At 38.0% G+C, this 144179-nt stretch overlaps 8 protein-coding genes, 1 long non-coding RNA gene, 2 other non-coding genes and 2 pseudogenes across 12 annotated transcripts; 7 read left to right on the top strand and 6 right to left on the bottom strand.

Annotated features, from left to right (window-relative positions):
- Positions 1 to 4802: 4802 nt before the first annotated feature.
- Positions 4803 to 4909, top strand: LOC120009988. The gene has a single exon (XR_005470781.1). It is a non-coding gene; the product is annotated as a small nucleolar RNA R71 (small nucleolar RNA).
- A 15667-nt stretch (positions 4910 to 20576) lies between these two features.
- Positions 20577 to 22641, bottom strand: LOC120009907. Its single transcript, XM_038860637.1, has 2 exons — positions 22458 to 22641; positions 20577 to 21868 (listed from the first exon to the last, which is right to left on the bottom strand). Exon 2 carries the CDS (start codon positions 21861 to 21863, stop codon positions 20802 to 20804), a length of 1062 nt encoding a protein of 353 aa, XP_038716565.1. The 5' UTR covers positions 21864 to 21868; positions 22458 to 22641; the 3' UTR covers positions 20577 to 20801.
- A 4631-nt stretch (positions 22642 to 27272) lies between these two features.
- On the bottom strand, positions 27273 to 28314 carry LOC120009910. Its single transcript, XR_005470764.1, has 3 exons — positions 28173 to 28314; positions 27986 to 28056; positions 27273 to 27883 (listed from the first exon to the last, which is right to left on the bottom strand). It is a non-coding gene; the product is annotated as an uncharacterized LOC120009910 (long non-coding RNA).
- Positions 28315 to 44336: 16022 nt separating this feature from the next.
- Positions 44337 to 49232, top strand: LOC120008740 (annotated as a pseudogene).
- Positions 49233 to 50848: 1616 nt separating this feature from the next.
- Positions 50849 to 53621, top strand: LOC120009909. 2 transcript variants are annotated; one of them, XM_038860639.1, is made up of 3 exons: positions 50849 to 51204; positions 52327 to 52769; positions 52845 to 53621. In XM_038860639.1, exons 2-3 carry the CDS (start codon positions 52704 to 52706, stop codon positions 53274 to 53276), a joined length of 498 nt encoding a protein of 165 aa, XP_038716567.1. In that variant the 5' UTR covers positions 50849 to 51204; positions 52327 to 52703; the 3' UTR covers positions 53277 to 53621. The 2 variants fall into 2 exon arrangements, with proteins under 2 accessions (XP_038716567.1, XP_038716568.1); XM_038860640.1 differs by having other exon boundaries at positions 52115 to 52769.
- A 15994-nt stretch (positions 53622 to 69615) lies between these two features.
- Positions 69616 to 72913, top strand: LOC120009908. The gene is made up of 5 exons (XM_038860638.1): positions 69616 to 69802; positions 70068 to 70278; positions 72006 to 72210; positions 72295 to 72476; positions 72571 to 72913. The coding sequence occupies exons 2-5, from the start codon at positions 70083 to 70085 to the stop codon at positions 72696 to 72698; spliced, it is 711 nt and encodes a 236-aa protein (XP_038716566.1). The 5' UTR covers positions 69616 to 69802; positions 70068 to 70082; the 3' UTR covers positions 72699 to 72913.
- Positions 72914 to 75853: 2940 nt separating this feature from the next.
- On the bottom strand, positions 75854 to 80760 carry LOC120008739. The gene is made up of 9 exons (XM_038859116.1): positions 80485 to 80760; positions 79126 to 79258; positions 78753 to 79026; positions 78113 to 78374; positions 77905 to 78034; positions 77580 to 77710; positions 76272 to 76286; positions 76089 to 76174; positions 75854 to 75899 (listed from the first exon to the last, which is right to left on the bottom strand). The coding sequence occupies exons 1-9, from the start codon at positions 80758 to 80760 to the stop codon at positions 75854 to 75856; spliced, it is 1353 nt and encodes a 450-aa protein (XP_038715044.1).
- A 1177-nt stretch (positions 80761 to 81937) lies between these two features.
- On the bottom strand, positions 81938 to 82813 carry LOC120008738. Its single transcript, XM_038859115.1, has 2 exons — positions 82523 to 82813; positions 81938 to 82411 (listed from the first exon to the last, which is right to left on the bottom strand). The coding sequence occupies exons 1-2, from the start codon at positions 82811 to 82813 to the stop codon at positions 81938 to 81940; spliced, it is 765 nt and encodes a 254-aa protein (XP_038715043.1).
- Positions 82814 to 88446: 5633 nt separating this feature from the next.
- Positions 88447 to 89682, bottom strand: LOC120008737 (uncharacterized mitochondrial protein AtMg00810-like). The gene has a single exon (XM_038859114.1). The coding sequence runs from the start codon at positions 89680 to 89682 to the stop codon at positions 88447 to 88449; it is 1236 nt and encodes a 411-aa protein (XP_038715042.1).
- A 3632-nt stretch (positions 89683 to 93314) lies between these two features.
- LOC120008736 lies at positions 93315 to 98039 on the top strand (annotated as a pseudogene).
- A 6671-nt stretch (positions 98040 to 104710) lies between these two features.
- On the bottom strand, positions 104711 to 104817 carry LOC120009981. The gene has a single exon (XR_005470778.1). It is a non-coding gene; the product is annotated as a small nucleolar RNA R71 (small nucleolar RNA).
- Positions 104818 to 105079: 262 nt separating this feature from the next.
- LOC120008735 lies at positions 105080 to 106105 on the top strand. Its single transcript, XM_038859113.1, has 2 exons — positions 105080 to 105595; positions 105713 to 106105. The coding sequence occupies exons 1-2, from the start codon at positions 105080 to 105082 to the stop codon at positions 106103 to 106105; spliced, it is 909 nt and encodes a 302-aa protein (XP_038715041.1).
- Positions 106106 to 126033: 19928 nt separating this feature from the next.
- On the top strand, positions 126034 to 126766 carry LOC120008734 (protein FAR1-RELATED SEQUENCE 3-like). The gene is made up of 3 exons (XM_038859112.1): positions 126034 to 126179; positions 126313 to 126547; positions 126638 to 126766. The coding sequence occupies exons 1-3, from the start codon at positions 126034 to 126036 to the stop codon at positions 126764 to 126766; spliced, it is 510 nt and encodes a 169-aa protein (XP_038715040.1).
- The last annotated feature ends 17413 nt before the right edge of the window (positions 126767 to 144179 follow it).

Here is a 144179-nt window from a genome sequence, read left to right as displayed (position 1 = left end):
GTAACTAGAAAAGGTCCGGACCATCGCGATTTGAGCTTGCCCGGAAATAGACGGAGTCTTGAATTGAATAGCAGCACTTGTTGCCCCACCTTGAACTCCTTCCGAACAATATGACTATCATGCCATTTCTTGGTCCGCTCCTTGTAGATTTTTGCATTCTCATAAGCATCAAGGCGAATTTCATCAAGCTCATTCAATTGCAATAACCGTTGTTCTCCCGCACTAGCCATGTCAAAATTCAGAAATTTAATAGCCCAAAAGGCTTTGTGTTCCAATTCAACCGGGAGATGACAAGCTTTCCCAAATACCAAGCGGAAGGGAGACATGCCAATAGGAGTTTTAAAAGCTGTACGGTAAGCCCACAAAGCATCATCTAGCTTTAAAGACCAATCCTTCCTTGAGGCATTGACCGTTTTTTCAAGAATTTTCTTCAACTCTCTATTAGAAATCTCCACTTGGCCACTTGTCTGAGGATGGTACGGAGTAGCTACCTTGTGAGTAATGCCATATTTGACAAGCAAGGAATTGAATTGCCGGTTGCAAAAGTGGGTACCCCCATCACTAATAATCGCCCTCGGGGTACCAAATCTTGTAAAAATATTCTTCTTCAAAAACTTCAACACCCCTTTGGAATCATTGGTGGGTAACGCCAGGGCCTCCACCCATTTAGAATAGTCAACCGCCACAAGGATATAGTAATTTCCCAAAGAATTAGGGAATGGCCCCATAAAATCTATACCCCACACATCAAAAAGCTCAACCTCGAGAATATTGGTTAAAGGCATTTGATTTCGATTTGAAATATTCCCGGTACGTTGACATTCATCACAAGCAGAAACAAATGAGTGGGCATCTTTAAACAAAGTAGGCCAATAAAAACCGGATTGCAAGACCTTAGCTGCCGTTTTGTTACCGCCAAAATGACCACCACATGGAAATGAGTGGCAATGCTTCAAGATACTAATCATTTCTTCCTCCGGAACACACCGACGAATAATTTGATCCATACATTGCTTCCATAAGCAAGGCTCCTCCCAATAATAAAACCGAACAAGATAGAGGAATCTTTTCCTTTGAGAGTGAGATAAATCCGGAGGAAGGATCTCCTTGGCCAAATAATTTACAAAATCAGCATACCAAGGAGTTGTAGAAGAGTGAATAGCAAACAATTGTTCATCTGGAAATGTTTCTTTGATGGGAATGGTCGCTTCTTCACGCCCCTCCAATATTCTAGACAAGTGATCCGCCACCACATTCTCGGATCCCTTTTTATCTCGAATTTCCAAGTCAAATTCTTGCAATAGAAGAATCCATCGAATCAACCTTGGCTTGGCTTCCTTCTTCATTAATAAATAGCGCAAGGCTGCATGATCAGTGTAGACAATGACTTTAGAGCCAATCAAGTACGATCGGAACTTGTCAAGAGCAAAGACAACCGCCAAAAGTTCTTTCTCCGTTGTTGTGTAATTGAGTTGAGCATCATTTAGAGTACGGCTAGCATAGTAAATAACATACAGAATTTTATTCTTCCTTTGACCGAGAACCGCTCCCATAGCGTAGTCACTAGCATCACACATGAGCTCAAATGGAATGTTCCAATCCGGAGAAGTGATAATAGGGGCTGTAGTAAGCCTTTCCTTGAGAGTGGTATAGGCTTCCAAGCACTCCTTTGTAAAATGAAACTTAACATCTTTCAACAATAATTCACACAAAGGCTTTGTGATTTTTGAAAAATCCTTGATGAAACGCCTATAGAAGCCCGCATGCCCCAAGAAACTTCTCACCTCTTTAACCGAAGTTGGTGGAGGGAGTTTCTCAATAAGTTCAATTTTGGCTCTGTCCACTTCAATGCCCTTTTGAGAAATTCGATGCCCTAAGACTATCCCTTCTTGCACCATGAAATGGCATTTCTCCCAATTGAGCACTAAATTAGTCTCTTCACATCTTTGGAGCACCATAGATAAATTTTTCAAACAAGAGTCAAATGATGAGCCAAAAATAGAAAAATCATCCATGAATACCTCAATTGTGTGCTCCACCATATCACTGAAAATACTCATCATACACCGTTGAAAGGTGGCCGGTGCATTACATAAGCCGAAAGGCATCCTTTTATAAGCAAAAGTGCCAAAAGGACAAGTAAAAGTGGTCTTTTCTTGGTCTTCCGGAGCAATGGGGATTTGATTGTACCCCGAATAACCATCCAGGAAGCAATAATAAGAATATCCCGAAAGCCTCTCTAGCATTTGATCAATAAAGGGTAAAGGAAAGTGATCCTTCCTAGTGGCATTGTTGAGCTTCCTATAATCAATGCAAACTCGCCAACCGGTCGTAGTCCGGGTGGGAATCAATTCATTCTTCTCATTCTTCACCACTGTGATTCCACCCTTTTTGGGAACTACTTGCACCGGACTTACCCAAGAACTATCTGAAATAGGGTAAATAATTCCTGCATCAAGAAGTTTTAAAATTTCGGCTTTTACTACATCTTTCATATTGGGATTTAGTCGGCGTTGATGCTCCACCGAAGACTTGTAATCCTCCTCCATTAGAATACGATGCATACACATAGTGGGGCTGATTCCCCGAATATCTGCTATTGTCCACCCCAAAGCCATTTTGTGCTCCCTCAATACTCTTAAAAGTTTGTCCTCTTCTTCCGTATTCAACTTCGAAGAGATAATAACCGGCAAGGTAGTAGAATTCCCCAAGTAAGCATACCGAAGATGAGACGGAAGAGGTTTCAAAGTGAGTGTTGGAGCTTCTATGATACTTGGTTGTGGCCTTGAAGACAAGACACCAAGCGGTTCAAATCGCTGGAATCTTCTTGGTTTAGCCTCTTGCAGCGATTCTAACCAGTTCATAAACTCCACCATTTCATCATCACCATATTCGAGAGCATCTCTATTCACCAAACAAGACTCAAGAGGGTCTTGGCAAGAATTTATGGAATAAGTATGAGCCAAAATATGGTCCACCGAGTCTATGTAAAGACAAGATTCCTCGTCATTCGGGTACTTGGTAGTGTCAAACACTTTGAACGTGACTTCTTCATCCGCAATTCTCAATACCAAAGTACCTTGTTCCACATCAATAAGAGTCCTCCCCGTACGTAAGAAAGGTCGCCCCAAAATAATTGGAGTATTAGAATCTTCCTCCATATCAAGAATTACAAAATCCACCAGAAAAACCAATTTGTCTACTTTGACAAGAACATCCTCAATGATACCCCGAGGATGTTTAATAGATCGATCCGCCATGATAAGAGACATTGTAGTGGGGCTGATTTCATGCAAGCCAATGAGCTTGGCTATCGATAGTGGCATTAAATTGATACTAGCTCCCAAATCACATAATGCCCTTTCAATCACTGTACTGCCAATAGTGCAAGGAATAGTGAAACTTCCTGGATCTTTCTTCTTAATTGGAAGCTTTTGCTGCACTATTGCACTACACTCCTCTGTCAACTGGACACTCTCATAATCCTTCAACCTCCGCTTCTTAGAAAGAATCTCCTTCATAAACTTGGCATAGCTGGGCATCTGCTCCAAAGCTTCGGCAAAAGGTATGTTGATCTGCAATTTCTTGAACACATCAAGAAACTTTGAGAATTGAGAATCCGTCTTGGTGTTTTTCAACCTTTGTGGAAAAGGAATTGGAGGTACATATGCTTTTACTGGAGGTGCTGGCAATGAACTATCAGGCCAATCCAATTCAACTGCATACCGGGACTGCACATCCTTGCTTTTCTGCATATTTTCAACACTTTCATTTTGGTCTGCAGTGGTCCGATCGATCGGAATTGTAGCCGATCGATCGGATTTTTCTCCTGTCTCATTTGCAACTTCAGAGCTCCGATCGATCGGGTATGAGGTCCGATCGATCGGATTTGGACTCTGTTCTTCCTTAACTGCATTTTTCTGCAATTCTGCATCTTTCAATTTTTCCGCTTTTTCAGCATCGAGATCAGCAGCAGTTTTTACTAGATTCCCATTCCGTAAGGTGATAGCATAACAATGATCTTTACCTTTTGGATTCACTTCCGTTTGGCTAGGGAGTTCCCCTTTTTCTCTTGATGATAGAGCATTAGCTAGCTGCCCCACTTGTATTTCAAGATTTCTAATGGATGCCCCTTGATTCTGAATCATTGATGCTTGAGTTTGTAATGCAGAATCAGTCTTGCTAATGAAATTGTTGGTGTTGTTGGCTAATGCCTCCATACTTCCGGCCATTTTAGCAAACATTTCATCGATATCCCTCCTTTTCTCTTGTGGCTGAATTTGTTGAGGGGGGGGTTTTGCACATTTTTATTGTTGCTCCAAGAGAAGTTTGGATGATTCCGAAACCCCGGATTATAGAAGTTTGAGTATGGATCATTTCGGGGCCGACTGTAATATCCACCTCCAATAGCATTAACTTGCTCACCTTGAGACGAAGATGCATTAGTGATCAAGCATTCTCCGGTTTGATGGTTAGTACTACAACAATAATCACAAGACATATGAGAAGGTGTGCTTTGCATAGCATGTACTCCTTGAGCTTGATTTAGTGTCAATGCCTCAATCTTCTTTGCCATTATAGCCAAGGTAGACATAACTTCATCATCTCTAAAACTTCCTCCTTTCTTTGGATTCCCCCTCTCCGAAGACCAAGAGTTAGTGGTTTTGGCCACTTTTTCCAGTAATTCTCTAGCCTCCTCTTGATTCTTGGTCATGAATGAACCTCCCGCAGCTGCATTAATAGTCTCCTTAGTATGCATGCTCAAACCATTATAAAAAGCTTGGTACACTACCCATTCCGGGAGGCCATGATTTGGGCAACTTCGAATAATTCCTTTAAAGCGCTCCCACGCTTCATAAAATGATTCAAAATCCTTTTGGGCAAAAGACATGATATCCGCCCTAATTAGCACCGCCTTGCTTGGAGGAAAGAATTTCGTCAAGAATTGCTCCGCCATCTCATCCCAAGTGGTGATAGAGTTGGGAGGCAATGACATCAACCATCCCTTAGCCTTGTCCCTCAAAGAAAATGGGAATAACCTCAACAAGATAGCATCCTTAGAAGCTCCGTTAATCCCAAAAGTGGTGCACACATGCAAGAAAGAGCGAAGATGAATATTGGGCTCTTCATTAGGAAGACCATAGAAAACCACTGAATTAGAGATAATGTTGATGATAGCCGGCTTGATCTCAAAATTAGTAGCATTGATAGGGGGATAGCGGATGCTTGAAGGATTTGTGTCCCAAGTAGGCCTAGCACAATCCTCGAGAGAGCGAGGATCAAATTGCCTAGGAGGACCTTCAACCTCATCATCACCATGTCTTACATTAACACCTCCACCATTACCATTGCCACCATTCACATTTACAGCTCCACCAAGATCACCAAGATTTCCCCTTCCTTGATTGTCCCCAAAGCCTTCCATTTGATTATTAATAAGCTCTCGTCTAAGATTGTGAAGAGTCCTTTCAATCTCCAAATCAATAGCAATTAATTCTGGATTAGAAGAACGTGTTCCCAAGCTCATACAAGAGGAAATAATTTCTGCAGAAAATTAAAAACCGAATTAGCACAAAAATTTCCTAAATTGACACAAAAATAAAAATTTGCCTCAATCCCCGGCAACGGTGCCAAAAACTTGTTGTGAAATTATTCGCAAGCGGACAAGTCGCACAAGTAATAAAGAGTGAGTAGAGTATCGTTCCCACGAGGATATTTTGGCAAATTAAAATTCAAAGTCAATTCAAACAATTATTACACTAATTGGCAATGCGAATTGTGATTGTGGTCATTCAAAGCTAACAAGCAACTGCAAAATCACTAAGTAAGTAACAAATTGAACAATTAACTAACAACAAACGACAATTTGATTTCCAAGAAAGTTAAACACTAGGGTTCCTAATTTCACCACCTCTCATCCAATTGAACTCCATTGATTCTTTAACTCTCCATTCTCAAATTAGTTGTTGACAATCAATTTCCCACTCTATTCAATGTTCTATTCCTAGATACATCGAATGTGTTTTCAACATAAATCCGGGTTATTCCTAACACTCGGATTAGTACATTGTAAACCCATTAAGATCAATGGAAATCACTTAACAATTGCATAAGTCATAAACCTATTTTTCTATGGTTCATTCAACTTATGTTTTCTATGGATTCTTGCAACCTTAGGCCTATCCTTCCGGACTCAACTCAAGCTAAAAATCATTCAAATGGTGATCAAGCATTTGAAAGCAATAAGTGTATCCATAGAAAATCAACAACAATAGGAGAGATTAAAGACTAAAAATCAAGTTCATTCAACATTCAAAGAGGGGTTCCATTAGGACTCCTAGTTAGAGGATTAGTTCCTCATAATCACGAAATACAACTTGAAATCCATACTAGCAGTCATTTAATACAAGAAATGAGAAGAAATTAGATGAAACCCCTGAAATTCCAGCTTGAGCTCCCAAGGGCTGCCGTCCAAGCTTGAGAGAATTTCTCCAAAGTTCCAAACCCCCTCAAAACCTAGCAACTTAATCCTTTTATACTCCTCATGACCCAGAGTCGTTTATCTCACAGGATGATGTCGTTTTGAGCTGGTCTTTCTTGACTTTAGGTTGATTTCGGACATTTAAAGGCCTAAAAATTCGCGAGACTACTCTGGCCGATCGATCGGTTTTTGGCCCGATCGATCGGAATTCTCCACTGTCCAATTCAGCTAAATCAGAATCCGATCGATCGGACATTTGGGCCGATCGATCGGTTTTTCCCTCCGGGTCCAATTTCTTGCTTATTCCCATCCATTAAGCTGCTTTTCTTCCATTTATGCTCCGGAACCTGAAATGTGCAAATAACACTCTTTAAGCAGCATATAATTCGAATTAACTCTTAAACAATGCAAGATTTCATATAAAAGGATGCACAATTATATGAATATAATTGGCATATCAATGCCTCATTGGGATGTCAATGCGAGGTTGGACCTCATCTTGGGGTGATGCCTCATTGGCATGTCAATGAGTGGTTGGAACTCATCTTGGGGTGATGCCTTATTGGCACGTCTATGCGAGGTTGGACCTCATCTTGGGGTAATGCCTCATTGGCATTTCGATGCGAGGTTGGACCTCGTCTTGGGATGATGCATCATTGGCAATCTGATGCGAGGTAAGACCTCAGCTTGTCTTAGGTCTCTTTGATAATCTGGTGCACCTCAACTTTGGTTTAATTTTCACTATTCAACACTTCGTCAATTCATTAGTAATTGGATAAACAAATCTTTTATTGAGATTGATAACATATTGAACCACTTTTGGCAAACCTACTAGAATCAAAATGCAACCGAAATTGGCTAATTAAAAAGATTAGAAATTAGCTTTTTAACCGATCAAGCTAGATGGGGATTCATCTTTCTCTAGAGTCTCATCTTGCTTTTTCTCTCCCCTGTTGATAAATTCTTTCAGATGTCTTTGCTCAACCAAATGCTCTAGATGCCACTTAAGATCTCTACTTTCTTCTATATGATATCCTTTGTAGTTGTAGTAGGCACAAGAGCGAGTTTGATCTTTTTTGGCTAGATCTCCCATCATTCTTGTAGGCGACCTAAAGTAGTGCTTATCCTTGATCCCACAAAAGATCTTGGTGATCGATTCATTGAGGCTCGTATATATGGCTTTATCAATGGACTTTAGCCCCATGGGCGACTCTTTGTCACTACTTGACTCATTAGTTGTTTTGTTGTCCTTTTTTGGTTTGATATACTTGTTGATCATTTCCTATAGATCATTCATCCCTTTTGGTGGTTGGAGTGTTAGGCTTCCCCAAATCTACTATCTTTTAGGAGCACCAAATGGAAGGTTGCAACTGCAATCTTCTCCTCGCATTCCTCTATATCTATATAGAAATTTAAATAACGAGAAGCAAAATCTCTTAGGGACTCACCTTCCCTTTGTTGAGTGGAGAACAACATATCAATTGTGGTCTCCTCCCTAGTGTTGGACATGAATCTGGAAACAAAACAACTAGCAAGTTTATTCTATGATGATATTGAGTTCTTTGGAAGTGGTGGAACCGCTTCACGGTAATGCGTCCTAGGCCTGCAGGGAACATCTTGCACATCAGCGTATCACGGTCTGCCCACAATGCCATCTTCTGAGTAGAGGCATCAATATGGGCAACCGGGTCCAACATACCATCATAGGCCTCGAATGTTGGAGGGGAGAACTTGGAAGGAGGATCCTCTCATTGTATGGTCTTCACGAAAGGAATTGTGGTCATCTTCCTTAGAGTCTGCTATGCCTTTCTATGCTCAGTGACCTAGAACTCAGTGACCTCTCCATGCTCGAGATCTGTATCACAACGACGTCCCAACGTACCGAGGCCTTTCCCGACTTGGAGATATGGACGGGTGTCGTGTCCTCCTAAGTGTGAGGGAACGTCCTTGCCTCATTCTTGGGGTGAGGCTCTTCTTTAGATGATAAGATCTGCCCATGCTTTCAGCTTCCCAGGGTTGCTCTGAGTCCTTTCCTCCATTCTATGTCCCTTGATCATGTTCACAGGCTCGACAATGCTGGCAAATCATTTGCTGCTCTTCCATTTGATGGAATCAAGCTCATCCATGATAACCTTGAGTTCATCCTATCCCAGTTGGAGTTCTTCATGATTCTAGTGAACTGCCTCTTAGATCTCCTTCACCAAGCGATTGTTCTCACCTCTTTGAACCTTACTCCCTTGGCCATCTCTGGCTTCGGGAGGGGGCACGTCATTCAATTGTTAGTTGTTCTCTAGTGTTCCTTGCATGATGTATGAGACTCACCGTTAGACGATTTTCACAGACAATGGCAATTATGGATGCAAAAAATCAGATGATCCATACATCAGCTGCTGACACGACTGATTGAGCGACAAGCCTCCAAGAAATCCTATAGGAACAAGGGAGAAGACTACCCTTTATGGCCCGGGGACACTCTGACACTCAAGTCAGTACTCCTCAGAGAAAATCAAACTGGAAGTGAATAAGGAAGGAATATGAAGCGTACCTAGACTCATCCCTCTGCCTCCTTTATATGTGAAGCAATGTGTACGTTAGCTTGAGATTTGTTAAGATATACATGAGAGAGGCTGAGATTTATTCTCTCACTCAACCTTTCATCCCTAGCACGATACTTGATGAAGGGAGTAGTACGATTCTATTTCCGATGCCACGTGACATGTCATGTTGACCTGGCATATGCCATTTTATTTATCCACAATTATGGATTACCATTTTCCATCAACAAATATGGTAACTATTAGTTATCATACCATCGCTTAATTAAAATGTAGTTACAAAGCTATTTTACCCAATTTTGGAAGAGATTTTACTAGATTCTTATATAAAAATTACTAATGATATCTTGAGGACAAGTTTTAGCGGTAATTGAAGATGGGAGCTGAAGATTTGGAAATTTTGCAATTGAAATATACATATGTTTCTATTTCGAATTCTTCCAAACCTTGCCTCCCCAACTAGTATAAATATCTTTAGCATTGGTCAGAAATTTCCACAAACTCTACTCATGATTGGATTTTTAGAAAGAGATTATACATAGTATAGGTAGTGGTGGGGTCCATGCTCCACTATTTGAGTAGAAGAATATGGAAGGAAGGAAGGAAGATTCAGTATAAACGCAACCTTAAAATCAAATTAATTGATTGTATAGAAGTACAAAAGTCAGGGTTTTGAAGATGAAAAGATAAGTCAACCCTTACTTATCATCTGTATGAGAAAATCAAATAACTCACTTAGTGAATGTGTGTTTGTGTTGATAACTATCCTTCTCAAAAAAAAAATATATATTATGTATGAGTCCAGTCTGATAGGAAAGAGGTCTCTCATTTCTGGAGAAGAGGTCGCTCATTCCTTTTAGGGTTTCAAGTGGATGTCTAGGGGAAGCCTAGGGCGCGACGGAAGATTTCGACATGGTAACAAATATGAGTATTTGGCCTACATACGTTTGTTTCGAGGTTGGGTCGATCACTATGGGAGAAGAAGTAGAGAAGCAGTTGTAGAATATGTCCCTTACTGAATCTAAGAAAGAAGTAGCATATCTGGCTCAGGATCTTGCAACTTTCTTGGATGAGCACTAGGATAGATGTCTTATGGGGAGGGTGTGTAGCTTTAGGAATGTAGTTGCTGAGGCACTTCAGGCCTCATTTGGCAAGATTTGGAAGGATAATTCCCTGTCACCAAAAGAGATTGACAAGAAGCTCTTTATTTTTGAGTTTAAAGATGTCAGGAGGAAGAAGAAGTTCCTGGCTATGGAGCTTTGGACCTTTGATAATAACTTGGTGGCTCTTCTCCAGTTTTCTACCAAGGTATCGATTGTGGATATGTGCTTTGAGTCAATTTCACTTTGGGTGCAAATATACAATTTACCTATAGGGGAATGACAATTGGGGGTAGGAAGGAAATTGGGTTCGCAAATTCGGGGAGGTGCTTCAGGTAGATACGGAGGAGGATGGTTATAATTGGTATAAGCACCTAAGGTTTGAGTATGATTTAATCTATCCTGTGGTGCCATGATTAGCCTGGGTTCTGAAGAAAGATTTGTTGAATTTCGATATGAATGTCTAATTGCTTTCTGTTTCAAATGTGGAAGGATTGGACATGTTGATTAGGAGTGCATAGAGGATTCGTTGGACGAGACACAAGGTCCTCATAAGAAGCTACCTTTCGGTGTTTGGTTAAGGGTGGGGGTATTGAGTCAGAAAGGAGAAAAGCCAGGTTTCTCTCGCCCACGTCCAACTAATGATGAGAAAGCAATTTCAAAAACAAAGTCACAGAGTGTAGAGTAGCCAAGTCTTATACCAAACCCGGTTGAAACTAGCACAAGTGTTCAAGAGAGATGGATCATGCTACAATAGCCCTGGGTGCAAGGAATAAGACTGTTATGGGTGAGCAGAATGTACAGAAGCCTACATGGAGTGATGGGGTCAAGGGGGATGGAGAGGCGATTTCACGTCTTGAAAAGGGCTTAGTGCAACTAGAGGGAGACGAGAACTCTGGGCATTCAACTTACATACAGGCCATCCCTAAAGCTCCGTCAGGAAGCATTTCCTCATAGAAGAAGTCATGGAAACGACTAGCCAGGGAGCAGACACTTTCCAATAGTATAGAGGTTATAATGGCTGGGAATATTATAGGATCGAAATGCACTAGTATCCAGACTGAAGAGGAGAAAAAAGACGTAAGGTTGGCATCGATGGGGAGGAAAGATTAATTGATGTGATGGTTGATGACCAATTACTTATAGGATCGACGATAGCTGGAGTCCAACGTCGCTAGGAGCCATGAATTGCATATGTTGAAACATTTGGGGCCTTGGGAACCCTCGCGCGTTTGGATAACTAAGCCAATTAGTATCGGTCAAAGGACCCTCGTTACTATTTTTTGTGGGACTAAACTTGCTTCAGCTCAGTGTCATAATTTTTGAGTAAAGTTGGGTTTTGATGGAATGTTTGTTCGAAATAGTGATGGAAGGCGTAGGGGGGTTAATACTATTCTGGAAGGATCCGATTCAATTCATAATCAAATCATGCTCCCTGGGGCATATTGGCGCTGTGATTACTTATAACAATAAACTTTGGTGGTTCACTGGCTTTTATGGAATCCCAGAATGGATATGCAAAATCACTTATGGGAACTGCTGGAGAGACTTAGTGATATGGAAGATCTAAGAGCGCTCCTTTGGCTGGTTGGAGGTGACTTTAATGAGGTTTTGTTGGATGGGGAAAAAATGGAGGATAGACCAAAGGATCTTGAGCTGATGAGATGCTTTGCAGAAGCTCTAAGGAAATGTGAGCTGGGGGATTTTTCAGTGGAGGAAAATGTGTTTACTTGGGTAAATAGGCAGTCAGATGAAGGTTTCATCCAAAAGCGTCTGGATCGCTTTTGTGCTAATTTCAGTTGGAGAGCTTTATTTCCTATGGCAAAGAGTGTTAATATGGAGTTTCATCACTCAGATCATAGACCAATCCAAATCCTTCTTGACGAAGTGACACAAGTGGTTGGGCGAGTGCAACGAAAGAAAGGTCGCTTTCACTTTGAGGAGAATTGGGCAGTTGAGGAAGAGAGTTATAAGATTATAAAGGAGGTTTGGGGGGCTACTGCTGTTATTAGAGGACTGGTAGGAATCAACGATAAAGTACGGAGATGTGCCAATGCCCTTAGTAATTGGGGAAGAAAGAAGCTTGGTGACATTAGTAAAACCATCAAGGAAACTTCTTGTAAATTAGATGCCCTAAGGTCTGACGTTGATTATCAATATAATGTTATTGAAATACTTAAACTTGAGACCACTCTTTGAGCATTTATATGAAAGGGAGGAGATTCATTGGAAACAATGAGCTAGGACTAATTGGATGGCTAATGGAGATAGAAATACCAAATTCTTCCATTATAGAGCTTCTGATCGTAAAAGACACAAGACAATCTTGGGTTTGGAGAACTCTAATGGTGAATGGTGCATTGACAAGGATGAAATGTGCTGAGTAGTAGAGGGTTATTTTGCTGAACTATTTGAGACCTCAAGCCCTTCACGCGAGGATATTGAAGAAGTAACTATTCACCTAGATCCGAAGGTTACACCAGTAATGAACAACCAGTTGGATAGGCCTTTCACCGAGCAGGAGGTTTGTAAACCTTTGTGGGATATGCATTCTACAAAATCTCCAGGAATTGATGGTATGCCAACACTTTTTTATCAGACTTATTGGCATGTAATAGGGAGGACAGTTTCAACAATAGTACTAGATATCTTGAATGCTAATGGTGATGTCAAGGAGTGGAAACAAACTCTTGTCACCTTGATTCCAAAAATAAAGGAGCCGAGAGGGGTGAAGCACTTTAGATCCATTTCTCTTTGCAATGTGGTGTACAAAATTGTTTCACGTACCATTACTAATCGGTTTCGACTGGTGTTGGATGCTGTGATAGATGATTTTCAAAGTGCTTTTATATCGGGAAGGCTAATCACTAATAACGCGCTGATAGGATTTGAATGTATGCATTGGCTACAAAATCATAAGGGAGGTCGGTCAAGTTATGCGGCACTAAAGCTTGATATGAGCAAGGCATATGACCAAGTGGAATGATATTTTCTAAAGGCTGTTATGATTAAGTTGGGTTTCTCAAAAAATTGGTGTAGGCTGGTAATGAGCTGTGTTCGCTCGATATCCTATTCGTTTATAATGAATCCAGAAATCTTTGGTTCCCTTATCCCATCGTGTGGCATACATCAGGGGGACCCTCTATCCCTATATCTTTTTGTTCTGTGCGCACAAGAACTCTCATCTTAGATTTCTTATGCAAGGAATAGAGGTCTCTTTAAGGGGATTAAGATCGCCCGGGCTAGTTTGTCGGTGTCTCCTTCACATGCTTATTCATTCATAGAGTACATAGTCTATTTTTCCCATCTAGATGATTGAGTAAGCAACTATATGTGTACAATCGATACTAATTATATTATTATTATTGTTGCATTAGTTATAATATACTTAGTAATTAGAGAGATTATGACTACTTTGTAATTGTATATGTCAAGCAACCAACATGACGTGTTAGCAACATGTGGCCTACATAGAGATCTACTGGTTGCTAACTCCTAACCTATACATAAGATGTAAGCTTGGATTCTTCATGCTTTTCATAATACTTGTTGAAAAAAAATATATATATACATACATACACATGTATCATTATGCAGCAGAATACCTATTGTAGCGTAGATTCACGGATCGAGCTGCTTAGTTCCACGTCGCTTACCATTGGCACGTAGGTGACTAACACGGATCTACGAACACGTCTGGACTCGGGGATCGCTACCAGAGTCCTCCCACTATTCACACCCTAACTAGCTTGATCACGTAGGCGGAAGATCGGAGTTTGAGAGAGAGAGCGTTTACGTATATTATTTGGTGTGTGAAATACAAAGGACTGACCCTCTATTTATAGGCTCATAAGGAATAAGAATTGATGTCTTCTAATTTGATTAGAAGTCTATCAAATCTCTCAGGATAATACCATTCAAAAATCAAATACTTAATTTGATTAATATCCAACTAGATATTATCCTTAATTATTAATTAAACAAATTAATTGATAATGTGGACGTTTATCCACATCTCCCACTCGTCCACATAGGACTCTTTCTCAAACGTTGTACAGGCAGTAGGGCGTGCGACCAGACGAAGAAGATTCAACACTCGGTTCAACAGTTACACTAAGTTACCACCTAACTAGTGTAACATATCATATAGATATAGTTCGTCTATGCTCTAGATAGTTTGACCACACCAAACCAAACACTCTCAACACCTTTTGAGAATAATCTCTGAACAGTGCTTGATTTCCACACAGGTACAAATACTCATCCATGATCACTTTGTTGCTAAAACAATTTGTGATCACCCGGGCTATGGATTTGTACTATTAAGGCATGTTATCAAACAATCTTCCTTAATGACTCATATCAATTCGTCGTTGTTTTAATATTTTCTAGTTGTGCCTCATTCGACCGTAACAATATTCATGGCCATGTATGACACAACTAAGAAAACACTTCAAACTCCAACTACATGATATAGTCTTAAGTCATAAGAGTATAAATAATTTTCAAGGCTCACACAGTGACAGATAAGGTGTTTTTCATGTCACTCCTAAAGTGGTCGACTTAGCACATATAAAAACATATTACATGCTATGATGAAGCTCCCACTTGATGGGATGTCACTAGCTTAAACATCATACGGAATTTTCATAGATGCTACACAATCATCCAACTTAAAATGTCAACTCATACATTTTGTCCGGCTTTCGTAAGGCTTATATGTGGTGACTAATCACACATTCGACTATAGAAATAGTCTCATCTCAGACTTACTGAGGCGACGTATAAATTAAGCAACTTATGCAAAAATAAACCACAAATGTCACTACTTAAGTGACAACTAGGTTTCTTGTCTCTTTCTACCAACCATGCAGGTGATAGAATTATTCCCCGTGTGAGTCAGGAGATCGTAGCCTTGTGACATTAAATTGTGCCTAAATTTATGGTGTAATAAACATAAACATATTATGAATAATACTTCATTTTATTTCATAAAAAAAATGAGAATCCAATAAATACCCTTTACATAACTAGAGTCTACGTAGACCCATTGTTCTAACATGAAATGAAAACAAATCTCTAGGTATTGCTTTTGTTAATGGGTCAGCTACCATCTCTTTGGTGGGAATATGTTTAAGGGTAACTTCTTTCTGGTCGAGTTCCATAGGCAAGTGACATGCTTTTCCAAACACAAGACGATAAGGACTCATACCAATCGGTGTTTTAAAAGCTGTCCTATATGCCCACAAAGCATCATTAAGCTTAATAGCCCAATCTTTTCTAGTGGAGTTGACAGTTTTCTCCAAAATTCGTTTGATCTCCCTATTGCTAACTTCCACTTGACCCGATGTTTGAGGATGGTATGGGGTGGCTATTTTGTGAGTGATGTTGTATTTTTTTAACAAGGCTTCAAAAGGCTTATTGCAAAAATGACTACCACCATCACTAATAATGGCCCTAGGGGTTCCAAATCTAGTAAAAATCATATCCTTAAGGAATGTAAGAACAACCCTATGGTTATTGGTCCTAGTAGCTAGGGCTTCAACCCATTTAGAGACGTAATCCACTGCTACAAGGATATAAGTGTAGCCATAAGAAGGGGGAAACGGACCCATAAAATCAATACCCCACACATCAAACATCTCAACCACAAGAATGCTATTCAAAGGCATTTCATTCCTTCTACCAATATTTCCCGACCTTTGACAATTATTACATCTAGCACAAAAGTGGAATGCATCTTTAAAAAGCGTAGGCCAGAAAAAACCTGATTGAAGCACTTTTAAAGCTGTTTTCTTAGCTCCAAATTGTCCACCACAAGCAAGATCATGTGCATGGTGTAGAATGTTCTCTTGTTCTTCTTCAGGAACGCATCGGCGAATGATTTGGTCGGGTCCATGCTTGAACAAATAAGGATCCTCCCAATAATAGTGCTTGACCGATGCCAAAAATCTCTTCTTTTCCTGAAAAGTTAGTCCTTCTTGAAGTACGCCACAAGCAAGATAATTAACAAAATCAGCATACCATGGTTCCTTTGAATGGACAATCAAGAGTTGCTCATCCGGAAAAGTCTCATTGATCGGCACCTGATTCTCTTGACAAAATCCTTCTTCCACAATGCGTGATAGGTGATCGGCCACCACATTCTCACTACCCTTTTTATCTTTGATCTCCAAATCGAACTCTTGAAGTAAGAGGATCCACCGAATCAACCTAGGCTTGGCATCTTTCTTATTCAACAAATACTTTAAAGCCGCATGGTCAGTATAAACAATTACTTTGGAACCAACTAGATAAGCACGAAATTTTTCCAGAGCAAATACCACTGCCAACAACTCTTTTTCTGTGGTGGAGTAATTGAGTTGTGCGTCATTCAAAGTGCGACTAGCATAATAAATAACATGGGACGCCTTACCATCCTTTTGACCAAGAACCGCACCAACAGCATAATCAGATGCATCACACATAAGCTCAAATGGTAACGACCAATTGGGAGTAGAAATAATAGGAGACGAGGTCAATGCATGTTTCAACACATTAAAAGCTGCCAAGCACACTTTGTCAAAATCAAAAACTGCATCTTTAGCCAATAAATCGCAAAGAGGTTTGGTGATCTTAGAAAAATCTTTGATGAAACGTCTATAAAAACCCGCATGTCCTAAAAAACTTCTAACACCTTTAACAGAAGTAGGGGAAGGTAAATTTTTTATCAAGTCAATTTTTGCTTTGTCTACCTCCATCCCCTCGTGAGACACTACATGTCCTAGCACGATACCCCTCCTAACCATGAAATGACATTTTTCCCAATTCAAAATTAAATTCGTCGCTTGACATCGTTGCAAAACTAGAGCTAAATTTTCAAGGCATTCATCAAAAGAAGATCCAAAAACTGAAAAATCATCCATGAATACCTCAATTATTCGCTCCACCATGTCGGAAAAAATTGCCATCATGCAACGTTGGAAAGTAGCGGGGGCATTGCACAATCCGAAGGGCATCCTTCTATAAGCGAATGTACCGAATGGGCATGTGAAGGTGGTCTTTTCTTGATCCTCAGGTGCAATCGGAATTTGATTATAACCTGAAAACCCATCAAGAAAACAATAGTGAGAATGACCCGATAAGCGTTCAAGCATTTGATCAATGAAAGGGAGAGGAAAGTGATCCTTTCTAGTGGCGGTATTCAACTTCCGATAGTCAATGCACACTCTCCATCCGGTAGTCATCCTTGTAGGAATAAGTTCATCATCCTTGTTCTTTACCACCGTGATACCGGATTTCTTTGGCACTACTTGAACCGGACTTACCCACTTGCTATCCGAAATTGGATAGATCACCCCCACATCGAGCAATTTGAGGACTTCGGCTCTCACCACTTCCTTCATGTTTGGATTGAGTCTTCTTTGTGATTCTCGTGATGGTCTTACCTCATCCTCCATTAAAATTCTATGCATGCACAAGGTGGGGCTAAGGCCTTTGATATCGGCAACGGCGCCAAAAACTTGATGTAATAATTCTCGCAAGTGCACAAGAGTCTACAAACAGTACAATGTATGCAAGTACGAGGTCGATCCCACGGAGACTAGTTAATCTAATTAATGTACCTAACTTGATGAATGCTTCAGAAATTGTGATGAATGAGAATATGTATGATGTAATTAAACTAAACTAACAAATGAGTTCAAATTCAGATTTTTGTGATATCAATATGAGAAGAACACTAGGACAATGATTTCACCTAGTACTCTTATCACAAGCATTCAACTAACAAACACACAATTATGGTTCCAATTCAAGGGTTGATTCTTTCTTAAATATGTTGGTTCGTTCGTTCGCGGTGCCAACAAATATTATTAACAATGGATTAATCCTGTTCGGTTCGCAGTTTTTAACCCAAGACTAACAACTCATTACGATCTAAAGAACTATAGCAACCAATCAATCCCCTAAACCTTGTTCATGGCAGTCGACAATTGATTTCCTTAATTTCAGTTCCACTAAGACATGTGAATTCGGTTCGTTCCTTAGTCCTAGCTAGATGAATCTAGTTGAGCATTCAATTGGTGATCAAGCAATCAAACAAACAATAGACTATAAGCATGGTAATTAAAAACATGAATCCTTGAACCAAAATTATGCATCCATTAAATTGAAATACTTGCAATATTCATACTAGGCTACATCAAGCCCTAGCAAAGAGGTTTAGTTACAACTCATCTTCAGAGTATCAAAAATAAATCTAAGAAGAGAAATCATGGAAAAGAGTTGAAGAAAATCCCCTTGATTTGATGGAGTTGTTGTTGGGTAGGAAACCTTCAGATCCTTGAATCCCTATGAAAGCTTGGTGAGAAGGAGCTTTGTAGCCTCAAAACCCAGGAAAAAAGTTGAGAGTTTCCTAAACTCGGCCGCCCTCTTTTTATATCCTCCAAAACTCCTAGAAAAACCTAATTTTGGTGTATTTCGGAAAGCTGCTACGTCAACCTCCGCTCGAGCGGTGATGGCTGCTCGAGCGGTCAAAGATGTAGCTTCTGTGGCAGCAGCTACCTTCAGCTCCGCTCGATCTCTGTGGGGCGCTTGAGCGGAATACTAGGCCGCTTGAGCGGTCATATGTGCTCGAGCGGCCATTTAGTGTTCCAGTGGTCCTATATATGATTCCAATTGAAATTTACTCCTCTCTTTGATCCGTATCTTTGCTCCAACTCCTCCTACCATAAAAATACAAGGAACATGAATAATATCAATCTAATTCCATAAAAAAAGTACCGAGAACATAATGCACTTAAGCACAAAAATGTGGTAAAATATATGTACATCAAATACCCCCACACTTATCTTTTGCTCGTCCTCGAGTAAATTACTCCGTCATTAATCTCAGAAAGTCATACCACTGTAATCACTCCAAAAGAACTTACCCAAATCTCAACTCAAAGATTAAATGAAGCCAGAATCACAAACCGTCATATTCATCTCAAAATTTACAACAGTAACCATTCATCACATAACGTTTAGCTTCAACTTCAAATCTCACAGATGATTCACTCAGAATAAAAATTCAGACCGAAGTTGCCAAACTACTCTCAAAAGAAGCGTATGTGGGCGGAATAATGTAAGAAGATAACAAAATCCCACATACAAGTCAAGAAGAACGCACTATGAAAGAAAATAAAAATTAGATCTCGTCAACGGATATCACTTACCAAGAATCGTGAACAATATCTCGGATCACTTCTCAAAATCAAACCAAGTCATTCTCAAGATCAAGTAGGACTTTTTAGGCTTGTAACGTAAGGCTAGGGGTATAGTGTAGGTAAAAGCAAAGGTAAGAAAATACATAAAATTCAAGAGACATCAAAATTTCCAAATAGCAATCCGAACCCTTCTCTAAATATTTAATTCCCAATCAATTCACAAAACACCTACACTTTCCAACTCTTTGAAACTTCTCACCCTACATCAACAATATAAGAGCTACCAATAATCATTCCTTAGAATTTTTTTATTTTTTTTAACGCATGCTCTTTCTTCCTCATTGATTCTTGTTTTTTTTTTTTTTTTCTTTTCTCAATTCTGCATTCAACTTTTTTTTTTTTACTTCCTTGCAATACCCCCACACTGAACTCCCTTCTTTCATAACCAAAGCACAACTCCAATAAATTTATCAAAACACATCAACAATCAACTCTTGTTCAATTATTCATTCAACTCAATAGTTCTCAAAAGGAGATAAGAAATTCAGTTTTCCTTCATCAAATGAACCTCAAATTAAATAGGGTAAGGTTGATTGGCCATGACAAAAAGGTTTGTGTTTAGGCTCAAAGAGGGTACTAGCGATAAATATATGTAAGGGTAGGCTAGAAAGATAACCAAACGAATCAAAGAAGGCCTACCTTCCTCTCTTAAGATCAACATGATCATCATAAGAAAAGTTCATCAAGACATAAATTCACAACGATATTCTTGGCAAACAATCAAAACAAGGCATATGAGATCTATTTCAAGTAAGTTTAAGCACAAAAACAAAAATTATGGAGTAGACAAAATCCCTCAGAACAAACGATTGGCTCAAAATCTCACCGGGCATAAGTCTCCACAATTTGTATGTGATAAACGACACCATGCAATTTCTCGACTTCACATGCAAGGTAATGATTCACGACATATTTAATCTCCAAACATAAAATTCAAGCAGATCATCTTTAGAGTAGTTCAGCGACACAAATTACTTTCATCATTGCGAAGAAGCATCTAACCCAAAACGCACAAACAAAGACTCTAACTAATCCTAACAACCCGTTGTCGTAGGGAATCACGATGGTATTTAGTGCATACCATAAGCCTTTAAACCCCTAGGTGTCCCTAGTGGACGAGTTATAATCTCGTGAGGGCTTACCAGGACGATACCCACAAAAATCACAGTTGTTCTTTTTTTATTTTTTTTTATTTTTTTTATAACCACATACTGCTAACATAAGAGATTCTGATACATGCCCATGGTAAGCAAATAGCAATTAATACATACCGTATCTTGGATCCAAAAGTCACTCTGAAGGTCACCCCAAAAATCACCCCCCCCACACTTAGATATTGCAGTGTCCCCAATGCAGAAAAAAAATAAAATAAGACAAAGAAACACACAAAAGTGGGAACAACACAACCTGAGAGTAATCATGGTGGAGGTGAAACATCGGGTGGTGGGCACCCCAAGAAAACTATAAGTGCCTCCTGGCTAGCTCTAAGCAGTGTCAACTCTGTCCGGACATCTTCAAATCCATTCATGACATAAGCACGTAAGCTGGCCTGCTCCTCAGCAACAGTACGGAGTTCAGTACCCAAGATCTCAAATCGCTCAATCAAAGTAGGTGCACCAGAACTCCCGTGAGAAGAACCGGAAACACCTCTCATTCTCAAGGCAATCCTATCCATATGTGATCGGCTTAGATTCCATGAGCTCATAGAGAAAGTGTCCATAGGGAAATCAACAGCCAGCTTCTCTCGCAAAGTAATCTCATGCTTCTGCAGCAACCGAGTAATAAGGCGAGGGAAAAGAAGAAATTGATTTGACTGATTCTCCAACCTGCTTTTAACCAAAAGCATTTGTTCTACAAAGACTTCACCAACGTCAAACCACTCATTCTTAAGCATAGCATATAAAACCTCCAAAAATGGACCCCGCCGTTCCTGATCATGTCCTATAGGAATCAAATTCTTCTTGACAACGGTGTCAATAAGTCTCATATATTTTGGAAGTTGGGAACGTGTCACAAAGCACTGGCCAGAATATGTCTCAGTGGTGAGAGCCATAATGATATCGGCCATAAATGGAACCGTGGACCGCTCAAACCCAGTATTGGGAACAAATTCCCGAGGAAACCCGATTAACTCACATAAGTCCGTAGTAGAGAACTGAATAACTTGCTGCTCAATAGTTACGGAATATGACTTTGGATCGTCAGTCATACTCTCGTGTTCCTCTCCCTGAACTTCAGTAAGTGTGCGGTAAAAAGATCGCACTGCCTTTGTATACACGGGCAACTGATCACTAGGGTCAGGATCCAAAAGGTACTCAAGAGAGTGCGTGGTGAGATATTGCATTGCTTCCTGGTGTTCGGGCAGTGCACGCACATCAGCAGCAATGCGTGTCTCCTTTTCAAGAGGAGCCTCAGTATAAATATCAGCACCCTTTTTGAATGAAGTGGTAGGTGGAGCAACAGCTTTGCGCTTTCCCATTAGACCTGAAAAACAAGGATATATATATATATATGAGAATATGCATAGAAATTACAAAAAGCATAGCACCACCAAAACAATGTAAGCGCAAACATCCAACTCTGCCATGTTAAATGCACACTAGCACCCTTTTTTTTTGTTTTTTTTTTTGTTTTACACAATAACGCACGTCAAAACAAGACCAAGTAAGTCCTTCGGCACTGTAAAAACAAGGGATTAGATATGGTCATCCAACACAGTTGAGAACTAAATAGAAGTCAATTTCCTAAGGAAAAAGTGAGCACATGAAATGTGAGAAATTCCCTAGTAAAGAAAAAGAATGGTTCTCTTGGACATTGTATCAAACACGTTGTGCCCAACTTAGAATTACAAATGTCAGCAGACAATGTAGACCTCATATGTACCATCAACACTCAGTGAAACCAGGGATAGAATGTATGCATATGTAGACAGCAGCAAGAAGACATATTCAGTATGCAATTCCCTAGGAATTCATAGGCCATAAATGAGGTCTAGTACCCATTGAAAACATAGAAACAGATGCCATACTAGAGAGTTTGAAGTAGAAGTAATTAATCACAAGAGAGACGTTACCTGGTCCGTAGGAACCGTGGAAGACAACGGTGCACAAGGTGATGACGGTGGTGTCTCCGTTCGTGAGTGGTATAAGAGAGAAAAATAGGCTGGAGTGTGTGAGAAGTGTTTTGTGTGTGGCTGGGCTAAGTATGTGAGAAGTATGCAAGGAGGCTGAATGAGTGAAAGGCCCATGAAGTGCAGGCCCATGTCTATTAACTCACCTGAAGTGCGGCGCTGGAGCTGGTATAACCGCTCAAGCGGAGCAAACCGAGGCTGCTGTTCCAGAAGCATGGGTACGAGCGGATCGAGCGCTGCTTACAGATCTAGCGGCAACCCGGTTCTGCGGTAAAATTTACACCCAGTTTTTTTTTTTTTTTTTGAACCATGCAATATTTACACAACACACAAAAATACATAATAAACTTACATACATATTTTGGGTTGCCTCCCAACTAGCGCCTTATTTAATGTCTTGGCAAGACGAAGCTTCTTTGACTATGGTGTTAGATTTGGGACTTGATCAACTACGACACCAATGTCAACATCTGTGAGAGAGTCAGTTAAAAATGGCTTCACTCGTTGCCCATTCACCTTGAATGTGCTACCATCTCTCGGATTCTGAATTTCCACCGCACCATAAGGAAAAACTTTCATGACCTCAAATGGTCCCGTCCATCTAGAATTTAATTTACCCGGAAACAAACGAAATCGAGAATTATATAATAAAACACGCATACCTTCGGTAAGTTCTTTTGGCTGAATCAATTTGTCATGTGCTGCCTTAGTGTGTTCCTTGTAAAGCTTTGCATTTTCATAAGCTTCAAGACGGAATTCCTCTAACTCGTTGAGTTGTAACTTTCTTTCTTCACCTGCAGCTTGTATATCAAAATTTAATTTCTTTATAGCCCAATACGCCCGGTGCTCGAGTTCCATAGGCAAGTGACATGCTTTTCCAAACACAAGACGATAAAGACTCATACCAATCGGTGTTTTAAAAGCTGTCCTATATGCCCACAAAGCATCATTAAGCTTAATAGCCCAATCTTTTCTAGTGGAGTTGACAGTTTTCTCCAAAATTCGTTTGATCTCCCTATTGCTAACTTCCACTTGACCCGATGTTTGAGGATGGTATGGGGTTGCTATTTTGTGAGTGATGTTGTATTTTTTTAACAAGGCTTCAAAAGGCTTATTGCAAAAATGACTACCACCATCACTAATAATGGCCCTAGGGGTTCCAAATCTAGTAAAAATCATATCCTTAAGGAATGTAAGAACAACCCTATGGTTATTGGTCCTAGTAGCTAGGGCTTCAACCCATTTAGAGACGTAATCCACTGCTACAAGGATATAAGTGTAGCCATAAGAAGGGGGAAACGGACCCATAAAATCAATACCCCACACATCAAACATCTCAACCACAAGAATGCTATTCAAAGGCATTTCATTCCTTCTACCAATATTTCCCGACCTTTGACAATTATTACATCTAGCACAAAAGTGGAATGCATCTTTAAAAAGCGTAGGCCAGAAAAAACCTGATTGGAGCACTTTTAAAGCTGTTTTCTTAGCTCCAAAGTGTCCACCACAAGCAAGATCATGTGCATGGTGTAGAATGTTCTCTTGTTCTTCTTCAGGAACGCATCGGCGAATGATTTGGTCGGGTCCATGCTTGAACAAATAAGGATCCTCCCAATAATAGTGCTTGACCGATGCCAAAAATCTCTTCTTTTCCTGAAAAGTTAGTCCTTCTTGAAGTACGCCACAAGCAAGATAATTAACAAAATCAGCATACCATGGTTCCTTTGAATGGACAATCAAGAGTTGCTCATCCAGAAAAGTCTCATTGATCGGCACCTGATTCTCTTGACAAAATCCTTCTTCCACAATGCGTGATAGGTGATCGGCCACCACATTCTCACTACCCTTTTTATCTTTGATCTCCAAATCGAACTCTTGAAGTAAGAGGATCCACCGAATCAACCTAGGCTTGGCATCTTTCTTATTCAACAAATACTTTAAAGCCGCATGGTCAGTATAAACAATTACTTTGGAACCAACTAGATAAGCACGAAATTTTTCCAGAGCAAATACCACTGCCAACAACTCTTTTTCTGTGGTGGAGTAATTGAGTTGTGCGTCATTCAAAGTGCGACTAGCATAATAAATAACATGGGACGCCTTACCATCCTTTTGACCAAGAACCGCACCAACAGCATAATCAGATGCATCACACATAAGCTCAAATGGTAACGACCAATTGGGAGTAGAAATAATAGGAGACGAGGTCAATGCATGTTTCAACACATTAAAAGCTGCCAAGCACTCTTTGTCAAAATCAAAAACTGCATCTTTAGCCAATAAATCGCAAAGAGGTTTGGTGATCTTAGAAAAATCTTTGATGAAACGTCTATAAAAACCCGCATGGCCTAAAAAACTTCTAACACCTTTAACAGAAGTAGGGGAAGGTAAATTTTTTATCAAGTCAATTTTTGCTTTGTCTACCTCAATCCCCTCGTGAGACACTACATGTCCTAGCACGATACCCCTCCTAACCATGAAATGACATTTTTCCCAATTCAAAATTAAATTCGTCGCTTGACATCGTTGCAAAACTAGAGCTAAATTTTCAAGGCATGCATCAAAAGAAGATTCAAAAACTGAAAAATCATCCATGAATACCTCAATTATTCGCTCCACCATGTCGGAAAAAATTGCCATCATGCAACGTTGGAAAGTAGCGGGGGCATTGCACAATCCGAAGGGCATCCTTCTATAAGAGAATGTACCGAATGGGCATGTGAAGGTGGTCTTTTCTTGATCCTCAGGTGCAATCGGAATTTGATTATAACCTGAAAACCCATCAAGAAAACAATAGTGAGAATGACCCGATAAGCGTTCAAGCATTTGATCAATGAAAGGGAGAGGAAAGTGATCCTTTCTAGTGGTGGTATTCAACTTCCGATAGTCAATGCACACTCTCCATCCGGTAGTCATCCTTGTAGGAATAAGTTCATCATCCTTGTCCTTTACCACCGTGATACCGGATATCTTTGGCACTACTTGAACCGGACTTACCCACTTGCTATCCGAAATTGGATAGATCACCCCCACATCGAGCAATTTGAGGACTTCGGCTCTCACCACTTCCTTCATGTTTGGATTGAGTCTTCTTTGTGATTCTCGTGATGGTCTTACCTCATCCTCCATTAAAATTCTATGCATGCACAAGGTGGGGCTAAGGCCTTTGATATCGGCAACGGCGCCAAAAACTTGATGTAATAATTCTCGCAAGTGCACAAGAGTCTACAAACAGTACAATGTATGCAAGTACGAGGTCGATCCCACGGAGACTAGTTAATCTAATTAATGTACCTAACTTGATGAATGCTTCAGAAATTGTGATGAATGAGAATATGTATGATGTAATTAAACTAAACTAACAAATGAGTTCAAATTCAGATTTTTGTGATATCAATATGAGAAGAACACTAGGACAATGATTTCACCTAGTACTCTTATCACAAGCATTCAACTAACAAACACACAATTATGGTTCCAATTCAAGGGTTGATTCTTTCTTAAATATGTTGGTTCGTTTGTTCGCGGTGCCAACAAATATTATTAACAATGGATTAATCCTGTTCGGTTCGCAGTTTTTAACCCAAGACTAACAACTCATTACGATCTAAAGAACTATAGCAACCAATCAATCCCCTAAACCTTGTTCATGGCAGTCGACAATTGATTTCCTTAATTTCAGTTCCACTAAGACATGTGAATTCGGTTCGTTCCTTAGTCCTAGCTAGATGAATCTAGTTGAGCATTCAATTGGTGATCAAGCAATCAAACAAACAATAGACTATAAGCATGGTAATTAAAAACATGAATCCTTGAACCAAAATTATGCATCCATTAAATTGAAATACTTGCAATATTCATACTAGGCTACATCAAGCCCTAGCAAAGAGGTTTAGTTACAACTCATCTTCAGAGTATCAAAATAAATCTAAGAAGAGAAATCATGGAAAAGAGTTGAAGAAAATCCCCTTGATTTGATGGAGTTGTTGTTGGGTAGGAAACCTTCAGATCCTTGAATCCCTATGAAAGCTTGGTGAGAAGGAGCTTTGTAGCCTCAAAACCCAGGAAAAAAGTTGAGAGTTTCCTAAACTCGGCCGCCCTCTTTTTATATCCTCCAAAACTCTTAGAAAAACCTAATTTTGGTGTATTTCGGAAAGCTGCTACGTCAACCTCCGCTCGAGCGGTGATGGCTGCTCGAGCGGTCAAAGATGTAGCTTCTGTGGCAGCAGCTACCTTCAGCTCCGCTCGATCTCTGTGGGGCGCTTGAGCGGAATACTAGGCCGCTTGAGCGGTCATATGTGCTCGAGCGGCCATTTAGTGTTCCAGTGGTCCTATATATGATTCCAATTGCAATTTACTCCTCTCTTTGATCCGTATCTTTGCTCCAACTGCTCCTACCATAAAAATACAAGGAACATGAATAATATCAATCTAATTCCATAAAAAAATTACCGAGAACATAATGCACTTAAGCACAAAAATGTGGTAAAATATATGTACATCACCTATACGCATGTACATACCAAGGCCTCAGGCCTAACCAACCAAAATCATCATTCATCCATAACATAAACACTACTTAAACATAATAAAAGAAAACCACCACACCAACACTAGTCCAGGCCATCCACGTCACGCACCTCCCTGCTGATCCGTGGTCGGAGCACTAGCGCTAGTACCTATATCACTGGAGGAGGGGAAAAATAAAACGGTGAGCAGGAGGCTCAGTAGGGATATTGAGTAGGAGCGTAAAACAAGGAATAAGGCCAGAATGTCATAAGAAATAAAGCTATGCAACAATATGCCATGTCATCAAACAAATGTAATTCTTACATCTAACCGAGCCATGTCGCTAGAGCCAATTAACCGGAACCACTAGCACAAGCTCTCACAAATATTTCATACCATGCCACTAGAGCCAATTAACCGGAACCACTAGTGCATGTCCATACAAGTACTATCAACCGTGTCACTAGAGCCAAATAACCGAAACCACTAGTACACGTTGATGTACGCACCAAATCCAATCCACCACTTCCACCATGCATCAAATGTAATATCACACATGAATGTTATGCAACTAAATTCAATTGCGCGCAATTTCATTCAAACATATGATAAAGAGCATTGACTACTCGATAGGTGATCGAGTGTCCAAGGGTAATGCCTCAAACACAATCATTTAACAATAAGGGTATCTCACGCACAATAGTATACATGCAAAGGTTTGTTTCCCCTTGAACAATAAGGCGGAAACGAATGAAATTAACCACAATTCGGGTAGCCAAAAGTGTTCGAAATTGAGGGTTAAGAAAATCCCTACCTCGTTTGGGTAAAACTCCACCACTCTTCCAAGCCCAATCAACCTAAACCATACACACAATTACAATTCAATTTACACCCCAAAATTATTATTTTCCAAACCAACTACTCACATTTATCTCAAAATTTCAAGGTAAACTACTCACCTTGCCCAAATCTTCAAACCCTAACACAGCCACCTCTCCTCCTATCTCCACACTTCAATCCAAGCTCAAATCTAGCATCAATATACAGAAACTTTGATTACTCAACAATCTTTTACTCCAAAACTTCTAATTTCACGAAATCCCACAAAACCCATAACCCTAGTTTCAAAACAAATGGAAATCTTACCTCAATCTTGAAGAAATCTTGAAAACCAAGCTTACACAAGTTCCAAACTCTTGATTCAAGCTTTCTTCTCCTTGATCTCCTTCAAAATCACCTTCTCTCCACACTCTGTCTCTCTCTCGGCTATTTCTGTAAAACCAGTGGAATATAATGTACCCAGAAATGTTAAACATGTTTTAAAACCCAATTTTCCGATAAGTGTCCGGACGGCTCTAAAGGGTGTCCGGACACTTTGTGAAGAAAATGAGTCAGATTGCATATCTGCTCAAAAACTATTCGAGGTGTCCGGACACTTGTTTGGGTGTCCGAACACTTCACTTTTCTTTTTCTTTTTCTTTTTTAAACTTGGGTTTTCACAGACGGCCTCCTGGACTGCAGCTGAACATGCAACGTATTCAGCTTTCATTGTTGATAGAGCGATGCAGCTCTGCTTTTTGCTACACCAAGATATTGCTCCTCCACCAAGGATAAACACATATCCAGAAGTGGATTTTCTTTCGTCTCTATCATTGGCCCAATCAGGTCACTGAATCCAGTTAGTTTTAGGTTTCCTCCACCATAGCAGAGGATTAGATCGGTGGTTCCACGAAGGTAACGAAATATTCTTTTCACGGCTTCCCAGTGGGTAAGACCTGGATTACTTTGATATCGGCTCACTAGGCCAACTGCAAAACAGATGTCAGGACGAGTACACAACATAGCGTACATCAGACTTCCAACTGCACTAGCATAGGGAACCTTGCTCATCCTATTTCTTTCTTCGTCTATCTTAGGGCATTGATCAAGTGATAAATATCGACCTTTTTCAACAAGGGTATAAACGGGCTTTGATTGATGCATGCGGAACTTCTCCAAAATTTTCTTAATATAATTCTCTTGAGACAAACCAAGAATTCTTTTGGATCTATCCCTCATGATCTTGACACCAAGCATATAGTTAGCCTCACCCATATCCTTCATTTCAAAAACGGAGGATAGCCAATCTTTTATGGCATTAATCATCCTCATATTATTCCCAGCAAGTAAAATGTCATCTACGTACAGAGACAGGATCAAAAAACCTTCTCCTGTCCTTTTGACATATACACAATGGTCATCTTCAATCATATCCATGCCTGCCAACAAAATTGCTTCATGGAACTTGAGATACCATTGTCTAGATGATTATTTGAGACCATATATGGATTTTTTAAGACGGCACACTTTGCCTTCTTGTCCTTCTGCCACAAAACCAAAAGGTTGATCTATATAGATCTCCTCATCCAGCTTCCCATTTAAGAAAGCTGTCTTAACATCCATCTGGTGTAGCTCCAAATTTAAATGAGCTACTAGTGCTAGGATCGAGCGAATAGAGACAAATCTCACCACAGGAGAAAAAGTCTCTTCATAGTCTATACCCTCTATTTGGGTATAGCCTTTCGCTACAAGTCGGGCTTTATGCTTGTCAATTGAGCCATTGGCCTTCCTTTTTACTTTTAAGACCCATTTATTGCCAATGGCCTTTCGGCCTGGTGGAAGGTCAACCAAGTCCCAAACTTGGTTCTTTGCCATTGACTCCATCTCATCGTTCATGGCAGCTAACCAATCATTGCAAGCAGGTGATTGAAGTGCTTCTTTGTATGAAGCTGGCTCATCTACATCTAACAGAGAGCATAACAACGCATGTCCTTCAACTCCAAAATGTCGACGAGGAATGTTTCCACGTTGACTTTTCCGCAAGGAGTTTTCATCACTCCCACTATCTATGGCGATTGTCTGAGAAGGACGCTCTAATTCCCTCTCCTCGTCAGAGATAGTAGAAGATTCCGTAGACTGTAACTCATACAATTCTAATTCTTTGCGGATATCACCAATGCTTGGGAATTTATTCTCTAAAAATTCCACATCTCTGGATTCTGTCTCTGTCATACCCCCATCAGGATGTTCGCCATACATCACATACCCTTTTGAGTGTTCAGGATATCTGATGAACACCTTTTTGTTAGCCTTTGGGCCAAGCTTCCCATACTTATGGGAGGTAGAGTGAACATATCCTGCTGAGCCCCATGGGGGCAGATGATCTAACTCTGGTTTCCTTTTATTCCAGAGTTCATAGGGAGTAGTAGGCACAGACTTACTTGGAACACGATTAAGTATGTATGTTGCCGTAAGCAGTGCATCGCCCCAAAAACTTATTGGGAGATTGGCTTGAGCCATCATTGACCTAGTCATGTCCAACAAAGTCCCGTTTCGACGTTCCGCTACACCATTTTGTTGCGGTGTCCCAGGAATTGTAAGTTGCCTACTAATTCCTTTAGTTTCACATAGAAGTTTAAAGGAATCGGACAGATATTCACGTCCCCTATCAGTTCGGAGAGTTTTCAAATTTCTCTCTTGCTGAGTTTCGACTACCGCAACAAAGCGTTTGAAGCATTCTAATGCTTCATGTCGATGGGTAAGCAGGTACACATACCCGAATCGTGAATAATCATCTATAAATGTTATGAAGTACGACGCTCCATGTCGGGCTTTAACATTCATAGGCCCATAGATGTCTGAGTGGACTAACTCCAATGGATGAGAGGCCCTAAGAGCCTTACCAAAAGGCTTTCTTGATGCCTTTCCTATTAGACAATTCTCACACATAGGGAGATTGACTTTTTCAAGCGAGCCCAATAGGCCTGCTTTGGCTAATCTAGCCATTCTTTCTTGACCAATATGGCCAAGTCTAGCATGCCATAACATACCATCTATTTTAGGGAAAGTAACAAGTGCAGAAGAAGAAGAAGCGGCATTATAATAATCCAAATTTAACTTAAAGAAACCATTGACAAGTTGTCCATTAAAGAACAATTTATTATCATAAAACATGTCAACAACATTGTTCTCAAAATGAAAAGAATAACCTAAAGGCAATAAAGCTAGCACAGAGCAAAGGTTACACCGAAAAGTTGGACAATACAAAACATCATGTAGGATTAAATTGCGACCCCCTAACAATCTAAGTTGATAGGAACCGCATCCCAAAATCTCCACTTGTCATTATTTCCCAGATAGACATACTGAGTTCTAGTTGGGATTCGGTGAAAATCCACAAAGCCCTGTCTGTCACGAACTATGTGTTTATTCGCTCCTGTATCCAAAATCCAATCAGGAATGGAGTTAGCAACTAATGCATAAGAACAAACATTGACAGAAATCAATTGAGGAACTACCTTCTTAGGCTCAGAACAGTTTCTGGCTAGGTGTCCCTTTTGCCCACAGTTGTAGAACTTCATCTTAGCTACATTCTTCTTGGGCTTGGGCTTCTCAATCTTCTTGCCTTTAGGCCCGTGACCTTTCCATTGCTTCTTTTTCCCTCCTCCTTTTCCCTTATATCCATTTCTGGGTTTGTTGGAGCGTTGGCCACTAAGGCCACTTTCTTGGTAGTAGCTTTGCAATCAGCTTCTAGCTCAAGGTGACGGGAAATATCATCGAAGGTCTTGATATTCTCTGAGTGAGTCATCAATTGCTTCATATGGGCCCACTCAGGGTCCGACAAGGAACGGATCACGACCAACACCTGTTGCTCATCACTGAGCTCAACACCAGCATTCCTCAAATCCTTAATCATGCCGTTCATTGCACGAAGATGCTCGGGCATTGTGTGATTTGGGAGCAATGTATACTCATTGAATTTGAGGTTCAAGGCACGAAGTCTAGTGGCATTGGTTTGCCCAAACTTGATTTTGAGCTCATTCCACATGGCCTGAGCCGTAGTGCAATCCTCAAAATCACCAATTAGGTCATTTTGCATAGCACTAAGCATTGTGAACCGTGCACAACGATCCTTTTTGACCCAATTGTCATAGGCTTCCTTATCACAGCGGTGCTGGGCAGTGTTACCTTCTTCGGGTGGCACCATAGCCATCTCCAAGGTCTCGAGCACTTCTTGCTCGTTGAGAAGATACTGAATCTTCCTCCTCCACACATCATAATTTTCAGATCTAGTTAACTTTTCTCCTTTATTAAGGTCAGCAATAACATTTTCGAGGCCATTACTTCAAAAGTAAACGAAGGTTGGATTTTAATAAGAAACAATTTATCAACTTCAAATATAAAAATCAAATAATTTTCCTAAAAATGCGAGATCGAAAAATCGCTATGCTCAAGTCATCACCCACAATCAAAGGAAAAATCATTTAACCTTCATATTTCATCAATCAATAATCAAAGAACGAATCTTTATGATCCATCATATTAACAATATAATATGTAAGCAATATTGCACATAAATTTATTATTATAAGCACTAAACTTATAATAGATATATTATGAGGATTATTATGCACATAGCACAAATAAAAACTTTGTGAGCTTTCTAAGTTAGGGACTAACAAATTTAGCAACCAGATTGTTCCCAGGAAAGAGGGGGTCTTCCGTTTAATACGGCGCACAATTAAGTAACCTCTTTCCTTGACAGAATTTTCTAGACATTGCTAATAACGTTTTGTCACTAACAAAGATTGCCCAAACAATAAATGCATAACATATATGCAGATCATAATTCAACGAATGAATTTAATCACAATTAAAATCCTCATTATAATCCAACAAATGAATTATTAATCATGCAATAAAAAAAAAGATGATTTATAATCACAAACACTAAGCACACAATTAATAAAATCATGCGAGTCATCAATTAATTTAAGATATCACATAAATATCAAAAAAATAAACATGGATCAAATTACAACGGGAAAACACATTTGTAATATAAGTTTACTTAAAACATGGGTTTAAGTCCAAAAAACATATTTTTAGGATTTCTTATAAAGACATAATCTTTATTCTAGCCCAAATAAACTTTAAAGTCCAAATTAGGACTAAGCCCATTTTTCATATATATATATATATATAATACATATATAGCCCATTAGTCTTTAGTCTAACCAAAAAAAAAAAAAAATTAAGCCCATATTGTTTTAAAACATATAATCGGCCTTTTTTTATTATTATTATTTAAGACCATATAAGCTCACAAAAGACCCTACTTTTTATATAGCAATTGTTGCAACATATGCAACAACAAGACTAAAACGTATATATAAACAGAATTATATATATATATATATATATATATATATATATATATATATATGTATAAACAGAATTATATATATATATATAAACAGAAGTATATAAACAGAATTACATATATATAAACAGAATTATATAAAAATAAGAGGGTTCACATAAGTTTCATTAATAAAAAAAACTCGATTTACACAAAATCATAAGATTATAATCAATTTAATCAATTGATGATTAAAACCTATTTAACCATAAATACGGGAACTGAATGAACCTGCTCCGATACCAATGTTGAAAAAAATATATATATACATACATACACATGTATCATTATGCAGCAGAATACCTGTTGTAGCGCAGATTCACGGATCGAGCTGCTTAGTTCCACGTCGCTTACCGTTGGCACGTCGGTGACTAACACGGATCTACGAACACGTCTGGACTCGGGGATCGCTACCAGAGTCCTCCCACTATTCACACCCTAACTAGCCTTGATCACGTAGGCGGAAGATCGGAGTTTGAGAGAGAGAGCATTTACGTATATTATTTGGTGTGTGAAATACAAAGGACTGACCCTCTATTTATAGGCTCATAAGGGATAAGAATTGATGTCTTCTAATTTGATTAGAAGTCTATCGAATCTCTCAGGATAATACCATTCAAAAATCAAATACTTAATTTGATTAATATCCAACTAGATATTATCCTTAATTATTAATTAAACAAATTAATTGATAATGTGGACGTTTATCCACAATACTAAAATGAACTCCACACATATCTTGACACGTGGCACATAAAGTCAAAGTCCCACCAAGGTTCCTCCGCTTTTCGACTGTGCAAATCAACCGAGGAAGAGGAGTCTGAAGAGCCCACATAGGGCATGGTACCTCCCGAGCAGAGAGAGCACTTCGACAAGACTAGGGAGCGCCCTCGGTGAATTACCGAGCATTCTCGCTCGGTAATTTATGGTGACCAAACACCATAAGAAACTAAAAGTCCCAATGGTGACCGACTCCACATAGAAAAGGAATCAGGATAGGATTCACCTTCCTATAAATCATACTAAGATCGGGAGAATGAGATATACTCCTACCAAAACTAGAACTCACCTGACTCATATAAAAGGGGACCCCCTACTATAGGTATATGATCCTGAACTTTTGCATTCCCATACTATTATTAGTTATTTGAGAGAGAGCTCCGAGCACTGACCATTCTCGTATGATAGTTACTAACTTGAGCATTTGATGACTGTAAAATTACATTGATTTTATACCTCTCTTTCTTAACCTATTGCTTTGTTTTCAAGTTAAACTTGGGTGTTTTATGTTATTTTTGTTTGCATTTCAGTTAATCGAATCCTAGATGATGAATTATGTCAATGGAAATTTTGGCAATGTTATTGGACATGTACATGCGAGTCTTGGTAATTTCAACAAAAGCTACCACCGTTCAGTTCAGCCCACTTGTGAAGGTCACCATAAATCCTTTGAGAAGATCCGGGTTTTGTGTTATATACCGTTGAAAAGATATGGAAGTCTAGTTTCTGAAGAATTTTATAGTTTGTGATTCTGAGTTTTGTGGACAGAGTTATGACAGTTTGAATACGGACTGCGCAGGCCAGAAAATCAGGAATCCGGGCTCATACTTAACAATATTGGTTTGAGACTTCTTGAAAGCCCAAGGACGTTTCCAGCCTTTGAAGGAAGCTAATAGAGCATCAATTTATGATTTGAATGAATCTTTGACTATTATGATTCAATATTTCAGCTGGAGGAAATCTTTATGCAAGAGGAAACTAAAGGATTCTAATTGTACTAGGATTATATTGTTTCATTTCATACGGATGACTTTAACCTAACCAATGATGATATAAAAGGGGTTGGCATACACAGCAAGAGATGGCAGACCTAAGGGAGAGACTCAAAAATCACATAAGGTGAGGATATTGGAGAGCAACATCACTACGAGAGAAGAAAGCAACAAGGTTCTTAAAAGGGGAATCCTCTTCACCAAGCTTACTTTATAAAGGGTGTTCTTTTTCTTAAGTTCTTGATGTTGTTCTTTCTTGAATTGTTGATGTTTCTATATATTATGTGTGGCTAAACTCTTTTACTAGGGATTCGATGTAGCCTAGCATGACTATTCTATGTCTTAATTAATTCGTTGCCAATTCAAGTTTCTAGTTTTATTCATTGTGCTTCATATATCATGTGTTAATTTAATGACTAATCACCATTATTTAAATACATGTTTGAGACAAGATTACACCACGATCAATGGGTAAACTTGATATAGCTCTTGTGAATGAATGAGATGTTGTTGAAGCACGATCCATGCATAAACACTCTTGGTTCTTGATGTTCTTCTTGCACTCAATGCATTCTTGTTTGTAATCTTGACCACAATCAATGGCTAGATAACAATTTAAGAATAGTTGATCTTGACCACAATCAATGGCGTTTCATATTTTAGATAAGAATGAACCTTAGAAAGGAGAATTGAATCTTAACCAAATAAGACATAGAATAGGATTGCTATGGTGAAATCGAAGTCCTAGTTTGCATTCTCTTGATTGAAAACACCCTAAATCTTTTTAATATTCTTGCACTTTCTCGATTTTCAGAAATAATTTAGTTTTATCTCGAGACATTCGAATTGAGTAGAAATTGGAATTACTTGACAAATCTCCGTGAGATCGACCTCGCTATTGCATACCTATGCTATAATTGTATTCGTGCGCTTGCGAGTTAATTAAAATTACAACAGCGTTGGAGAGGTTCCCTCGAGTACACTCTCGTGGCCCTTCGTAGCTTATGTATTCTTTTGTGCAAGCCATCCTTAATGGTATAGAGGATAATGTCCGACACAATCTTACATTCTTACTGCCTAATACGTCATCGACACCGAAAACAGTTTTGAACGTCATCAAGATTGAAAACAATGTTGAACGTCATCAGTTTAGTGTCGTATTGGAAAATTGACAATTTCACAAATCTAAAAAATGGTTATGACTAGAAGTCAGCAAACAGGAAACTACTTGAGGGCAAGCGTTCCCCAACGCAACCCCCGAGACAACAACTCTCAGGGAAGAAACTCCCGAGTCAATGACCCCAAGCAACCCCGAAATCCCCCTCTTTTCCTCAGAAAAGAGGAGATGGTGGGGCTGCGAGGTTAAGAGTTCAGTTTTTATTTCTTATTTTCTTTTGTTTATATAATTTATCGATTAATGAATTTATATCTCTAAAATTTTTCAGAGGTGGATATTGGTTTGTCTTATTACACGTGTATGACTCTAATTTGTCTTTTGTTTTTGAGAAAAAAAATTCATTTCTCACCTAGTTTGATCAATTGGCCACATAAGCAATTTCACTATCCCAAACTGAGAAAACCTGCCCAAATAACCAATTTGAAATATTTTTATTTTTTGGTGACTAAATTGAAACATTTTAAACTATAGTGTGCAAATTGAAATACTAACTATCTTTTGGTGAACAAATGGGGAATTAACTCAATAAATATCTCTAATACAAATTAATTAATTATTTAATGCCAAATTTAGTGGCACATAGCCACATACAAGTTACCCACAAATTTCGTTTATTTTGCATTAATAGCCGGTTGTTTTGTGAGAATTTTCTCCAAAGTCTGAAAGTTGCAGCTCACAATTGGTGGAGAGAGAGAGGTCGCAATTGTTTTTCTTTGATTACTATTTTAATATTTTAATTGTGAGCATCTATTACATCTATCTATCTATCTATTACATATATGTAAACTTGAAAGATTTCAGGCTTTCTCCTGGTGAGTTTCCATCGTAATTTCATACTCGCGTGTTTCCTTTTTTTTTGGTACTGTTGATGTGTTCGTCTGGCGCAGGAAAAAGACGACGTTTTGTGTGTGCATATTTTGTTTTCTTATGTCGTGTGGTGCAATTGCACGTGTAGTCTGTCATGGAAACACTAAGCATCAGTTACGATGCGTAATTGTCATTGAAAAAGCCATGGTGGGATTGTCCTATCATTGCCCTAAACGATGTCGTATAAACTTGAAAGATTTTAGGCTTTCTCCTAGCGAGTTTCCATCGTAATTTCATACTTACGAGTTTCCTCTTTTTTTTCGTGTGTGCATATTTTGTTTTCTTATCTCAATGGTGCAATCGCACGTGTAGTCTGTCGTGGAAACACTGAGCATCAATTAGGAGGTGTAATTGTCGTGCATCTCTGCCCTGCGGTTCATGCATCTATAGATTCTCCCCAGTTTCATTGCATCATCCCTTTTGAGGTTTGATTGAGTTCCTCTCGATCCTCTCTCTTCTCTCCCCTCTATTGCGATCATGGCCTGATCTAACATGACCCCAACTGCGTCTGAGACGAGCTTCGTTCTTTTGGCTAGCATTATTAGCGTCAATGTGTACAAAGGGTCTTTATGTAATCTTATATGATATACACACTTATATATATATATATATATACAATGACAGGCACTCACTTGAGTAAGCCAAACATAAAATCTTTATGGTATCGAAGCTTGGGATTCTTTTCTTCATTTTTCATGGAATCATCTAAGTTGATCGGTGTCGAATCTTTCACTGCCGGATCTTTCCCTATGTCAGTTCCCCCAGCTGACCTCAATCCACCACCACTTGCTTCCGCCCCTCCTCCTTTCTCATCTGCTTCTATACCCATCTTGTCTTCTATCTCTCTTGGTCATGAACACCCAACAACCTCCATGATTAACACCCAACAACCTCCTTTCTTGTCTACATCACCCCTTTCTTCATACCCGTATATCACTTCTTCTCTTTATTCTTTTCCAACTTCCACCTTGCCCACCTCTATTCTTCCCCAATATCAATCCCCAGATCTCTTGTTCTCTTCTTCCATTCCTCAACCTTCCTCTCTCAATGTCACCAATATAGTTACCACGAAACTTGAATATGCTGACGATTATGCCTTATGGCGTACACAAATTCGTGGACTTCTTTTACAATACGATCTTCTTGGCTATATTGATGGTACTATTATTCAACCACCGTCCACCATCTCAAATTCTCTTAATCAACAAGTCCGCAATCCTCTTTATTCTATATGGCTTCGCACTGATCAGACTGTGCGTAACTGGATTCATGCTACTTTGGCACGTCCAGTTCTTACGGATGTTCACACTATCGACACTGCTATTGTTCTTTGGCAAACTTTACAACAACGATATCGTGATGTCTCCATGGCCCGACAACTGGAGTTACGTCAGCGTTTTCACTCGTTTCGTAAAGATTCCTTATTGCCTGATGTTTACTGTCGCGATCTCAAGTCTTTGGCGGATCAGTTACGTGATCTCAATATTTCTATCACTGAGATGGATTTAATTGCCCAAGCTTTGGCTGGTCTTGATTCTGATTATAAAGATTTTGTAACCATGGTTGCTAATTTGGAGACTCCTATTACGTATGAGAATTTTCGGTGTCGGCTTGTTGCATATGATGATCGTCGTCTACGTATGGACTCTCTTGTTTCGTCTCCTAATGAACATAAAGCTTTAACTGCAGCTGCTATCCCACCATCAACCTCTGTTGCTCCTATTTCCACTTATAGGAGTCGTGGGGGTGGTCGTCGAGAAAGGGGGCGAAGAGGTAAGGGAGGAAGCTGGTACTTTGGTACTGGGCGTGGAGGTTCTTATTCTGGTCATAGTTTTTCCTCGGCACACTACTTCCATAGACGTCCCCGTCCCGTTGGTTCTTCTACTGGTCCTGTTTTTGGTCGTTCCAATTCCCCCTCTCCGGCATTGGGTATTCTTGGCTCAACTCCTCCGGCCACTTCATGTCAAATTTGCTATATACCTGGACACAGTGCTGATCAATGTTATCATAGATATAACACTGCTTATACTCCAACAGATTTACCAAGATCCTTTGCAGCTATGTCTGTTTCTGACACCGCTAATTCTGCCTGGTATCCTGATTCAGGGGCCTCTGCTCACATGACACCACATGAAGGTAACTTATCCTGTATTTCTTCTTATTCTGGCAACAATAAAGTATTGGTAGGGAATGGCCAACTGCTTGATATTAATAAGGTTGGTACTGCTATTCTTCACACACCTATCAAACCATTAACTCTTCGTAATGTGTTTCATGTTCCCCATCTCTCTGCAAATTTACTCTCCATTAAAAGACTCTGTCATGACAATAATTGTTTCACCACATTTGATGGTTCTGTGTTTTGTATGAAGGACAAGAGCACGGGAACCACACTCCTTCGATGCACCAGTAATGATGATCTTTATCCCATTCCTGCCTCCTCTGTTCGGCCATTCCTCTCTGCATTGCATACTTCTACAACTTCTGCTGGTCTTTGGCATAGTAGACTGGGTCATCCTCATTCAGAAGTTCTCCAGTGTCTTCGCAAATTATGTCCACAATTAGGAGTCTTGTCTTCTCGTTTGAGTTGTGTCGCTTGTAATTTGGGCAAATCTCATAGATTGCCTTTTTCTTTAAATTCTCATAAAACTACTGCGCCTCTTCAATTAATACATTCTGATGTTTGGCAATCACCTGTTTTGTCTCCTTCTGGATATCGATATTATGTTGTTTTTATTGATGACTTCTCTCGTTATTCTTGGTTATTTTTTATGAAACAAAAATCTGAAGCGTATACTCATTTTTGCCATTTTCAAAATCTTGTTGAAAATCAATTCTCTTGTAAAATCAAAGCATTTCAAAGTGATGGGGGTCGTGAATTTGACAATCACAATTTTCTTGCTCTTTTCTCTCGATGTGGTATTGTGTTTCGAAAATCATGTCCTCATACTCCACAACAAAACGGCATTGCCGAACGTAAACACCGTCATTTACTTGGTATGAGTCGAACCTTGTTGTTTCATTCGCACCTACCCTTCAAATTTTGGGCTGAGGCCGTTTCCACATCTGTTTATCTCATCAATCGTCTCCCTACTCCAATCCTACAAGGTCTCTCACCATTTCACAAATTATTTAACCAGCTGCCACCTTACCATCTCTTCAAGACTTTTGGATGTGAATGTTTTCCTAATCTAAGTGCCACGGTCCCACACAAAATTTCTCCTCGGTCAATTCGTTGTATCTTTATTGGATATGCATCCCATTACAAAGGGTATCGTTGTCTCGAACCAGTCACAAATCGTGTTTACATAAGTCGTCATGTTATTTTTCATGAACATAAATTTCCATATCATGAACTTACGACTTCTTTGCAACCTCCTTCATCACACACATCTCCTATTTCTCTTTCTCTACCTTCGGCTCACATCTCTCCTCCTTTCCCATGGTCTTCTACCAATGTTGAATATTCAACTCCTATCCCCACTACCACCTCCCCACCCTCCACTTTATCACACATTATACACGTATCCCCAAATATGCCTAGCACTTTATCCCTCCATACACCTCCCCCACCCTCCACTATATCATCCACTTTACACTTATCCCCAAATATGCCTAGTACTTTCTCACCTACTACACCTTCTCCATCCACTCCCGTAACTTTAAATCACCCCACACTACCTGCTCCCACCACCTCATCTCTACTCACACCTGCCACCACTACCTCGACAGTCGCGCCAACCTCTTCCCTTCCTATCACAATTTCCAATGTCCATAGCATGCAAACAAGAGCAAAATCTGGTATCACAAAACCTCGGAAATTTTTTTCTCTTGTTGCCACAGTTGATTCAGTAGAACCTACTTGTTATTCTTAGGCAGTTAAAAATCCAAAGTGGCAATCAGCCATGGTTGATGAATACAATGCACTCATATCCAATGCCACTTGGGATTTGGTTCCATTTACTATCGGTACTAACATTGTTGGTTGTAAGTGGATTTACAGGATCAAATACCATTCTAATGGTTCGGTTGAGCGGTACAAAGCCAGATTGGTGGCTCAGGGTTTTCATCAAAGACCCGATATTGATTATCATGAGACTTCAGTCCTGTTGTTAAACCCACAACTATCCGCACAGTTTTATCTATTGCTATTGGAGCTAACTGGCCAATTCGGCAACTTGATGTCAAAAATGCCTTTCTACATGGTCATTTACTTGAGGATGTTTTTATGAGACAGCCTCCAGGCTTTGTACACCCAAAATTTCCTGATCATGTCTGCAAGCTTCGAAAAGCTATCTATGGACTCAAACAGGCACCTAGAGCATGGTTTCAGCGCTTTAGTAATTTTTTACTTGCTAATGGTTTTCACTGCAGCCAATTCGATACTTCCATGTTTGTGAATCACTCTTCCTCGGGTACTTTGGTCCTCTTATTATATGTGGATGATATTATCCTCACTGGCACTCATTCTTCAGCTCTACATGCTTTTATTGGCATATTGTCAAAACAATTTGCTATGAAGAACCTTGGTGATTTACATTACTTTCTTGGCCTTCAGGCCAACAGGTCTGCACAGGGACTACATCTCAGTCAGGAGAAATACCTGACGGATTTATTGCATCGGTTCTCTTTGGCCACAGCTAATTCCATTAAGACGCCCATGATTAGCAAGACCATGTTATCTCTGCTTGATGGTGACCATCTATCAGAACCTACTCTTTATCGAAGTATGGTTGGTGCCTTACAATATCTCACAATCACTCGCCCTGATATCGCCTATGCCGTCAATGTTGTTTCTCAATTCATGCATGCGCCTCGTACATCTCATCTACAGGTTGTCAAGCGAATTTATCGGTATCTCAAGGGTACTCCGCGACATGGTCTCTTGATTCGTCCTTCTAAATTCTTCACACTTACAGCATATACTGATGCTGACTGGGCTGGTTGTCCTGATTGTCGTCGATCTACCTCGGGTTATGTTATTTTTCTGGGTCCTAATCTCATATCTTGGCGCGCTAAGAAGCAACCCACTGTGTCTCGCTCCTCCACTGAGAGTGAGTACCGGGCTGTTGCCTATGCTGTTGCTGAAACAGTTTGGCTACGCCAATTGCTTCGAGATCTCAAAATTTTTCTGTCTTATCCTGTCAGGGTGCTTTGTGATAATGTCAGTGCTACTTACTTGACTGCCAATCCTATCTTTCATGAGCGTACTAAACATATTGGGGTTGATTATCACTTTGTTCGGGAGCGTGTCTTACGAAAAGACATTGTTGTTCGCTTTGTTCCTTCTCGGGAGCAATTGGCAGATGTCTTTACTAAAGGTCTTTCTGCACCACAGTTTACTATGCTTCAAGACAATCTGTCCGTAGTGTCCTTACGTTCAGATTGAGGGGGCGTATTAGCGTCAATGTGTACAAAGGGTCTTTATGTAATCTTATATGATATACACACTTTTATATATATATATATATATATATATACACACAATGACAGACACTCACTTGAGTAAGCCAAACATAAAATCTTTAAGCATCTTCGATTAGAAGGTTGTTTGGCGTGGATTTACTTCGGTGCGATCAGGCAGCTCAGGTAAGTTGCCTAAAATCTATACTTCGGCTTCATCTATCCTCTCTCGACTTCATCTGTTGAGTTCCTGATGTTCAATTTTTTGGTGTCTTTTGGGTCTTCACAAGTTATTGGGGTAGTTGATGATGTAAAATTTTATTCCGATTCCTAGCTGTTTTGGTACGTTATTTATTCCCTCACATCGGTCGTCTTCCCCTCTCTTTGTCAGGGCTTTACTTTAGTTTGGCTATTAAGGTGGTGGTGGTTCATCGTGGTGATTATGCTGATTCATGGGTGGTAAAGCAGCAGATATTGGTGCAAAAAATTATAATGAAGCTGCGACTGGCATGCCGAGCTTCGTTCCTCCAGTGATTCTCTCTTCAAATCCCATGTATGTACCTTACTGAGTATACCCTATACGATTTTTTAACTAATTCCCTCCTTTCATTTTGTTTGTTGAAGCTGTGTGTGATGCTTGGTCATTGTTAGTTCGACCTTTCACTAAGTCTCATACTCCCATTTAGCTGAACCTAACAAAATTGTTATGGTCTTCTGGAGGTGAAGTTTGATTTTCTCTCTGGAATGGATGTTCTATTTATGTCAATAAGGTTTGGATTCTAAACAATTGACTAATTTTAACCCTCGAATATACATACATATTCATTGATTAATTTTAGTATAATTTTCTTACGATTCTCATCAATTCGTGCTATTTGTTTTGATATTGATACAAAGTTGGGTATCTTTTATTTGATTGGTGTCGCAGGGATGGAGGGTGGTGGTCTCCGTTGAACAAATCGGCAAAGACCTAAGCCAGACTAGCCAGTAGAGCTAGCACTGCCTGGCTCTTATATATATTGACTTCCTTGAGAACATAGGCAGTGGCAAAGCTTAATGATGGTGTAACAGCAGCAGTTATTTTAGATTTTTTTATCTTGCTCCTTTTCGTTCATCTTTTGCAGTTGGTTTTGTTTCATGGTGTTGCATGATTGATGTGGTTCCATGTCCTGTTACGTATTCCTGGCTTGTCTATTCACTTCATCCAGTGTTTCCATTATCCATTATTTTTTCGGTTCAGTTGCTCCTCTTTTCTTTAATTTTGTCGTCTGATTCCTTCCCTGTAAAATTTAGAGTTCAATTGGTTATATGTTTGTGCAACTGATTCTGATAACTTTTACAGCTTTTGTAAGGGCGTATCAATATTTGATCATGCGACCTATGTATTCAAAATTGTTCCAACTTCCATGTTATAAATTTGGCTGCTGTTACAGTCTTCTTCTTCAATCAGTGGTTCCTCTGGCTGTTAAACTCTTCATCTACAGGTATATACTATGTGTTACCATTAATTTGAAAGTTTCCTTTTCTTTTGCTGTGTGGGTTGGGTGGTTGAGACAAAGGAATCCCATAATAAAAGTTCATATTGCTAGGATATGGGTGTTAATAATGCAAATTTAGATAGGCTGCTGATGAGACATGAGTTTGATTGATCACATGGTTTGTTTTGAAAAAGCACCTAAGAAGAGCTACAAAACCAAGTACTGTGTGGTCCTTGGGTCTTATAGAACTCATCCTAAGATGATCTAAAAAATGCTTATCATGAAGCAGCTGGGCTTGAAGATTCTGATGCTGAGTACTCCAGTACAAGGTTTTCATCTCCTCTTTCCTCTTTGAACTAACTTTTTTTCACAATGGTTCCACGGTCTGCGTCTGTAAGTGCCTACTTTTGGGCTATTGACTGTGTTGGGGGTTACATTACAATGGTGCTGAATCAGTCATTTATTTAACTGGAGAGAGGAAAACAAATGTACTATAGAATCATTTCATTTCTGTCAACAAATATTTTTCTCTTCATCAATGGTAGAATAGTTTGCCAGAAAAAAAAATGTTCAATTATATTTTTTTAACTAATCTTTGATGCTTTGGCCTTGGAAAGGTGAAAAATTTAGTTGCAGGTAGTTCCTCATTTTCACTTCTTACTTGCATCTGCCAAACTTTTGAGTCTCTGCATGCCTTGCATCTCCTTTCTCATTTTTCTTTCTCGCAAGCATATCTTAAGATATATACACATGCCAAACCAAAACCCATTGAACTGGTAGGGCGGAGACAGGGTGAGTAAAATAAATGGGGCAGAGGCTTTTAGGCTTTAGGGTAGTTATGGTGAACACAAGTTGTTGAGTTCATGAGATTCTGTTCAAAAAATGAGAATTTCAGACATCTGACTCCAGATTCAGAGTACTTCTTTCTTGGTTTACTAAAAATTCCCATGAAATCAACATTAGTGGAAATAAAAACTGAAACCCAAAACTGTATTTCTTTGTTTATTTAGGAAAAAAAGGGGAGGTTACTTATATGGGGTTTATGGAGTTTCGATGTCAAACCTATAAAACATTGAGAAATTAAAATGTAAGAAAGATCTATCTGGCCCTCATTCTAACTAAAGACATCAAAACAGTACTTCCCACCAGAGGCATATAAAAAAAACAGAAAGAAAAAAAATATGGAAGATTTCTTTGGTTTGGGTTTAAGGACAGCAGTGTTAGAAAGGTTTCTTTGGTTTTGGTTTAATGATTGTAGTATTAGACAGGTTTTGTTTCTTTCGCATTTATATGAGCCGTGTGTGGGTTGTTTGCATGGTGAAATCAAAGCTGAACAAGATATATTAGATATTTGATTAATAAGTCCTATGTATGTGTTCCATACTGATATTTAGATAAGATCATTGAAAGTAAATGGAAGACGTACAGAAGACGTTGGCAATGTTGAATACCCAACGCCCCCGCTCAGTCTCTCCTCTTCAGCGGCATGGAGCACTACACCCTCCTCAAATGACTATTCTTTTGTTTTTTTTTTTTATATATTTTTTTTGACAAACCCCCATCGTTACTGTAATCTTTATCAACCTTGCTTTTGCCTATCCTCATACAGAGATTTTACTACAAACATCCCGCGGCAACGCGCGGGATCGGACACTAGTATAGACTTAAAGTCAAGCACAACCGTCTTTTCGAGGACTCTTTAGGCCTGCTCTCTCTCTATAATCTATATATGGTGCAGTGTGGGGGGTTTTTGTCCTGGAATTCAAATACTGTAGAGAACCAAAAAAAAAATAAATAAATCTGTCTTCAATACAAGAAGATATCACCGAGAAATGGGCACTCAAGCTCCAAGTGATCAAGACTACAATAATAATGTTAGTCTATCTCTCCCCAATATTGTTTTTCTTTCTCTAATGGTGTGATTCTGCATTTTATTGTGCCTGCCATGGAAGGAATATGTGATAATATTGAATTTTCTTTGTGTTTGTTCTGTCATTAGAGTTGCAAAAAAAGGCAAATTTTTTTTGTCTTTTCATGTCTGCTCTTCTTGATCTTTAATTTCCTTCTGAGTTTTTTGTTTTTCAAATATATTTATTTGGTGAAATTAATGTAAATTTAAAGGTGATTAACTCTCCACGCTTAACACCAACAAGAAAATCTTCTTCTCCTCCTTCATGTTTTCAATTTTTTGTTTTTATCGTTTCGGTTTGCACCTGAGTTGTCTGCACTTTTATGTTTCCTAGTATGTGTGTAAAATTAACTATTAGGGTAAAATCCCTTTAGACCCTTGAATTCTAGTTAAATATCATAAATAACCCCCACAAGGGACACGTATGAAATCAGGGTGGAGCCATAAATTTTTAGGGGGTGAAAAGTTGGGGCGGGGGAAATTTTTTAGTGTTATTTATTGATAAATTAATTAATTTTTCATTGATTTTATAACAAAATTAAAGTGAAAAATAAAAATATCATGGAACGCGTTAAATAGATTTAAGTCATTTAACGCAAGAATAGATTACACTTCCTGTGAATATGTGATAAAAGAATATTATATAACAAAATTAAAGTGAAAAATAAAAATATCATGGAACGCGTTGAACAGATTTAAGTCATTTAACGCAAGAATAGATTGCACTTCCTGTAAATATGTGATAAAAGAAATAAATAATTAAAAAAAGTAAGAAATGCTGGAGTTATAATTAAATATGTGATAAAAGAAATAAATAATTAAAAAAAGTAAGAAATGCTGGAGTTATAATTCGAACTTGTCAACTTGGCATTGGGCAGTAAAAGACTGCATCGGTTGCCATTAGACCAACATGAGTGCCAACGTCTAAATTATGTATAAGTACTATTTGTTTCGCCAAATCCAGGGACGTGGCTCCACCCCTGTATGAAATAAATTAAAACTTCAGGGGTCTAACTGTACTTATCATGAGATATAGGTCTGAGTATGCCCTCTTTCATGTGATTTGATCTGATTTTTCACTTTATTTCTCTCTCTGAGTCTGTAAACTTATGCCATGGCAGAGCTTGGATGGTATTATTGTCGCAATTTCTCTCAAAATTGTCACAATTTGGGTCCAAATTGGTTTCATAATATGTGGGATTTTGATTTCAGGGGACCTGGTGTTTCCATATTGGTGTTGTCATGGATAATCACTCTATACACACTATGGCAAATGGTGGAGATGCATGAAATGGTTCCAGGAAAACGGTTTGATAGATACCATGAATTGGGTCAGTATGCATTTGGTGAAAAGCTTGGTCTCTACATTGTGGTGCCTCAACAACTAATTGTTGAAGTTGGTGTGTGCATTATGTACATGGTCACTAATGGCAGATCATTGAAGAAGTTCCATGACATTGTTTGCAGCGACTACAAAAACATCAAGCTCACTCTCTTCATCATGATTTTTGCTTCCGTTCACTTTGTGCTCTCCCATCTCCCAACTTCAACTCCATCTCCGGCGTCTTTCTAGCCACCGCTATCATGTCTTTAAGGTACACAGCTCCGCTCTCTTCCAAAATCCCGTATTGAGACTGTAGCGAAAGACTTGTCACAATCTGAGGCTTACTTTGCTTGTGATAAAAGCAACAGAAAACACATAAATTACAAAACTTGAGGAAGAACCAGATTTAGAGAGAAACCCACCATAAACATAACTTCATTACAGCATAGCATCATATTGCAGCTTAACTTACACCATAAGGTTATACTTTTTTCTTTTTAAGAAGAGTCTAGAAGGACCTCTCACAACCACACACATAAACAAATAACAAACTAAAACACTTGGTCAAAGTTGAATAACTACTTTGACTTAAACACATCATAACATACGAGTAGTACACCAACTCCTTGGTCAAAGGTGCCTATGTGGAGAGGTGTTATTGTGGCGTATATAGTCGTCACATTATACTATTTCCCTTTCCCTGTTGCTTTAATTGGGTATTGGATGTATGGCAATTCTGTTGAAGACAACATCCTTATCTCCCTGAATAAGCATGTTTGGCTCATTGCAATGGCTAACATGTTTGTTGTTGTTCATGTCATTGGAAGCTATCCGGTATCGATCAGAACGCTTCCCTGCGATTATCTTTATCTGTGTTTTTCAATTTTTAGGGTTTTCTTAGAATCGAGTTTTGTTTTCTCATATTACATATCAATGCAATGCCAGTGTTTGATATGATGGAGACTCTGTTGGTGAAGAAACTGCACTTCAACCCCACTAGTGTGCAGCTGCCACAATGTTTGTAGGGATTACCTTTCCTTTCTTCGGAGGTCTTTTGTCGTTTTTCGGAGGATCGATTTGCATTCGCCCCAACAACACTTTGTAAGCCAAATTCTTGTGCAATAAAAAAGTTATTTTTATGTATTTTTTATGAAAAAATCTTTTACTAAATTTGTTCAATTGCAGCTGCCTTGCATCATGTGGCTTTCAATCTACAAACTAAGGAAGTTCAGCCTATCTTGGAGGACTAATTGGGTATGCAAATTGCTCCGTTTATGTTTTCGATTTGTTTCTTCATTTTGCGTCGAATATAAGCTCATTTGACGTGGCTTTGATTTGAATAAATACAGATTTGCATCGTTCTTAGTATTCTTCTGATGATCTGATGCAATATGGGTATTCAAGAAATAATTGGTGCAAAAGATAAGCCTATAATTATGCATGACCACATGAATACCAGAATGGAAGTTACGACACATCTTTGCAAGATATTAAGAGAATTGATATGGCAAAAGAATGGTCAAATGAGTTGATTAAGGAGAGCAAGATATGGGGGTCAATAGAGTTAATCATGGAGAACAATTAATGGCTTCATTTCAGCAGCCATGATCCTGTGCATTGAAGAACTTACCATAATAAGAGACACGTCCAACCTATTTATGTTATTGTACTTTTTATTATTAAGATTAGCATACTTTGTATGAGAAATTGTGTTATTCTTGGAGTGATTCCTTTGTGAGAATGATTCTCATCTTTATATTTAGAGAGTGATTCTCTATCCCTTGTGTTTATCTTACCATTATTCCTAACAAATTAATCCAGTTGTGATAACGGGGTTCCATTTGCATCAACTTGATTCTCATCTTTATATACAGAGAGTGATTCTCTATCCCTTGTGTTTATCTTACCATTGTTCTTAGTAAATCAATCCGACCAGTTGTGATAATTGGATTCCGTTTGCATCATGATCATATCACCAATTGGAGGATTGAGGCAAATCATTATTCAAGCCAAGGACTACGAATTCTACTCGTAAGACATCACCCCACACACACACCACTGTATGGAGACACCATACGAAGTAGTCGGCGTCTTGAAGTGGCAAACTATTCAAGGAAAGAAAGGAATAATGACAATACTGAAGACGGAAAAATTAAGCCAACTTGAACCATAGAGACATCATCGATTGAGATAGGATTTGTTATTGTTTATTATAGTTGTGTAATTATTTTCTACATATTTTTCTTAATATTTCTATTGGTGAGAAAGTGAGAGTTTCTTTTTCAATTTTAGTTGCTCCTGTTCGTTGTAGTTGTGTATTACTGTTTTTGTGTAATACATATTTTCTCTTCATGTTTGTCTTGGCAAAAGTGGGGTCTCCTTCTTCCATTTTAGTTGTTCTTTTGCTTTTATGAGTAATGCCTTAAATGGGCTGTAGAATGGAATTGGGACGTGAATTTGTGACTTTATAAACTTGGCCATGATTGGTTGGATAAGATATTCAGGGGTTGATGCGCACCATGTCATCACACTGGCGTGGGTGCACATCAACCACTCAATAAGTGACATGTGGTTTTGATCTAGATCTAGAGACTTCTTTGTTTTAGACACAATGGCCCCCTCCTATCGGTGCAGAAGCAATCCCACTTAGATTCTGATTCTCTCTCCATGTCTCAAAGAAGAAACTTGTTTTCAATCAAATCATTCATAACCACCACGATCGAATTCTTCTTTCACAAAGTTACTACCGTATCCAACAATTTGATTAATTGTGTGCGATTTCAAATTCAATGCGAACTGATGACTATTGGATGAACAAATCAAGATTTTTCTATTAAATTTGGTGGTAGGGGAAGGAGAATCATAGAAGCACACCCGTAGTGGTCCAGATGGAGAACCCAACTGGTCAATGGTCGAGTTAGAGGGTCCGATGGAGGAGGCTCACCACTTTGGGACCCAAACTTGACTTAGTCTCCATCTGAAGCCGTAGACTCAACCTCAGGCCTCACCATTGAAATTGACCCTATCGTCAGTGATGCTTGAGAAGCCTGGTTTGAACATTCATGCTGGAGTTCTGGCAGTAGAGGTGCTAAACTGGAAGTAGTAGCAACATAAATACATAAATTCAATCGATTACCTCTGTAGTGAACAAAACGTGGACAAAAATCGATCACAACGCTGACCGAACACTCCTTGGCCTTGTTGGGGATGTTCGATTGTTTGCTCTTCCATGATCCGGCTACCCTCACCATGAAAAAAAAGGTGGTCAGTGAATCGACGGTCATTTTGGTGACCGAGGGCACTCCGACGCTCAAGTCAGTCTTCAAGATAATCACCAGCCTAAATAATCACAAAACATAGCTTAAACTTTACCTTGAAGTCTTGCCCTTCTTTATATAGCGGAGTAGTTTCATACTTACACAACTCATTTGATTATTTGAAGAGATTTCCCTATATTAATTTCCTGATTTAGTGGTAGACTAATCTCCAAAATAATGGGTTTGTGGTTAATATTAAAATCAACCATTTGGAGTGACCAATTAGTTTTTGTCACACATCAATCTTGAGATATTCCCCACATTTGCCCCCCAAACACACATTTAGACGTGTTCAAATTGGGCTTTGTTACTTGGATCAGACTATGTCCATGTGTGTTACTCTTTAATCAATACACAACCATATACTTTTAGACTAAGAGGGAAAAGAAAGAGACTCCATTGTAGATCAGCCCGGCTCCCGTTCATCCACCACTCCACAGTGGGCTCCGCTCTAGTTCAACTCCCGCTCCAGATCGGGCCCCGTTCCATAGCGGCACCTGCTCCAGATCAGCCTTTGCTCCAGTTCGGCCCCCGCTCCATAGTGACCTCCCTTACTTCGTCTGAAAGCCACTGGCGTTTTTAGATTGGGTATCTATAATAAATAGTAAGGTTGATATTTGAAGTCACTATTGTTTTGCATTTCTTCGAGCTTTTCGGCTGGTGGATTTTCTCTTTGATCAAGCCTTTGTAGTAAGTCCTTTACTCATTGTTTTTCTTTATTGGAGTTGTGCTTCATTCCCCATGGGGAAATATTCTACTTTCGCTGGTGACATAGTAGAGTTTCATAGATGGACAAATAACTATGATTTTCCTACAAATTGTGAGCTTGGCCTAGCCTAGAGGGGAGACCCACCTATTGGATGGGTCAAATTTCTCGTAGTTGTCATAGTTGAGGATGGCCTGCGATTTCCTCTTTTCGAGTTCTTCAAATAATGTCTTGCTTTTTACGGCCTTGCACATCATCAACTCAACTCAAAGTTCTATAGAATCGTGAATGGTGTAGATGTTCTTAACCAAGTTTATAGACTTGGCCTTAGGCCTTCCTCACTCGAGTGGATTTACAGTTTGAAATGCTGTGGTAGTCAAAATAAATTTCACCTATATCCTAAAAAGAAAGAAAGACATCTTATCCATTGTCTTCCTTCCATTGCCAATCATAGTGAGAATGAACTTTTTATGATCAGAGGGTTTGGCTAGGAATTCAACCAAGGCAAAAAGAATACCTTAGACACTATCCTTCATGGTTTCGGCTCTCTAGGTTGGTTTAGTGTCGCCTTGGGTTATATCCTGATTTGATTGGATAAGTTGTTCCCCCCTATGAGCTGACCGATCTTGAGTTTTTGTTCTAGGTCCTTCTCCTAAAATTCAGGAAATTTGAGCTTGGAGGGAGTGCCCGATTTTAAATAGATTTTTAAGGATCCATTCGTTCGGCCATTTTGCTCCTTATGTTCTTGGATATAGCCGACTGTATCTCTGGACAGTGACCATCCTTTTTAGACGTCTAAGATGGTGATTAAGCGTTTCTTTAGTCTCTTTGATCCTGCTAATGGACTTATCAGTAGGATTTTTCCCTTACCTGATGGGTCTCCCTGATCATCAGGTTCATCCAGTCTTCAGGGGTCACATTCATCTCAAGACTTATTGGGATGGATAAGGGACATAAGATCCGATGGATATGGTAACGCCGGTCTTCCGAATTATGATTTTTCTTTGAATTCTGAGAGTATGTTTTTTGGCTAATTTTTGGTGCGTTATTGATCATTTTCTTATGTATGCCTCTGGCCTAACTCTACTCCTTTCTTTCTCTTGTAGGCTTCTCTTCGTTATCGATTGAGAAGATGTCCAAACCATTGCCCTTGCTATTTTCTGGATAGCCTGTTAGGGCTCGTTGAGCTGACGCCTCTTCTTCTGTTGCGCCTCAGCATGCATCACCTCCCCCTCCTCATTATGTCCACGCTCAGAAGAGGCTTGGAGATGGGACTTCTGCGTCCGACCACAATTGAAAGAAGCATGTTGCTTCATGTCCTTCTGTGACCTCTCCTAGATGCTCATCATCTCTTATCCCTACTAGGCCGAATGAATTAGTAATCACCGCTAGGATTGATGGGCATCCGATCCCAAGGGATTGTTCTGTGAAGTATGAGGTAGTTGGGCTGGCTCTCATTATTGTTGGTATTGTTCCTATTGACATGTGTCATAGGGGGAAGGTTTCATTTGAGAAGCTTAGGGAACATTCTACCTGTTATGTTGCGCAGGTGATTTAGTGCATATTATTTTTGTTTATCTTCTTTCTTTTGTTTAGCTTTAATGTCCTACTCTTGTCTCTACAGATTCTTGTGTCCTTATATGAATTCCATGGGAGGTCTAGAGTCGACGAGGATCTACAAAGAAAAAAGGCTAGGAATATTGATAAACTTAAGGTTGATCTTACTGCTGTCAAGATCGAGTTAGCCTACACCAAACCAGATTCATTAGCCAAAGACACTGAGCTTGACACATTGAACATCAAGAATGCTAATCTGAGCAAGAAACGTCAAGATTTTGAGATCGAGCTGAACCAGACCTTGTCGTGTGTTACTTCATATAAGAAGGATGCTGCTGAGAAGGCTTATGAGGAAGCCTACACTGATTATGTCCCAGTCTTGAAGAACGAGGGGAATAGTGCCTATCTTAAGGCATCACGAGAATGCTCTTTTGGATGCCGACATTCCCAAGGACTCTCCTTTGTGGGGACAAGATCGCCTTTTTTTTCCTGTAGCTGACAAAATTCAAGAGAAGATTTTTGATAGATTTTTTCCTTCTACTGACTTGGATCCTCCTCTGACCATGTTGGAAATTGAGGATTCCCCTACCCAAGAGGTCAGGCAGGTTGGCCCAAATGAGGACGATCAGATCCACCAAGATAAGGGTTGCCCGAAGCACTCTTTCGATCCCGTAGTACCAAGGACTGCCAGTCCCACAGCTTGGTTTACTGCATTCCTTTATGTTTTGGAGTTGGTCTCCAGTCTTTGGGCTGGCTTTTGTAACCTTTTCTCAAACTTTTGAGAAGCTAATATTCATTGTAGTACTTGCATGCATTTAAGCAATGAAGACTATTTATTTTTCAACACTTGCATCTTTTTCTTGCGTATTGCTGCCTGATTGCTTCATCTAGCCGAAACGTATATGAGGAACCCTTTGGGATTTTATTCACTCACCATGGACTTGGGAAGTCTTATGGACTCTTTTGGGTTGTCGAACTTGTCCATCCTGCTGAAATCACTATGAAGAACCCATTGGCTTTTAACTCAAACCCAATAGAGTTGGGAAGTCCCATGGACTTTTTTTGGACTAAAGGACTTGTCTGTCCAATCAAAACCTCTATAAGGAATCCCTTGGATTTTATTCAAACCCAATGGACTTGGGAAGTTTCATGGACCTTTTTGTGTTGGCAGACTTATCCGTCCAACCAAAATCTCTATGAGGAACCCCTTGGGTTTTTACTCAAACCCGATAGAGTGGGGAAGTCTTATGGAATTTTTTTTTCTGAAACCTATATGAGGAACCCAGTGGGTCTTTACTCAAACCTAATGGAGTTGGGAAGTCTCATGGATTTTTTTGGGCTGACAGACTTGTCCGTCTAGTGCAAACCTCATTAAGAAACTCCTTGGGTTTTAATCAAAATTTTCAGATTGCACAATTATGGATCCAAGCTTATCTTTATTCATAGAAAAGTGAACATATGAGAATAAGTACGCTCTATGGGCTCCCCATTTATTACAGCAAGGATTATAATACTCAAGCATAAAATTTCATGAGGTTCACCACATTCCAAGGCCTTTGGACTGCTTTGCCTTCAAAATCTTCAATTTTGCATACTCTAGGTCTGCTAATAGAAATCACCTAATACGGACCTTCCCAATTTGCCCTCTTGGGGGTTTCTTCCTTGTGTTGCCTAACACTTTTCTCAAGACAAGGTCCCCTGGCTGAAAACCTCTTGCCTTCACCTTTTTGTTATGCAGATTGTCAACTCATGCTGGTATGAAGCCAATTTCAATGCTGCTAGTCCTCTTTTTTCTTTCAAGAGATCAAGATTAACGGCCAAGGCACTGTCATTCTCGCCTTTTTCGAGGGCAAGGGTTCTGATGGTAGGCAGGCCAATCTCAAGAGGGATCACGACCTCTATTCCATAGGCGAGTGAGAATGGCGTTTGTCCGATTGACCTTTGATAGGTAGTCCGCTGCGTCCAAAGCACACTTGGAAGTTCTTCTACCCACCTTCCTTTGGTTGAATTAAGATGCTTCTTCAATCCATCAAGGATGATCTTATTAGATGCCTTGGCTTGTCCATTCCTTGCGAGTATGTCGGGATTGAGTATTTTTTGCGAATGTCATATTCGTCACAAAATTCCCTAAAGGCCTTACTATCAAACTAAGTGCAATTGTCTAACACCAAAACGTGCGAAATACCATACCTTGTGATAATGGATTCCCATACAAACTTTTTTGTCTCGAAGTCCATGATTTAGTAGGCGCTTAGCCTCTATCCATTTGGTAAAGTAATCAGTGGCCGTTATGAGCCACCTTCTATCTCATGTCGCCCTCGAAAGTGACCCTAGTAAGTCTAGTCCCTATTGGGCAAATGGCCATTGGCTTGTCAATGAGCTAAGTTCTATTGCCAATTGTTGTAGGATATTTGAAAACTTTTGACACTTCTCGCAACTTCTAGCACACGGTTTCAAGTCTTCATGCATCTACGCCCACTAGTATCCCTGTGAGATAGCTCGTTGAGCCATTGACCTGTCTCTAGTATGGGACCCAGAACTCCCTTTGTGGATTTCATATAACAATTAATCTTTTTTCTCCGGATGGACATAACGCAAGTATAAGCCAGTGAACGATCTCCTGTATAATTTTCTCTCTAGAGATAGCCAGAACTGTGATGACTTCAAAGTTATCTTCCTAGCATCTTTCTTGTCCTCCGGAAGGGTACCATCCCCTAAGAAACGGATAAGTGGATCCACCCAACCATGGCCAAGCTTTGTTTGAGAGACCTCAAGTTGTTCGACCGATATACTTGGTTTCTCAAATATCAATCATGATGGTCCGCCTGACCCTCTCTTGGTCGGTTGAAACTAATGTCGGCAAGGCGTCTGCATGGCTGTTCTGCCCCATTGGGACTTGTTGAATTCAAATTCCTCCAGCTTCTCAATCAATTTCCTTCCTTCGCTTAAGTAGGCAATCATCGCCTTGGTCTTTGCAACATATTTCCATGTGAGCTGACTGGCAATTAACGCGAGTCCAAAGAAATCTTTAAACTTTACACCCCTAACTCGATTGCATTTCATAATCCACACAAAAACACTATTGTGATTATGTCCTAAAAATATACCATGTATAATGACAGTTCTGAGATTTATTGATAAATATTTAATATTGCATTTTGTGTATTAGATGTCTTTTTAGATTGGTGCACTAGTGTAGATAAGGCAACATATATCGACGGACTTACATAGGAAAGAACAACCAGAAAAGTACTATCAATGAGTTGTTCATCCTATTGTTGTGGGAGTACGATATCTCTTAAGCTTGAGTAGGTCAATACTTTCACACTTATAGCGTGTGCGTTTTGATTCATCAATGAGTGAGACATGCACTATTGTCGATATACTCGATGGATTGGATGTATGCCACTAGGGAGTGGGAGCACACCTACAATATAGTCATTCATCTACTATCGGGTTATGGAAGTGTAAGCACCCACCCGAGAGGTTCAAATTAATCTACCCAAAAACTATGCATAGTGATCCTTATGGATCAAGCGTTGATATTTGGATTGATTGACGGGTCAATCTAATACGCTTAGTGGATAGATACAAAGGAACCGAGAGCTCAGGAGAAATATGGACTTTGGAGTGTTTGATAGTACACAAAATCTCACTCCAACTTACCGGGTGGTGCATGGAGGATATATTCGTACAAATCTCACAGGTCAAGTACATGTTTATAAATAAGAAAAGCCTCGATATAAGTATCATACATATCTAGGAGTTCATCCATAGTTCAAGTGGTGTCAGACAAACAATTGATTGAAATATTATTTTTAGTCATAGGTCTTGACGGTAAAGAATAATATTTCGGGAGCCTAGAAATGTATGTCCTGTGGAGTCCCCTTGGTAGCCCCATTTTAGTCTCTCATCTTATTCAAAGAAGATCGACAAAGTTCACCATATCACAATGGTTATTGGGATATTTACAAGAATATAATTTGTACAACAAATAGATATAATTTTATTGGGTTTTGTTTTTTTCAAAGATAATCCTATGATAAAGTTAGGTTTGTTAAGATATACAAAATTCTTATGAGTGTATTTATGATAAATAATAAGTCTCAGAATTTCGGTTTAGAATATAAAATAAGTATTTTACATAATCGAAATTAAAGTCAAGAATGGACCAAGAACCAAAATAATATTTGAGCATTGAATTCTTGTAAGATTAGGACAAGCTAGGCCTAAATTATATTTGAAATCTAAAGCTTGGCCAACCAATAAGGAAAGAAAAACTGGCGCCGATTAATATCATTGATAGCTTCGGTTTTGAGCTTTCCTAGTTCCAATACAATACAATTGGAAAAACTAAACCTACTGAGACTTATTTCTTTGTCTATATAGATCACTATCTCTAATACAAAAAACACAACTTTTGACAAGCACTCGCTGCCAACTAAACACGAAACAAAAGGGGACAAGTCAAATAGTGGCCGTGTGTTTTTTCTGTCCCAAAGATTGCCGTGTGTTTGATTTTGCTTCACCACCAATCGATGTTTTTTTGCTTTGCTCGTTCGCAATGACATAGGCGTTCCAAGTTGGTAAAGATCAAGATGGTGGTTCGTGCGTTCAAGAAAAGAAGAAAGCTAAGGACCTCGATATTGAAGAGGTTGGTTATTTTCTAAATCTTCTTGATGCCATGCTATATGCTTGTATGATCGAGATTTAATATTGTTTAGATATAAACCTAGAAGCATGCTAGGATTATTTACAAAAGATTAAAACTTGATCTAATATGTTTGTATGCATGTTAAAATTTATTTGTAACAAAATAAATTTGTAGAAGCATGCTAGGCAAACATAGCTAGGGCCATGGGGTACATATGGGCTGTAGGGTATCGTTCGTTAAATTTTTTATTTTAACTTCCGCTAAGATGATCCTAGAAAGCTTCCACTACATGACCAAAATCTTATTTAGCAACCAACAAGCACTTCATACTCGGCTTCATTGTTAGTGGCATCGAAACCCAACCTGATAGCCTACTCGATGGTAAGACCCCTTGGTAAGGTCAAGACTACTCCTGCTCCACTCCCCTTTCTAGTTGATGAGCCATCCACCATGAGCTCCCATATGTTGGCCGGATTGATCTCCAAGATCCATACTTCCATAACTAGCAGTTCTGGCAGACTAGAGAATTCTGCCACAAAGTCGGCCACTACCTAGGCCTTGATGGCTGTTCTTGGAACAAAGTGAATATCATATTGGCTGAGCTCTACTGTCCATTTGGCAAATATTCCAGAAAGGTCGGCCATGCTTAGGACACTTCTGAGTGGGTAGACAGTTATGACTTCGATGGAGTGATCATGAAAGTAATGATTGAGCTTCCTAAAAGCTATGACGAAATAATACAACAACTTCTCTAACAGAGCATATCTTGTCTCAGCATCCAGAAGTTTCTTGCTAACATAATAGATTGGCTGCTCTACCTTCCCTTCAACTCTCAAAATAATGATACTTACAACAATTTATGACACTGCAAGTACATCCTCAATTTCTCACCCGGAATAGGAGTGGCAAAAAGTGGTGACAGCTATAAGTAATTCTTTAGACCATCCATAGCCTTCTCACATTCTACATCCCATTCAAACTTCTTTGCCCCACGCAAACTTTTAAAAAAGTTATGGCATCCGTTGGACGACTTACTGATGAATCTATTAAGAGTGGTTGCATCCCAGTCAATCTCCGCACCTCTTTGATCAAATTCAGACTTCTCAAACTCTTGATGGCCGCGATCTGGTCTAGGTCAACTTCGATTCCTCTCCGAGTCACTAGGTAGCCAAGGAATTTGCTAGAGCTTACACCAAAGGCACATTTTGATGCATTAAGTTTAAGCTTGTAAGTTTCCAGCGCATCCAAGACAGACTGGAGATCCGACATATGGTCTTCTTCCCTAATGGTCTTGACAACCATGTCATCAGTGTAAACTTTGACCGTCCATCCAATCATCACATAGAACATCTTTGTGACTAGACACTGATATGTTGACCCCGCGTTCTTCAGTCCGAAGGCACTATCTTGTAGCAGTAAGTGCCTCTAGGAGTGATGAATAACGTGTTCTCTTCATCCTCCTCACTCGTAGGTATCTGATGGTATCCCCTATAAGCATCAAGAAAGCTCATCCTCTGACTTCCAAACGTCGAGTCCACCAACTAATCAATCTTAGGTAATGGAAACAAATCCTTTCGAGAGAACTTGTTAAGATCCATAAAGTCCACACATACCCGTCATGTTCTATTTTTTTCTTAACTACCACCGTATTTGATAGCCATTCAGGATAATCCATCTCTTTTATGGCTCACATTTTAGTCAGTTGCTCAACTTCCTTAACCACGGCTTCTACATGTGCTAGGACCGACCTCCTAGCCTTCTGGGTGACCGACTTTGAGTTAGGTCAAATGTTTAGCCTATGGCTGGCCACCTTCAGAACAACTTTTAGCATCTCTTATGGAGTCCTCAATAACAGCCCTAAATGGGATTCTCTTTCTGCTGCGGGCAAATCCTTACCAATGAGAAAATATTTGTCTATGTTAGACCCATCAATCTATACTTTTTCAAGTTCCTCAGTTAACTTCTTATCCGGATCCATTCCTGGTTCAGGCTCAACTGATGTTTCTTCAACGAGGGTGCCTACTTGATAGGTCTCCTTTAAGGATCGGATACTAGCAACCTCAGTGCTCTACTTTGGCCGATCACTCTTCACATCATATATCTCCTTGTTGGAAGGAAATAAGAGAATTTAATGATAAATTGACGACACGGCTTCCATGGTGCGAAGCCAAGGCCTTCCTAGGTGTAGTAACTGGTTTTCGTTCGGCTGGAGAACAATTAATAAAAGCAAAATGAGTTAAATAAAAAAATATACAAATATACAAAAATACAAGAATCAAAAATCAAAAATTCCAAGAGTCCGTTTCTCGGGCCCACAAGCCTACAAATATACAAAAACCCATTTTTTGTACCATAAGCCCATAAAAATTTAAACCCAAGCCCAAATGCAACTAAACCCTAGAAAATATCTAGAAAAATAAGGAAATTAAAAGATTTTGGAAATAAAACCTTAAAAAGAGAAAAGGTGGCACCTTTTTAGGGTTTTTCAAAAAATAATGAAAATAAAAAAGGGTTAGTTTCTTAGGGTTTCTAAAGAGAGAAGAAATAGGGTTTGGGGGGCTTTTTGGTAAAGAGAGAAAAATAGTGTTTTATTCTCATAATATAAAAGGGAGAGAGAAGGAGCCGAAGGACAACAACAAAAAGAGAGAAGAAAGAAGGAGATTGAGAGAAAAATAGTAGAAGGTTTTGAGGCAACACAACCACACACCGGAAAAAAGAGAGAGAGTTTCGTGTGATTGAAAGTAGGAGAAAAAGAAGAGGAAAGGAGAAAGGTTGTTCACTCTTAGCACCTCATCTTTCCAATCCTATACCTGGGTTTAGATTTCTGCATGCTCACTATGCTGATTTTTCTCTCATATATGGTTTTTGAAACTAGTTTTTTATACCTGGCTTTGATATTTCTGCAAGCTCACTATGCTGATAGCTTGTTTACTTTCATATCTGGTTTTGAAACTAGTTTTTATACCTGGCTTCGATGTCTCTGCTGGATCATCGTGTTATTATTTGGTTTTGGTACCCGATTTTGTTCACTGTGATAATATATGGGTTTTGAGGTTTGTATACATGTGTTTGTATATGCATACATGCTGGGTCTTATTTTTGTATATATATGTTTGTATATGTATATATACCGGTTTATGTGTGTTTGTATATAGGGATTTGTTTGCTTGTATATATATACAGTGTATATACCGTGGGTTTGTGCGTGCATATTTTATATGTGTATATGTGTGTATGTGTACATGGCATGGTTGTGTATATTGTATATATGTTTATATGTGTATGTGAATCTTTAAATATGGATTTGGTTTGATATTATATTTGAATACCTACTTGACCCATCATTGTATTTGGTTTGCGATGTGGACCGCGCTTGGCTCCATTTGGGTCGAGTTGGACTCTATTTGGATTGGGATCAAGTAGAGCTTGAGTAATTTTAGGATTTTGTTTGAGTTATTCTTTATTATTTATTTTTTTACGTATGTATATTTGGCCCTTATAACTTGGACATTAATTATTTGGATTTATTGTGAATGCATGAGTTTAAAATTGAATGTAGGTCATTTGAATTAAGGAAATCATAAGTTGATTCCTTTTATTTGGATCATGGGCCGTATTTGATTTCATTTATGAATTTGTCATAAGTTGACAATAATAGGTTAACTTGATAGATGACACTTTCCTAAATGATCATTTATACCATAAGTTGGCATTTAAAATTAAACCTACCAAAGTTGGTAGTTTATTTTCATTAAACTTAGCAAAAGTTGGTAGTGTTTTTCCAAAACTATCATAAGTTGATAGTAATATTCCAAACCTTTTCCAAAAAAAAAACTATCATAAGTTGATAGCGTTATTCCAAACCTTTTCCCAAAACTATCATAAGTTGATAGTATTTTTCATACAAACTTTTTCTCAAAACAATTATATCTTGCAAAGAGCAAGTTTCCATGAGATAGCCATTAAATTAATTAGGGTAACCGTTTTCAAACGAGAGTTGTGGGGTGCCTAACACCTTCTCCACACTCAATCGATCCCCGTACCCCTTTTCTCTGATTCGCAGGTCTTTGCGGTGTCCAATTGCACCTTAAACTAATTGGTGGGGACTCTAAACGTTTTTCATCCTCCATCGCCGGTCCGTGTCGTGACCCCGGTTGCGACAACTGGCGACTCTGCTGGGGTAACCAGGTTTTTTTAAACCTAAGAGGGTCAAGCCCATATGATTAATTGATTGGCTATGGTTATTTCATTTTGTATGGTTAATTGTTTGTTTCTTTTATATGTTAGAGATGTTGATTTATTTTGTTGTAGTAAATTATTTGTCATCTCATACATTTACACTCACTATAACCTACCACCCAAGCTCTACCTTTAACATTAGAGACGGTTGACCACTATTCTCGTGAGATTCCGTCTCCGCATGGATAGCGGAAGACATCCTCACCGGATCGACTTCCCTTAAAAGTTGAGGGAGGAGCTTTTGTCCCAATAGTTGGGATTTTAAAAGTAACTTGATCTGGGACCTCGTGGAGTAGTTAGATAAACTTATCCATGCACTTTGTAAAGCCCTAGATCCATGTCCGAAACCTCCAGAAATTTAGGTTACCCCATGTAATGGCATATTCTATTTTTGTGTGATTTATTTATTTCTTTCTTTGGTATTTGATGCTAATGTTTTGCTTTACACATTTTTAATTGTAATTTCCATTACTGATTTCTTTTCCCATGGCATTCACATAGGCACAGTCATTGCAATTTGATATTGTCAAGACATCTTTCAATTGAAATAGGATGGCGTCAAGAGTGTCCATATATGAAAAGGTGGATATCTATGACGTAAGAGATGAGTTGAGCAGAATGCAATCCAAGCCCCAATGCAACTAAACCCTAGAAAATGTCTAGAAAAATAAGGAAATTAAAAGATTTTGGAAATAAAACCTTAAAAAGAGAAAAGGTGGCACCTTTTTAGGGTTTTACAAAAAAGAATGAAAATACAAAAAGGGTTAGTTTCTTAGGGTTTCTAAAGAGAGAAGAAATAGGGTTTGGGGGGCTTTTTGGTAAAGAGAGAAAAATAGGGTTTTAGTCTTATAATATAAAAGGGAGAGAGAAGGAGCCGGAGGACAACAACAAAAAGAGAGAAGAAAAAAGGAGATTGAGAGAAAAATAGTAGAAGGTTTTGAGGCAACACAGCCATACACCGGAAAAAAGAGAGAGTTTCGTGTGATTGAAAGTAGGAGAAAAAGAAGAGGAAAGGAGAAAGGTTGTTCACTCTTAGCACCTCATCTTCCCGGTCCTATTTCTTTCATATCTGGTCTCGAAACTATTTTTTTTGATACCTGGGTTTAGATTTCTGGATGCTCACTATGCTGATTTTTCTCTCATATCTGGTTTTTGAAACTAGTTTTTGATAACTGACTTTGATATTTCTGCATGCTTACTATGCTGATAGCTTGTTTACTTTCATATCTGGTTTTGAAACTAGTTTTTGATACCTGGCTTCGATGTCTCTACTGGATCATCGTGTTATTATTTGGTTCTGGTACCCAGTTTTGTTCACTGTGATAATATCTGGGTTTTGAGTTTTGTATACATGTGTTTGTATATGCATACATGTTGGGTCTTATTTTTGTATATATGTGTTTATATATGTATATATACCGGTTTATGTGTGTTTGTATATTTGGATTTGTTTGAGTGTACATATATACAGTGTATATACCGTGGGTTTGTGCGTGTATATTTTATATGTGTATACGTGTGTATGTGTACATGGTATGGTTGTGTATATTGTATATATGTTTATATCTGTATGTGAATCTTTAAATATGGATTTGGTTTGATATTATATTTGAATACCTACTTGACCCATCTTTGTATTTGGTTTGCGATGTGGACCGCGCTTGGCTCCATTTGGGTCGAGTTGGACTCTATTTGGACCGGAATCAAGTAGAGCTTGAGTAATTTTAGGATTTTGTTTGAGTTACTCTTTATTATTTATTTTTTTTACGTATGTATATTTGACCCTTATGTTGGGTATCTCATTCACATTGACATTTATAACTTGGACATTAATTATTTGGATTTATTGTGAATGCATGAGTTTAAAATTGAATGTAGGTCATTTCAATTAAGAAAATCATAAGTTGATTCCTTTTATTTGGATCATGGGCCGTATTTGATTTCATTTATGAATTTGTCATAAGTTGACAATAATAGGTTAACTTGATAGATGACACTTTTCTAAATGATCATTTATACCATAAGTTGGTATTTAAAATTAAACCTACCAAAGTTGGTAGCGTATTTTCATTTAAACCTACCGAAAGTTGGTAGTGTATTTTCATTAAACTTACCAAAAGTTGGTAGTGTTTTTCCAAAACTATCATAAGTTGATAGTAATATTCCAAACATTCACATTGACATTTATAACTTGGACATTAATTATTTGGATTTATTGTGAATGCATGAGTTTAAAATTGAATGTAGGTCATTTCAATTAAGAAAATCATAAGTTGATTCCTTTTATTTTGATCATGGGCCGTATTTGATTTCATTTATGAATTTGTCATAAGTTGACAATAATAGGTTAACTTGATAGACACTTTTCTAAATGATCATTTATACCATAAGTTGGTATTTAAAATTAAACCTACCAAAGTTGGTAGCGTATTTTCATTTAAACCTACCAAAAGTTGGTAGTGTATTTTCATTAAACTTATCAAAAGTTGGTAGTGTTTTTCCAAAACTATCATAAGTTGATAGTAATAGTCCAAACTTTTTCCAAAAAAAAAAACTATCATAAGTTGATAGCGTTATTCCAAACCTTTTTCCAAAACTATCATAAGTTGATAGTATTTTTCATACAAACTTTTTCTCAAAACAATTATGTCTTGCAAAGAGCAAGTTTCCATGAGATAGCCATTAAATTAATTAGGGTAACCGTTTTCAAACGGGAGTTGTGGGATGCCTAACACCTTCTCCACACTCAATCGATCTACGTATCCCTTTTCTCTGGTTCGTAGGTCTTTGCGGTGTCCAATTGCACCCTATACCAATTGGTGGCGACTCTAAACGTTTTTCATCCTCCATCGCTGGTCCGCGTCGTGACTCCGATTGCGACACTAGGATAACATTGTTGGATGTTCTTCCTTGCACTACCAAGAACTCTGTGTCTAACGTCTTTGGCCCCACGCAAACCCTTGCTCGAATCCTTTCTAAGGGGTAAACTTGATTGCCATTAAATCCAACTAACCATACGATCTCTAGAATGGGATCAACCTGGCTCAACCCCAACTTCTCAAATATCGGATAGTACATGATGTTCATCACACTTCCTTGGTCAATGAGAACCCACTTAACATCATAACCACAAACCCTCATGGTGATCTTGAGGGCACTATTATGGGCGCGTTCCATTTCGGATAGATCCTTGTCCGAGAAGGTGAAGTCAACTCCAGACCATCTCAATTTCTTCGCCTCTTGGTCCTCGATTGTCCTCACCCAGGTGGCCGCACTATTGATAGGGGCCATTTGCCCCTGACTCTCTAACGAGATCACTTTGATTGTCACCTTTGGAGCATCATCTACTTGACCAGTAGTCACCATGGCATTATCCTGATTTTTAGCATTATCGGCACTTCTATTCTTTAGATACTTTGCTAGCTTCCCTTTCTCGCCAGCTCTTTTAATGTTGACATAAGTTGTTGTACTCTCCAATCCTATGGCCCACATCTCTATGGAAGGCGCAGTACCTATTCCCGTTCCTCCGATCTGGGTGCCCAAACATTTTTAGAGGACTAACTAGGAGTGTTTCCTCCCTAATTTCATACAATAGTTTGTGGATTGGCATGTTGAACAATTGACCGAATCTCCTCCCTGTCCTGCTACATTAGGCTCTGCCTGAGACGTTTATGTTATCATGCCTAGTTCGGCCACTTTGAGACCCTCTGTCCTCCTTCCGTGGTGAAGCCGTTCTCTTACCCTTTGGGAATTCCACCTTGGCGTACCTTCACATCCTGTCTTGAAGGGTAGATATGTTGCTCGATTGATATAAAGTTAGCGAATCTTTTAGCTTACATCCGTCCGGTAGCCTAATCTTTAAGGACATGGCAGCTGTCAGCTCATCACAACCTTCCACCTCGGCACACATCTCCAAATATCTATATAGATAATTAGAGACCTCCTATCCACTATTCAGTTTCATGGTGAGCAAATAGTTGAGAGTTTTTGACTCTCAGCAACCGGTGATGAAACGGTTGATGAATTGCTTTGTCATTTCACGTCATGGGATAATCGAGTTTCGAGGAAGCTGGTGGAACCATCACGAGGCCATTGGCCCCAAGTATGATAGGAAGACTTTGCATAAGATTGGCTTATCTCCTTCCCATAGGATATCTTGCGCATGAATTGGTCCAAATAGGTCATAGATTTGGCCATTAAACTGCTCAAATGTCAGCATAACTAGCCTCTTTGGTATGTTCATTTTCTTGATCCCACGAGTGAAGTGGGAGGTCGTCATCTCATCATGAGCATTCGTTACTCTTTGTTAGGCACCATAGATGAGATCGGCCTTCAAGTCGTTAGCATGATAAGAGTATCGATCCAACCCACACTCTTCTTCTCGGTGCAAATTTCTTTCATGCTCCCTCTTGGTGTATGAATGTTTGCCTGGTGAGTTTCTCCGCTCAAAAATGAGATCCACCTCTTCTATTTGACACCCGCTTCGTGGGGAGGGCTTTTGAGGGGTGTTTTCCCTTCCGCTTGACTTCAATGAGCATTTTGTGCAAGGACTCGAGATACTCCGTTGTGCGTCAAATCTCCACTTCCACTTGTTCTTCTGTTGGTATTACCCTTTTGCTGCCACATTAATTGCTAAGGGATTTGCATCTATGCCAACGGCCGGATGGCCATTTCCCCCATCTTCATCGTGGTTGTTTCGTTGTTGGGGATTGCTTCCAACCCAACTTCATATCTCACGGTGTTCATATCAAAATTCCAACTTGCTTTTTTTTGTGGAAACAGATCGCTCCCACTATAATCGCTAAAATGTAGTGAACAAAAATCGATCATTACGCTGACCGAATACTCCTTGGCCTTGCTGGGATGTCGATTGTTTGCTCCTCTGTGATCTGGCTGCCTTCACCCTAAAAACAAAGGTGGTCAGTGAATCGATGGCCATTTTGGTGATCGAGGGCACTCTGACGCTCAAGTCAGTCTTCAAGATAATCACCAGCCTATATAATCACAAAATAGAGCTTAAACTTTACCTTGAGGTCTTGCCATTCTTTATATAGTGGAGGAGTTTCATACTTACACAACTCATTTGAATATTTGAAGAAAGTCCCCAAATCAATTTCTAAATTTAGTGGTAGGCGAATCCCCAAAATAATGGATTTGTGGTTAATGAAAAAATAAACCAATTGGAGTGACCAATTAGATTTTTTCACGTGTTAGTCTTGAGATATTCCCCACAACCTCACAAGGCCTTTTTGGGTCTAGATCTGATGAGTCTGGGAGTGGTTAGGTGGGTGAGATCAATGGAGACATGTTGGAGGAAGAAGTGTTTTGCTTATTCGAATGTAATGCGACACTTGTCGTGTATTCAGTGGAGCATACGCCCCATGTCGTGGTGCACATCAACTATGAATATTTTCACGATTGATTGGGTTATTCTATTTAGGGTGGAAGATGTGTACCACGTTATCATCTGATGTGGTGTGCATGTTCCATCCAACATGCGACACGTGCCATCAAAATTTCAATTTACAAAGGTTTGAAATTTAGATGCTAAATACGTGGATTCAAATTTCAATTTAAGAGGAGGTTCATTTCCATTCTTTACAAAACACACGCTCCTTTTCCTTCTCTAGTCCAGCTCTATTCTCTCAATCTACCTTGTCATTCTTTCGGGTCAAAGCCATAACTGACTTCTCCACTGGCCGGCCATATATTGCTGCTTCTGAATCATTCAACACCAGATGGAGAGAGAGAGACGAAGGCTGAGAGAAGTGACTGCGACAGTAGAGGAAGAGACGGAGGGTTGGTTGGATATTATTTTGGAATGTCGTTGATATTCTTTGTTCTGTGATTTAGGCCACCTATTAACTCGTTTTTTTTATTAATTTAGGGTTGATGATCTTGAATCTAGATTTTTATCAAATACCTTCGACTAATTTTATTTTATTTTCTCTTTGTCAATTTTCAATAAAAACAAAATTGGGAAATAAATGAAAATAATATAAAAGCTAAGGAAAAGAGAGAAACGAAAAATTGATACTCCACGAATTTCAAGTCATTTTCCCGAAAGGCAAACCTCGAGGCAACAACTGATCGATAATTTTTATCACAAGAAATACTTACAATTCAATACTGACGGGTTTAACCTACTCGCAAGTGTACGTGCCGAAAGACAGTAAATGTTGAATGGGATCGAATCCACGAAGACTGTATTAATTACCAACTAGCTACTAACAATAGTATAAAATAAATCACGAATACTTCAAATATCAACTAACAATAAAATTGAAATAAATATCAATGGATGAAAACTAGCTTGGGTTTGGCCTGTCAACTACCTCCACCTGTGCACACAGATTAATACGCAATCACATAATTTAAAACTTTAACAATGTTAATTGAAAGGCTTTGGTCTAGCTACAGTCAATTAGATTTCTCTAAACAACGATCCTGACTTTGGTCCAGTTGCAAGATCTTTTCTTATCAAAGGAGTCTTGGTTGGTATATCCTATGAGTTTCCTAAGACAAGCATAGGCACCAGGAAATATACTTGCACAATCTAGGATACTGGTCTATTACCCAATCAATTATGTCCTATGTTCCCAAAACTTGGATCTTACGCAAGTTTTTGTTACTTCGTCAAACACCGGATCATGGTCAACCGAATATGTTCAACTAACAATTCCTAGAATTATGATGTTGATCAAGCATGCATAACAATAGGAAATAAGCAATCAATCCAGAGAACAAAGAATTAAACTTAATCTAAATGTCAATCAAATCTGTGCACAAGGTTTTTGGTAGAAGAACTTATCAAACCCTAGCTAGAAAAGAGTTTAGTTACACATAATCTTAATAAAAACCATAAAAATACTCATTAACAATATTCGAATCAATGGAGGACTTGAGATTTTTCAATGGAGATGAATTGCCCAAGCTTTTATGCTCCTCTTCTCCTTCTTGCCGTCACTCTCTCTGTCCAAATTTGGTCTTTGTTCCTCAGTTGCGGCAGTGCGTATTTTTCTTCAGCAGATAAGCCTATTTATGTATACTTTAAACCCTAAGATGGCCAAGCTGTATTTGCCATGTCAGTAACTTAAATGTGCAGGACTTATTCCCGCGTTCCGTGGCCACAATAGGTTGCAAAACAAGTTACAAATTATGTCTAGTGACAGCTCTATTCTCCAGCATACCTGTTCATAAAACACCAATATGGGCAGTATTTTGCACTAATCAACATAGAAAAATAGCAACTTTAAGCCCAAAAAAATATGTGTATTTTACACCTAAAATCAACCTTGTATTCTCTAACCGCGCATAGTCCATTTGGTACAGATGTCAGACTCAGTGCAAAATCCTATCAAATCTTTTGGGGCACACCTGCAAATTCATCATCAACATCCACAAAACTCTAGTTTCCAAAAGCCGAAATTGTGAGATCTCCTGTCCAGAGTAAAAGATAACCAACACATTGATATTCTAATTGAGCTGATTATTTGAAAAAATTGTTATCCAAATCAACTGAGCTGGTAGCGGTAATCGAACATCACCTCAAGGTTGTAAAACCTGACCCGATAAAGATTCTTCGTCCAAATCACCAATCCAATCGCCAATCCCACGGGTATGATATCATGACCAAGGTTTTGAAAACCGGATCGGACCGGCCGGTCGAACCGGTCTGACCGGTGACCGGGCCTTAGTCCGGTCCGGTTTGCTTCATGAAAACCGGGCATTTTTAGAACCGGCGTTTTTATAGAGAACCGGCCGGTTCCGGTTTGAACCGTATGACCCGGTCGGTTCACATGAACCGGCCGGTTCTCTTATCAGCATAAATGACGTCGTTTTACTGCTTAAGAGACTGCTTCTAAGCTTCAAAAAGACGTCGTTTTTAGTTTTCTTTTGATGAAAACCCTAGCGACAAACTCATTCACTCACAAAGTCGACTCAAATTCTCAATCTCTCTCCATCACCAGCAGGTCCACCGTTGACGTCCACCTCCTTGGTTCCACACCGGAGCACCACCAGCAACCAGTCGAGCACCGCCGCACCAGCAGTCAGGCCAGCGAGCACAGCACCAGCAGCCAAACACGGGATTTGTTTAATCGTTTGCGGTCTGTCTATACTCTATACCAGAGGTATGTTAGGAAAACTCTGATTTGATTTCCTATAAATGTCCAGGTTAACTTTGAATGGCCTATGAGTCTATGACTATCTCGATAATTATCAAAAGTTAAATGCTGCACAAGATTTTAATAAACTCAAATTGTTAGTATTAGGAATACATATGAGGAAACCATGCAAGCATTAGATGGATGTGTAGAGGAAACCATGCAAATATTTGCTTCTCAATCTGTAATTAATTACTTATATTTATATGTTTTATCATTTGACACTTGACAGTAATTGAAGCAAATAATGTCATCATCGGAGCACAACTCTACCGCCGCTTCTACTCCTGCAGATGTGCCCACTTCTGCTCCTGCAGCTGCGCCTGCGTCTTCTCCTGCAGTTGCGCCCATGTCTTCTCCTACTTCTGTTGGTTCTGTAGGAGGAGCACGTCAGAAAACAGATTCGGCTTGGAAACATGTCAATTTTGAAATTGATGGCAAAGGTACCAAAATTTATACTTGCTTGTATTGTTTAAAGCAATTCAAAGGTGGGGGCATTCATAGGTTGAAACAACACCTTGCTTGGAAAAAAGGTCAAGTTACTAGATGCTCAAAAGTTCCTTATGAAGTTAGACATCAAATGGAAGAAAGTTTGAAATCTCATATTGAGAAAAAATTGGAAGACGAGGAGAGGTATGAAAGGGAACATCCATATGGAGATTCCAACACACCTATTGATGGTTCCCAAGAGATAAATCCTCCTACTAAAAAGCGAGTCATCTCAATTAATGAACGTGGAAAGGGAAAGATAGCTAATTCTTTTGCTCCAAGGACTACTCCAGGAGCTCAAATCTCCATAAGGAGTGCTTTATCTACCAAAGAGGCTGTGCGTAGGGCAGATATGGCTTGGGCTAGATGGATGTATGATGCATGCATACCATTTAATGCATTGAACTCTATTTATTATCAATCTGCTTTAGATGCTTCAATTGCTATTGGTCCTGGATATAAAGGTCCTAGTTATCATGCTATGCGTGTTACTTTGTTGAGAGATATGAAAAGGGAAGTGCAATTTTTTGTTGATTCTTTGAAAGACACTTGGAAAGATACAGGGTGCACGATAATGGGTGATGGGTGGACTGATGCTATAGGACATCGTACATTGATTAATTTTCTTGTTTATTGTCCGAAAGGAACAATTTTTCTAAAAACTGTTGATGCTTCTGATGTTGTTAAAGATGCCAAAGCTCTGTTTTTGTTATTTGATGAAGTTGTTGAATGGGTTGGGCATACAAATATTGTTCATATGGTTACAGACAATGGATCCAATTATGTTGCAGCTGGGAAGATGATTAGTGATAAATATACCAATATTGAGTGGTCTCCTTGTGCATGCCATTGTTTAAATTTGATTTTGAAAGATTTTGATAAAATGGCGTTTGTGAGTCAACTTGCATCTCGTGCATCGAAGATAACTGTGTTTATATACAATCATATATATTTGTTATCTTGGTTGAGGAAAAGAGTGGGTTGGAAAGAGATTATTCGTCCAGCTGCGACTCGCTTTGCTACTACCTTTATAGCATTGGATAGTCTCCATGAGCATCTGCATGATCTACAAGCATTAGTGACTAGCAAGGATTTTGTTGATTCTAGATATGCAAAAGATAAGAAAGCAAAAGTTGTTGTTACCACCATTCTTGATAATAAGTTTTGGAATGATGTTTTTGTTGTGGTGCAAATTGTTAATCCTATTATACGCTTGTTGCGTATTGCTGATTCTGATGAAAGGCCTGCTATTGGGTATATCTATGATGGGATTAATAGAGCAGAAATATGCATTCAGAAGATGTTTAGGATGAAAACAAGATTGCATAAGCCTTATACAGATATTATCAGGGAACGTTGGGATCGTCAGTTGAGAAAAAATGTTCATGCTGCTGCTTACTGGTTGAATCCAGCTTTCCAATATGATAGTGACAACTTTTGTAGTAATCCTGAGGTTATGCGAGGTCTTCTTGATGTTATAGAGAACAATTTTCCAGAGAATATGCAGTCAAAAGTTGTAGATGAAACGAGATTGTTTCGTGATCGTTTAGAGAGTTTCGGGCGAGCACTTGCTTACACTACATGTAAGAGTACACAACCAGGTACTATTAAACAATATAAATATTGTGGTTTGTAACTACTTAATTATCATTTCTCTCATATTTTCTCTTATGTGTTTTAGATGAATGGTGGAGGACTTTTGGTCATAGTGCTCCAAACCTGCAAAAGCTTGCTATTCGAATTCTTGGACAAACTTCTTCATCTTCGGGGTGTGAGCGAAATTGGAGTGTCTTTGAACGCATACACAACAAAAGAAGGAATAGGCTGGAGCATCAAAGACTTAATGATCTTGTATATGTGCAATATAATTTGCGTCTAAAAAACAGGTAATACTTCAAAGTTGCAATTTTGAAAAACTCATGCTTATATTTTATTTTTAATTTATTGCTTTAATGAATACATGTTTGTAGGGACAAATATAAAAAAAGGTCTTATGATCCTGTTGATTATGAATGCATTGATAAGACTGAATTTTGGATTGTTGAGGATGAGGAGGATAATACTTTTATGGACTATGATGATTTAGAGAGAATGCTTTATGACAATATAGAAGATCTAACAATTGATACAAGCGACCAACATTTACGACGTGGTATGAGCATTAAACATCAAAATTATATTTTTACTTCATTATTTATTAGTTATTACATTTATGAGAGCGTGATTTGTTACTATAATTTTTTTAGATGACAATGTCATTGTTGATCGTGAGGAAAATGAGGACATTGACTTTACATCGTTTGATGTTGGTGAAAACGAGCAACTCAATATTGGCGATACAAGTGACAATGATGATGCTAGGGCTACAACTTGATTTGGATATGATGTTGGTCACTAGATTGTGAATTGTTGTACTACTTTTGGTTGTGGAATTGCACTACTTCGTTTTTGGATTGTACTACTTTTTTGAACTTGAACTTGTTTTTGGATTTATACTATTGTGGTGAACTTGAACTTGAACTTGATTTGTAGTTTTGTACTACTTAAGATCTTATTATTTGTTATGTTAAGAGTTAAGACTTAAGACTAGAGGACTTATGAATGATTGTAAATTTTTCAATTAATGCATGTTATTGATGTATGTTCATATTATTTTGAGTGTTATTAAATGTATAATTTGTTTAACTAATATTATTTATATTAAATAAATATATATTTAATGAATATTACAATTGAACCGGTTTGAACCCGGTTCAAACCCCGGTTGGACCATTGAACCTTGAACCGAACAATTTTCCGGTTCGATGACCGGTCCGGTTTTAAAAACCTTGATCATGACACAAATAAAGTTAGAGTGGGGCAATTAGCCCCTCTCAAAGTAGCTAAATCCACCACTGATTTTATACATTAGATTTCCTTCATAAGTTGGAATTGTTGCTTGAGAGCAGAGATAGAAAGAGAGATGGATCATAGAGTTTTTATTCCATATAGAGAGATGGTGAGACTTGATCGGAGAGAGATTTAAGAAATGTTTTAAATTCTGTATCAGAATCATATCGATCAAGTAACTGTATGCGATATAATCAGCCGATCGGCGGTAAGATGAAATAAATATATATAATGCAGAAGTTATGGGTAATAAAAATTATGTTACTTTGGTCGTTAAGACTATTTTTATTTTTATTTTTTTCAATGGTATTTCAAAAAAAAGGCATAGAATTTTCTACTCGAATCCTCAAATTCAATTCTTATTAACAATACTTTTAATATATTTTTTAAACCATACAACAAACATATCGGAAATACAAAGAATTTACAACCATAACTCTTATAAACAAAACTTTAGGTTCTTGTGAAAGTCATTACAGAATCGACGTGAGTACTCCTTTTGGAAAATTTGGGCATCAGTTAAATTTTTATTTTTATTTATCTAAAATAAAAAGTTAATTAAAATTTATTTTCGTATGAAAATTAATATAAAATAAGTTCAATACTAGTTCAACTCAGTTTTTCCACAAGGATTCACTGGTCCAACAATTGTCCAGTTTGAGCTTAATTGAACCATGGACCATCCGGTACTCGGTTAAATTGATTGAACCGACCAATTCAATCCAACTTCTAAAACACTGGATTTAAAGAGTTAGAGAGGGAGAGAGTTTGAAATTAGAGAGAGAGTGAGATCTGAAGTTTTTGGCTTGAGATTGTGAAAACTTATAGCTGCCTGGACTCTATGGAGGACAAGGGATTGTCAAAGTCATCCGAAGAAAATTTTATAGAAGGAATCGTAGGAGACAAAAGTGCCTTTAGCTTGCCCGAACTTTCCTCCTCGTCTTTAAACAGCTTGGGTAGAGACTCGAAATCAAAGATCAGGGGAATCAACCAAGTGGTCTAGACAAAGGTTCTCCTCAAAATCTAAAGAAATCTGTACAAAAAAGAAACTCTTCTTCCAGTCATGGATAAAAGAGTCATACTTAGGGCATTGGATACCATGTTTAAATTTAAAGTAATACATCCCTGGTGCCCGAAGTAGATTGGAAAAGTCAAGCATGTGTTGTAAGACCGAGGATGAAAAATTGAGGTGGTGTTTGGCACACAAAGTCAACATAGTGTAAAGAAAAGTATATGAGTTGGGGGTAAGAGCAGTTGGACAAAAGCTGAACCTACGGAAAAAACTAGTTTATTATTGGAGAAAAAAGGATCCGAGCTCCAACTCTAACGGGGCATTTGGTTGGTGTTTTAAAGGGATGAGGGTGAGATTAATATATTCTCTTGTTTGGTTAAGTTTTGGAGGATGGAATACTCATTCCACCATCTATTCTCCCTTGTAGAGAATTGCCAAACTCACCAAAATGATGAGAATGACTATCCTCCACAATGGAGAATGAGCTCTGATGGGTAAAAGACTTTTTTACATTTGTTATAACTATTATTTTATTTTCTATAAAGAAAAATAAGGGTAATATAGAAATTATACTATTAATATTCTAACACTTATGCTCACTCTTTATTTTATACCAAACATGACTATGCTCACCCCATACTCACCTCGCACTCACCTTGCACTCATCTCCTCCTTATCATCTCATGCTCATCTGACACAATTATGAACCAAATGCGCTGTAAGAGCTTCAAGACAAATAGCAAATTGGCCAACTATGAGGGTGGAAAGGACATTCCCACTTCTCAAGAGCTATACAGGACCACTTAATGTTAAAACGATGCCTTCCCACAATAAATACGTCCTCAGTCAAACCCGTGAGCATGTCGATTTGCTCATAATCTCGGTCAGAAGGGTCATCCCCAATTTGAGAATTAGGAGGAGGAAGATCATCCTTGATGATTTCTAAGAAGACTGCTTGAAGGCTCCATGACCATCATTTCTTAAATCTCGCCAGGCGAGGAGAGTTTCCTAGAGAGGAGGAACCTAAAGATGAGGAACCAGAAAATGAAGAGGACAAACCCAAAAGTATATAAAAGAAAGACATGAACGCACCTGAAGTTTTGAAGAGATGCTTGAAAAAGAAATGCTCAGAAGAAAAGGGAATGCTCGGTCAGGAATTTAATATTCTCGCAAGGAGAGAAGAATGTGTAAAGAAGTGAAAGTGACAACACCCTATTTATAGGGAGTGACCAAATGCCACCAACTGTCATATCTGAGGTGACTCTTCGCATTCTCATATCCTATCCTTTGATATGAGCAGCAGAAGAGATATCCTCATGTTAAATAGAGGTAATGATTACACTTCAAGTCTTAGCCAATCAGATGACCATGACCAAATGTGTGGAGACATATGATAATATCAAAATGAGCTCCACTCAGAACGTGCCACGTATCCTATAACGCTCCGACCCGGAATGCGTTACTTTTGGTATCATCTTAATCAATCTACTAATTAATTCAATCATTAAATCATCAAAAATTTTGACAACACCTCTCCTATTACGGAGAATGCCAACTTGGAGTCAATGCGCAACAAATATCACAATTACATCTTCAAACCTAATCCGGACCTCAGGCCATCTTACAATTCATAGCACAAATGCATTCTCAAATCTAATCAGTGCCTCAAACCATCTAACAAATCATATCATTAATAAATTCTCAAATCTAGACAGGGCCTCAGGCCACCTAACAATCACATATAAATTCTCCACACACAATAACATATATAATCAAACAACCAATGCAAAGAGCAATCATGCATGCAAAATCAATCATCAGGACACGAAGTCCACAAACCCAGTTCGGGAGTCCCGATCACACGGAGCACCCTCCCAACCATCCATCCAACCATCAAATTGAGGTGTCACACAACATGTCTCAACCAATGAAACAAGTACGACAAAATGCTAATAACATAGTTAAATTTTAGAACCATCTAGTCCTATTACTCTCCAGGGGCCTATCCATGTCATGCATGCTTCTCTTGATTCGCAACCCTGATACCGAGACTAGACTCACCTGCGAGAAGGGGATAAGGAAAAGAAAATGGTGAGCGAAAGACCCAGTAGGGAATAATAAAGAGTGAGTGAATAATATAAGGCTGAAATATTAAAGAAAGTCACAAATGCAAGAATATGATAGCTAACATCATGTCCACCAAAACACAAGTAGATAACCACACCATACGAGATCCTAACTTGGCCCACCGGCATCCCTATACATATTGAGACCCTGAACAGCCCACCGACATTCCACATTTCACATCAATCAAACCTAGGAGATATACGGGTCCATACCCGACATCTACCATGCAACTACAATGTATGTCCAACATGGCTATGCAATAGGGTATACATACAACCTACATATATATATATATATATATATATATATTACTACATGGTGCATGTTCAAGAATAATTCATGCTCAATGGAAGATTGAACAAGTAGGGTATACAATATAACTCAAGTCATACAACGAAGAAATCACAAAGTGGGGTTGCTCTCCCTTAGGTGCAATTAAGGCGAGAACGAAATCATAATGAACAATGACAAAAGATAAATGTTCTTAGTAGGAGGACATATTCAAGAAAATAGCAAAGGGGTGAAATTTCCCTTCCTCGCACTCCAAAACTTAGCTATGTAAACCAATACTCAACCTTGAATTCTCCAGCCTCAATCAACATATTATTCGATAAGCCCATCCTCCAATCAATATACAAACAACTTCAATTTCACATACCTAATACAAATTAACCCAATAAATCAAGGAACCATTACCTTCTCTTACCCAAAACTTTCCAAGTTCTTGAACTTCACCTACTCAAGTTTGCTACTCCAACCAACAATAGAATCTAGAAATACAACCATAAATAAGTCTAAATCAACCTATTAAATCACTAATTTCATCTAATTTAAAGATTTTCCCCAAATCTACAAAACCCATAAACCCTAGATTTTCTAATCATCCAATCTCTAGATACTAGCTTTTAGGTTTAAGAAAACTTACCAAGGTTGTAGAGACAAGTAGCAGGAAGGGATTTAAGCTTTTTTTAGGCCTCAAATGATGTAGGAACTCATGGATTTGAGTTGGGTTCAAACCTTGAAAGATTAAAACAAAGAGAGGAATTTAAGAATATGTTAGCTAGAGAGAGAAGTCATGAATCCAACTTGAAAGAGGACAATCTTACCATGGTTGATGATCTTAGATTGATGGAAGGGAGGAAATTTGAGAGAAAATGGGGTTTAGGGTTTGTTTGGGTCAGGTATTTGAAGAGAAATCGCGAAATGGGTGTTTTTAAAATAAGTCACGCGTGCCGATTTTAGGGAGGTGTTCGGACACCCTAGATGGTCGTCCGGACACCTCTGCCTGAAACCATCTCTGTTTCCATTTATTCTATGACTGTCTGGATGGCTTTTTAAAGCTGTCCGGACAGTTACACCTGTTGTCACAAATTTCAGTTTTAAAACCACTAGTAACCCTCAAATCACTCGGTATTAATTTCTAACGATTTTTAAATATATGTATATACTCAACATATGTTGGTCCTACCTAATTTCTAAAAGGAAAAGAAGTTAGAGATATTACATCCTTTCCCCCTTAAAGAAATTTTGTCATCGAAATTTAAAAATGTACCTAGACTTGCGAATAAGTGCGAATATTTCTCCTTCATCTTCGACTCAAGCTCCCTAGTCACCTCTTCCGTGTCGTGATACACCCATAAGACTTTAACCAATGGTATCGCACTTGATCGTGAGACCTTGTCCTTTCGATCCAAAATCCTCATCGATTGAAGAGTGTAGCTTCCATCTTCCTCCACTTCCAATGTGGTCCAATGTAAAACATGTGATGGATCCGACTCATATTTTCGTAGCATAGAAACATGAAACACATTATGAACTTTAGCCAATTTTGGTAGAAGTGCCAAACGATAGGCTATCGATCCAACTAGCTCAAGGATTTCAAAAGGACCCACAAACCACGGTGTCAACTTCCCTTGCTTGCTATACCTTTGAATGCCACGTCGTGGACTAACCTTCAAAAATACTTTGTCATCAAACGCAAATTCCAATGGCCTCCTCCTCTTATCCGCATAGGACTTTTGCCTACTTTGAGTCGTGATCAACCTTTTTCTAATCTTCTCAATTCAGTCTCTCGCCTTATTCATCATTTTGGGTCCCGAAACCGCTTTCTCTCCAAACTCCGCCCAACACAATGGTGACCTACAGGGCCTCCCATAAAGTGCTTCATATGGTGCCATCCCAATGCTATTCTGGTATGAGTTCTTGTACACACACTCTGCCAAACGTAGGTATTTCTCCCAATTATCATCAAAATCTACCACACAAGAGCATAACATATCCTCTAAAATCTGGAAAGTCCTCCCACTCTGCCCATCGCTTTGTGGGTGATACGTCGTGGTGAAATCTAGCCGTGTCCCTAAGTTCTCCTACAAACTGCCCCAAAATCTACCCGTGAATTACGGGTCTCGATCAGACAGAATGGACAGTGCCACTCCGTGGAGTCTCACTATCTCTTGCACGTATAATGTGCTCAATGAATCTAAGGTGTCCGTCTTGTTCACCGGTAGAAAGTGAGCTGATTTGGTCAATCTATCGACTATCACCCAAACGGTATCATTTTGCTTCGGTGTCATCGGCAACGCCATAATAAAGTCCATGGTGATCATCTCCCATTTCCATTGTGCCACCGATAGGGGTTGTAGCAAACCCGCCGGCCTTTGGTGTTCCACCTTCACTTGTTGACATGTCAAGCATCTTGCCACAAATCTAGCTACATCAGCCTTTATGACTCTCCATCAAAAGTTTATTCTCAAGTCTTGGTACATTTTCGTACCTCTTGGATGCATAGCAAACCGAGAATGGTGTGCTTCTTTCAAGATCTCCTTTTGTAGCTCTTTGTCATCGGGTACTATCAATCTCCCTGTGAACCTCACACCTCTATCATCACCCCGAACCCATCCGGAGTCCTCCTCAAATGTATCAAAAATCGGGTCCCCATTTTGTGCATCTATCACCTTTTGAATCAACATCGGTCTAGAAGTCATACTACCCAAATACACCTTTCCCTCTACACCTTGAAACCCCAAACCAAATTGACTTATTGTCTCCACAATTCCCCACTCATGTATAAACAAACTAGCAATTCTATGCTTTCTACTCAATGCATCCGCAACCACATTTACCGTACCTGGTTGATATTGTAAACTAAAGTCGTAGTCCTCTAAATACTCCATCCACCTCCTTTGTCGGAAATTCAACTCTCTTTGGGTGAATAAATACTTAAGACTTTTATGATCCAGAAAGACCTCAAATTTATCTCCATAAAGATAATACCTCCATTGCTTCAAAGCAAATACAATTGTCGCTAACTCCAAATCATGAATCGAATAGTTTTTCTCATGTATTTTCAACAATCTAGAACCATACTCCACTACCCTATCTCTTTGCATCAACACACAACCCAAACCCAATCTGGAAGCATCACAATACACTTGGTATCCTACACTCCTCTCCGGAACCACTAATACCAGTGGAGATGTCAACCTACCCTTCCACTCCTCAAAAACTTTCTCACACTCATCCAACCACACAAACGGTGTACTTTTTAGTGTGAGTTGCATCATAGGTGCGACAACATGTGAAAAGTGTTGGATAAACCTCCTATAATACCCTACTAATCCCAAGAAACTCCCAATCTCGGAAACATTCTTGGTCTCTCCCAATTCAACACGGATTCGACCTTAGAGTTATCTACCGCAATGCCCTTTTGCTTAATCACATGACCTAGGAATTTCATCTCCGTAGTCCAAAACTCACAGTTGCTCAACTTAGCATATAATTGATTCTCCCTCAACGTTTGCAACACTAACCTCAAGTGTTCCTCATGCTCCTTTATCGTCGGAGAATAAATCAAAATATCATCAATGAACACAACCACAAATCTATCCAAAAATGGGCGAAGGACCCTTTGCATCAAATCCATAAACATCGTCGGAGCATTTGTCAACCCAAATGGCATCACTAAAAACTCATAATGCCCATATCGTGTCCTGAATGCCGTCTTTGAAATATCCTCATTTCTAATCCTCAATTGGTGGTACCCCGAACGTAAGTTAATCTTAGAGAAATGCCTAGCACCTCTCAACTGATCAAACAAATCATTTATCCGTGGCAACGAATACTTGTTCTTTACCGTAACATTGTTTAATTGTCGATAGTCTATACACATCCTCAACGAGTCATCTTTCATCTTTACGAACAATACTGGTGCTCCCCATGGGGACACACTTTGTCTAATAAACCCCAAGTCTTGTAACTCTTCCAACTGAGTCATCAACTCCTTTAATTCTGCAGGAGCCATCCGATATGGTGGAATCGAAATTGGTTTAACATTCGGATGCAACTCAATGGTAAATTCAATCTCCCTCTTCGGTTGTAATCCGGATAACTCATTCGGAAATACATTCATCTACTCTTCTACCACACATGTAGGAGTAGTTAAATCCATAGTTTTTAAACCCGGACCGGCCCGCCGGTCGGACCGTGAAACCCGCGAACCGGCGGTCTCTCCGGTTTTTTGTTGGAAAAAGACCGTTTGTGCATCAACCCGAGTCAAACCGCGGGTCAACCCGTGAAACCCGGCAACCCGTGACCTGGCGGGTTAAAAGAAAACCCGCATGTTTTGTAAAATGACTTAAAAACAAAGAATATTTTATTTTTGTTAATGAATTGTGAGGTCAAATATGTAATTTACCTTCAATGGACACAAAACTATTTTATTTTTGTTAATGAATTTGAATTTTGTGTTTGGTTTATGAATTGTTCATTTGATTTGCTTATTGCTATAAAATTTAGTAAATTTTTGCAGAAAAATTATGGTTGAATTGTACAGGTATGCTCCTCTAACTTGCTATATAGTATATAGTTATACAGTATATAACTATTAAATTATAATTTTTTATTATTTTATTATTTATTAAAAACCCGCAGTTCAACCTCCATCGTAACGGTTGAACCTCGAAACCCTTGACCCTTCAACCTTAACGGTTCGACACGCGGGTCGGGTTTAAAAACTATGGTTAAATCACCCCTAGGTGCTGATGTAATCAAACTTGTGATCCTACAATTTTGATATGAAGGGTTGTCCATGAAGTGAGGGAGACCCCTTTCGATCTGTGTAACTATATCTCCTCTCCTTCCGGTACATTAAGAGTGACCTTCCTCTCCCAAAAGTTCATCAACGCATGATGCTTTGTTAACCAATCCACCCCAAGGATTACATCAAAATCCTTGAAGTCTAAGACATACAAATTAGCCTTCAGGGCTATACTATCAAATTGACACACACAATCAAGAACTATACCATCTACTGAGGTGAAATGCCCAAAAGGGGTGTCTACCGTAAACATTCGCCTCATTGGAGAGATTTTCAAACTCAATGCACGTGTAAAGGACGCAAAAATGAATGATGTCGTAGCTCCTGAATCAAATAAAACCTTTACCCAATAATTTGAAATGAGAAAGGTACCTCCAATGAAGTTAGGATGCTCAGGTGCCTCCTGGTGTCCTAATGCAAATGTTTTCTAACGAAACGGTAGAAGGAAGAGCTGGAGTAGGAGTTGGGGTGGGAAACCCGGTGCCTGTGACTACTCTAAAGCTCTGCCACTCTGTGGACACTCATGCTTCCTATGACCGATCATACCACACCCAAAACACTTGACTCCCATGATGGTGCACTGATTCTTCTTATGGCCCTCCCGGTCGCACTTGAAACACACAATCTTGCCATCCCTTGGCCCCAAACCTTTGCCTTGATCAACCTTCTGGCCCCTCAAGCCCTGAAACTCAGTCCTCAATTTCTTCTGGCTACCTCCTCCACTGCCACTAATTGTTAAAGCTTCAAGACCTTTCTGCACATCCCAATACTGGTGGGAGTTGTGCTCTCCTCGCTCTAACTCTAGTGCCATATCCACCGTCTCATCATAAGTCCTCGCCCTAGAAGCAATCACCATCCTACAGATGCTCGAAAGTAGACCGTCTCGATATTTCTCAACTTTGCTTTCATCATCTAGAGCATACTTCTTCCCATACTTGTACAACTCCTCATACTTCTTGGTATACTATGACACTGTCATTTCAGGTGTCTGCGCCAAATTAAGATACTGTTTGGCCTTATCCGCCTGGAAAGACCGTGGCACTAACCGTTACATGAATAGTAACTGAAAGGATACCCAAGTCAAATCATTCTTCCTTTGATCCAAGGAATCCCACCACTCGAAAGCTATCCCCCTCAAATAATATGAGATCAACATCATCCTTCTATTGTCTGGTATGGCCAAGGTATCCAATCGCCTGCTCATCTGGCACAACCACTCCCCAGCCTCAAAACCCTCCCCCTCTCTAGAAAACTCTAGGGGATTTGTCTTACGCAGCTGCTCCATCTCATATAACTCTCGTGCCGTCCTAGGCACAATTCTATCCTCAATATCAACTCCTAAAATCTGCCCCTCACTGCTGTCCATTGGTGCCCTAACGATATGAGTCTATACCACCTGAGCTAGTGACCTTACTATGACCTGCACTCGTGGGGACTCCTGCACCTACCCTGGTGGAACAACTGCGGTTCTCGCTTGCTGACCACTCCCCGTATGTGGCTCATCCTGCACAATCCCCTCCTCCTGTGTCCCTGTATTAGAATCAGCTACTGATTCTTGTGTACTGGAAGTACGCCTAGTAGTACCCGTCATCCTACCACCTCGGCCCTTAACTCGGCTTCTCAGTCTCCCTCGCGTGCCCTCGACACTAGAGACCTCCGTAGTACGAGAAGATCGAGTTGTCCTATGAGTATCCATCCGCATCACCACAGATAATGCAATGCAACAACCAACTCAAACAAGAGTTTATGGAGAAAGAATACATACCGAATCAGTGGAGGTCGTGACATGGCCTGGAGACTTACTAACAAACTATACGCACTTCCCTAGACCCATACACAGATCCTATATTTGGCAATCTGGCTCCGATACCAAAATGTAATGCCCCGACCTAAATGCGTTCCTTTTGGTATCATCTTAGTCAATCTACTAATTAATTCAATTATTAAATCACCAAAAATTTCGACAACACCTCCCTTATTACGGAGAATGCCAACCTGGAGTCAATGCGCAGCAAATATCACAATTACATCTTCAAACCTAGGCAGGGCCTCAGGCCATCTAACAATTCATATCACAAATGCATTCTCAAATGTAAGCAGAGCTTTAGGCCACCTAACAAATCATATCATCAATAAATTCTCAAATCTAGGCAAGGCCTCAGGCCACCTAACAATCACATATAAATTCTCCACACACAATAACATATATAATCAAACGACCAATGTAGAGAGCAATCCTGCATGCAAAATCAATCATCAGGACACGAAGTTCACAAACCCGATTTGGGAGTCCCGATCACATGGAGCACCCTCCCAACCGTCCATCCAACCATCGAATTGAGGTGTCACACAACATGTCTCAACCAAGGAAACAAGTACGACAAAATACTAATAACATAGTTAAATTTTAGAACCATCTAGTCCTATTACTCTCTAGGTGCCTATCCATGTCACGCACGCTCCTCCTGATCCGCAACCCTGGTACCAGAACTAGACTTACCTGCGAGAAGGGAATAAGGAAAAGAAAAGAATGAACGAAAGGCCCAGTAGGGAATAATAAACAGTGAGTGAATAATATAAGGTTGAAATATTAAAGAAAGTCACAAATGCAACAATATGATAGCTAACATCATGTACACCAAAACACAAGTAGATAACCACACCATACGAGATCCTAACTTGGCCCACCGACATCCCTATACATATCGGGATCCTGAACAGCCCAACGACATCATCGCATGGTGCTTCGAGCACATATGGAATCCTGACTCGGCCCACCGACATTCCCATACTTATAGGAAACCTGAACAGCCCACCGGCATTCCACATTTCACATCAATCAAATCTAGGAGATATACGGGTCCATACCCGACATCTTCCATGCAACTACAATGTATGTCTAACATGGCTATGCAATAGGGTATACATATAACGTACATATATATTTATATATATTACTACATGATGCATCTTCAAGAATAATTCATGCTTAATGGAAGATTGAACAAGTAGGGTATGCAATATAACTCAAGTCATACAACGAAGAAATCACAAAGTGGGGTTTCTCTTCCTTAGGTGCAATTAAGGCGAGAACGAAATCATAATGAATAATGAGAAAAGATAAGCTTTCTTAGTAGGAGGACATATTCAAGAAAATAGAAAAGGGGTGAAATTTCCCTATCTCGCACTCCAAAAATTAGCTATGTAAACCAATACTCAACCTTGAATTCTCCGGCCTCAATCAACCTATTATTCGGTAAGCCCATTCACCAATCAATATACAAACAACTTCAATTTCACATATCTAACACAAATTAACCCAATAAATCAAGAAACCATTACCTTTTCTTACCCAAAACTTTCCAAGTTCTTGAACTTCACCTACTCAAGCTTGCTACTCCAACAAACAATAGAATCTAGAAATACAACCATAAACAAGTCTAAATCAACCTATTAAATCACTAATTTCATCTAATTTAAAGATTTTTCCCAAATCTACAAAACCCAAAAAACCCTAGAATACCAAATCACCCAATCTCTAGATACTAGCTTTTAGGTTTAAGAAAACTTACCAAGGTTGTAGAGACAAGTAGAAGGAAGGGATTCAAGCTTCCTTTAGGCCTCAAATGATGTAGGAACTCATGGATTTGAGTTTGGGTTCAAACCTTGAAAGATTAGAACAAAGAGAGGAATTTAAGAATATGTAAGCTAGAGAGAGAAGTTATGAATCCAACTTGAAACAACTTGAAAGAGGATAATCTTACCTTGGCTGATGATCTTAGATTGATGGAAGGGAGGAAATTTGAGAGAAAATGGGGTTTAGGGTTTGTTTGGGTCGGGTATTTGAAGAGAAATCTTGAAATGAGTGTTTTTAAAACAAGTCATGCGTGCTGATTTTAGAAAGGTGTCCGAACCTCTTGGATGGCCGTCCGGACACCTCGGCCTGAAACCGTCTCTGTTTCAATTTCTTCTATGGCTATCCGAACGGCTTTTTAAAGCTGTTCGGACAGTTACACCTGTAGTCACAAATTTCAATTTTAAAACCACTTGTACACTCCCAAATCACTCGGTATTAATTTCTAATGATTTTTAAATATATGTATATACTCAACATATGTTGGCCCTACCTAATTTCTGAAAGAAAAAGAAGTTAGGGGTATTACATATCCTAACATATGACACCCAAAGACACACATCAGGAGAACATCTAAAGGCGAGCATCCATGTAGGAAGAGGAGAAGAGCTCCTCGACAGGATAGAGGAGCGACCATCAGTATAAGACCAAGCATAGATGCTCGGTATCCTGGTAACTTGACACCATACAAAGACTAAGAGTCCACAAGAGGACAAACTTTACTAAGGAACGTAATCAAGATTCACCCTCCTATGATCTGGTCTGAGATCAAGGAGAGGATATTCACTCCTTTCAAAAATATAACTCTTATAGCTCATATAAAAAGGAACACCCAACATAGGTAAACGATTCCAACTTTTACACTCTAACATAATTAATAGCAATTTGAGAGAAGATCACCATGCACTCTCCTTTTTTGTTGTTACTTACTTGAGCGTTAGAGTAGTCCCTAAGCACACCCTCAGCCCCTATAGTTTACATGCTTTCATGTGCTGATCATCCTTCAGAGTGTCAAGAACAATTCTGACTTCGGCCTATCTCCTACGATGTCCTCAAAATTAGAGACAGTTAAACGTTATGAGTAATTAAACTAAAAACTAAAATGTAAACTAGTAATTTCGATAACTTGAATCAAGAGAGAATCACTAGGGTATCTAATTTCACCATCACCAATACTACTATATTCTTTTGGCATACTAATTTTAATTATCATCGATATTGATAGTCGATTTCCCTTACCTATTCAATAGTCAATTGCTGATTATATCGAACATACTTTACTAGCAATTCATGTTATTCCTAACATTCAAATTTAACTACCAAAAATCCATCAAGTTGTATGGATATCATCTAACAACCATATAGACCATACCCTTAAATTTCTATGGTTCATGCAATCTATGATATTTATTGTCAAAAGCATAAATCTAAACATCACCTAGCAGTCTCAGTTTAGAACATCAAACATAAATGACAGGGATCCCAGTAAAAAGCATCTCAGTCATCCCAGTAGTGGATGTGTCACTCTCTGATTCAATCATCAGGTTTTGTAGGCTCTACACTTACATCAATCAAGGGACAAGATCCACTATTAGATGATTGAGATGTTTTTTACTTGGATCTCTAACATTTTTGAACATTAAATCATTTGAAATATTGAGAAGATATTTAAAAATATTAAACACACAAATATATTGGATCTAGGTTACACATGAGTGTAATGTGTCTAGATGCAAAATCCTATCAATTTAATCAATGCCAAAGTATAATTGCACACAAATGGGCCTATATGAGCAATATGAATAAATTGCACAATAGGAACCAATCGACAAGATAAGCACTAGAAAGTACTTAACTTGCAATTTTATAGAACAAGCAATCAAATATGTACAGAGTAAATAATAATATAAAGTAAAGACAGATTAATCAAATTTAATTATGATTAGAGAAGATTAGAGCAATAGGAATAAAATAAATAAATAATACTCAATCAGATTAGTGTTATGTAAATAAAATAAATAAAATAAAGCAAGTTATGTTAGATTAGAAGAGTTAATGAAAGTTGTAAAAGTAAAACAAGTAAAGAGCACACAAGTAGTTTAGAGTAGTTCGAAGACCCTTCTCCTACATATACTACCGAGGTTCACCAACCTAGGATTTTCCAACCTCCACTAAGGTGTGGCTTTTCAAGAGCTCTACAAAACTCTTACACAAGGGTTTCAAACTTACCCCAACTCTTCCACAATCTCACAAATATAGTACTTGGTTTGGGTTTTACAAAGATGGGCTTAATGATTCACCCACTCAGTGTTTGCACTCAACAAACTAGGAGGAACTCTCAAGAGATTTTAAAGTGAGGCTCACGGATAGAAAATTGGACTTGAATTTAGAAGAGCTCACAAGAAGACAGGATTCTTCACACCTGGAATTGCTATAGCAATTGGTGAAGATAAACAATAAAGATCAGTTCTTCACACCTGGATTAGCACTAAGCTAAAGGTGAAGAATATGAAAGAATGTTAAGAGACTTTTGTAGTCGAGTGAAGGAAAAGATGAAGTCTTGCTCTCTCTAATTTGGGACAATAGAATATGCTTGAGAGTAAAGACTTTTCTTGTGTCTTTAGTGGCGTCCCAAGAACTCCTTTTATAGTTCACAAGGACTCCTTGATTTCCTCTTGATTTTCTCGATAATTTGATTCTTCTCCAGCCAAATGAATCAATCAAGTAATAGCTTTGATTTGGCTCATATGATATCCTTCAATCACTTCCACGTTTTTGTCTTTGATAAGAAATAATCTCCTTATTTGCAACTCCACCACTTTAAAAACATCTTGACTTTTGCTTGCATGAATCATTAAATATTTTAATTAAGCTTGTCATCTTCAAGAATATCTTGATTCAAAGTTTATAAATAGAAAGTGATATCACACTTATTCTCCAACCAACTTGATAATTTTCCCACCAAATCACGTCCATTGAATTTAGGAGTTCAGAGAATCAATGTGTAATAGTCTTGACTTTGTTTCCCTTCATAGATCAAAATTGAGTGCACCATATAAGGACTTTAAGACTTGATATCATTCTCCATAATTCTTGGCTTGATGGCTTCAATCAAATATAGTAAGTCTTTCTTCATTTAACCTCAAATTGTAAACAAAGCAACTCTAGTAGAGAAAACTGAAGAGATGAAGAACTCTGTTGTATTCGAATTGACCATATAATGTTGTACAACAAGTATATATCTTTACAAGATATCCTAAAGAATAAAATAAATAAAGAATAGTACAATGTAAAGAAAAGAGCGCTCAAATGTCCCGCCTAAACTAGACCTAAAGGAGTAAAAGTCTACGATGCCGTTTTGCTGCTCAACACCCCCCACAAGGTGAACGGTGAGCATCAAGAACGTTCAGCTTGCAAAGTAAATACTGAATTTGATTCACAATGATCGGTTTGGTGAGTAAGTCACTAGGTTGTTCAGTTGAGGAGATGTGCAGGAGTTGTAGGAAACCAAAGTGAACCTTCTCATGAACAACATGACAATCCATTTCGATATGCTTAGTATGTTCATGAAATATGAGATTGTTCCCAATGTGAATAGCAACCTTGCTGTCGCAATGCAAAGGAATGGGCCGGGAATGAGGAACATAGAAGTCCGTAAGTAAAGTAGAGAGCCAAACTAGTTCATTGTAAGTGTTTGGCATGGCACGATACTCGACCTCCGCAGAAGAAAGAGAAACAATGTGTTGTTTCTTGGACTTCCATGACACAAGAGAGCCACCTAATATGATACAAAAGCCACTAACAAATCTATGAGAATCGAGATAACCCCCCCAATCAGAATTGCAAAAAGCATGAAGCTCAAAAGAATGTGTGAAAAGAAAGAACAAGCCTTGTCTAGGGGAACCTTTCAAATAGCGGAGGACATAGCGGAGGACACAGTGAGCAGCCTGGAGATGTTTATCAGAAGGTTGCTGCAAAAATTGACTCAAATTATTGACGATGTAGTTGATGTTAAGACGTGTCAAAGTGAGATACATAAGACGACCAATCAACTGATGATAACAAGAAGGATCATCAAGACTGGTGCCCGAGTGTATAGAAATATGAGTATTCAATTCTGTTGGGGAAGTGAGAGGCTTGGCATTCAAGAAACCAGCATCATGCAAAAGATCCAGCGTATACTTTCGTTGATTGAGGATTAAACCAGAAGAAGAACTACAAATTTCAAGCCCAAGAAAGTATTTCATAGCACCCAAATCCTTGATATTGAAACACTCATGAAGATAAAGCTTAACAGAAGTAATAAGTGCTTCACATGTTCGTCCAATCACCATGTCATCCACGTAAAGCAAAAGAACAATGAAATCTAGACATTTGCGCAAAGTGAAGAGAGAATAATCACATTTGGATTGACGAAAGCCAAAAGCAAGAAGAACCGAGCTAAATTTTGCATTCCACTGACGAGACACTTGTTTTAACCCATAAAGTGACTTGTGTAACCAACAAACAAGGTCTGGATTTGTAGTGGGATACCTGGGAGGCTGTTTCATATAGACCTCTTCCGTAAGGTCACCATTGATGAATGCACTATGTATATCCATTTAATGAAGGAACCAATTACCCATAGAGGCTAAAGCTAGGAATACATGGACAATGACCATCTTGACCACCGGAGAAAAAATGTTCGTATAATCGAAGCCAAAATGTTTATTAAAACCTTGCACAACGAGACGCGCTTTATGTCGAGCAATGCTACCATCCTGATTATATTTGAGCTTGTATACCCATTTGGAGCCAATAGCCTGACGGCCTTTGGGTAAGAGAATTGAATCTCAAGTGTGATTAGCATGAAGAGCCTTCAGCGCCTCACATACATTAGATGGGTCATGGGTGATAGAAACAGAACATGAAAAGGCTTTGTGTGTAGAGGAAAAATGATCATAATGCAGGTACTTACCAATTGGATGAAGTGGCAAGGACTTAACCCGATGAAGAGCTGGGATGGGAGACACCCATTAAGTGTTGTTGCACTAGTAATCATGAATGTATGAGGGAGGTTGTTTAGGCCTTAAAGATTTTTGAACAGACGAGTGATCAAGAGAAGGGATGTTGTCCTGTGAAGACTGAGAGGTGGGAATGAAGACACTGGGCAATTGAGGTGAATTATCGGATGGTGGTGAGGGCTTGCTAGGAACCAAATCCTGTTCTACCAACAAGAACGTATCAACATCAGAGGAACCATAAGGCAAGAGAGATACACCATCACGTGAAGGAGGTGATGAATGAAAAGGAAAGATAGACTTATGAAAAACAATATCACGTGATATAAAATTTTTATGAGATTCTAGATCAAAGAGACGATACCCTTTAGTGATGAAAGGGTAACCAAGAAAGATACAAACACGAGCACGGGATTGGAGCTTAGAACAAGTGTGAGGAGTAACTACAGCATAACAAAGACATCTGAAGACACTGAGATTGTGGTATAGTGGTGCTCGGTTGAATAAAATTTGGAATGGGGTATATTTATCTAATTTGCGAGAAGGAAGTCGATTGATGAGATGGACAGTAGTGAGTACACAGAAACTCCAAAAGGTTTTAGGTAACTGCGCATGAAATCTCAAGGCAGGGGCTGTGTTAAAAATGTGTTGGTGTTTACATTCAACCACCCTATTTTGTTGGGGGTGTAAACACAAGAGGTATGATGAACAATGCCTTTGGAAGCATAAAATTCTTTCATTTGGAATTCTAGACCATTGTCAGACCAAACGGTTTGAACTTTTGTATGAAAATGTGTTTCAACATAATTGCAAAATTGTTGGATAAAGAAACGAGTTTTAGCTTTGGTATGCATCAAATGAACCCAAGTAGCACAGCTAAAATCATTAACAATGGTTAAGAAATTTGTATATCCATCAACGGATGTTGTGGAGTGGGGACCCCAATTATCTACTTGAATAAACTCAGAAGGTGTCATTGACTATGTTACACTTAGAGCAAAAGGCTTTCATTTCATATTGGCTTAGGGGCAAATGGAACAAAACCCAAAGGTAAGCTGATTCAAAAGCATGATGTACAGCGGAAGCAACCCCTTTCAAAAACAAGAGTCCTTTATGCGTGCTCCCCATTCCAATCATCCTCAAGGTGGCCGAATCCTACAAGACACAAGAAGTAGAATTAAAATGAAGGCTACAATTGCTTGAAGATGTCGAATGACTAATTGAGATTAGATTGACTTTAAAACTTGGCACACAAAGAACATGAAGTAAAACAATGTCATATGGCAGCTTAACCGACCCAATGTGAGTGACAATGTGATGATCCCCATTGGGAAAAGTGACAAAAGAATTAGGTGAGGTATGCGCATCACATAGGGAGCTAAGAGAACAAACAATATGATGGCTAGTGCCGTTGTCAAGCAGCCAAGGAGTGGAGGAAACATTTCCTAAAGAAGTGGGTATAGATGAACATGTGCAAACATTGCCTGCAATGGCTGAGATGAGGACATATTCGAATTGGCATTCAAAAGACTACCTGAAGATGCACTGAAAGATGGGGTAAAGGGGCTATTGTCTTGCGACTGAGACAATGAAGGATTCATCTTGAGGAGGTTCATGAGCTAATTGCATAGATCAAGAGGCATCTGCATATTTTGAGAGAAACCTGTTCTGGCTCACCCAAAACTTGATTCACGGAGTAATTCTTCTCAGTTTGGGGATGATTTCCAAAACTTTGTTGACCCTTTGGAAGGCTAGGAGGATACCCATTCATTTTATAACACTTGTCAATGGTATGACCTTGCTTGTGAAGTACTTGCAGGATAAGTTTTCACATCGTCCAGATGAACCAGAGGTGGAACCTTTGCCAATTTTAGTTGTCCTACCCAAGTTAATTGTCACGGCCGAAAAGTCAAGAGGTGCTAGACTGTTATAAATGGGTTGAGTGGCAGTGAGTTGTCTCTCAACATGGAGTACCATCGAAAGTACTTTGTTGATGGAAGGCAAAGGATCCATGGACAACACTTGACTCCTCACATTGGAGAAGGACTCATTTAATCCCATCAAGAATAACATAGTATACTCCTTTTGTTGGTACAACTCCAATGTTGCACGAACTCCACAGCTGCAAGCTGGAATGACATTATAATAGAGAAGTTCATCACTGTAACTCTTCTATTTAGTGTAATAATCAATCACCTAGTGTGACGTGAATCTGTCACTACAATATCAGAGAGTGTGACATCAACCAAGCTCTGCTTGTTGCGTGCTTCAAGAGCCGTAAAGATAGTACGACTCCAAGTATGATAAGTGTCATCTCCCGTGAAGACAAGAGAGACCAGTTTGTTGACAGCATAGTATGCCATGGTCACAATAAGTGGATCATCAAGAGAGTTGCTAGCAACACCAACGGTTCCAGCAGAAGAAGTGGCCCTAATGGCAGTGGTGATAGCACCAAGTTCAGTAGCCATGATAAAAATCAAGAAAAAGATGTGGAGTTAGAACGTAACCGGCTTCGATACCATGTAAACAAAGCAACTCTAGCAGAGAAAACTGAAGAGATGAAGAACTTTGTTGTATTTGAATTGACCATATAATGTTGTACAACAAGTATATATCTTTACAAGATATCCTAAAGAATAAACTAAATAAAGAATAGTACAAAGTAAAGAAAAGAGCGCTCAAGTGTCCCACCTAAACTTGACCTAAAGGAGTAAAAGTCTATGGTGCTGTTTTGCTGCTCAACACAAATGCTGGCCAACTATCTTTCTATTTAGTCTCTGTAATTTGGCAGCACAAGCAGAAGATTTCCTTTATGAGATTGACCTCCAACTCTCCATGATTTCGGACAATAAGCAAGGAAAGTAAACCTTTTGTATTTAATCTGTAAAATATCACCAAGTCAAAAATTTTCTCATGGAAACTGAATCCTCCTCTTTAATATGGATCACACGTCTTGCATATGTAACGAAACATTTTTTATTGAACTCTTGATGAAGTCCCTCTCAACTTTCCTGAAAATTTGCTTGTAAACTCATTTGAGTTTCATGCTTGAACCATAAGTTAGTTGAGGTTAAAAATTAAAATATAATCATAGAATATCATAATACATATAGACTAATGTACAAGTAAGTTTCCAGCTCAATCAAATGTCATTGAGTCACATAATTATTCAGTTTAAGACAATTAAACACCAAACTCAAACAGCAACTAGGACACAACTTTTCAGTGAGTAAATGTCAAAATTTCTCATCCATTTCTTCTTCAAAAATGTTCATTATGATGTAGATATTGTCTCTGTAAAATTTTAGCTTAACCAAAATTTATTTAATACAAAAATGATAAGTGAGTTCACAAGTAGGTTTAAACCCTTTCAATAAAAACAATTTTCAAATTCAATCACTTTGTAATTAAATTCATCACACAGTACATGTAATCAAATAGCACAATGATATTGGATCATCAAAATTAAAATGTAGGATATTTGGTCCAACAAAATAGATCCTCAATCATGGACTAGAAATTCTAAACTAACATAACCAAATTTACATAGTAGTTATGGCTAGAATGTTTTAGAGTCCTAACAAGAGGATTAATTCCTCATATTATGGTAGTAAACGAATTAAAGAATCTCATAGTTCAAGAAAACCAAACAAAAAGAAAAAGCTGGAAACTCATATAAATCTCTCTTCTCGCGAGCTTGTCGTGCGTCAAAAAGCTGCAGATATTCAGTCATCTTCAAAGAGGAAGCCGGCAACGCCTTATATAATGCAGGGTTTCCTAGTTCTAAAACTCTAAGGACTCATTTCCTATTTAAAATACAAGATGTCTTTTGCAAAAAATTCCTAATAAGAATAGAGTTTTCTAAATTTACAAGCAAAAGCTCAAAAATAACTCTCTTTCATAGAAAAGGTTATGGCCCAGCCCAATGATTTCTTGATCAACAATCAACCCTACTTCGTGACTCATCAAATAAATGGCCTAAAAATCAGAATTAAAGAAAAACATGCTGAAATCATTCTTAATTAATTAAAATAGACAAAAATCAAGTATAAGTGAGGCATAAATGCACATAAAATATAAACAAATTAGTATTCAGCCCAAAGACTTGATTTCGTAATATAATTATAGTCACAACCCACTTCACAATTTTTAACTCTTTATGTGTAATCTCTGTTGTATAGAGACCCAAAAGTCATCAATATCATCACATTTTCAGTCAAATATCACCTCAATTACATCCGAGAAGTGTATTCACTAGAGCTAATTTGGTTCTCCAATTCGTTCACTTCACCACATGAAGGACAGCCATTTCATTTTGGAATTTTCAACCCACCATGAGCCTAACATTTACCTGACCTATAAATGCTTGGGTTTAAAAGTTCATATATTTTGTCCCACTCCTTCTATTGACCAAATGTAGATAGGGAATGTCCCCAATCAAAATTACATGAAAAGCACACTTGACCTTTCACTTTTGTTTGTTCCAAAACCACTCTAAATTATTGCTCTTCAGCTGACATTCTAAGCCCGGCTAGTCCTCTTCAATTGCCAAATTAGTGAACAATTCCTCTTCATGGATATGGAGATAAACCAAATAGTGCTTAAATGAATATAGAAACTATTTGTCTTCAATCTTCACCCATCTCCTCCACCACCACCACCAATCAATGGCATTACATTGGATGGACTAGAGAAGCTCCACGGGTGTACTGTGACTCACAATTATTCCACTACCATCTCTATTTATATATATATATATATATATCACCACTATATCTTAGTCCATCATATATTGTACAAGCAGAGAGAGCATAAGTACGTAGTAAAACATGAGAAGCCTCATTGTTTTCTTCTTAACTTCTTTTCTACTTTTTGTGCTATTTTTCAAAGCCAATGGAGCATCTGCAAGAGACGAAGATGGTGTCTATATTGTTTACATGGAGCTGCAGGTTCTGCAACAAGTGAAAACCATGTTAAACTATTGAATTCTGTGTTAAAAAGGTGAATATCATACCTAGTTTGAAAGATAATAATTTGTGCACAATAAAAAACTATGGTTAAGCTCATTGTACCATATTTGTTGTGTAGGAATGGGAATGCTGTAGTGTACAACTACAGACATGGAATCTCAGGCTTTGCAGCACGTTTATCAGCAGATGAAGCACATTTAATAGCTCAAAGACCAGGAGTAGTATCAGTTTTTCCTGATCCTATCTTGTAGCTGCACACAACTCGTTCATGGGATTTCTTGAAGTATCAATCTGATATGAAGATTGATTCAACCCTCAGTTCGGACTATAATTCTTCCTCTTATGCATCGGATGACACCATCATTGGCATTCTTGATTCAGGTGAATTCTCAAAAGGAAATCAATATTGTATTAGTACCTCGCTACTATTTTGATCTTTCGGTGGTTTAAGCTGGTTGAGTATGACTGTTTCGAACATAGGAATTTGGCCCGACTCAGATATGACTCCAATTCCTTCGCGGTGGAAAGGCATCTGCATGGAAGGGCCAGATTTCAATTGTAATAGGTACTCAATTCTGCTACATATAATTGAATCTAAACTTGATCACAACTTATGCTCAAGTAATGCGCCTTGAACAAAGTCACATCCTTTCCCTGCAATATCCTTCAAATCTGAAAATCCCGCGATGGAATCTTGTGTATTGGATTGTCCTTAACATTGAGCCAATAGAACTTGCTTCTAATCCATCTGATATAACACATTCTTTTTCTCTCATGGTGGGGGTGCTGTGAACTCTCTAAAACTTTTGTGCACTCATAAAAAGCCAAGTTTCTTTGTCTTTACTATCAAACCTTGATTTCATAAAGGAAGATAATTGGGGCAAGAGTCTACAATGACCCTCAGGGTCCAACCACAAAGTCCAACTCACCGAGGGATGAAGATGGGCATGGCACTCATGTAGCTGTGACTGCTGCCGGGAGAGCGGTCCAGTCTGTATCTTATCATGGCCTAGCGAATGGCACCGCAAAAGGAGGTTCACCCGGATCAAGAATTGCTGTTTATAAAGTATGCAGTGTTTTTGGATGCGCAGGCTCCAGCATATTAGCAGCATTTGATGATGCAATAGCTGACGGTGTTGATATTCTCTCTTTGTTGCTTGGTACAATTGAATTTAAAATTGATGCCATTGCCATCGGAGCATTCCACGCCGTGGCGAATGGGATGACTGTGGTATGCTCTGCAGGGAATGGTGGACCATCCTTAGGATCGGTTGTCAATGATGCACCCTGGATCTTAACCATTGCTACAACTACCATTGACAGGGATTTTGAGTCTGATGTTGTCATGGGTGACAAGACTGTAATTAAGGTAATCAAGTACATACTACCCCGATCTTTACAATCACATCATTTCTAATCAGTATATGCTTGTTCTTGCAGGGTGAAGCCATAAACTTTGCTAACATCCAAAAATCTCCTGTGTACCCTCTGATATATAGCAAGGCAGCCAAGAAGGCTAATGCGTGCGTCTGATTACGACGCAAGGTACGCAACATTAACAGTTTATAAGCACATCCTCAATGCATACAAAGATGTTTGTTCCAAGTAATGGCTTCATATATTAAACATGACTTGTTCAGGAACTGCTATCCGGATTCATTGAATAAAACTTTGGTGGAGGGGAGGATTGTGTTGTGTGAATACGTAGACAGTAGCGAGGTGCAGAGTCTGGGAGGAGTTGGTGTAATATCGGTTGATGATATGACGAGATCGATGGCAGACACATATGGTACATTTCCAACGACTGAGCAGTTCAAAAGATGCTGCCAAGGTCTTTTCATACATCAACTCAACAAGGTGGTTAGCAACCATTACCATTGAAGTATATGATTGCCATAAAAGCAACTTAATGCTAACAAGTACTTCTGTATTTCTGCAAAAACCCTGTCTCAACAATTTTGGCGACTGACGTGATAACAAACTTTAAGCCAGCACCCGCAGTTGCGTTCTTCTCATCTTGAGGTCCTTCCGGTAACCAGAGGAACATTCTCAAGGTAAACCCCCTAACATTGCATTAAAATGGGCAAAATTGAAAGCTAGCTATTCTTATTTGATGGTTTTGTAGCCTGACATCTCGACACCAGGAGTCGACATACTTGCAGCATGGAATGGCAATGACACGGGACCAACTCCAAAGGGCGAACCGGTATTCAGCATCATTTCTGGAACTTCTATGTCATGTCCACACATTTCTGGAGTTGCAGCTACAGTGAAATCTAAGTACCCCACATGGAGTCCTTCTATGATCAGATCAGCCATCATGACAACAGGTCAGGATCTAGTTTTTTGAATGACTTCCTTAATTAGCCGAACTTAAGCACTGAAGGTTTTCTATTTCGATTTTTCAATCTACAGCATTTCAGACGAACAATCTTAAGGAACCAATGACCACGCATTCGGGTTCAATTGCCACACCTTATGATTATGGTGCAGGGGAAGTAAGCATTAGTGGACCATTAAATCTTGGACTGGTTTATGAGACAACCACCATTGACTATCTAAACTTCCTATGTTATTATGGATACAATGAGTCCACAATTCAGATAATCGCAAGTGCTACTGCAGCTAATTTTACTTGCCCGCAAGAATTGAGTAAAGACTTGACCTCAAACAAATATCAACTACCCATCAATACCAGTTTCAAATTTATCATGAAAACAAACCAGGAAAATTAGCAGAACTGTGACAAACGTTGCTAAGGAAGGTCAAGCAACTTATATCACAAGTGTGGATGTACCTATTGCACTACACGTCAAAGTGATCCCAGGCAAATTGAAGTTTACAAAGACTAGTGAAAAGCAGACTTACCAAGTGATTTTCTCTTCCGACTCCTCACCCTCAAATGAAGACATGTTTGGATCAATTAGATGGACTAATGGAAAGATTAAAGTCCGGAGTCCATTTGCTGTGAGCAGTAGGAGCAGTTGATGTACGAAGTTAAGGTCATTGCTATATATCTTTGGTCTATATGAATAAGCAAACACAAACCTCTAGATCAATGTGAAGGCATAATTCGAAATTGCTCCACTACTTGAAATTCGTGTGATATTCCTACGCACCCATAATTTCTACGCTGCATAGTAAGTTAGAGTTCAAGACAGCTATTAGAAATTGGTTCTTAACCTGAATTTGGAAACTTTAAATTTCAATCTACCACAATTCTAGCCCTTAATCAAGTATGAGGTTAGGAATACCTTAGCTAATGATAGAGTAATCCCTTGTCAAGAAAATTAAGTTCACGGATTGAATCACCTTGAAGTGAGAAACCAAGCTAGAGAGAAGGGCAACAAGAATAGAGAAATAAGGCTTAGCCCAAAGTTGTAAATATTGTAGAAATCACACACAGAAGATCAGCTCTAAGTTACTATCTTCTACTTGATCTTGATCAAGTTCCTACACTTGAAGCACTTTCAGAATACAAGAAAGCTTCCAGCTTGTACCTCACATAGATGTAGTTCTTGAATAGAAAATCAAAAATAACACAGAACAAGTTCAATCTTTGTTTCCTCACAGAGAAAGAACAACAACTTCAATCACACGTACATGTTCTTACACACAGAGATAAAGCCAAGGTTGAGACAACAACCTAGTTCTTAGACTAGACTAGCTTACCTGGCAGCAACATTACACATAAACAAAGATAAGTAAAAACAAGTCTTGGTCAAACATTGACCAAGTTCAACATAAGTAGAATAAGAAACATGGCATACTTAAGTCTCAAAAAGCAACAAACTCCTCCTTGAGACTAAGTCTAGACATTCTAAGAAGTTTTCTTATAAACTCAAACTGGCCTTTAGGCAAGGCCTTTGTAAACATATATGCTAGTTGCTCTTCAGACTTGCAATGCACCATCTGAATAGAACAAGCTTCCTGGGCTTCTCTAACAGCATGTAACCTGGCATTCATGTGCTTAGTCTTGCCAAATTGGACTGGATTATCAACAATAGCAATGACAGACTTACTATCACACCACATCACAGTAGCATCACCTTGATCATGTCCCAAATCTGTCAGAAGCTTCCTCAACCACATATTGTGATTCGATGTAGCAGCAGCAGTTGCATACTCAGCTTCTGCTATTGATTGAGCAATAATATCCTACTTCTTGGAGTTTCATGAAACTACACCAGAACCAAATGAAAAAACAAAACCAGTTATGCTTTTGAAATCATTTGCACTACCAACATAGTCACTATCCATATAACCTTCAAGAACACCACCAACACACTTCATAAAATAAATTCCAATGTCCATAGTGCCTCTGAGGTATCTCAGAACCCTTTTGGCAGCTCCATGGTGCACTTGATTGGGAGAATTTATGAACCTTGACAACAAACTAGCTGCATACATCAAATCGGACCTAGTAGCTGTCAAGTACAATAAGCTCCCAACAAAACTCCTACATTCCTTGGCATCAATATCTGGATCTAATTCATTCAGAGATAACTTGCAAGTCAAGGCAAGTGGAGTGGCAACAGGTTTACTTTTCTCCATATTGAATTTTTTTAAAATGTCTCAAGCATATTTCCTTTGTGAAAGGAAAATACCTGAACTTTTCTGATGCACTTCCATCTCAAGAAAGTACTTCATCACACCTATGTCAAACATCTCAAATTCATTCTTCATTTGAGTTTTGAATACCTCCATAGAATTAAGATTACTCCCTGTCACAAGAAAGTCATCCACATACAAAGATACTATCAAATGGTCATTACCATTCTTAACATACAAGGTTGCTTCATTTTTACATCTACTGAATCCTTGATCAAGCAAAAAAGAATCAATTTTGATATACCAGGCTCTGGGAGCCTGTTTTAGGCCATAAAGAGCCTTGTTGAGCTTGAGCACCTTCTTTTCACTCCCAGCAGCAATATACCCTTTAGGCTGATCAACATATATCTCCTCATTTAGCACCTCATTCAAAAAGGCAGACTTGACATCTAAATGAAAAATTTTCCAACCATGATAAGCTGCTAGGCCAATGAAAAGTCTCACAGTATCATGCCTAGCAACAAGAGCAAATGTATCAGAATAATCCACCCCTTGTTGCTGTGCATAACCTTTCACAACTAACCTGGCTTTGTGTTTGAACATCGAGTCATCTGGATTTAGTTTTGTTTTAAACACCCACTTTACACGAATAACATTTTTGTCACTAGGTCTAGGAGTGAGCTTCCATTTAGAATTTTTCTCAATCATGTCTAACTCCTCCTTCATAGCTAATCTCCACTCTTCATGTTCTGCAGCTTCTGCATAACTAGAAGGTTCTGCAATGGTAGCATTACATTGCTCACACACTTCTACCAAAGACTTCATCTTCTTGGTAGATGACTCATTATCATCTTTATCATCAATAACATTATCATTCTGAACTTTAGGAACTGAATCACTGCCACTATTAGTGTCAGACTGCTGCTGCAACGCCGAACACTTCATAATTTTTTGATTCTCCCAATCCCAGTAGGCTGCTTCATCCACAATTACATCCCTACTCACTGTGATCTTCTCAGTTTGCAGATTATAAATACTGTAACCCTTGGATTTTGATGCATAACCCAAGAAAACTCCCAAATCAGCATTTTGATCCAATTTGCTCCTTTTGACAGAAGTAACATTTGAGTAACAGATTGAACCAAAAATCTTAAGATGCTTACCTAAGGGTTTAATCTCAAACCAAGCTTCAATTGGTGTCATCTCCTGCAAAGACCTTGTAGGGAGTCTGTTTAGAATATAAACAGTTGTATACACAACTTCAGTCCAAAATATTTTGTCAATTTCTTTTTAGCAAGCATAAACCTAGCCATCTCCATCACAATTATATTCTTCCTCTTAAACATTCCATTTTACTTAGGGGAATAAATAACAGTCAACTGATGGGCAATGCCCATATCTTTATAAAATTTATCAAACTCATTTGAGGTATACTCCTTTCTATTTTCAGACCTCACACTCTTATCTTCATCCCACTTTGAGCTTCAACCAAACTCTTGAACTTCTTGAACACAGAAAACACTTGAGCTTCACCTGAAATAAAGTAAACCCAAGTCATTCTGGTGAGATCATCAATAAACAGGACAAAATACTTGTTTTGACTAATAGAGGGAATAGACATTGGACCACACACATCAGTGTGGATCAACTGCAGCTTCTCACTAGCTCTCCATGTAGAACTAGTTGGAAATGATAGTCTATGTTGCTTCCCAAACTGACATGTAGCACAGACCTCATCACTGACATAAGAAACCAACAAATCCCTAACCAAATTTTGATCACAAGTTAACTTCAAAGATTTCAAGTTACAATGGTCATACATGCTATGCCATAACAAAGACTTATCTGCTTGTATATCATAAGCACTATGGCTGACAGAGTTTGCAATTAATGGAAAGGAGTTGTCAACCATTTCCACCTTAGCAATCTCACAACCAGTAGGAGAAATTATGGTGCAACTCAAATCACTAAAATCTAATGAATACCCTTTCTTCATCATTTGTGGAACACTCAACAAATTCTTTTTTAATTTAGGAATAAATAACACATCAGGAATGAATTTGATACATTGTTTAGTACTCAAAGCCATAACACCTTTGCCTTCAGCTTGCACCACATCTCCATTACCCAAAACAACTTTTGTTCTAACACTTCTATCCAAAGAAGAAAACATGTTGATGTCCTTGGCCATATAACTGGTACAACCATTGTCAATGAGCCAAGCATCATTCTCAGTAGAATGTGAACTACTAACAGCCATAAACAAATGATCCTGCCCAGATTTTTATGATCATTTGAATAATGTGCCTCATTTAAACCACTAGAACCACTAGAACTAGCAAAACCTCCAGACTGCCCTTGATTCTGCTTCTCTCTACAATACTTCTCAATATGCATCAATTTCTTACAAAATCTACGTTGAGGCTTACCATACTTCTGCCAACAGGACTTCTCAGCATGATTAGTCTTGTTACAGTGAGGATAAGGTGGAAAGCTGCCCTGACTTGACTTGGATTGATCACCAACAGTAGAACCCTTTTTGGACTTCCCTTTCCACCTTTGTCAAATAATTTCTTCTTTTTACCATCTTTAGAACCAGGTGACTGCTTCCCCATATGCTTCATGTGGCATGCACCTTCTGAAGCCTCTTCATATTTTCTAGAAAATCTCAGCTCTTCAGCCTGTAACTTACTACACAACTCAATAACAGTGAACATAGTCAAATCACAAGATTCTTCAATATCTGAGAGCTTAGCCTCAAACCTATCAGGTAAGCTTATCAATATCTTCTCAACTACCTTGTAGTCTGAGACCGCTTCCCTTAGTAACTTCATCTAATTAGTAACTTCACTTTGTTTGTCTGAGTAATCACCTACGGTCTCTAAATCTTTCATTTTTAGCATTTCAAATTCTCTTTTAAGAGTTAACAAACTCTGTTGCCTTACTCTTGCACTCCCCTGAAACTCTTCTTTGAGTTTATCCCAGGCATGCTTAGCTACCATGGTATAAATAATTCTAGGAAAGATTTTATCATCTATGGCAAATTTTGAGAAAATAAGAGCTTTAAAGTTCCTAGCTTTTAGATCATTAAAATCTTTAAGTTCTTGCACAGTAGGGTTGTTTGACAAGGAATCAGGAACAAAGCTTTCCTCAATCAAATACCAAAGATTATTGGTGATCGTACGATATTTTATCTATTTTTACACCTCAATTTACACTTATTTTTGTATCTTTTATTAAAATAAGGACGAATATTACGTAATTTATCTTTGGTTTGATTTGTAGGTTACTTTGCAGAAATGTGGTATAAAAGGCTTAATTTAATTATTGGAGTCTATTGGTGTGTATGAAGATCTAGGGCAGGAATTGAACTCTCTCAATTGGTTAACATTGGAGACGAGGCTTGGCTTGCACGTGAGATGGAAAATGCAAAAGAAAGCTGCTTGCCATCCAAAACAAAAGCAAAAGCAAAGTAAGGGAAACCAAAGGAGACTAAAAGAAGGAAATAAGGGAAACTAGAAGAGTCAAAGCAAAGGAAAGAAGACTCTAAAGAAAGGAGAAGAGAGATCCGAATGAGAAGGAAAAAGAATAAAAGACGAGTCAAACAAGTGAAACCAATTATGCAATATAAAAAGGACTTGTTTTACAAATTAAAAAGGTTGCAGTGTGGTGTTCAAGTCTAATTAGGACTCCAAATTCTAAGCTTCATGTGACGCCCAATAAAGGAAACAACAACTTCAATTAGAAATAGGAGACCCAGATGTGAGGGAAGCTTTTGTTATTATAAAAGGGAGAGTCACGGCAGTAGTAGAGGGGAGAATTGGAGAGCCTCATATTCTCTAGCTTTTGTTCTTGCTCGTTTCTTTAGTTTTTCTCTTTGTTCTTGTTCTTGGTTCATGAATTTTTCATATTTAGTTTTCTAATATTCTTATAGCGTGAGTAGCGAAATCTCTTTTTGCTAGGACTTGATGTAGCCTAGTATGAATATCGCAAGTATTTCAATTTAATGAACACATAATTTTGGTTCAATGATTCATGTCTTTAATTTCCATGCTTATAGCCTATTGTTTATTTGATTGTTTGATCACCAATTTGAATGCTCAATTAGGCTCCTTTACCTAGGACTAAGGAACAAACCAAATTCACGTGTCTTAGTGGAACCGGAATTAAAGAAATCAATTGTCGACTGCCATGAACAATGTTTAGGGGATTGATTGGTTGTTATAATTATTTAGATCGTAATGAGTTATTAGCCTTGGGTTAACGACTGCGAACCGAACAGAATTAATCCATTGTTAATAATATTTATTGGCACCGCGAACAAATGAACCAACATATTTTAGCAAGAATTAACCATTGAATTAGAACCATAATTGCGTGTTTGTTAATTAAATACTTGTGATATGAATACTATGTGAAATCATTGCCTTAGTATTATTCTCTTATTGGATACAAAATCTGAATTTTATTTCTTAGTTTTTTTATTTTATTCACATCAATCATTCTTCCTTTTTCCACAAATCTCAATCATTCATCAAGTTAGGTACATTAATTAGATTAACTAGTCTTCATAGGATTGACCTCGTACTTTCATACACTATGCTATTTGTAGACTCTTGTGCACTAGCGAGAATTTGTTACATCTAGCTTTTGGCACCATTGTCGGGGACTAGTTTTAGTTTAATTGTGTACTTATCTTTCTTTTTCTCTTAAAATTTTTCAAGTTGCAAGTAATGGCAATAGTTCCAGCTGAAACGATGGGTGATCTTGACATTCCCAGTATTTCGGAATCCCCATCTTGCATCGTACTTCCAACAACAGTTAGAAACTACGAGCTTAAGACCATTCACTTTAACATGATGCCCTCTTTTCATGATCTAAGCTTGAAAGATCCACTTAGCCACCTTCGTGAAATTTTTAACGTGGTTTCTAGCATGTCTTTGACTACAGGGGTTACTGAGGAGTCTTCGAGGATGAAGATTTTCCCCTACACTTTGAAGGATATAGCAAGGAAGTGGCTCAACGGATTGAGATCGGGTTCACTATCTATATGGACTGAGGTACAGAATAAATTTTTAGAAAAAATTTTCTCAACTCAGAAAATTGATGCCCTCAGGGATAAAATCATGCAATTTGAACAACAACTTGATGAGTCGTTTTCTGAGGCATGGGAAGGATTTATTAATCTTTTAACTTAGTGTCCTCATCATGCTTTGCCTTTATTAGTATTGATGCGTATTTTTAATAAGGCATTGACAATTCCTAGTAAGACTGCAATCAATAATTATGCAGGGGGATCTATCAAGAACAAGACTCCAGCATAATGTAAAATCTTGTTTGACAATCTAGCAATTGAAACCCAACACTCGGAAATGCGAGGTAAGTGAGCTAGTGTTTATGAACTTAATAATTCTAACTTTTTTGCACCAAGATCGAAGGTTGATGCCATTGCTAGTAAGTTGGGCATACTTCTAGCAATGAACGGGCGAACAATCCAACAAGAGCTATGTGCCATATGTCATGTTCCTGGCCATGCTACGATAACATGCCCTCCAGGAGTGGATTTCCCTAAGTTTGTACAAGAACAAGAAAACATGATAAACTCCTACTATCAGAATCCAAGGTTTGACCCTCATTCTAACTCTTATAACCCAGGTTTTGGGGCACATCCAAACTTTTCTTGGAAGAACACTCAAAATGAAGCTAGCCAACCACCTACCACCACTTTGGAAAACATGGTGCGGCAATTGGCTATCAGTCAACAGAAATTGGCGGCTCGGGTGGGTCAAATTGCAGAGGCATTGAGTCGAAGGGAGGCTGAAAAATTTTCAAGTCAAACTGAGATCAATCCAAACAATAGGGAGCAAGCCATGGCAATTATCGTTTGTGATGAGCAGCAAAGTGTCAGTAATATCGAACAAGATTGTCACATATCAAGTCCAAGAACAACCATGTCAAATGGTCAGTCTGACATCGATAAATCTGCTCCACCTGTGAGACCTTATGTCCCTCCAATTCCGTTTCCAGGACGTCTTAGGAGACATAGATTAGAAACGCCATCAGTGCGATAGACAACCCCAAAGAAGGATGTGAAACCTTCTGTTGTGCAGGAAAAGAAGAAAGTGGATGAGAATAAGGCTGCTCAACTGACTGAAGAGTGTAGTGCCATATCACAAAAGAAGTTGCTGCCAAAGCTTAAGGATCCAGAGAGTTTCACTATACCTTTCTGCATAGCCAATCAAAATTTTGAACATGCTTTATTGGATTTAGGTGTATCAATTAATTTAATGTCACTTTCTATCTTTGAATCTTTGAATATAGGAGCGCTCAAAAAGACCTCCGTGAGCATCCAATTGGCTGATCGATCTATTCGATATCCTAAGAGAGTATTAGAAGACATTTTAGTTAAGGTATATGGACTAATTTTTCCAGCTGACTTTCTAATGCTTGATATGCGGGATTGCCAAGATCAAGGAGAAGAGCTTCCTCTGATTTTGGGGTGACCATTCATGAAGACTACAAGGATGACAATTGATGTGTACGAAAGAACATTGACAATGACAAACAAGGAAGAAACGGTGACCTTCAAGCCTGAAACAGCACAAGGTATGAAATCGATAGAGAAGGTGCTTACTATTAAAGAAGAGTTTGTGGAAAAAGGAGGACATCCAATTGAGCTTGAGTTTGTGAATGTACATAGAGCCATTCCATACGAGAGAGGTAAGCATACTCTAGCCTTTGAGTCATTTCCTTTATCCACTAACATGTTGTTCTCCTCCATTGTGAAAGAACCCTATAATAAAATTCTCCAACAAGCGATTTTTAGAAAAAGGGAAAAGGGATATTCCAATTTTCTTGAGGACCCAATTGCTCGTGCAACTATGAGGGCCAAAAGTGTAATGTTTCAGGTATTGATGCAGGTGTGGTTGGAAGAAAGCGATTGCTACAACCCAATGAGCTGAAAGTGGGCTTCCAAGTTCATTAATCTACCTACTTGAAGAGCTACGTCTCGCCTAGATGTTAAATAAAGCGCTTGGTGGGAGGCAACCCATCTAGGTAACTTCGTTCCTTTTATTCTATATTTGTTTTGTTTATTATAAAAGAGCACTCATCCCACACTGAATTGACTTTGATTATTTGTGTATCAAATGCAGAAGGAAAAAGCTGTGCCGAAATGCTGGATTGAAAAATTTTCTGGGAGCAGCTCAAGGAGAACCAGTGTACAAGCCATATATGTGCAGAAAGCTATGACTGTCTAGTTTTCGCAGAATTTTTGGGTTCATCAATCCGAGCTCAGATGAAAGAGAAATTGATGATTTTGTGACGACTGCGCATTGTTGTAGTCTACACGGGAATTACTTTATGAGTGTCTCGTTGTCAGGTTGCGTTGCTCTAACTAAGTACTTTTTCTTCGTGTTATTTTTTACATTATTCCATGCACTGAGGACATTGCATTCTTCAAGTGTGGGGGTGGGAATAACTCGTTTTTTAAAAAAAAAAAATTGTGTGTTTTAGTTCCTTCCAATGCGATGATGAGCCATGAATTGTTTAGATCTAAAACTAGTTTGTTAGTAAATAGAATTTTCATAAGAATTGAGCTTGAATTACAATTTTCATGGGTCAACATTAACATGATATGTTGATTGAGAAAGAAGCATCTTTAGACTTGATTGAGACTTGCATTATTTTCCTTGTGAGTTTTGAGCCTATATGATTGATACCCTATGCATATCAATTGAATTTCTTTCTTGTGTGCTCTCATGATTACAAGTTTCTCTAGAACTTGCTTTAAACCTTTTTGAGACTATATTGATACATGTGATGACATGAATATTATTGGGGCATTAGGATGATACCTCTATTGTCAAATTGCCTATGTCTTAATGTATTTATCCACTAGAAAGTCCCCTGTGAGCCTAAATAAATCTTTTTATACATGAAACTTATCTACTTGACCCTTTAACCTGAAAAACAATTATTTACCTAATTCCAAGGGATTAGTAGAGCATGTTATGAGATTTTTCAGGTGTTGATAGTATTCAAGTATGTTGAGTTTGATGATGAAAAGAATTAAGTGTGGGGGAGTTCTTATTTGGTTGAGAATAAATGTGATGTCGAACACATGTGTAGTAATGTGTCAAAAAAGGAAAAAAAAGGAAAAAAATTTTTTTTTGTATGATTCGACATTGATTTGAAAAAAAAGATAAAAAGAATTTTATGTGCATAATGCAAGAAATTTTGAAGTTATGAAGAATTGGTGGAGTATTGAATATTGAGAATGATGATCTAGGCCAACAAGATGATATATGCCCTACTTTTTGTAAGCTCTACTACTTATTTGGAATTTTTGTGATTTCTATACCATTTTTTTCTTTTAACCTTCACCCCCTGGTCCATTACTACCTTGAATAAAGACCTCTTGATTCATGAAGTTATGTGTTCTTAACAGTGTAGAATGGGTGGACAAGCAAGCATATGGTAGGGTTGTTTTCGTGAGATTAATTGAGTGTAAACACTTTACCACCAATAAATTGAATGAATCTTGAGAGTATTCCTTGTGAGAAGTTGAAATTGAGTTTGAATATGCGTTATTTCGATTGAGATATGTTGTGTTGATATTGGCTTAATTCTAAACATATATATTCGAGCATGATTCTTTGTGAAATTCTTTAACTAATGACTAGCTTAAAAGACATGTTTAGTGCTTGAGCGTGATTGGAATGACTAGTTTAAATGTTTGTGGGTATCATTCTGGTAAATCCTCACGAGACTATAACTCATTCACTAGGGACACCTAGGAGTTTAAAGGCTTGTGTCACATGCTGAGTGCCACCGCAATTCCTGCCAAAGTGAGTTAGGTTTCTTATTTTTGTTTTTCCTTTTCATTTTACTAGAGGACGAGCAAAAGCTAAGTGTGAGGATATTTGACCGTATGATATTTTATCCATTTTTACATCTCAGTTTACACTTATTTTTGTATCTTTTATTGAAATAAGGATGGATATTGCGTAATCTATCTTTGGTTTGATTTGTAGGTTACTTTGTAGAAAGAGGGTATAGAAGGCTTAATTTAATTATTGGAGTCTATGGTGTGTATGAAGATCTAAGTCAGGAATTGAACTCTTTCAATTGGGCTTGGCTTGCACGTGAGATGGAAAATGCAAAAGGAAGCTGCTTGCCATCCAAAATAGAAGCAAAAGCAAAGGGAAACCAAAGGAAATTAAAAGAAGGAAATAAGAGAAATTAGAAAAGTCAAAGCAAAAGGAAAGAAGACTGAAGAAAGGAGAAGAGAGATCCGAATGAGAAGGAAAAACGAATAAAAGACGAGTAAAACAAGTGGGACTTGTTTTACAAATTAATGCAATATAAAAAGGACTTGTTTTACAAATTAAAAAGGTTGCCGTGTGGTGTTCAAGTCTAATTAGGACTCCAAATTCTAAGCTTCATGTGACGCCCAATAAAGGAAATGACGACTTTAGAAATGGGAGAGCCAGATGTGAGGGAAGCTTTTGTTATTATATAAAGGAGAATCACGACAATAGTAGAGGGGAGAATTATAGAGCCTCATATTCTCTAGCTTTTGTTCCTATTATTTTCTTTGGTTTTTCTCTTCAGTCTTGTTATTGGTTCATGACTTTTTCATATTTAGTTTTCTGGTGTTCTTGTAGGATGAGTAGCTAAATCTCTTTTTATTAGGGCTTGATGAAGCCTAGTATGAATATCGCAAGTATTTCAATTTAACGAATATGTAATTTTGGTTCAATGATTCATGTCTTTAATTTCCATGCTTATAGTATATTGTTTGTTTGATTGTTTGATCATCAATTGAATGCTCAATTAGGCTCATTTAGCTAGGACTAAAGAACGAACCGAATTCACGTGTCTTAGTGGAACCAGAATTAAAGAAATCAATTGTCGACTGCCATGAACAAGGTTTAGGGGATTGATTGGTTGTTATAGTTTTTTAGATCGTAATGAGTTATTAGTCTTGGGTTAACGACTACGAATCGGACAAGATTAATCCATTGTTAATAATATTTGTTGGCACCGCGAACGAACGAACCAACATATTTTAGAAAGAATCAACCCTTTAATGGGAACCATAATTGCGTGTTTGTGATTTAAATACTTGTGATAGGATTGATAGGTGAAATCATTGCTCTAGTGTTCTTCTCTTATTGGATACAAAATCTGAATTTTATTTCTTTTTTTTTTGTTTTATTCACATCAATCATTCTTCCTTTTCCCACAAATCTCAATCATTCATCAAGTTAGGTACATTAATTAGATTAACTAGTCTTCATGGGATCGACCTCGTACTTGTGAGAATTTATACACTATTCTATTCGTAGACTCTTGTGCACTTGTGAGAATTTATACACTGTGATATTCGTAGACTCTTGTGCACTTGTGAGAATTTATTACATCAAGTTTTTGGCGCCGTTGCAGGGGACTAGTTTTAATTTAATTGTGTACTTAGCTTTCTTTTTCTTTTAAAATTTTTCAGGTTGTAAGCAATGGCAATAGTTCCAGCTGAAATGATGGGTGATCTTGACATTCCTACTATTCTGGAATCCCCATCTTGCATCGTACTTCCAACAGTTGCTGGAAACTACGAATTTAAGATCATTCACTTTAACATAATGCCTTCTTTCCATGGTCTAAGCTCAGAAGATCCACCTAGTCCCTTTCGTCATCTGACAATATCATAGACCCTTAAAGAAGTACGACTCCGATATCAACTGTAAAAATCAAACACAGAAGATTAACTCTAAGTTATTGCTATCAAAAAAAGTGTGGGTCATTATGTCCGTCCCTACTAACAAAAATTTCGTCCTTGAAATTACGCAACACAATGCCAACATAGACTGTAGAGTTCACAACATCTTCAAACTCCAAGAATATACAAACATAACCACAATCAAAGTTTTATAATTAAAATGACAACACAATGGCTCCGTTTGGGAGTGCTTTGTATTTTGGTGCTGTGAGGTGAGGTGCTGTGAGGTAAAAAGTTGTGGTGCTGTGAGGTGAGTTCTAAATGTAAAAAGCGTTTGGCGTGTTACAAAAAAAACTGTGGTGTGGTGAGTTGATGTTCAGTTTAGCGTTTGGATGAATAAAATTGCGGTGAGGTGAGGTGATATAATTATAAGTTGTAATAAATATATACATATTTTACATTAATATCAAATACATATATTTTATACATTATTACATAATAGATTATACATTAATATCAAAGAAAATTGGTTCACTTTATGCTGCACTATAAATCATATAACTCCGCGGCAATCATATCACATAAAGTGGCCATCTCTAAATCTTCATTTAAATATGAAGGCTCCCCAACGTCCACCGGAGTACCAAACTCATCGTCATTTCCAATAACCATAGATTCATCACCATATGCGATAAAATCTTCATCTTCAATTGCGTGCCTTAGAATGAAATTGTGCAAGGCCATGCACGCAACAACAATCTTTACTTGAGTACGAAATTTATGTGACGTCATCCGAGTCAGGATCAACCATTTCTTCTTTAACACTCCAAAAGTACGTTCAATAACACTTCGTAGAGAAGAATGAGCATGGTTGAATGCTTCTCGGGGGCCTGTGGCTTGTGGACCATTTCAGTTTTGGTGATCCAGTATTCATCTTTCTCATTCTATTAGTAATCCCTAACATGAAACAAACCCTAAATCCCCAAACCAATTGAACCTAATCAGAACCCAAATCCACTGAATCAGGAAGCAGGCCCGAAATCCCCACACTATCACTCATAATCAGAACCCAAACCCCCTAAATTATGAAGCAGCCCTTAAATCCCCAGCAAATCGAACATACGCAGAACCCAACCCCACTAAATCATGAAACCAACCCTAAATCGAAGTAGAGAGTTAACACATATAGATCAAAGTAAAAAATACCTTCTTAAGTGATATGATATCGACTGCTACGATTTGGTCGCTGAAGATGATTTTCTTAGACCCTCATCTTCTCTCGGATGATGGGAGTTGTCTTCTCCGGAGTTCAGCCTAAGTTCATCGATTACGCGATTAGAAGATAGATGGGTCTGTTTGTGTCTTAAATCTTCTCGATGGCATAACTGTAAATAGCAAAGGAAATTTTGACGCCGAAACTGTTTACTTTCCGTGTTTTTTAAGTGGGACGGGATTTTTTCAGTGACTGCTTTTCTCCCACAATCACCTATCAGGTGCTTCGACTTTTAACGCAGATTTTTCGGTTTGCTTTTTACCTCAACGAACTACCAAACAACCTTTTGTAGCAAAACAGAATAATTTATCAAATGAACTCCGTTTTGGGTGTGCATACCACACTCCCAAACAGGCCCAATAAGTTCAACACAATCAACTTTTTTCATTAAAATAACAAGTCAAGAGTTAACCATGAATCTCACAACTTAAGACAAGTTTGCACAAAACAACCACAAGTCAAGAGCCCACCATGAAATTCACAACTAAGAGTATACAACATACAACAATAACTATAATATACTCAGGATTTCGTAAAAGAAATTCACAAAGTTTTTCTGAGATATAATATTCCTACTTACTAAACAAAAATTTTGGCTCAAAATTTAGAACATTTACGTACCTATTAGCCGAAACAATTTAGGATATTTCTCCAACATTTCCAATTCAAGCTCCCATATGGCTTCATCCACCCTATTATACCTCCATAAGTTTTATACCAAAGGCACCATCTTTAGACGAAGAGTATCATCAGTCAGGGCAACCTTCTTGGAAGCAATAACCTTGGTGAGGATAGCCTTGCTTGGTTCTTCTTAATGCTTACCATATGAGAGAACAGTACAGAGGGTAGGCAAATGGACTTTCAGTGAGAATAAAACGCAAGAAACAACAGTGCCTTTAATTCAGGTTGCCATGATGTTCTATGGGGAGGACAGTTGAACAAATTAAGATATGAAGTAGATAGTGAGAAATCCTATGTAGATAATGAGGAAGAATGCCCTCATATGAACCACCATCCTCTCTCAAGTAGGAATGGATAGTAGTAAGAGGAGGGTCAGTATGGGCAGCAAGAGGACCAAATTCAGGATTATCAATCTTGGGAACATTCAGAATTTAGGCCAACATATCCATAGTAAAAAGAAAGGATTTTTCCCTAATAAAGTAAAAGACCCCAACGACATCATCCAAACGGGACTAGACAAACATGTAACGGGTTTCCAAGCCCTAGATGCTATAATGTGGGTCAGGTCAAGGTCCCCTACTATCTTGTAAAGAAAATTTCTTTCAATGTTCAAAGGTCGGTCTTTAAAGAAAGTCTCCAAAATTGAAGTACCTGCAATGTTTATAAACCTTGAAGGAGAGGATAGAACAACATGTGTCTTCTGACGTTTTGTGTCTAGAGTGGCATCTGAAGTGGAGGAGGACTCCTTGGACCTTCGTGTCTTGGCCATTGTTCAAGAAAATGAGTAATCTTTTGAAAAGTGATAGCAATTTTCGATCTCTTAAAATAAGCAAACAAAAATCCCAAATTAAATTACTCGCAAGCGCACAAGTCCGTAGTAGAATAGATTACGCAAGTACGAGGTCGTACCACAAGGATTAACTATTCAACGCAATTAATCATTGTACTTATTGAAATAATTCAGAATGATGATTGTTTGTGATTTCAAAAAAAGTATAGAAAATAAGAAAATCGCAACTTGTCAAGCAGGGTTGTAAACAATGTGATGAAAGCACTAGGACGATGAATCCATCTTAATAATCCTCTCTAGTTGTTTCTCACCTTACTCTTAATTCACTCAATTGATGTCGTTGACAGATTCACTAAGACGTGAACTACCTATGGTATCTAGGCTAGTTCGTTTATCTTAACATGCAACTTGGTTATGGTATCTAACTCAAATATGACCATGCAAGACGTCCTTAAGTGCAAGAATCCCTTAATATGTCATGTAAACCCTAGGAGTATGGTATCTACCCTGAGTGTTTCCAATTTCTAATCACTAGAAGCTGGTCTCAAATCCCGTATGGTATCTACGTGAATTTGCAACAGATTACTTATTTGAAAACCTAGTTGGTGATCAGTCATCTATGCATTCAAACAGTATAACATGGTGATTAAAAATCCAACATCAAAAGAGTAATTAAGAATAAAAGCAATAACAACTAGAGTATCATATTAAAATTTCATCATGCCCTAGCAAACGTATTTAGTTACACATCACCATAGAAGAAAACTCAAGGAAAAACATGAAAAGTCTAAGATTGCACCAAGGTAGAACTGCCGGCTGTCGTCAAAGAAGTCCTCCAAAAATCCCTGTCTCTTTGTTTCTACAAAAATCCCCCTTAAATATCTTTTCTCCCCGTTACCGACCTTCTAAGAAATTCTTCCATCAACTTTAGTTTCCTTACTAACAACAGCTAATGGGAGATCTCAATCCTTCATTCAATGAGATTGGTAACAGCTGTTTTTTTTTATTTCCAATTTTGATCATGTTTCATTAATTGGAAAAATCCCTAAAAATATGCAATTTGAAGCTTGACATCCTGGCTTTCCAAAGCTATATCCCGTGCCTTTAACAAAAATCTGAGGAATCTTCTAGACCCAATTCTTTGCGGGCAGCACAGTCTTGGTGATTTTGCACTTCAGCTCAACTTTTCTTCAAAATCTGAGTTAATTGGTTGCACGAAAATTTCTGAAAATATTCTCCAAGAAACTTCAAGCTCTTCACTTTGTTTTCCAATTGACGGTTCTTCAAAATACTCCACATTGGCTGTTTTTCACCGAAAACCATCCAATTGCTCCAAAAAGCTGAAAATGCGAAAAACAAAGTATTAAGCCCTTTTTAAAGCCAATTTCCCAGCAAAGACATGTTTAAAAGGTATTAAAATGTAAGAAAATATGAGCTTATCAAAAAGATCTTGAGAAAAAGAAGAAAATCGTGGAAACAATAATCAAATAAACTGTCAAGAAAATTCTAATGAATCAAGTGGTGTAGTTAGGACTTTTAGAGTAGTTGAGAATTCTTGAAGGACTAGGAAACTGTGAGGGAGTTAAACTGAAGGAGACTTTTCAGTTTCCAAAAGCTGAAGAATTAGCGCCAAAAGATATGCCTAATTAATGCAAGGTTGTACAACTTTCAAACGAAAACCATAAAGGACAAAACTTGTCCTTGGCTCTCAAAAGGAAGAGAATCAGAAAAATATTTTCTATTGATTGACAAAAAGCAAGTACAATAAATCCTTCCATATGATAGACTCAAGTAAGAACAAGAAGATATTTTAAACACTGCAAACGTGTGATTCCATTTTCTTGCCTATCAGTAGTAAACTTAATCAGAGATGGAGTTTTTCTAGTCATCAAGCAACAAATCAAGAATGATCAAACATAGATAAGATGAAATCATAATTTCGAGTATTAGAACAAATTGTACAACACTCCTAAAGGAAGCAAGACATGAAATATGATGCAAGTTATGTAAACCATGATAGTCTATGCATCTCATGGGCTTGTTATAATTCAGGCAAAAATAATACCTTTAAATCACAATTTTGAAGATGTTCAAATCAAGTCCTCTTCAAGAGATTTTTCTAAAAATTCACAGCCCGTATATTTTTTTTACTTTTCAAATGGCTGCTTTCACAGTCTATTTCACATTTTTGAAAGCCTTTTTATTTGAAAATGAGATTCAAAGTTAAAAGTACATCTCACTTTATTTCAAGAGGAGAATATCTATATTTGATTAGCCCTTTCCAAATGATTGGCTGAACTAGACTTCTTTTCAAAGTAACTATTCAATATATATATATATAAAATAGATTTTAAAGCATTATAGAGGCTTACCTTTCAGGAATCATGCACCAAGACAAGAGTAAATGTCCAATGCAGTTAAACATAAGGTAGAATGATAACATTAATCATAGCAAACCATTTGATTGAAGAAATCTAGCTAACACCCCATAGTCATGTCTTTATGATAAAATACTTAGGGTCTGAGTAATGTTCTCTACCCCTAGTGCTTTTCTCAAATATTCAAACCTTTGCCTATCATGGGGTTTGATAAAAATGTCTGTCAATTGATTGTCAATAGATATGTATTCAAGAGTCGCAATTTTACCTTCAACAAGTTTACGAATGAAGTGATGACGAATATCTATATGTTTAGTTCTAGAGTGTTGAACATGATTTTTGGAGATATTAATAGAGGTCACATTGTCACAAAAAACAATCATACTTTCCGATGTTAACCCGTAGTCTTGAAGTGATTGTTTCATCCACAATAGTTGTGTACAACAGCTACCAGCAGCTATGTACTATACTTCAATTGTAGAAAGGGAAACAAAATTTTGTTTCTTGTTGTGCCATGAAACTAGATTGTTTCAAATGTAAAAGCATCCGTCAGAAGTATTTTTCCTGTCATCATTGCATCTTGCCCAATCAGCATTACAATATCCTGTAAGAGAGATGTTAGTATCCCTAGAATAAAAGATTCTTAAGTCAAGTGTTCCATTGACATATTTCAAAATTCTTTTAATAGCAATCAAATGAGACTATTTAGGATTTGCCTGATACTTAGTAAAAACACACACACTAAAAGCAATATCAAGTCTACCTATTGTTTAGTATAACAAACTACCAATCATACTCCTGTAGTAAGTTTGATCTATAGATTTATCAGTGGAGTCCTTACTTAATTTTATGCTTGGGCTCATGGGAATGGGTGAAGGTTTACACAAGGCTACATCAAACTTCTTCATAAGGTTCCAAGCATTTTTTGACAGAGAAATGGAAATCCATCATCATTTTGTTGCACCTAGAAACCTAGAAAGAATGTTAGTTCACCTAGATGCTCATCTCAAATTATGACTTCATTAGTTCACTGAAGTCGTTTGTGAGTGTTGTAGAAGTAGACCAAAAAATAATATCATCCATATAGATCTGGGCAACTAGAATATGTTTTTGATCTCTTTTTATAAAAAGTATATTGTCTACAGTTCCTCTATCAAAACCTACACTCAAAATAAAAGTTGTTAGTCTCTCATACCATGCCCGAGGTACCTATTTGAGTCCATACAGAGCTTTGTTCAGCTTGTACACATGAGACTCATATTTGGGTTCCTTAAACCCTTGAGGCTGCTTGACATACACTTCATCAGTTAGAAATCTATTTAGAAATGCACTCTTTACGTCCATATGAAATAACTTGAACCTGAGTAAATAAGCAATTGACAGAAGGATACGTATGGATTCAAGTCTTGCCACTGGAGTAAAACTTTCATCCAAATCAATTCCTTCAACTTGGGTGTAATCTTGAGCTACCAATCTGGCCTTGTTTCTAACAATTTTCCATTCTCATATGATTTATTCTTGAAAATCCATTTGGTGCCTATGATATTGATTTCATCTAATTTAGGTACAAGAGTCCAAACGTCGTTTTTGACAAACTAATTTAACTCATCATACATTACATTGACCTAACAATCATCACTTAATGTTTTCTTCACATTTCTGGGTTTTATATGGGACATATAGCACATGTGACTAACTTCTTCTCTCAGATGCTTATCTGTTTTCATTGGAGCAGATATTTATCCCAACATTAAACCCTTAGGATGACTCTTTTCGACTTTTTGAGAAGGTATCAGTTATTCTGTCGTAGGCTTACAAGAGGTAACTTCAGTTTTCTTCACATGGTCATCAGATGTAAACTGCTCTCTAGTTACTTATGTGTCTTTGTTTTTGATAGTACCTATTGTTTCTTCATTCGGTTTAGCTTCATCTTGAAGTATAATTCTATCACTATATTCTCTTGTAGATTCATCAGAATTTTCCACTGTCTCATCATTTACAACAACATTTGTAGATTCCATTATATTCATAGTCCTATGATTATAGACTCGATATGCACGACTATGAAGAGAATATCCAAGGAATGTATCTTCCACACTATGAGTGTCAAACTTACCTAGACTTTTTCTATCTCTCAAGATGTAGCATTTACTCCCAAATACTCTAAAAGGCATAATAATGTATTAGATACCGATCATAAAAGGCATCAAAAGTGAAAATCATCATCCTTCTTTTCATTCTCTAGTATTAGATACCGATCATAAAAGGTATCAAAAGTGTCAGATTTTTCTTACAAGAACCTTACCTAAGTGTATTTGGACAAATCATCAACAGTCATAATAATGTATTTCTTACCTCATAGGCTTTCAACTCTAGTTGGTCCCATAAGATCCATATGAAGTAGTTCAAAAGGGCTAGCGGTACTAACTATATTTACTTTTTTTTGTGAGTAGAGATTGTTTGGTTACCCATTTGAGAATGATTACATATGCCATGTTTTGAGCCTATGTGAGGAATCCCACAAACAGCTTTTGACTTTGATATTTTTTGTAGATCTATGATGTTCAGGTGTCCTAACCTTTCATGCCATAATTTTTCAGAAGACGGAACACTAGTAGAATTGAATGTAGTCATTGGTTCAATAGGTATAGTATAGCAAATGTCATGTGACCTTCTTTCGTGCATAACACACAGCTTATTAGTATCAAAGACCTTATAGTAACGTTTCGTAAACATAGTTGTATATTTTGAATCGCATAAATGACTAATGATGATTAGATTTGCCCTTAAACCTTCAACATACAAAACATTCTTTAACTTGCAATCACCATGTGTCAGTATGGTGCATTTCCCTTTAATTTCAATTTTACTACCACCACTGAAAGTTAGTCGACCACCATCATAGTTTCTGAAGGATGTAAACAAGGATTTGTTTTCACACATATGACTCAAAAACTTCCTATGGCTCTTCTGATCTTAAGGTAGCCTAGTTAAGTAGGCTTTAGGCATACCATAGAGTTTGTGACAATTAGGTCTAATGTGCCCCTGAATACCACAATAATGACAAATAGGGGTAAACCTGTGATACCTGTCATTTTGGTATTGCATATTTCCAAATAAGGGTTGTGCAGTCCTACCAAAACTTTGAGTAGATTCACGCATAAGAGGTATATAAGATCTTTTACCTTCTTTGTTTACCTTTGGAGGAGTTTCTTCTTGCACAAAGGTTCTAGTACTGGCAGGTATGAAGTTGACAAATTGAGAAGGTAACTTTGAATAAGTTCTCTTCTTTTGATCTTGTTTGGAGCTTTCTCCTTCCTCATAACCAAGACGAGTGGTCTCTTTAGACATTCTCTGCATGTCAAGTATGCTTTTCAATTTATTAGAACCAGATTCAAATTTGTCAACATTTAAACATACCTTTTTAGCATATTTTCACGCTTAGCCAACTTTTTGGTCAATACTTCGTTAGCTTTAATGAGTTCTAATTTTTCCTTCTTGTTTTTGAAGAATTCATCAAAGAGATTGTTGTAAGCAGTTTGAAGTTCATCAGCGTCGTTCTCAGATTCACTGTCATCAAAACTCTCTTCAGCACAAAATATTCAACGTAAAGGGTATGCAACTTGTTCATCATCTTTTTCATCTTCTGAGGCTGACTTCTCATCAGTATCATCACTTCAGGTCATCTTCAAATCTTTTTGCTTCTTCTTTTTATTGATGCAATCCTGTGCAAAGTGACTAAAACCTTTACATTCAAAGCATTGAATTGAAGACAAGTCCTTACCTTTCTTGTCATCTCTTTTTGATTCTATAGACGACTGAGAGGGTTGGCCAAATTTTTTAGATCTTTGGTCTTCATATTTTTCATGAAGCTTTTGAAATTTTTGGTTAGCAACAACAATTCATCAAGAATAAGACTAGGATCTTCCGTAGAACTGAGAGCTATTCCTTTGCATTTCTTCTGAGTTACAAAGTTTACCTCATAGGTTTATAGTGAACCTACCAACTCTTCAACTTTCATCTCGTCAATGTTCTTGCTTTCCTCTATTGCAACAACTTTCATTAAAAATCTTTCAGGTAGTGATCTCAGAATCTTTCTAACAATCTTGCTAGGAGGAATGAGCTCTCTAAGTGTGAAAGATGTATTAACTATGTCAGTTAGCTTTGCATGGAATTCATCGAACTTCTCACCTTATTCCATTTTGATAGTCTAGAATTGTGTGGTAAGGTATTACAGTTTAGATAGTTTGACAGACGTAGTTCCTTCATGTAGAGTTTCTAGTAAATCCCATGCTACTTTAGGAATCTCACAGTGAGAGATCCTTCTAAACTCATCAATAGATAGTGCAGGAAATATAGAGTTCATAGCTTCGCTATGCCAACCTCCACTTTCTAAGTTAGCTTTAACCCAAGTATTAAGAGGTTTAGGGATCTTGTTACCATCATCGTCATCAATCATGGGTGGGTTGTATCCTTGAACAATCTAAACCCATACACGTCCATCTATGGACTTTGGATATGCTCTTACTCAAGCTTTTCAGTATGAATAGTTCAACCCATTAAAGTGTGGAACTTGATTGCTTTTTTGTTACATATTGACTAGCTGCTCCGATACCAATTGATAATTTGTTCTTGTCTAAGAACAGTTAATCAAACTAATGGAACTTGTGGAATAATTAAACCACAGTCAAAACACACCAGAATAATAAGGAAAACCTAGTAAGGAAAAATCTCGAGTCTATCAAGCGACCAACCTTGAAAGCAATTTACTATTCGGCGTATGTTTTCTAAACTCCAACAAGTACGTTAGCTGGACAGACTTTGGCCACAACCATAGTACCAATGTTGAGAAGATACTGTCTAGTACACCACCAACAAGTAACACACTCCACCAAGAGCTATCTCACGCCAGTCGTCTTCCCCAAAAATCTCAATGAAACATAAAACGTAAAACTTTGAAGCTTCAAACAAATATGCATTGTATTTTGAGCTCGTACTTCGATAGATTTGGGAGTTTTGGACGTCAAGTATATATATCTTTTTAGGAACCCTAATTGCCTAAGACTTCAAATCTCTCAAGATTCTAGTTTCCTAAGTTGGAATCAATAACCAACCTAATTAATTGAAGTTTCCTTAACCCGAAACTAGAAAACGTAAAATACAAGTATTCCTTCAAACAAAACCTAGACAGAGAGTTTTGTTGGGTCTAAATTAACCTTACTAGCAAGTGTACTAGTCGGCGACTATAGCACAATGATAAGCAAGGGTCGAATCCATAAGAACAGAGTTATGTCTAATCCAAATGTATACTTGTATGTATGTATGAACAATGCAAAAGAGTAAAGTTCCACTCAAGTTTGTTTGGTTTAGCAATTGAACTAAAGACAAGCAAATAGTAAAGTGTTCTTGGTATTTTCTTGGAATAAGGATGCAAATTACGCTAATGCAAACCATCACTAATGCAACTAATATGAATGAGATGAGTTAATGAACATGAGATGAACACCAAGGCTTCAGAATCCCCCTTAGGAAATGACTTGCAAAGAGACAAATTCACACACATATTTACTAATTCGGGCATAACGAATCCATACCTAAGTCGGTTTTAGCGTACTTAAGCCAAATCTCCCTAAAATCGATTACTAGCCATCTTATTGGTCTAGGTCGGATATTCCTAAATACATTCTAGCCATCTTATTGGTCTAAACATGCATATGAATTCATGAATTTCCATGGAGATTAGGATTTATACAAATTGTCACCTAATTAAAGGGAGACACATTCATAATCAAGAGTTTCAAGAAGCATAATCTACTTGACATATTATCGTCCAAGAAAATTCTTCAAACAATTTCATCCAAAAACCTAAAGTGTTGGCCAAACACAACAAGCATGAAGAAATTACAATCAAGCATAGAAACACAAGATTTATACCCAAATCAACTCATATATATGTAAATCAAGTCATACACAATGTCATCAAACCCAAGGCTTTATCTTAGCCTTGGCAAAAGTAGTTTAGTCACACATAGGGAGAGAAAAACACAGAGAGAGAAGAGAGTGGCATGAATAAACCTCAAATATTGAGAGAATCCAAGTTGGGTTGAAGAATTCCTCCTCCAAACTCCAAGAATCCCTTTCCCCTCTCTTTTCGCTCTTCAGAAAGTCTGTTCGAAGTGTCATGCACCTAGGGGTGTTGAATTCATGCCTATGTGTGCCATGCCTAGCGCAAGCTCATATTTCTAGTTCTTTTCAAATCAACGCTCCTTGGATTGGTCGGATGGAATTATTCTGGGTGTGCATAAATGCTGCGCCTAGGCGCATTTCGCCTAGGCACATTTCTTCACCAAAATCTCTAGATCTACCTTGGGAAAATTCAAATGACCATAACTTCTCCATATGACCTCCGATTTGAGTGATTTTGGAGTCTACGGAAAGCTTGAGATGTCTAGTTTACAATAACTTTCCAAAACGTTATGACCATTTGAGAACACAAAGGTCGGTGGACATTTTCTCCAATTCAGCCCCTTTTCCACCGCTTTTCATCCAAACCTGAATTTTTCCTACAAAAAGCATATGAAGCTACAAGGCCTCATATGAAGCTACACCAATGCCACTTCGATAGATAGTGTTATAGGCAAACTCCACAAGAGGTAATTGCTATTCCTAACTCCCTTTGAAATCTAAACACATGCTCTCAACATGTCTTCCAAAATTTAATGCTCACTTTATCCCTCAGTTTGCGAATAAAATGCCATACTAAAATATAATTTGGTTCTCAACGCTCGTTGAAGATTTTTTCAAAATAAAAAAATGAATCATGGATCTCGATCCAACACTATCGAACTCATAATATTGTGAAGTCTCATAGTTTTTGGTATACAACTTGCTAAGCATATGAAGAGGATTGGTTTTCCTCGTCACCAAAAAGTGAGAAGATTTTGTCAATCGGTCAACAATCTCACAAATATTCTCATGCCTATGTAGAGTTCCCAGTAAACCCATCATAAAGGCCATTATAATATGCCCATACATCCATTCGGCTATCGAAAGTGGTTGGAGCAGTCCTATCAGTCTATGATGTCCATATTAACCGCACGCAAAGGACCTATGAGTCTTCGAGTCCTTCCAACCACGTGGTTCCTATTGCTTTTTCTGTTAACCGTGTGTTTCACCTTGACCTTGTTAACCTCATTTGATTTGCTTTGCTACTCCTTTAATATTTTTTTTTATTTTTTTTGAACCTTCACTTGATCCCATAGAGGAATGACCATTTTGTTTCTGCTTCTTGCTATCCCACTATTTCTGATTCTCAAGCACTACCCTTTCGGTGGTAAGTGCATAATCAAGCACTGTTTGGTAGGTTTTAGCCTGCACATCACCACGACAAAGGATAATTAGTTAACTAACACTTTTTGAACTTTGGATATTTATTTCTCTTCCATAGTCATCACATGTCCTCCATAACACAACAACTCCTCAAACTTGGTTTTGTATTCAGCCACTGACATTCCAAGAACGTACTCGAATTTCACAAACTTCTTGACGTTGTTGCTTCTCAACGCTACTGAAACAAACTTCTCAATAAAGAGTGTTTTGAAACTATACTATTTCAGAATTTCCTGTGGTTTCACACAACACTACAACTCCCATGAATATAAAGATGCTCCCTTAAAGAACCAGGTTGTCAAGTATGGCCTCTACACCTCCGGGATGTCTAACACAAGGAGTATATTCTCCATCTCCTATAGCCAATCATCAACTATTAACTGGTCTATCTAACCTTTGAAGATGGTGGGGTTGATCCTTTGAAAATTTCCCGATTCTTTCAAACTGCTTATCAAACTTTTATGCCTCAGCTACCCCTAGTACCCTTATAGGCACTTCAATAGTTGGTGGTCTCTTATCCTGACCCTCACCACTCTCTACCCTTTCATAAGAGTGAGTAAGAGAGTAGGGATTATAGTTGGTACAACATTCAAGATGTTATTCATCATCTGCTCCATTGGTGATAGCATTATTGAATTAAGAGCATTTGTGACCTCGTTGCCCTAATTTCAGGGCACTACAAGTGGAGGAAGATGATCCTCCTCAAGGTGATCAATTGATAGTGGATGACGACGTCCTCTACTCTTGATTCCTGGTATGTGCTCCCTATGTTCACCTCTAAGAACATCAGCCATCCGAATAAAATGTAACGTTAGGAGTTCAAACTACATTACCACTATTGGAAATAAAAGTTACTTATCAGTTGGTAGGACGCATAATGTAGCCCATAGACAAACAAGATAAGGACACTAGAACCTATAATTCTGATACCAAGCTGTCACGTCCCGTTTTAGGTGGAGCCGTTGGTAGAAAACACACACAGAAATTCGAAGGACGTGGTGCAACACTATTGAACAATTAGCGCCAACATGCACAACAATAAAAACACTATCTTAAAGAGGACTCAAATGGCACTAAGGAACAAAAAATTTTGATTAAATATTATTGGTAATATTGACCACAGTGGTCAACATCAAGTAGGTGAAACAAAATAACCAATATAACCATAGTAGTCAATATCATAGCTGAAAGAAAACAATATCTCAATTCTATGGTAATTGAGTCATACACGACATTCAATAGTTAACAAGTCTAACAATCCTAAATAAAGAAAAGGAAAGAGACATCTAGTAAGACATGGGTTATACCACACCTTCACAGCTGAAGCAGTTGATCACCAACATTCTCCGAACTTGAAAATAAAGGAGAGAAGAATGTGTGAATGCCCAGTGGGGAATAAAATAATAGAACAACTAGTAACTAAGCATATAGTGATACCAATTCGAGGAAAGAAATGTACTAGATTTGGGTCTCTCTAATAGAATTACAATGACATGCAACAACAATCATCGTGCATTAAGTAACTACAAGTTACAATATATATATATATATATATATATATATATAAGCACTCACTGACCACGTGTATTGATATACATGTAAGATTCAATAGCACATTGGAGGATCCTTTTAAGGAAAGTGTACTCCCAAACAATTATGATATCCAAACACCTACCCAGAGGTGAGTTGTATAGCCCAACTCAAAAAACATCACAACAACTCATAATCATCAATTGTCCCAACAAAACTTGGTCTAGCATAAGCCACCTGTAAAACATAGTTTCAAACAACAACATGATAACTATTTTTATCAACATACAAAACCTTCTCAACAACAATTAGTACGATTAAATTGTACCACAAATGTAAAACGAAAACAAATACAGTATAGGTGGAACAAGTATGATTTCACAAACCAATTTCCTCCTCATTTGATAATGATTAAAGCCTTTCAAATTGCATTTGATGTAAATCACGCTTAAACAATTATTAAGTTAAGAATATCAATGCGGTCAATTAAACTCATAATCACACCAGGAGCCGCACAAAGTCCACGTTGAGGTTTCGACGTCACTCTCGTATCTCTAATTCATTAAACTCTAAAAGATATATTTTAATTCATATGATATATATATATATAGGAGAATGATCTTATGTGGTCTCATTATACGGGTTTAAGTTACAGTATCTAATCTGCACCGTCCGATCAATCTAAGGGTGTAGAGATATCATGCGTTAACTTTTCTCTATCCTCTATTGTTCTTTCAATTTCACGCGTCAACTCTTTCTCTCTCGTTAACCTCTCCAACATAGCAGCCGTGATAGAGAACCACCTCCGGCCAACGACACTCAATCGGCCACCTCCGCTCAACCGGTCGATGACTCAATCGACAGGAAGACCACCCCAAATCCTCAAATGGACCTCCATCAAATAAGCTGTACTTTTGAAGTTAAATTGTAGGCTTTGTGTATGAATCAAATTTTAATACAAGTTACAATGCAGCCTCGCCTAAAATTTGAGAAGAGTAATGGCAGATATACCAGCATTTTTATTTGTCAGAAAACCCAGTCAAGAAATTAGGGTAATTTCTTAATTTATTTGATGTTCTGATTTGAGGTTATTCATTATTTGATTATATAATATGGTGCGTATGATGTGTTGTGTATAAAACCAATGTATATAATGTGTTTTGTATATTATATGTTATGCATATAACCAATGTATATAAATAATGTGATTCGTATATTCACTGTAGGATAATCTTTGTTCAGTCATGGATGACATCTCACATATGGATATGGGTTCCTCCTCATCTAATAATGTCAATTATGTGCCTCAAGTAAGGTTCGATCTAATTCCAAAAATTGGTCAAGAATTTCCATCTTTGGATAAAGCCTATAATTTTTACAATGAATATGCAAGAGAAGCTGGATTTGGTACAAGATTGTGGAGTATTAAGAAAAACATGAGTGGTGAAATTGTGAGGAGGGAATTTGTTTTCTATAAACAAGGGTCTCGCGAGAAGGTAGATTATGTTCCTACGAGGAAGAGAGGTTTAACTAGAGAAGAATGTAATGCAAAGATTCCTCTTGTGAAGTCATAATCTAATCAAAATTTATTTGTTTCAATATTTTATGAGGCTCAAAATCATGTAATGACTACACCAAGAAAATTTCATTTGCTACGGTCTCACCGTTCCATGTGCTCTGCCAAGAAATCCTTGACACAACAGTTTAGTGCTGCAAATGTGCCAATTCATCAGCAAATTAGTATCATAGAGTTAGAAACTGGAGGCATAGAAAATATTGGGTGTATAGAAAGATATTTTTACAATGCATGGATGAGGTGAAATTGTATGCTGAACACGATGCTCAAATGTTATATGAGTATTTTGAATCTCAAAAGGAAAGAAATCCAGAATTCTATTTTGCAATCAATATGGATGCTGAAAACAAGATCACTCATTGCTTTTGGGCAGATATGGAATACAGACAGGCCTATCAAGCATTTGGGGATATAGTATGGTGTTTGCACCCTTTGTTGGGGTCAACCATCATGGACAAACTATACTCTTTGCTTGTGCATTCTTGAGTGATGAGACGATTGAGTCATTTTTGTGGCTTCTGAAGCAGTTGTTGTCATGTATGCCAATAGGTACACCCAAAATGATCATCACTGATCAATACCCTACAATGGGAAAGGTCATAGCTGAAGTATTACCAAATATTGTGCATAGATATTGTATATGACATATTTTGAGTAAGTTTTTAGATGCTGTGAAATGGAGATATAATTATCAACAGTTTCATAATTGCATATGGAATTCATCGAATTCGGATGAATTTGAGGCTGGTTGGGCCGAGGTTGTCAAGCAAAGTGGATTGTCTACAAATGAATGGTTAAAAACAATGTATGAGCTCCGTTTCATGTGAATTCCTGCTTATGTTAATGACACATTCTCTGCAGGTATTATAAATTATTAGTAGTATACTTGAATTAGTTTTAATAATTTTCATGACTCTTATAGTTGACTAACTTTGTTTATTTTAATGTAGGTATGTCTTCCAGTCAAAGAGCTGAAAGTTGTCATGCATTTTTCAAGTCCTACAATCAAAAACAAATACTTTGATGCATTTTGTGGTTAGATTTACCAAAGCTCTACGAGAGGCAAAAGGCTGTGGAAAGTGGCTCAAGAGAGGCAAAGAAAAGATGATACAAAAAGATAGACATTGCAATGGTTGCGGGTTAACTGGGTAAAAACATGACATGAGGAATTGTCTGCTACTCAAGAACAACTTGGTACATGTATCGTTTTGTGAACTTGTATGGAAGTAATCCTTTTTACGGTTTTATCAAGTGGATAGGGTTGATATGGTTCCCTATAATGTTTTAATTGTTTATTGTGTTTTTGCCATATGCAGAATTCTTTTGTTATATGTCCAGTGTTCATGACCAGATCCAATGCTGGGATTAGCATATCTGTTGATAAAAAGAATGATATACCAAGGTATCCACAAAGTCTGCCTACCAAGCTGGAGTGGAGCTATTGTAATTTTTTTTGATGAACCTTGCAACAATAGTGTGAGGAATGAAATGATGTATTGCTTTAATGTTTTATTAGCTTCTGAAACATCTATTGACAGTTTTTTAGAAGTTGTATGACTTAATCAGATTCAAATGAAACTTATTTTATTATCTTTGCAAGTGCATGCTATTGTAATAAGAGCCTAAAGTGGAGCTATTGTAATGACAATGTTTTTATTGTTTTAACTAGGACAAAAGAAAGGCCTGAAAGCAAAACTGGGAAAAACAATAGGCGTCTTTGTTGCTAACAAAGAAAAACAGTAAGCGTCTATAACATGAAATGCCAAGAAATGAGGGAACTGTGTATAAGTCAGAGAGCTCCATGGTAAAAATTCATTGTCATTGCTCAAGGAAGAAGATGACCCCATATCCTCTGAACTCTCTTATTTTTTCTCCTGTTTCCTCATGACTTCTGTATCAATTTTGCAAATATCCAGGACTAGAATAACAAAATCAGTTCTAGGATTCCCCAAAAAACCTGATATAGCATAGGTAGATACTTGAGAAAATCACAGTGAATTATAGCATAGGCAGATACTATAATAATTTGGGGATTCAACTTTGGGGAGTGAGGTCGATTTGGGGCTGTGTTCGTAGACCTGATGGAGACCGACTCTCAGACCCGCATCTTCCATATTATCTCGTTTGATTGAGTCGTCGGCTGGTTGAGCGGAGGTGGCGGGTTGAGTGTCGTTGGGCGGAGGTGGTTCTCTGTCGGGGCTGTTGTGTTGGAAAGGTTAACAAGAGAGAGAAAGAGTTCACGTATGAAATTGAAAGAACAATAGAGGATAGAGAAAAGTTAACGCATGATATCTCTACACCCTTAGATTGATCGGACGGTGTAGATTAGATACCACAACTTAAACCCGCATAAGATCCGGATTCTATATATATATATTCACTTTATGTTTAAACACCAAATTACCTTTAAAGAATATTAAAGAATTCATTCAATAAAACTCATGATGTGAAAACTCTTTAAAACCCAATTTGTCAAACATGATACATACAGTCTAGGGACCATATTTGATACCACCCATGGAGAAAAAAAAGTAATATGATATCACTACAACAAATCGGGTCTATTGCGACAGAATTTTTACGACAGTTCTATGTATTTGTCGCTAGACTTAAAATAATTGAATTTAGTGATGGTTATCTCTGAAGCTTTTATGAACCGCCACTAAACTTTTAGTAAATGCGCTTTTATGAACCTTTGATGATTTAAAATTTTCTCTCTCAATTTTTTCATTTAACTCTTTTTTTTGTAAGTTCATTTTTCTCCCTCTGCTCTCTGATTCAATTTCTTTCTCTGCCTGGGTAGGTCATCGCCAGAGCTATTAGAAATTTAGGATGTCATCCCCAACCATCGATTTCATTGCCACTAAGTGTCACCGACCACACCATTGAACTCCTTGAACGCCGATCTATTCAGCCGTGCGCCGTTCATCTGCCTGAGGGTTCTCCAAATTAAGGTATTGTTCTGTGTTTGAAGAAGACCTTTGTTTTAGATCTAGAAAGTCTTATTGATAGCAATTTTCAATCTCTTAAAATAGCAAATAAAAATCCTAAATTAAAATACTCATAAGCGCAGAAGACTGTAGTAGAATAAGTTATGCAAGAACGAGGTCGAACCACAAGGATTGGATAAACAATACAATTAACTACAATACTAAACGTAGCAAAATAAATAATTATTGAGAGATGATTAATTTTAGAGAGCAAGTAATGCAATTAAAGCAACTAAGTAAAGAAAACACAAACTTGTTGATTTTGGTTGAGAAAGCAAATTTATGAAAACACTAGGACAATACCCCCCAAACCTAGTTTTTGCTAGTCCTCGAGCAAAGCAAGTAAATCAACAAATTTAAAAAAAAAAACCTAGCTCACTTTTGTAGGAATCACGATTGCATTTAGCGTATGAAACAAACCTTAAACCCCTAGGTGGCCCTAGTGGACGAGTTATAGTCTCGTGAGGGTTTACCAGAACGATACCCATAAACATTTATTTTTAAAAATCATCATAATGCCATCATCTAAAAGCAGCATCAAAAGAGAATTTAGAGCTATATTCACACAAATTAGTTCAAGTATTCGAACTCCACAATTCACATCTTCAGCCACTTCAACCAAGTTCTCATACCATATACTCCATTAGTGTCATTATGTATTTTGTGCATGAATTACACATGAATGTTTGATTTTCAATTGATCATAACATAAGTATTATAGTATCACAAGAATCATTGAAACCACAAGGGAAATACCAAGGCGTATATTTTTTTCTTTTTCATTTTTTTGAGATTTTTTTCCCTTTTTTTCCTCATGACTTGTGCAATGCTAAACCTCATTAAGCTTTCTAATTGACTCATGTAACGAGCTTTCAACCAATGACTCCAGTCAAAAAGGCTACGAGGATTCGCTAGTCATGCAAGCATTCATCTTGATCTCTCTACCTTTTTACGTGAAACTCACTACTTGCTAGGCAAGAGGCCCGGTTACTTAGTAGAGAAAACCAAAGACAAACGCACCATTATTTTGCATATGCTTATTGACCTTTTTTATATTTTTTTTTTCTTTCTTCTTTTTTTTTCATGCCAAGGTATCTAACTCAACAAATTCCAACTCCTCTTAGAACACTAACAACATTCATGATTAATCTCAAACGGCATACCCCACAAACATGTGTAATGTGCAAGTATAATTATTTTTAACTAAAATGAGTAGATGAAACAAGACTTAGTTTAAAGAAACCTAGACAAGAATGTGTGTTCTTAACTCAAATTCATATGTGTGATAACAAAACTAAATTACTTCATAAGTACTTGTAAAAAAAATGATACATGAAAATAAAGTTTTATTTTTATTTTTTTTGAAAATTTTCTGAATGTTCTTTTTTTCATGCATGTATGATGTATCCCACCTCCACACTTAAATTGTATATTGTCCTCAATGCAATTGATCACAACAAAATCACAATAACACAAGAAGAAGGGAAGGAAAAGATACAACCTAATATTGAGGGTCTTTGGACAAGCTTCCCATTCAAGTCATCCTAGTCGCAAATCTTTAGCTCGAGCTAAATCTGCAGCTGTCTCAATGAACCATCAAGTGAAAATTTTGTAGCTCGAGCTAATTTTACCCCTGTCCAATAGATCCTATAGGAAACCAAAATTGAAATATCAGGATTTATATCTAAGCACCAACGAAAGAAATAAAAAATAGAATGAAAAAGAGCTTGGGTTGCCTCCTAAGAAGCGCTTTATTTAACGTCTAGGCAAGACGTATAGCAAGGCATTCATTCAAGTGACGGACTTGTCAACATCATAGTCAACTTCAAGATATGGTTTTAGGCGATGTATGTCAACTTTAAACTCTTTGTCCCTCTGCAAGTTTTGATTATCAACATCTCCATTCGGGTGGACTTGAGCAACTTCAAAAAGAACCATGCCTTCTTGAACGTAACTTCCAAGGAAATAGCTTGAGCATAGAGTTGTTCAAAAGGACTTTTTGTCTAGGAGGGAACTCTTTCGATCCAATTGGAATATCATGACTGGGCAGCGATTTAAGTCTCAATTTAGGAGCTTGTTGAATAGATGGCACTACTTGTGGAATAGGTGGTCCTGGGATTCAGCAGTTTGTCTCCCTTTGAGTGGCTGAGTAGAGTTTAACACAACCACCATGTCTAATATGTCATCAACGGTAGCTTGAGTCAAATCAGGGTGCTAAATATCGATTTTTACTTCATCATTTCCAACTTCAGTGATAAATTTGTTGTGTATAAGTTGATCAATTATGTCCAGTCGGTTACACTCTTCTATGTCCATTAGTTTCTTCATGGCTTCAAATACTCAGAATTCCACTGATTCTCCTTCAACATTCATTGTCAATAACCCCCTTTTTACATCAATTATTGTTCCAGTAGTGGCCAAGAATGGTCTTCCCATAATTATGGGAATATCTCAGTCTTCATCCATATCCAAGATAATAAAATCTACGGGTAGCAAGAATCGATCCACTTTTATTAAACTATCTTTAATAATCCCAAGTGGAAATTTGACTGACCGATCTGCAAGTTGTAAGCTGATTGATGTCGGTTGCATCGTTCCGACACCAAGTTGTTAAATAACAGACAATGGTATTAAGTTAATGCTAGCACCTAAATCAATCAAAACTTTTTCAGTTTTTAAATTGCCAAAAACACACGAAATTGTAAAACTCCCTGGGTCCCTCAATTTTGGAGGCAATTTGTTGAGAATGGCACTACACTCTTCAGATAGCATCACTTTCTCATGTTCCATAAACTTTCTTTTATTAGTGCAAATGTCTTTTAGGAATTTGGCATAAGAATGTACTTGTTTGATTACATCTAACAATGGAATGTTTATGTGAACTTTCTTGAACAAGTCCATGATATCCAACATGTGTCTATCCTTTCTTTGCTTTTGAAACTGTTGAGGGAAAGGCAGAGGAGGTATGTAAACTCTCTTCTTTAATGGTGCAACCGGTGCTGTAATAGGTAGAGTTCTTTTAGCTAGCTTCGATTCTTCTAGTTTCCTCTCACTTTCTTCTGCAGATGGTGATTTAGTTGCTATATCCTCAGCTGTTGTAACGTCCATATTATCAGCAGGATCCTCATCTCTTAGATCATATGGCTTTCCACTGCGTAAAGTTTTAATTGCCTTTGCTTGTGCTCTCCCTCTTGGATTTGTTTCAGGTTGACTAGGGAATTCACCATGCTTCTTCTCACTAACCACATTAGCTAATTGTCCTATTTTCATTTCAAGTTTCTGAATCGAAGCTTGCATTGTGTTGTGAGTTTGTTGAGAAACTTGCATGAATTGAGCAAACATGTCTTCAAGGGAAGGCTTCTTGGGCTCGACTGGTTGCTAAAATTGTGAAATATTTGAGAATTGCCCTTGCTGATTTTTCCACAGAAATTTGAATGATCTCTCCAGCCCAGATTATAGGTGTTAGAGTAGGGATTGTACCCTTCTCTATTTTGTGAATATATTCCAAATGCAGCTTCTTCTTGTCCTGTAGGATTATGTGGACATACCTCAATAGTGTGCATATGATAGGAATAATATGCTAAAGGCCATTATTTTAAGTAATATTCAAACTCGATTTATTTATTTGAATAAAATATATTTAGCATTTAAAATGAGAAAAGACATATTGGCATCATTGTCTTTTATTCTATATGGTATATGAATTGGTGTGTAGAGTCTAAGCTTGCACATAGAAGATCAATTCATAAGTTCCTATCGAATATAAGTAAGCGATCACAGCTAAGACGAAATTGGACAAATCGTCGGCTTAGCTATGGTATAGTATTTCAGTATACCTATCTTGGTTACGGAGAGCGACAAAGCTTGAACTTACTATACCAGTACACTCGGAGTGTATTGATCAGGACTATGTGTGAGTCAATTTTCCCAGTCTGACTATATGGAAAATTGTACACTCACACAGACGTTATAGAATTGTTCATATTCTTGATTTATTAAAGATCATTAGTACATGTGCATTTAATGTACGAGACTTTGATTTACTAAAGGGTGAGGGCTTTTTGTACAGACCAACAAACACCAAGTGACTTGGGTTAAATGTACAATGGAAAATAATTTGTTAATGAAATTCATGTCCAATTATGGATTGATGATACTCTCTTGAGAATGCTTATAGGATTTGAGATTGTGTCAAAACCCTGCATGTGCATTTTAATTAATCCGACACATTGAAATTAGTTAAGCGATAGGCTCAAGGAAATATTTAAAGATGTCAATTAAATATTATATGTCAGTGGCATATTTACTTGACGGGTATCTATAACTTAACGTGAGGAATTTTATGAACAAGTATAACGAAAGACTTAGATTTAATTTGAAATAAAATGGGGAGTGCAATTATAATATTTAAGTGGAATATATTATAATTTATGAATTATAATTATTTCCATGAGTTTGAGCTGATAATTAAATTCGTAGGAAGCCCATGTTTTATTTTTCCTAGTTGGTCCCCACTGTAGCCTAGAAGCCTGATACTAGAAGATACAGGAAAACCAAAATGGACCGAAATTAGGAGAGGGAGAGGCTTAGGAGCCGGCCCACCTAGGCAAAAAACCCTAGGTGTGGCCAACCCTATAAATAGACACATAGTGTGTGTTTTGTGAACACAAGTTTTGGGATAATAGTTGGCCTCTCTACTCTCTAATCATTTCCATTAATTTTGGTTTGTGTTCTTCAGGTTCTTGGAGAAAAGAGACCACCCTCTCAATCCAAGTTTGGGAATTGGTGCATACGCTGGAAGATCCACAGTTTTGAGTTTAGTATCAAACTCGCTGACTCCATCCTTCGTTTATGATCATTAGAGATCAAATCGGAGAGATCTCAAGGTATACAATCTACTTGCAATTAATTGATATATGGTTTATGCTATTGTGATTAGTATTTGATAAGAAATTTTTGAAATTTGTCTAGCTATCATTTATGTCTATCAGGTCCTTATACGCTTCCACGAGTTACATATTTCCAACAACATAGTGCTAGAACACATAGCGCATACCTCGAAAAATATTCACTCGAGAAATAATTGCGTGCTAGATTGGTGCCTAGGGTGTGCTATTTATTTTGTAAATGTTTGGATGCCACTAACACTTATTTTGTAGCCCTATGACACTTTACTAAGCCGATATATAGTGATTCTTTTTTTTGGGTTTGGTGCCCATAGGCTCGCGGTTAGAGCTTATGGGATTTTTTTTATAAAGCTCTATTTTCATATTTGTAGTTTTTTTCTTTGTAAACTCATAATAATCACTTGTAAGTCTGCCCCACGGCATAGAATTTTTGTACTATATCTTAGTGATGTTACGGATGTAAAAATACTAAGAAATCATGAACAAACACAGCTATCAAAATGTAGTAACCATAACAATGCACGTGCACGACATAATTTTTAAAATTTGCGCTTAGAGTATTTCTATGAATGATTTTTTCTCAATCCTTCAAAAGAAGTAAATAAATATGAGACGTCAAGTAGGGAGTTGAATGGGATTGAGAAAGAACAATCCATGACTAACTTATGAAGTGGGTGAGTAGTAGAAAAAATCTTAGCTTCTAAGGAAAGTTTGAAGGATGGAGTAGTTGAAAAATTGGGCGATGATGTGGAGAATGGAGAAGTGGAAATAATTTAAGTGAAGATCAGAAAAGGAATCCAAGTGAAAATTATTAAGAGAGGAGAGAATAAGAGGAAGGAGATGAGAGAGAGAAAGACCAACTTCAATTAAGTGGGGGTAAGTCAGAGCCTAGGAAGGAAGTTGAGTTTTTTCCTAAGCCACCTTTTTTACAAAGGTTGAGGGAAAAAAACAAATGAGTCATTGAATTTGGAGATTTTTGAGCTTTTTAAGCTAGTCAAAATGAATATACCATTCCTAGATGTCATTAGGCAAGTCCTATCCTATCCAAAATTTCTCAAGAAATTATGTGCGGTGAAAAGAAAATTGAATGTTAATTAGGAGAAGGCATTTTTAGCGGAGCAAGCAAGCTCCATTATCCAATCCAACACTTCTTCTAAGCATAAAAAGCTCGATTTCCCCACCATTTCTTGTGTCATAGAGAACCATAGGATAGAGCAAGGTTTGTTAGAATTAGGAGCTATTGTTAGTCTCCTACTGTACACGGTTTATTGACAGTTGGGATGTGAGTTGAAATCCACGAGAATCAGTTTACAACTAACCGATAGACCCGTTAAAGTTCATAAAGGAATTATTGGGGATGTCTTAGTCCAAGTGCACAAATTCTCTGTGGATTTCATAGTTTTGGATACTCAACCACTCCTTCGTTTTAGCACATCTATTCCGGTCATCCTATGTAGACTCTTTTCTAGTAACCTCCAATGCTTTAATCAATTGTAGGAATGGAGTGACGCTTATTTCCTTTGGAAACATGACTGTGGAGATAAATATTTTCAATGTGTCAAAACAAATGGGAGAGTATGAGGATATAATGGAAGTAGATTGGGTTCATTCATATGTTGAGGAGAACTTGGAGTTAACACTTGCAAGGGATTTGCTTTATTTAGTTTACAAGTGAAATCATCAACTACTATGTTTTCCAAATAGCATTAGAGTTGATCATAATTAGTAATCAACTGTGTTTTCTATTCATTCTCCAAGGGAACGATATTTTCTTATCACTTCATTACCCGTACAATTTATACGCTTGTAAAATATTCCATCGACACCTCTTCTGGGTTGACACTCCACTTCTTGTTAGAGATTCGGAGAGGCTCCTTTCTAAGAAACAAGTTTTTTTTTTTTTTTTTTTTAATTTTGGTCAAGCAAAGTATTTCAAATAATTTAAGAAAAACTATAAATAAAAAATTTGCCAGATTTTGAATTTGTCCTATTCACTTGATCAAAAATCCAATGAATAAAAAAAACGCATAACAAAACTGAATTGTTTTAAAATGTTGGATGCAAATTGTGTAACATATCTTCTTCTATTTTCATTTTCTAATAATTGAAAACACAATCTACCTTAAAATCTTGTGAACTTTTCATTAATTATTTTTTCAAACAATATTTTGCTGAGATATGTATGTATATTGCATGGAGTTATCAAATATACATATATATATAAATACATATATATATATATATATATATATATATATATATATATATATATATATGGAGGTTAAATGTGTTTAAGTTCTTGTTTAATCTGTACTGGTGTATTGAGTGATCTCATAATATCATTTTCAAAATTTTGATCTATAAAGATATATGAATTGTTATTTCATTCTAGAGGAATTATCACATAAAGGTATAAACTAAGTGTTTATGTTTACACCATTAATTTGCAATATGTGATACCTAAAACAGTGGGCCCTACTTATCGTCTCACTCATCCACACCATTAAAAAGTGATATCTTATTTTACACTTTTACTTTAGACCCTTATATATGTGATAATTCATCTTCTTTCATTCTAATAGTTATTTATGTATATAGATATGTTTTAAGTTACCAATTTGTCACTGAAAAATAGAGAGATCCAACTACCTATAATAATTTGTTGGGATTATGTCCTAAAAACATACAATGTATGATGATAGTTCTGAGATTTATTGATAAATATTTAATATTGCATTTTGTGTATTAGATGTCTTTTCATTTATGTATGAATGTTCCACCAACATCCAATAATGTTATTTATAGTAATCTTGTATACTCAGATATACTTTATGTGTGAGTATAGACAGGCACAAGATTCACTATTACATCCGAAATAAATTAGTGACAACCAGATTAACAAAGCTAGACACTTTGTTGATATAGGTTGTAGTGCATGGACATCTCCAAATAGGGGAGTGGTTTGTCTTGACTACTCGAGAGGATTCTCAGATTGGTGTAGTAGTGTATGTAAGGCAACATACATTGACAGACTTACATAGGAAAGAACAACCAGAAAAGCACTATCAATGAGTTGTTCATCCTATAACTGTGGGAGTACGATATTTCTTAAGCTTGAGTAGGTCAATACTTTCACACTTATAGCGTGTGCATTTTGATTCATCAATGAGTGAGACACGCTCTATTGTCGATATACTCGATGGATTGGATGTATGCCACTAGGGAGTGGGAGCACACCTACAATATAGTCATTCACGTACTTTCAGGTTATGGAAGTGTAAGTACCCACATGAGAGGTTCAAATTAATCTACCCAGAAACTATGCATAGTGATCCTTATGGATCAACCATTGGTATTTAGTTTCATCAACGGGTTAATCTAATATGATTAATGGATAGATACAAAGGAACTGAGAGCTCAGTGGAAATATGGACTTTGGAGTGTTTGATAGTACACAAACTCTCACTCCAACTTATCGAGTGTTGCATGGAGGATATACTCGGACACATCTCACAAGTCAGGGATAGGTTTCTAAATAAGAAAATCCTCGTTGTAAGTATCGTACATCTCTGAGAGTTCATCCATAGTTCAGGTGGTGTCAGACAAATAATGGATTGAAATATTATTTCTAGTCATAGGGCTTGACGGTAAAGAATAATATTTCGGGAGCCTAGAAATGTATGTCCTGCGGAATCCTCTTGGTAGCCTCATTTTAGTCTCTCGTCCTATTAAAGGAAGATCGATAAATTTCAACATATCACAATGGTCATTGGGATATTTACAAGAATAGAATTTGTATAACAAATATATATAATTTTATTGGGTTTTGGTTTTCCAAAGATAACTTTAAGATAAAATTATTTTTGTTAGGAAATACAAAATTCTTGTAAGTATATTTATGATAAAATAATAAGTCTTAGAATTTCGATTTAGATTGTAAAATACATATTTTACATAATCAAAATTAAAGTCAAGAATGGACCAAGGACTAGAATAATATTTGAGTCTTGAATTTTTGAAAGATTGGGCCAAAGGAAAACCTAGAGTTCCAATAAAGTTGGACATATCCTTAGGATTCCATATTAGACCAAGTAAGGCCCAAAACCATGCCTTCCAATGCAAGGCAGCCGCCGATTACAACAATTGGCATATCTAGTTTAGGTTTTGTTTGAGTTCCAATAAGATTGGAAAAACAAAACCTAAGTGGGACTTGTTTTGTTTATATATATATACACACAACATTATCTCTATGATGGAGAGACATAACTTGAGAGCACACGTGCACCGCATGAAAAAGGAGAGAATAATATAGTGGCAATTTGACAATGGTGGGGACTATTTGCAATCCCTAGATTCTCATTGACACCCCATTTCCCCCAAAGTTCAAACGCGACCCTTTGTCACCCCGAGTCTCTGGCTCGTGAGCTCCAGTAGGGCATTTTGGTGTTAGTTCCGGTCGGCCAAGAGTTGGGTTGGGTTCGTCTCTGGCCAGTGAACTCGTTGGTGGTGGTGGTTCGTCATTTCGTTGCCGGATTCAGTTGGATCGGAGCTTTTTCTTCACGATCGCTGCGAGCTTCCAAGGACGGTTTCAGAGGCTACAGGTGATGGTTTGAGACGAGGTTGGTTGGGCTATGCTCGTGAGGGTCGAGAGAAGCTTTTCGGTAGGTTAGTGGTTGAAAACGATGACCGAACCAAGCAGTGGCAATGGTGGCCCGTGATGGTACGCATGAGAGGAGAGAGGGAAATGGGATGTGAATAGGGCATTTCAGTGTCAGTTTCGGCCGGCCAAGGGCTAGGTCAGGTTCGTCTCTGGCCGGTGAACTTATTGGTGGTGGTGGTTCACCGTTTCATCGTCGGATTTAGTTGGATTGAAGCTTTTTCTTCACGATGGCCGCGAGCTTCCAATGACGATTCCGGAGGCTATGGGAAATAGGATGTGAATGAGTATGTTAAGGGCGTGTTTGGTGGTTTTGAAAAATAGAGTGTCAATGGGAATTTGGGGAGTGCAAATAGTCCCCACCTTTCACAATTGGATGAGTGATTCTATCATAAGTATTGTGATGTTTTCTAATGTGGCTGTGTATTAAGATTCCCAATAGTTGCCGAGTGTGAGGTTTGGGTCACCACCAATCGGTGAATTTTGCTTTGCTCGTTCATAAGGAGATTAAAGGGAATAACAAGAAAATGATGTAGGTGTTCCAAGTTGGTAGATATCAAGGCGGTGGTTCGTGCGTTCAAGAAAAGAATGAGGCCAAGGACCTCAATATTGAAGAGATTGGTTATTTTCTAAATCTTCTTGATGCCATGCTATGTGCTTGTATGATCGAGATTTAATATTTTTTAGATATAAACCTAGAAGCATGTTAAGATTATTTACAAACGATTAAAACTTGATCTAATATGTTTGTATGCATGTTAAAATATTATTTGTAACAAACAAATTTTTAGAAGCATGCTAGACAAACAAAACTAGGACAGGGGGTACATATGGGTTGTAGAGCATCGTTCGTTAAATTTTTTATTTATACGTATGCTAAGACGATCCTAGAAAGTTTCTGCTGCATCTCTAAATTAGTTTTAGCAATCAACACAATTGACTTAGAACTAAAGATGCGATTAATTATGTCATTACAAAAACAAAAGTTATATGTAATTATGGATGCAAAAATCTGGACGATCTACACGTCAGCTACTGAGAAGGCTGAAGCAGCGGCAAACCTCCATGAATCCTACAAGAACAAGGGAGAGGATGGCCCTTCATGGCCCGGGGACACTCCGACACTCAAGTCAATAATCTTATTCAGAGAATCAAAGTGGAAGTGAAAATGTCTCGGTCGTGAGAGCATACCTAGGATGAGTCTGGTCATCCTTCTTTTATAGTGTTGTACGTAGTATCTGTTGGGATTTTCATATCCTAAGTCTGTTGAGATCTTGATCATTCATTGTGATATAAGGTTTCTTCATGATCCTTTTTGGTTTAAGTTTGAATCTTCCCTAGGTTGTCGTTAGGAAGTCTTCATTGTTTAGATTGAGTGGGTTGAGTCTAGGTGCTTCCTTAGATCATACATGATTGTTAGGCTGGTATGTTGACCTGATGGTATGGAGAATCATGGTAGGTAAGACCAAATCTCTCTTGATCCTTGATCCTTGATCTCCTTTGCATTTGAACATTTGTTAGCTTGAGGAGGATATCTTAGCTTGAGATATTATTCCTTGAGAGTTGTCCTCTCCCGGATATTATTCTTAATATGATGTTCAATTCCTAGAAACTACTGTAGTACGTTCCGGTGATACCTGACATGCTGACAAGGCATGGCTTAATTTTCTAATTCACAGTAATATTCTTTAGTGATATATGGAGATGAAATTTTGTTATCTGATTGGTATTATGGGCCTTGCCATTCTTCTTTCAATGCTAATATGAGATTAAGTTAGTGAATTTATGTCCAGAGCAACCGTGTTTTTGGTCATTAGTCTTCCGAGAAGTTGTTGGGGACTTTAAAGTCTTTAATAAGCATTCATACACAAATCTACAATCCCCTAATATCATAATCTTTTTGGCTATTTTTTTAGATCTTTTATACGCTTATATAGTTATATATGTATTTGTACCAAATCTAAATCCAACAAGTCAGGTGACACGTGGCAAGGTGATAGTGGCGGATTCAGGAATTTAAATCACTGAGGGCACAAAAGTGGTGCGGGGTCCTAGGGGCAGAGCCATTTTTTTGGGTTCTTTAAGTAAAGAAACAACAAAAAATTTGAGGGAATAGTCAATAGTGGATTGATATAGTGATATTTAATATACATCCTATAGAAGAATAGAATGAATCAAGGAAAGAGAGAATGTTCCCCGAAGACTCAAAATTAAGGAATGAAGGAAATGTGCTGATATAGTGACATCGTCGTTTGTCGAAAACTCAAAATCGCCTATTGCATGGGCAATTGAGCTTAGGGCTCTGTTAACTGTTTGTCAACATGGGAGAGGGAGAAAGATGAGTTGAGAGATTGTGAGGATTTGAGGGGCTTGGGCTTGGCAGGTAGGTTTGACAAATGACAAGATAAAGTTAGGGCCTAAGACTTATGAGTGTTGGGTTGGGTCAAAGTTTGTTAGTGGGTTAGGTGAGAATTAGTGGACTTGGGGCATCATTTATTTTTGATTGGGGGCATTAGGATTAATTTGTCATAAACCTAGTGTACTTAATATAAGAAAAAATAATTGACTGGGGGCCCGTGCCCCTAGTGCTACAAGGTTAGGTTCGCCTTTGCAAGGCAGGACCCACAATGCAGAAAAAGCAGTCAATCTCCTAGTGACACGTGGAGGAAGCAATGAAGATTTTTATACTAACCGTTGTTCGGATTAGTTCCCAAAAATCAGGACTATCTAAGATTTATTTTCCAGAAGGCTACAATTCAAGGAGTCTTGGTCCTAACAGATTAATTATTTTCAAACGTGGTCTGTTGGATAACTACCAAGATGTTAGCAGGATTATATCAAAGAGAGTCCTGGAGAAATGGAAATGCAACAATAGGTGAACCAGTTAGAGACTCGTATCTGCCACCTTCACCAAAGGGATCACTCAACAATGTCCAGCTTACTCATTTTGGTGAAGGAGAAGATAATGTGAACCCTGTACTCGTCAAACTTCTGAGCCAAAAAATCTCCTCAGCAAACCATATTTTGATGCACACCATGGAGCAGATAGCCAAGAACATGCAGCGAGCTTGTTAACAGACTCTCCTATAGAATCATGAGGCTCTTCAACGGAATTCCTAAGAGTTCTTGCAAGTTATTCAATCAATGCAGCAAGGCTGACAACAAGTTGCATATTCAGCACATCTTCCTTACCAGTCGAAGCAGACTATTCAACTGCCAGTTTTATCTCAGCCATCGCAACAATTCTTAACAGAGCCAACCACCATACTGAAGGTCGATCAATCGTCATCAAATCCCAGTAGCAGTAATAGCCACCCTGTTGTAACCAACCTAGCTCCAGTTTCTGTAGCTATTCCTCCAACTCCAATGCAGAAAATACTTTGAGTCTTGGAATGCAAAAAAGGAGGTTTCAAGTGATGCCTCATGCTCTACTTCTTTGACTACACTTATCATCATTTCTATCATTGGCAGCACGATTGTTCCCCTGGGAACAACGGTGAATGAGTAGAGGGATATGAACGAGAAAAATCAAAGGCCTCCTCAGGTGATACCTCCTGTAAAACCATGGAGAGAGCATTATTTTCAACCACAACTGTAGCAACATCAACCTCACCTCTAAGCAGAGCTCAGGGGTAGGGTTCGTTCGATTTTTGGCAGGATTATCATAAGCCGTAGATGATTCAGCGACAACCTCAGTAGGCGGTGAGCAGGGATCAGGTCATGAACATAGTTCAAGATAGAAACAAAGTGATCGCCATTAGCCATGTTCCTATATTTTCGACCATAAAGCCTGAAGACTCGAGAAGCATAAACTACCATGACTTCCAAGAGAGTCAATTTCATCTTTAAAAAAGACGCACTCTAGAGAGATGCTGCCATCAATCCCATGTTCAGAAGAAGGTTGTGGTTATGAAGCCCACTAACCTAGTCACTTCATCCAGTTACAAGAAAGTGATCTTATCACAATCCCCATGATGTCCTACGATAGATATGTGAAGTCCTCTTTTAGGAAGGCAAAACTCAAGCTAGCAGCTTGTGTTCTCTAACTACGCACAATCTGTTTGGTGTATAGGTCATATTCGGTGCAGAATCCTACAAAAATCCTATAAAATCCTTTGGGCTGGCAACAAGCCTTGGCACACCTACAAATCCAAAATCCATATTCATAAAACTCATGTTCCCAATAGCCAGAATTGTGAGATCTCCTATCCAGAGCAGAAGATAACCAACAATATGCATACTTATGATCCAGCAAATGATTATCTTGAGCTATGCATACATTACCTTAGACAAAGATAAAAAGAGGATTTCAATAATAAGTGATTGATAACCCTCACGTATTTTTTTAATCTTTTCGTAAACAAGTCATTAGAAAATATTTTTGATTATTTATAATTAAACTACAATATATTGTGATATATTTTAATGGAAATGGTCATTCCATTGATGTGCATAATGGTCATTCTCGTCTCCTACCCAACAAAGTGCTATCAAGTAATCGAATTAGGAAGGATATATGTTAGCAAAAGTCAATTGTAATTACATAGGAAAGAAATATGTGATGGACTATGTCCCATAGTTATGCTTGATGTAATCCCATAATTGTAGCACCTTAATTGTGATTGTAATCTTCCTTTCATACGAGGAAGTCCCTGTATATATTCGGATCATGTTAATGAGAAACATACGCTATCCAAATATTCTTTTTTACATGGTATCAGAGCAGGTTAACAAACCCTAGTTTCTTCTTCTTTTTTTGTCGTGTTTGTTGTGATGAGTAATGACGATTCCAAAGGTAGTAATGCTGCCAACACTCCAAACAAAAATGATCATGTTGACTCTTCAAATAACAGTGTCTGTTGTGATAAGCAACGATAGTTCCAGCGGCACTAACGCTGCCAACACTCCATACATCGGTGATCTAGTCGACTCTTCAAATGACTGTGATATTGCTAACCCTTTTCTTCTTCATTCCTCATATCATCCCAGTCTAAACCTTGTCTCAAAGAAACTCAATGGAAATAATTACAACACCTAGTCTTAAGCCATGCGTATTGCTCTCCATGCCAAGAACAAGCTTGGCCTTGTCGATGGTACTCTCAAACAGCCGAAACTGAACAAGAACAACACCTGGCAGGGATGGAACGATATGGTTCTTTCATGGATTTTGGGTTCTCTAGAACCAAACCTTGCTGATAGTGTGATTTATTTGTCCACTACCTATGAAACATCTTCAGATTAAACTCCCTAACTCAAGGTCAATTATCTGTGGCTGCCCATTTTACAAAACTTAAAGGTCTTTGTGATGAATTAGCCTCACATAGTGAGAATGTTTCTTGTACACGTGTAAATGTAAAGCAAAAAATGAAACCAATAAGCTCATGTAGTTTTTTATGGGGTAAACGAGTCATACGGTGTAATCCATGGACAGATTTTATTGATGAAGCCTCTTCCTACAACCCCACAAGCCTATTCCTCCATCTCTCAAGAATAAAAGCAATGTGAATTTGGATCAACTAAACTGCTAGACACGACTACCATGATTGTTCGCATTGACACCAGATCTAGACAGTGGAACAACCGGCCTCCCCTTCAATGTTCCCACTTTGATGTTGATCAGCACACCAAGGAGACTTGTTGGAAACTCTATCATTTTCCCCTGGTCATCCACGGTATGGTCAGCAAT

Source organism: Tripterygium wilfordii, chromosome 11, assembly GCF_013401445.1.
Source record: "Tripterygium wilfordii isolate XIE 37 chromosome 11, ASM1340144v1, whole genome shotgun sequence".
Taxonomy (NCBI): Eukaryota; Viridiplantae; Streptophyta; class Magnoliopsida; order Celastrales; family Celastraceae; genus Tripterygium; species Tripterygium wilfordii.
This window is presented reverse-complemented; position numbering and strand designations above follow the sequence as displayed.

Coding starts and splice junctions, on each gene's coding strand:
- LOC120009907 (XM_038860637.1), bottom strand. CDS start 21,863: ATGGGAAAGCGCAAAGCTGTTGCTCCACCTACCACTTCATTCAAAAAG.
- LOC120009909 (XM_038860639.1), top strand. CDS start 52,704: ATGTGTCATAGGGGGAAGGTTTCATTTGAGAAGCTTAGGGAACATTCT. Junction 52,770..52,844: donor CTACCTGTTATGTTGCGCAG/GTGATTTAGTGC, acceptor TTGTCTCTACAG/ATTCTTGTGTCCTTATATGA.
- LOC120009908 (XM_038860638.1), top strand. CDS start 70,083: ATGTCATCATCGGAGCACAACTCTACCGCCGCTTCTACTCCTGCAGAT. Junction 70,279..72,005: donor TTTTGAAATTGATGGCAAAG/GTACCAAAATTT, acceptor TATGTGTTTTAG/ATGAATGGTGGAGGACTTTT. Junction 72,211..72,294: donor AATTTGCGTCTAAAAAACAG/GTAATACTTCAA, acceptor ACATGTTTGTAG/GGACAAATATAAAAAAAGGT.
- LOC120008739 (XM_038859116.1), bottom strand. CDS start 80,760: ATGAATGTATTTCCGAATGAGTTATCCGGATTACAACCGAAGAGGGAG. Junction 78,035..78,112: donor ATGAGTCGGATCCATCACAT/GTTTTACATTGG, acceptor TTGGATCGAAAG/GACAAGGTCTCACGATCAAG. Junction 75,900..76,088: donor GATGGTTGGGAGGGTGCTCC/GTGTGATCGGGA, acceptor ATGATTTGTTAG/ATGGTTTGAGGCACTGATTA.
- LOC120008738 (XM_038859115.1), bottom strand. CDS start 82,813: ATGGACAGCAGTGAGGGGCAGATTTTAGGAGTTGATATTGAGGATAGA. Junction 82,412..82,522: donor GGAAGAATGATTTGACTTGG/GTATCCTTTCAG, acceptor ACAGTGTCATAG/TATACCAAGAAGTATGAGGA.
- LOC120008737 (XM_038859114.1), bottom strand. CDS start 89,682: ATGGATATACATAGTGCATTCATCAATGGTGACCTTACGGAAGAGGTC.
- LOC120008735 (XM_038859113.1), top strand. CDS start 105,080: ATGAACGGGCGAACAATCCAACAAGAGCTATGTGCCATATGTCATGTT. Junction 105,596..105,712: donor TCGATAAATCTGCTCCACCT/GTGAGACCTTAT, acceptor TCTGTTGTGCAG/GAAAAGAAGAAAGTGGATGA.
- LOC120008734 (XM_038859112.1), top strand. CDS start 126,034: ATGTGCTCTGCCAAGAAATCCTTGACACAACAGTTTAGTGCTGCAAAT. Junction 126,180..126,312: donor TTTTACAATGCATGGATGAG/GTGAAATTGTAT, acceptor GCTTTTGGGCAG/ATATGGAATACAGACAGGCC. Junction 126,548..126,637: donor TGGGAAAGGTCATAGCTGAA/GTATTACCAAAT, acceptor AATTATCAACAG/TTTCATAATTGCATATGGAA.